General features: G+C 26.5%; 4 protein-coding genes and 1 long non-coding RNA gene across 5 annotated transcripts; 2 read left to right on the top strand and 3 right to left on the bottom strand.

The window, feature by feature from the left end:
- Positions 1-98,569: 98,569 nt before the first annotated feature.
- LOC145830890 (adapter SH3BGRL-like) lies at positions 98,570-99,525 on the top strand. The gene has a single exon (XM_082938299.1). The coding sequence runs from the start codon at positions 98,592-98,594 to the stop codon at positions 98,949-98,951; it is 360 nt and encodes a 119-aa protein (XP_082794425.1). The 5' UTR covers positions 98,570-98,591; the 3' UTR covers positions 98,952-99,525.
- Positions 99,526-99,745: 220 nt separating this feature from the next.
- On the top strand, positions 99,746-104,782 carry LOC145843192 (AP-4 complex subunit mu-1-like). Its single transcript, XM_082950655.1, has 2 exons — positions 99,746-99,810; positions 103,074-104,782. Exon 2 carries the CDS (start codon positions 103,080-103,082, stop codon positions 104,397-104,399), a length of 1,320 nt encoding a protein of 439 aa, XP_082806781.1. The 5' UTR covers positions 99,746-99,810; positions 103,074-103,079; the 3' UTR covers positions 104,400-104,782.
- Positions 104,783-110,663: 5,881 nt separating this feature from the next.
- Positions 110,664-111,512, bottom strand: LOC145841157 (mast cell protease 2-like). The gene has a single exon (XM_082948531.1). The coding sequence runs from the start codon at positions 111,510-111,512 to the stop codon at positions 110,664-110,666; it is 849 nt and encodes a 282-aa protein (XP_082804657.1).
- A 16,043-nt stretch (positions 111,513-127,555) lies between these two features.
- On the bottom strand, positions 127,556-131,173 carry LOC145846247 (mediator of RNA polymerase II transcription subunit 29-like). Its single transcript, XM_082953129.1, has 4 exons — positions 130,925-131,173; positions 130,412-130,638; positions 128,793-128,916; positions 127,556-127,989 (listed from the first exon to the last, which is right to left on the bottom strand). The coding sequence occupies exons 1-4, from the start codon at positions 131,156-131,158 to the stop codon at positions 127,828-127,830; spliced, it is 747 nt and encodes a 248-aa protein (XP_082809255.1). The 5' UTR covers positions 131,159-131,173; the 3' UTR covers positions 127,556-127,827.
- An 8,620-nt stretch (positions 131,174-139,793) lies between these two features.
- On the bottom strand, positions 139,794-143,109 carry LOC145846705 (uncharacterized). The gene is made up of 3 exons (XR_014370849.1): positions 142,888-143,109; positions 141,057-141,120; positions 139,794-140,732 (listed from the first exon to the last, which is right to left on the bottom strand). It is a non-coding gene; the product is annotated as an uncharacterized LOC145846705 (long non-coding RNA).
- Positions 143,110-144,179: the final 1,070 nt, after the last annotated feature.

The raw sequence follows: 144,179 nt of genomic DNA, 5'->3' as shown, positions 1-144,179 counted from the left end.
TTTTATAGTTTTTTCACGTTTTTCATAAGAAAATTCACGGAATTTAATAATTTGTGAAGCTTTTTGAATAAATTTTAATGTTTACGACTGAAAAATTTTGAATTTTTTTTTGACGAAAACTGTCCGGATAATAAGCGTCTGAATAAGTGAATTAGCACTGTACTATTAAAAGTTTCTTTAGTGAAATCTTTAGACTTTATATAAAAAAACATTAAAGACGAACGTCTTATTATTTACGTCACAAATAACATTTTATTTATAAAAAAATCTTGTGAATAATAGCAAGACATAAAAACTTTTTGTTTTAATTATTTTAAAATACATATATTAAGTTTTTAGTTATAGCACTTTAAATTCTTTTTAGGCAATTTAAATTGTCGGAATCTAAATAGTCGTACACCTTAATAGTATTTATAATTGTGTAGCCTTTCTACTTAAAACCATAAAATAATACTTGACTATGTATTTCAATCACTTTTCTCATTTATTTGTACAAAAGAAAGTAGCAACTTTTTTTTTATCTAATAATAGTAATTTTTAACACTTAGAATACTCATATGATATGATAACTATTTTTTTTACTAGTTTTTAATAAGCTTACATAAACTTTTAAAAATTGTAAGACATTATGTTACAGTTGCAAAAATTTTGTGGAAATTAAGATTTTCTTAAAAATTATGTTTAGTAGTATAACTATACTAATTTAAAAGCTAATTAATGAAGTATAATTGTTATTAATACTTTTTGTTGCATATGTAATTGTATATACACATTTTTTATTTTTTTACATAAAAACTCTTAAATAGTAAGAAACTATAATTATAACATTACTTTTTAAATTTTTACAAAGCTAGTCACAGTGTTGCCACTAAATTCATGAATTTTGTAACCATCATGTATAGTCATGAAACTAAGTTTAAATAAAAAAGTTATAAAATATTAAATTCTGTTAAAGAAATTAAATTAAAACATGTTTATTTATTAACTACCATCATCTTCAACTTGTTTGTTATCAGTTTTGTTTGATTAAATTAATAAAGAAATATTGTTGTATATTTTACAAAGTCATTTAGCTTCAGTTTTTAATACAACTCTTTATTTTAATTAATTGTGCTTAGTTTTAGAGTTAAGTAGTGCTTTCTAGTTTTTTATTCATACTCAAGAAATCTAACATACAAAATTTTAATTATTTTAAATGATTTATTTAAGTTTGTTTTTTATGTTAAAAGATACATTTTTATTTCAGAAAAAACTTTTCAAACTTAGAATTATCTTTACTTAGATAACTAAACAAATCTTATTGATTTTTATAATTTAGTTTTATTAATTATTGTATTATAAAAACTTGAAAGCAATTGAAATCTTACATAAAATTCATACTATTTACTATTTTTGAAATTTCATTAGATATATTTCTGGTAATTCCAAAAATTATTTTATAGTACAAAAAAGAAAGGGGCATACATTTTTTAGAAAGTTTTGTTTTTCTTATAAAATTAAATTTTTGATAAATTGTACTAAATACTTAAAAATATATATATTTAAATTAATAATATTGGATTGAATAAGAGTAATATTAAGTTGTACAACAGGACACAATTATTTTTTTACAGGTTTTCACTCGTTTTACAACACAAATAATAAAATCAAGTAGTATGGATCAAAATCATCCCAATGACGTAGTTGAAAATGTTGCGCAAGACCCTCAACAACAACGAGAGTTAGATGTTGGACAAGAAGTAGACCGAGTGGTACAAATCGTCCAGCCAGTAGCAGAACAATTGCAACAACTGCTACAACAGTTTGTACAACGAGTTCAATTGCAACCACAAGTTGAAGTACGACGAATATTTCGACAATTGCGAGTACAAATGCGACCACACATGCAAGGATTGCAGCAACAACTGCAACAAAGATTGCAACCTCAACAGCGCTTTCGAGATCAATTTGGTCAACAATTGCGAGCACGATTTCCGCAATTGCCGTCACAAGCAGTTTGACTAGATCTGATAGAAGCAATTATGTATGAATTGCAGTCACCACAAGACCATTTCAGATCGTTAATACGAGAGAATTTTCAATCGGAACAACCTGCTAATGGACTGACACCTCAACGAATTGCAAAATTTGAACATTTCACTGCAGACGAAACTTTGGTAGATGAGCAGTGTCCGATTTGCCTTGGTGACTTAAAGGCTGGTACGGAAGTGGTCCGTCTCGACTGTGGTCATAATTTGTGCAACACTTGTGCATACGAATTGTTTAAAAACGCGAACAGATGTCCAATGTGCAGACGTGTTTATAACTAGGAGTATGCTATTGGACAAAGTTGTAGAATCTCTGGTGATCTTTCATCGTTCTCAGATAGTAGCGTATATTAGAATTTAAAGTTACACGTTAATAACTGTTTATGAGCTTATACTTGATCATACTTGACTGAATTGTTGTCTAAATGTTTAAGTTTGTTTTATAAAATGTATAAATTGTTCTCTGTTTAAATAATTAGGCTGTTGAGTAACTTTTTTACTTTAGCGCCTTTGTTGTGTTTCTGTTTAAATGTATTAAATTTTTCATATAGTTAAACTTTTTATATGTATAAAAATATATATCAATAAATTAACAAAAACTTAGTCGTTTTGCACCAGTTTTCCAACTTACTTTTTAAAAATTTGTTAATATCAAATGCATTTTAACCAATGGTAGCGCCTGTGTTTCTGTTTAAATGTATTAAATTTGACATTAACTTAAATTTTTTGTAGATATATTTATATATACATATATTAATGAATTAAGAACAACTTTATTAATCATAATAGTTCAAATTCGATCAAACAAAGAAATAAAAGTTGCCATACTCAGAATTAGAAGACTTCAAATCTCAGTCTAATTTAGTCATTTTTCAGTTTTTGGCTTGAATTGCTTTTTGTATGCTAAAACATCAGGCTAGTTTTGGTCACTCGGACTGACTTTTTTTGCTTTAAAGAGTGGTAAATTAAATTTATGATGTATGTTTTGTACAATGCACAGCATTGGTTTGAATTAATATATGTTTTAAATTTTAAGTTATTCAGCTGATATAAATTGAACTATTATTTATACTAATTGTAAACATATAAGTGTGAACAATTAATGTTGCCAAAAAATCCAGGAAAAGCTTGGAATTTGATAATTTATACTTATAAAATCTGAAAAAGTCTTGAATTTGAGAAAAATGAAAAAAACTGGAAATTAAAAAAAAAATTATATGTCTAATAATGAAATTTCGATTTAATACAATAATCTACTATATAAATATTTTTTATCAAAAACACATTTAAAGTATCTTAACAGTATCTTTTAAACTTTTCTATATTATTTAAGACAGTTTTTTTTTTACCTTTAACTTAATTATATACTAAGAATAGAAGCAAAAAGTTTTACTTTAAAATACTTGATATTGAAGCATTGCACCTTTGCTTTTAAAATGTTTTTACCTATTGTTGTGCTTTGTATTGGAACTAAACCTAGAAATTCTTCTAATATGTCAAAATTAGTAAAACCACCTGTAATAAAAATTATAAAATTAGCAATATCTGTTGTATCAGTTCTCGCATCTTAACAGATTGATTTAAATCCTAATTTGGTTTATGCGGCTTTATAATCTTCAGACAATTCCTAAACACGACTGATATTGAAGAAATAAACAAAAATATTTCACTAACGCAAACACAAATTATTTAAATAAGGTTTCATCTCTCAACGGTATCTTTTTTTAGTAATTACTTTTGCTACTTATAACTTGCCTAAACAGTTTTTTCTGATCAGTTTGTAAGTACTAAAAATAATTAGTGCGTTGTTGAAACTGACTTAAGCGATTTGTTTTTTTTTTCGTTTCTCGCAATAAATTCAAACTAAGGTATTATATTCCTTTTAGCTCGTCTTCTAATTCACATTTGCTCTTTTTAAATGGAGCATTTTTATTGCAGATATAGAATTGCTACAATGCTCAATAAAAAATAGGTTTTTCTAATTTATTAATAGCTTAATAAATTTTTATAGTTTTGTTAAAAATTTTTAAAAACTTCATTGTCCATTCAAGCTGAATTACAACAATTTGTTTAGTTATATAACTAATTCATTGTTAATAAACTTCAGTATTTCTTTATTTGTGAACTTTATTTTGAACAGGGTTGCCAAATAAAAAGGCTAATTTGAATTTTTTTTTAAATTCAGGCTAGGTTAAAGCTGTTTAAGAAATTTGTATAAAAAACTCAGGTGTTTCTGAAGCTTTTATTTCAAATATTTTGAACTAATCTTCGAATTCTAAGAATAGTTTTTATGACTGTAGTATAGTTTCCTAGTTGTAATTTTTTGTCTGTTTACATATTGTGTATTTTTATAATAATGATATTTTAGTTATCTATTTAAGCTTGATTAAATGAAAGTTTTTAGCTATATTAACTTTTAGTAAACTTTTAATATAATTTAGACATTTTTGCTTTTAAAGTGGCAACCGTGTTAAGGCTAATTAATTACTACTAAGGTGTTTTATTAACGTATTCCAGCATTAATTATGCTAAAACATTTGATTTAGCTTATCAACAGTATAAATAGGTTTATTTTATTTAATTAAATAGTTACTGAATTTTCTAAAGAGTGCAAACTATTTAAGACGCAAAAAACTATTTTCTAAAGCTAACATTTTTTAAATATAAAAAGGTGGTTAATATTATAAAAAATGTTTAAAGGTGACCTATAAATGTTTTTCAAGCTCGGTTTTTATAGAGAGTTAGGTTGTAAGTAAAATAATAAAAGTATTTTATTAAGTTTAATTTATTAAGTATTTAAGAAAGTACATATTTTATTAAGACTTAAGTATATTAAACAACGTAAATTCTATTACAATAAATATTTATGTATTAAACAGGCATTCTAAGTGTAGCTAAAGTTCATTTAAAATTATAAAGTGAATAAAAGTAAAACTATCTCTGGTGTGACCAAAACTAAAACCAAAAGATTATTCAAATATCACTAAAACTAAAATTGTGGCCCGCGAAGATTTGGAAAACTTAAATTTTGGCCCGCGAGCACCAACTGCCTACCGACCTCTGTTTTAGAAGGACACGTATTTGGTACTTAAAAAAATTTTTGCTTTTATATTTTTAAAGTTTTAAATTTTAAAATCTACTGCTGCTATCAAAATTTGACAAATCGTATCCAGTGACACCAGGTCTTTAATTATAAATTTAAGCATCTGAATTAAAAACTAAACAAGTTAGTTTTCTCAAAAGGTACTTTTATGTTTAAAAAATTAAAAGATTCAAACCTAAAGATGTTGAAACGTTCATTTAGACCAGGGGTCGGCAGGCAGTTGGTGCTCGCGGGTTAAATTTCAAGTTTTCCAATAATTCCTGCGACATGTTCAAAGTGGACATCAAGAATTTCGCTGACGTATGCGACAGCTACGAAAATTTCGAAAAAGTTCTGGATAGGCTGGAAAAAAAGTACTTGCGTTTTATTAACGATTTCAAGGAGCTCACATTTTCATTGGTAGTCGCCAAACTGCAACTAAACAATGGCGACCTTGACACCGTTGATGTGCTCGTAATGCTGTCTGAAAAAGAAATGTCGAACTTCGATTAGAATCCGCTGGTGATGATTTCATAGCTATGGTAGTTTAATGAGCTTCGAAAGTTTCTATTTTTTTTTTGTTTGCAATCGAATCAGTTCTGTTGTGTATCAAATCTCTAGTTATGTTATTTTAATGTTTTCAATTTGTTATTAAATGATGTAAATGTGTTGTACAGCTTGTCTTTTTTGTAGCGACAAATATGTAGTATATGTATAATAACAGTGCTGAAATATATTATGTTAGAGTTAATCGTATAACTACTATTAAGATAAACTAAAAAAAATGTTACTCATTTCGATAAAATATTTAATTTGAAATTTGTTTTCAAAATTTCGTATCCGGATTTTGTTTAATAAGGTATTCTCTTGTATTTTTATACTAATGTTAAAAAGTTAAATAAAGTTAGCTTTTAGGCATGTTATAAATATCACACTGAATAATTAAATTTATCAGCTATAGAGTTACTTAACTAATATATCATTAAAATTCAAAACTGGTGACATAATTACTACAGGAACCCATATATCTAAATCAGAATTTTGTAAATTAAGCAATATTGACCCTTTTTAGAAAATTATACAAAGACGTAGGTACTAAGTAGTAAATCGGATAAATATTTATTGATCCTAAGTTAACGAGAATTTTTGTTTTTCATCTTCGTTAATAAACCTTTTTAAAGATATAGTTTTATATGGAGTTGAGTACGATATTCTTCTTCAGAAAATACTAAACCACAATACTTTATCTGTAAATTTTACTTATAAGCTTACAGCTTCTACAAATTTTATAAGGAAACGTCTTTGATATTAAAAAAAAATTATATTTAGTTTATTTAAAAAAATCTAAACTTAAAATTCTACTTCTGCTATGAAAACTTTTTAAATGTTTTCATAGTGACAATTAAAACCCTTAAAATTAATTAAGGCATTCTAACTAAAAACTAAACAAGTTACTTTTCTTAAAAGATACTTGTATGTTAAAAAAAGAAAAAATTCAAGCCTAAAGATGTTGAACCGTTTATTTAGACGGTTTTAATGTTCCAAATGCTTATAAATTAAAATATAATTACTGTTTTAAGTAAGTATTCGCGATTAGAAAAACTTAGTTACGTCATGTAAGCTTCGATAGTGATTTTGTGTGCCCACAACATTGACTTAACTGCTTAGGCTTGTCAGATTTTCGTGCTTTAACTTACGTCAGATAAACTCTGCTAAATTAGAAATATGCTCACGGGCTACACCGTCACCTTTCGCGGGTTGCAGCTTGCCGATTTTTAAGCTACGCTACATTTTGTAAATTTTATATCTACATCTTCGATCAGAGCTTCTTAATTTTCATTTTCCGTCACTTAATTAGTTAATTACCAATTTGTTTTCTATTATGCAAGTAACCCCCCTTTTAAAAAAGCCTGGCTTGCATGAAATGTCGATACTAGCTTAGTTTTGTAAACTTTACCAAAATAAAAACTAAGAAATTGTATTTAAAGTTATTATTTTTTTAAATAGTTGTTTTTAAAACATCCCTTAAAAATTTTAACTTCAAAATAAACATCATTTAGAAAAAAAATTTTTGGCAATTTAACTGAAACATGGGTAATAATATTATATATATATAATATTATTAATAAACATAATCTTTTTTTTAGTAACTATATTTTAATTATATATAATTATAGCTTAGTTTCAAAGTTGCATAAATTAAAATTTTTTCTCTTTTAAACTAAATTTAGATAAACTTTTGTCTTAGGTTTTTCTATTTGTTATTTATTTATCTACTACTGTTTATTTTCATTTAACAGATTTCACTAAATAAATTTATAGAACTCGTGTATAATGCTTTTTTTATGTTTTTAGTATAAACTTGTGTATTTATTATGAAAATTATTGGCTTGTTACTTTGTAAAATATTACTGTTCTAAATTAAGAAAACACTTAAATGCTTATTTTTTAAATGTTTTATATTTATTTTATTTTATAAATATCTCTAATTAATTTTAAATGTATAGAATATTTTAAGTATTAACTACATTTTTATTTGGACATATAAATAAATAAACAAATAAATATATATATAGAAACATATATATTATTAACTTATTTTAATGACAATCTGAACAACAAATAAATATTTAGTAAAACTGAAATTACTAACGAAACAAGCTATATAATACTACCTACTTTAAAAGATATACTGGTAATATACATTTATTAAATTCTTGAGTTTTATAACAAATGCATGAAATATAGATTTAATAAAAAGTTTTTTTCTAGTTTATATAATATATATCAGCTAATTCTTTTAAAGATATTTTAGTACTAATTTTGTTTTAAAATTTTCAGTGTTTTATCTTATTAAACTCCTCTTAAATAAAATTTAACAACATATTTCACAAATGCAATAACCAACGTGTTGAAAACAATAGTGTTGTTTACATATAAATATAAATGTTACACAATGTTTCATCTTAGTAAATTAAACGGAAGATGAAATCAAATTAAAATTACAAAGTTTAACTGTGGTTTCAATTAATGCATAATTTTAAATTTTATTTCGAATATACTAACCTTAAATAAGTATTTAAATAGCTTAGTTGTATAAAATGTTAATTAAATTTAATGTTTATATATAAAAACAACTCCATTAAGTAACAACTTGCTGCTGCATATAATAAACAAGTTTGTAACTTTACCTAGTTGTAATATTACTAGGTCTCAAAATTACTTGAGTAACATTTAAGTATTACCTTATGTTTTGAAACCATACTAATTAACACTAAAATGCTTATTTGACGTAACAAAAAAGACGAGTTTTAAGGCTTCTGCGGTATTTATTTATAAAGGAAAAACAGAAGATTAACATAAAAAATGAGCGATTTAAAAAAACAGCAGAACAGATTTGGTAGACAATATCTAATCAAAATAAAAACTTTATAACTTTAGCAAATTAAAACGACTTCTATAACACTAGCAGTCGATCCTAAACAAATTCAAAATTCCTCTTTCAGAAAGCGTTTTTCGACAGCATTTTGAGTATTTCAAGAGTGTTAAGGTCGCCATCTACTCGTTTCATTTTGGTGACTACCAATGTGAACGTGAGCACCTTGAAATCAGTGATAAGACTTAAGTACTTTTTTTCGAGTTTATCCAGCAGGCCTGGCCTTTCCAGTACATTTTTGAAATCTTCCGAGCTGCCGGCTACCTCAACGAAGTTTTCGAAATCGTCTTTGAACACGTCGCAGGAACATTCCTCGGCTTCGTCGCAAATCCTTCTGAAATCATCGACGGTCGTTTCAACGAGGCCGTCAATCAAATTGTCGCCCGATCCGATCCAAGCGTATATTTTGAACTGTTTGCAGGCCTGTTCGCATTTGCCGTCCAAGTAGGCGTCCATTTGAATCAACTTGTCCATTGTGTTTAACGAAATACGGTGTGGCTGAAAAAACTGTTATTGTTGTGAAAATTTTTTTAACATTTATTGAAAAAGCAGACAGTTATCAGATGGTGGTAAATAGAACTTTAATTAGAAGAAAAGTCATAAAATATTTGGTTATTTAAATTTATTTGTAGTTGATATATTATCTTCTAAATCAAAAATTATAATAATGTGACTTGTTTTAAATCAAACAATTTAAAGTTCTCGACTTAAATGTCTTTAAGGAGATTTATATCCAATATTTATTTTAACAGTTTATTACAAACAAAACAATGTTTTACTCCTATACTTGCATATAGGAGATCCTCAGTTGTTGTAAATAGGTCTGAAAAAATTTTTGAACAAAATAAATGGAAGTAAAAAAAAAAATAAAAACTAATGGTTTAAAAGCAAAAATAAATCTTAAATATACTAAACTTAAGTAAATAATTTTTTTAGTTTATGTTACGCTTTTAAGAATTTTATTGGTAAGATAGGCTAGAAAAAAAACTATAGTGCTATATACGTTAAAATAGTAAAACATGACTCACATTGAAGTTAGTTGCCAGAAAAAAACAAATAGAATACTAAACACAACATTTGCAACTGATAATGCTATAAATTGACTGTTTAAACTTAAAGATCAAAATTTCAAAGTTGGGTTTATGACGTAACTACATTGTTGTTTAAATTGGCGCACAATTTGAATTAATATACTTTAGCTACAAACTTAGAAAATTTTTGTTAAATTGCCTTATTGAATAAAGGTTATGTAATCAAAAGTTTTAATCGGTATCGTGCTTTGGTGTAAATAAAAAAGAAAACAATTTTTACATGGTCGATAAAAACTCTTTACAATTACAAATAATTTAACTTACTAATCAGCGGGTGCTAGTTTAAGTTTTAAAGCAGAGCTTTTGGAAATGTGGACAGTTTGCAAATAGTTCGTACCTCTTATTTAAGTTGACTTTTTTCTTAGCATTGGCTATCTCTATTTTTTCTAAAATACAGGTTTTGCAGATGCTATGTATGCTTTTAATTTCCCCAATGTGGTGAAGGATGCTCCATTTTATGTCGTAGGTGATTTTTTTATGTTTCAAATGCCAAATGTATTTTGCTAGTTCGGTCCCGTTATCTTTATAATTTTTGAAACTGTTGTTGTGGTTGTACCATCTATTTTTTAAAGTGTTTCCGGTCGAGCCGATATAATATTTTATTTCCTTTGGAGATGTTATCGTAGCTTTGTAAATTACATTTTTTATTAAACAATTGTTATCCAAGGGGCATGAGTTTTTTGATCGGCAGTTGCAGGATGGGTTATTGGTGGTGACGTTTTGTTCTTCGGTTTTGTTGGTTTTATTTAAAGTTTTCTTGTTATGTTTTTGTATTATTACCTTAATATTGCTCATACAGCTGTAAGATAGTTTACAGTTATTTCTGTTTGATATTTTATTTAATGTTTCGTTTTGCTTGCAGTGTTTATTAGTTATCTCGAAAAATGCTTTGCCGATGTTAGTTTTTACGGATTGGCAGAACGGTGGGTTAAAGTAAATGATTTTCCTTGATCGGTTTGTTTTCTTTTTAGTTTGGATCTTTACATTTTCTGTATATTTTAGCTTATGTTTAAAGTTGGCATTGTTTAAAGCATTTTAGTATGTTGCTACGTGGTTGTTAAATATTTGTTCATTTATGGAAAGTTTATTAATTCTCCTCTCAATCATCGCTGGGAGGTTTCTTTTTATAACTTTAGGGTGATTTGATTTGTTATTTATATATCTTACTTCTGAATTTTCTTTGCGGTATGGTTTATATATATTGTTAGTCAGGTTTAAAGTTGTATCTAAGAAATTACATACGGTTCTGCCAACGTCGATAGTTATTTTGAAGCTAATATCATTAAATAATTTAATTGTTTTCTTTTTAATATTTTCTAGTGACTGAATGCTTTTCCGTTCTATAACTGCGAGGCCGTCGTCTCTGTATAAGCCGATTTCGTTGGCGTTATAAATAGATTTTAGGCGGTTTAGGACGTACAGTCCCACTAGGTCGCAGAGCTCAGCGCCGAAAAAAGAGCCCATCGGTCATCAAAAATTATAATGTAAATGTTTTAACCACATGTAAATATTGATTAAAATGGTAACTTTTCAATTATTTAAATATGATTATATTAATATTTTAATTAAATTGTTTCTAACCAAAATTTGTAAAATTATAAACAAAGTTATACAATAGAAAAAACTATACTTTTTAACACTTAGTTTAAAATTTAAGGCTTAACTTTTTTTAAATTTAAGGCTTTTCTGTACTCAAAATTTTTCATAGATAATAGTTTAACTTGTAAATACCGATACAATTAAATTAAAAAAAACACACTAGTATCAACTCAGTTTAAACAACTATTCTACACAATTAGGTGAAAATAAAATAAAACCTGAAGTTTTAAGTAAAATGTATTTTTAACCTAAGAACTTTAAGTACACATTAGGTTTGGTACCAAAATATTAACGAGTTACAATGACTCTGTTTTAATAAGAATTCCTAATCAGCTTTATATTTAGTTAATTAAAAAAAATTGCCTGTATTACTGATAAATGATATATTGTCTTCTTATTTGAAACCTACGTAAAAAAATTTTACCTGGTAAAATGGTAACATTTAACGAATTTAATCTCAAACTAGTTTTTTAATTAGTAAAAACTCTATTCAACTAAAACTTTGTAATAACTAGTTTTAGTTAAAGTTGTAAGCTTAAAAACTAAAGTTATAACCCAGGGGTCGGCAGGCAGTTGGTGCTCGCGGGCCAAATTTGAAGTTTTCAAAAACTTCGCGGGCCACAGTTTTAGTTTTAGTGATACTTGAATAATATTTTGGCTTTAGTTTTGGTCACACCAGAGATAGTTTTACTTTTATTCATTTTATTACTTTAAATGATTTTAAACTACACATAGAATGCCTATTTAGTATATAAATATCTATTGGAATAGAATTTACATTGTTTGATATACTAAAGTCTTAATAAAATATTATCTTTCTTAAACACTTAATGAGTTTAACTTAATAAGTTATTTTTATTATTTTACTTACAACCTAACTCTCTATTAACACCGAGCTTGAAAGACATTTTTCGGTTACTTTGTACATTTTTTATATTATTAACCACCTTTTCATACTTTAAAAAATGTTAATTTTTGAAAATAGTTTTTGCGTCTTAAATAATTTGCACTCTTTTGAAAATTCAGTAATTAGTTAATTAAATAAAATTAATACCTTTTTATAGTGTAGACAAGCTAAATCAAATTTTTTAATATAATTAATACTCGATTACTTAAATAAAATATTTTATTAGTAATTAATTAGTCTTTTACACAGATGCCTTTTTAAAAGCAAAAATGTCTGAATTGTATTAGGTGTTTATTGAAAATTAAATAGCAAAAAAATTTCTGTATATCAAGTTTTTGTACATAACTAAAATATCATTATTATAAAAAAGCACAATATGTAGATAGACAAAAAAGAATATAATTAGTAAACTACACTACAGTCATAAAAACTATCCTGAGATTTCAAAGATTTATTCAAAGTGTTTGAAATAAAATTTTCAGATACACCTGAGTTTTATAAAAATTTCATAAACAGCTTTAACCTAGTCTGAGTTTTTAAAGTTTTTAAACTTGCATGTTTGTTTGACAACCCTGTTTTAAAAAAAGTTCACAAAATAAAGATTTATCGAGGTTTATTAACAGTGAATTTATTGTATAACTAAAACAATTGTTACAATTCAACTTGAATGGACAATTAAGTTTTTAAACATTTTTAACCAATGTAGGGAAATTTATTAATCTTTTAATGAAATAGAAAAACCTATTTTTTATTGAGCATTATAGTAATTCTTTACCTGCAATAAAAATATAGCATTTAAAAAGAGCAAGTGTGAATTATATAACTTGCTATAAGAACTATAATACGTTAGTTTGGAGTAATTGCGAGAACCGAAAAAAAAAACAAATCGCTTAAGTCAGTTTCAACAACGTACATGACTATTTTCATTAAGTACAGACTGATCAGAAAAACATATTTAGGCAAGTTATAAAGTAGCAAAAGTAATTACTAACAAAGATACCCTTTAGATTCAACAAAGATTTAATAATTTGTGTTGGCGATAGTAAAATATTTTTGTTTATTTCTTCAATGTCAACAAGAAGTCGTGTTTAGGAAATTTCTGAAGATTATTAAACCACATAAACCAAATTATGAATTAAATATATCTGTTAAGATGAGAGAACTGATATAACATATATTGCTTATTTTAGAATTTTCATTACAGGTGGTTCTACTAATTTTGACATTTTAGTAGAAATAATAGGTATAGTTCCAATACAAAGTACAACAGTAGGTAAATACATTTTAAAAGCAAAGGTGCAATACATAAATATAAACTTTTTAAAAGTAAAACTTGTTGCTTCTATTTTTAGTATAGTATTAACTTAAAGGTAAAAAAATGTCTTATATATTATATCAAAGTTTAAAAGATACTGTTAAGCTACTTTAAATGTATTTCTTAATAAAAAATATTTCTACGGTAGATTTTTGTGTCAAACCAAAATTTCATATTTAACATGTAAAAATTGTTTAAAATTACAGTTTATTCGATAATTCTTAATTTCAAGACTTTTTCATATTTTTTAAGTATAAATTGTCAAATTTCAAGCTGTTTCGGGGTTTTTTGGCATCACTAATTGTTAACACTTATATGTAAACAATTAATATAAATAGCATTTTAAATTATATCTGCTGCAAGACTTAAAATTTAAAATATATCTTATTGAATCCAACACTGTGCATTGAACAAAACATACATCATAAATTTAATTTACCACTCTTTAGAGCAAAAAAGTCAGTCCGAGTAACCAAAACTAGCCTGATGTTTAACCATACAAAAATAAATTCAAGCAAAAATCTGAAAAATGACTTAATCAGCCTGAGATTTGAAGTTCTAAAATAGTCGTAGTCTGAGTGTGTGGTAATTTTTATTTCTTTATTTGATCGATTTTTAACTGTTATGATAAAAAATGTACAAACTTAATAACCTACCATTTCTCAATCTAGTTTTATTAAATAGGTAGTTCAAAAAAGTTATTTGAAAAATAAAAAACTATGCCTAACAATAACTTTTTTATTTTATGTCATATATATTGCTTTAAATGTGTCTGTAAACACTTACATGTTACATATTGAAACAATAGTGTTATAAAATTATGTATAAACTAAACTTTATCTCGTTAAGTAAAATAAAAATTGGTTTAAAGTATGAGAATCTTTGTTCATTGGTGTGCATAGAAACAAATTTAAAATGCAAAGAAAACTTCTTAAAAATCAAAGGTACATAACTTAAATATAAATAACCTTATTTTTGTATTTATATTATTTTAAATGTTTTTGTGCACACTAAAACATAACATTTAGTAATAAAATATCGGTGACAGAAACTTAGGTATAAAAATGTGTAAAAAAAACTGTAAACAAATGACGGAAAAATTTTGCATTTATTTACTAAATAGGTATTATATAACTATCTTACTAAATCAAAGAAATTTTTACATTAATTTTTAAAACATAATTTGCTGTTTTAAGAAGAAAACTGTTCTCAAGTTGAGAAAAAAACTAGTTGAATGCTAACCTGTCTTTTTCACATTTTGAAACTAAATCAAAATTTAAGAAGGTAGAATAGGTAAAAAAGATTCCGTTGAATGAAAATTTTGATGGGATTTATTTTTCTGAGAATAATGTTTATTGACAACAAAAAAACCTTCTACTAATATCTGGTCTAAGGATCTGGCGTACAAAAATCTTTTGAAAATTTAGACATACACCATGCATACAGTTTAATGTCTTGATAAATTATTTAAGAGTTTATTTTTAACTGAACTGCTGTATCTATCAAAATACTATAAAAAATACAAATTCTTAGTTTGTATGTAAGTTTAAAAGTTTTTATTAAATTCTTGATCGATGTCGGGTTTTGTAATACCTTGAAGTTTATATTAAACAGAGTGATCTTTAAAGGTTAAAACTTTTTTCTGTTTGTTGAGTTTTTGGTGTTGTTATATTAACTCATTGTCAAAGTTTTTTTTTTCAAATAGCTTGCTACGTATAAAGTGAACAATTATACTTTGTTTTACCTTCAGAACCATTTGATTGAACAAACGTAAAATCCTTGTTACCTTTTATAAATAAATCAAAATCATTAACTGATTCCGATAGTATTTCTAATAAGTATAAGCTTTCCACATACAGTGAATAATTTTATTCAATTTTTAAACTTTTTTGTTGAGGATGAACATCCAGGTATCATAAAATATGGTTGGAGTGCACGAAGATCCAACTCTATCTCGACAATTATTAAACTTACAACACTTTGATTACACAAACCCAACTTTAAAGTTGTTCGCGTTTACAATATTTATCCATGGACTTACAATCGAATTTGACAGTTTTTTCAAATTGTTGTTGTTTCTAACAGATTGATTTTTATTACTTGTATCTTTCCAAGGCAAAAGTTCACTACTCTTGTTAAAACCTGTTTTATTGAAACTATAAAGTAGTTTTCATCTTTTAGATCATTTGAAACTGAAAATCTGAAGAAACTACAAAAAAATTGGATCTTTGTAAAGGTTCTAACTTTTAAATCATGTTTTTCAATTTCTTCCATCATTTTAGTTGAATTTGTCTTATTAATTTTCGACAATTTGTTTTCATTGGAAATTAACTAATTTTTGCTGTCTTTTTTATAAACAATTAGATACTTTTTTGAAAGCTTTAGCATTTATTTTTTTTTAAGATTCAATGTTATCTAGTTTTATAAGACCATTTTCAATTTTTTACTGATCAGCAAAGATGTTGTCTTTATTTTCTTTAGATTAGAATTGCATCTATTAACACTAGTGGTTCTGAAGCCTCCTAAAAATAAATGGTTTTTTGACAAGTTCTTCCGTAAAAAATTTCATGGTTTTGGTCTTTGGTTTTCATTTCAAATTTTTGGAATTTGTTTATATATTTGTATGACCTTACCTTACAACGGTTGTTTTTATTTTTATAAATTTTGAGTTTTCTGTGTCAATGTAAGTTATATGCGACGCAGAGACTTTGCTCCGTATATAACAGTAAATTTTAACTTGATTTTTATAATTCCGCTTATTTTTTATTTTTAAATACATCATAATTTCATTCGTTAATTCATTATTTCACGATAAGTCAAAATTTCAAAATTTTGTGCTGAAGCGAAACTTTGGGACCTTTTCAATCTAGACTTGCAGTTTTCCGACATTTTGAAGTAAAATCCAAACAATCTTTCTTGTCAAAAAAAATTTAATGTTTACGTCTTTTTGATTTTACTTTTAAATTTACAGATATCATGATTTTTACATATAACATAAAAAATCTATTTTTTTATAAATTTAACTTTAGTATCAAAATTTTATTTATGCTAACTCGGACATATAACAACTTGCGACCTAAGCCTTAAAAATTTTAAAAACTTTGCATAAGCCTAATAAAATGCCAACTATTTCGACTAGTACATGGCCTATTTCTTGGGGTATCATTAGGATCATAAATGTTGGCAAAATAAAAATGTCACTAAACAAACCACCTAACAGCAGCAAACAAACAAGTACTGTTGAGAGTGGTTGACCGAACAAACATTCTTTAAGAAAAAGAAAGTTAATAACTGTTACAAGGAAAAATTTATTTATATTCATTTTATCACTAGTCACCAATTTCTGCTAACAAATTCATATGCTTTAATATGTAAACTACTAATTAGATATACCTATAATAAAAATTTAAGCAGTGATAGAACTATTAAGTCACAGTAGATCGCAACTATACAACTATCACATCACAGTATATAGAAATAATACAAATATTACATCACAGTAGATAGAAAAAATACAACTATCACATCACAGTAGATTGCAACAGTACAACTACCACATCACAGTAGATCGAAATATTACAACTATCACATCACAGTAGATCGCAATAATACAATTATCACATCACAATAGATCGCAATGATACAAATAAGTAAATAAAAATTAATAGAAAATTCTACCTAGTGTGATAGGTTTCAAACGATTACTTCAATTTGGCCAAGACCTTCAGGAAAAACATTTATATAAAAGTTAAATAACTCTAAAAATACTAACTATTTTAAAAAGTTGCGTCAAAGGTTACTTCATTAAATAACTAAACAACTGAGAAGTGCGATTGTAGCTACATAGTGTTGCGGACAACAGTTATAAATATTTTTAAACTAAAAGTTGGTGTATGCGTTATTTTTTTATTTTTAATTTCTTAGCTTATGATTATACCGATTGTTGTAATATGTTTAATACTACATGAAGTTAAACCAAATTTTATGAGTAGTTTAAAAATTAAAACTAATTAGTGTACATTAAAATTGAGTTTTATATGTTAAATTAAAAAGTCATTAGTTGTTAAATAGAAATTTAACTGTTAGATTTTTCTTTTTCACTTAACTATTTTTACTTTTACTTTTGTTTTGGAAACTGTAAGAATATTTGGTAAGTTTTGAAACTATGCTACGTCTTATAGAGAATTGCATAAGAATTGGTTTAAATTATAAAACACCTGTGATGTGATGGTTTTTTTTTTTTGCAGTTTACTGTGATGTGATAGTTGTATTGTTGCAATCTACTGTGATGTGATAGTTGTATTGTTGCAGTCTACTGTGATGTGATAGTTGTACTTTTTGGATCTACTGTGATGTGATAGTTGCTATGTTGCGATCTACTGTGATGTAATAGATGATTGTTTAGGTAATGATGTTAAACTTTTGAAATTCACACAGGATATTCTGGAGTTTATCATAAAAATAAAAAAAAAGGCTTAGGTTTATATAATGGCGCTTTCGAAAATTTAAAACAGATATTATATGAAAATTCAGAAACTAACGAGGCCATAAGTTGCAATAGAGTGAGCCACAAGTCATGGTTTGAAATTTACACTAGATATTCTGGAGTTGAAGACAAAGAGCAAAAAAAAACTTTTGCGTATATTTTAGAGACTTTCTAAGAGAACTTGTCAGAGTGGATTATAGCTTTTTTTTTCTTTAAAAGAGTGCCTTTTGAAATAAAAGTTTCCAACCCAATTATAAATGAACATTTCACTTGCAATCTCTCGCAATAGTTGGTATAAGCGATGTACTTAAGTATGTTGTATTACAAACACGTTAAATTTAAGATGCTTCTTTGATTTCAGCTCTAAAATATTTATTAGTATTCTTTGATCATTTGCGTTAACTGAAACTTTAGTATAGTGTGATGTAGTTATCTTTTATTTTTGTGCTTTCACTTCATGTAAAAAAACATAAATTATCAACTGATTAGTTTATTAATCTATATGCTTCAATACTTAATCTACCCTGTTATTAATAAGAATTCTCTATATTCAGATATTGGAGACCATGAGAAGCCTGAACTTTAGGAATATTTTGATTTGGAATCAGATTTAAAAAACTTTGAAAAAAAAATATTAAGATTGTTTAATAAACAGTTTTTTAACGAGTTTAAAATCTTGACAATTTTAAATTACGATAATGTTTTATTTTACGTTATTTTACTATGATAATAGTAACAAAAATTGTTTGATAGACTTTTTATTCTAAAACAGCAAGTCTACAATTTAGTTACAAGTGTGTAGTAGTGGTTTGTTAAGTTCTTAAAGTTATGCTTTATTTTAAGAATATCTTGGTAAGATTACTATATGATATTTGCGGTTATTTATAACAACTTATACTTTTATTTATACTTTTTTAGTTCTTTTGTGCACAATTTTATCTGCTAACGAGTATAAATTTTCTACTTTGCACAATAAATGTTGCAACTAACATAAGCCGTATCGGAGCTTAGTATTTTGATTTAAAAAAAGCACAATGTCTTATTGTAGATGTTGCAATTTACATAACTCGTCAAATTTTATGCATAATTAATATATAAAATCACAATATTAGCGTAATTATTATTTTTTTAAGCATAGAAACGTAAATTACGAGCCGCATAAGTTTATGCTTTTTTAAAAAAAGATTAATCATTTTTGACAATTTCTAAGATTTTGTTTATTAAACAAACTTCCTAAATTGTTTACGACTACTAATACTAGTTGATTTCTTTGATCTACTGATTGATTGTTGTAAAAGATAGGTTGTAGTTTTTTTTACTCGGATAATTTTAAATTGTATTTTACTAAAGTTTAAAGGAAATCGGTTATCGCAAATTTCAAGCTTTTTCTTACTCGTAAAATAGCGACAAAGTAATTTTGTTATTTTTTCTTATAAAATTAAGTTTAAGTATAAAACTTAGTTAAAATATTTCCTATAAAAAAAAACTATTTGAATCCCCTAGTGGTCGATTGTTAGAAGTTTTTTGAGTTTTTATCTTTGTAAACGTTGTTTGATGGAAAAAAAAAAACATTCGTTTAATAAGCACAGCTATTTAGCACACCGAACACCTTGAAGCTGCTTTAAATAAGTATTTTGTTTATAATGCGATAATAGACCATAGAGAATTTGAGAGTTATGTATTTAACTTTGTTATATATCGTCAAAATCAAGAAACTCCAGTATTCACTGGTTTTTAACGCCAATCAATATTGTCGTTGCTGATTCTACAAAACGAAGTTCGTTGACAGAAAGCTAATAAAACTTTTGTCCATGCAAATGAAGATTTAAAATTTCACAGCAGATCATTCCTGTCCCTTTTAACCACCGAAAAGTATAATCACCGAAAATAAGCAGCCAGAAAGAATAAGCCCGAAGAAAATCGTTACGAACTATAAAATAAACTTAATATTTATTATCAGTTTTTATGATTAATTTTATTTAAATAGTTATATGGTATCTATTTTATGATATAATGAGTTTCTGTGTCTTATTTATTTTGGGTTTTTAACACTTGTGTAAAAGTTTAAGGTTAAGTAGGATTTTTCGGATTTAATCAGCTTTTAAGCAGGCTTTATTTATAAATTAAAAAAGTTACATTTAAATTATATGTGAACCAATATTTTATTTTATAATTTCAAAGCGTGTGAATAAACATGGGGCTTTGTGTAAAAAATGTCACTTTGAAGTATCGTAAGCAAACATTGTATTTATAATTAAATGGTTTCACAAGAAATTTTACCTATTGTTTATCTTTGTGCTTTTTAGTTCATGCACATAAAAGGTACTTCTCATTCGATTTGTATATTAATCTATATGTTTCTATACCTTATTTACCCTATTGCCCATTAGCGGCCTCTCCATTGGAATATAACGAAAACAAAAGATTTTGTTTAAAAATATTGTGATAAACTACAACTTTAAAGATTGTTATTTATTGAGATACTTATTTTACTTTTCATTAAAAAAAATTAAAACACTTCTTTGCAAAAAAAAAGTAATATAAAGTTTGCAGCAATTGTATGCTTTAAGATTAGTAAAATAAAATAAATACAAAATGTCTTCTCTAAACAATTATAGAAATTAAACTTCTAAAATTTTGTTGCGCTTATAATCAAATAAAAAATGTAAAGAATTTTAAATTATTAAAATAAAGATTAAACAAGTGGTATTTTTTAGACATTTTAAATATAGCTGCAAGATTTCAATAAAATAATCGCCACAAATTTACATTAGTATGACGCTTTAAATAAAAACAAAATTAAGTAATAAACGTTTGTTCAGTTTTTAAAGTTTTATAGTTGTAAAGTTTTGGCAACCTAGATTATAATAATTGCAACTAAAAACAAAATAAGTCTAATATTGCTTAAAAAAGGCCTTGTTTAAAATAAATTCGCGTTGACATCTTTTAGAAATCAATGCAGATATCAAGGAGTGTTACATTACATCAAGCTGTTTTATATTTATATTTTTTAACCTTAGTTTGTAAAGACTATTTCCTTGACGTTAAAAGGTTTAGAAAACTATCGTATTTGCTATGATTGCAGAAATTTAAACTTTTATTTTAAGTTTTTTTTTGCAGTATCAAAAATTAACCGATAATTTTGATCACTTATTGAATTCAAGATAGTTTGTAATGACCACATCTAACTTATTCCACTTTTAACTTTTACATAGTTTTGTAAGGAAGAGTTTTATCTTATCAAGAGTTATTATCAGATAATTATGAAGAGTTTTATAACAATTAAACCGACTAAAGAGTTTTACTTTTACGTGATTAATTAAGTTAGAAGACAATAGATAAACTATTTTTCATGTAGTTTTTGTTTTAATCAAAAAAACATAAAGCTGATTAAGAACTAAACTTTAATTAATACAATGTAATTGACACTTATTAATATCTTAATACCAAATCTAATGTAATCTTAAGTTTCAATACTGAAAACAATTTAAATAATAACTACAAGCTTAACTTTACTTTAAGCCAAATGTGTAGATCACTTGCATTAATTGTAATTATATAAGTATGTTTCAAAATGTGATTATATCACCAACTACAAGTTAACCATAGTAAATATTTTATTAAAAGTTTTGAGTATAGCCAAGGCCAACTTTGTGGCTGAAATCAAAAATATTAATAATTTTTTTTAGATTTAAAATACTTAATTAAAAAGTACAAACCACTAAAAAATTATAAAACCAGCATTATTCAATACATAAAACTCATAAAGAATTCTATTTACAATAAAAAAAATGATAAGTTTAATTTTATTTTAAGAATAAAAAATATATAAGAGCTCTTTTTGTTGCAAAAGTTAATATTTTGTTCTTTTAACATTTTTAGCTTAAAAATATTAAGCCTCCACTTTGAATTGAGGATTAAGAACTTGAGTTTTAACAATTTATAACCTTGTTTATTTTTTGACAACAAAGTTTTGGTTAGAACGAACTTTATCTAAACAGAATTATGATCATATTCAAGCATTTGAGTAGCGTTACATTGCAATTTGATACGATAATTACACCAAGAAAGATTTTTCATACAGTTTTTATTTGAAAACAAAATAAATCAACTACAGTAACCTCTCGCTTATTTACGCACATTGTGTCCACAGAAAAAGTGCGTAAAGATATGAGAGATCGTAAAGAAACGAGAGGTACCAAATATACTCACTATAATGGCTGTTTTTTAATATTGCTTCTAGTTTGAAGTAGACTGGGCACTTTCCCACTTTTAACTATTTGTTTACTTCATTTATAAATATAAAAACAACAGATAAAACTATACATATATTAAAAAAAGGATTTTAAATTCTATAAAATAATAATAATACGAGTAGAAATAATTTTACTACTTTAATAATAAGTAAATATTATCTTTATCTTTATTTATATGTGACATTTATATTTTATTCTACTTAGCAAATTCAAATTATAATTAAGCATTTCTTTACAATTATAAAATAGTATTTTTTAATATATAGGGCAAGACTGCTTTTTTATTTCTTTGTGTTTTAAACTCTCATTATTTCATTATACTTTCATTATTAAACACAGTCATTTTTATTTCAGAATTTTGTTTTAATCTCTTATTGTTAACAAAGTTTCTGATATACTGAGGTATAACTAAATGTTTATCAATTAGTTAAGGAACAAAAATTTACAAATTCTAAAGATATAGAGAGGTGTGTTAGTATTCAAAAACATATTTTATTTTAAAAATATACATTAAACCTAATTTGTGCAATATAAAAAAAAAAAAATTTTATTTTCTAAATTTTATAAAGTTCTGAAATGCGTAACTAAACGAGAGTGCGTAACGTCACGAGTGCGTAAAGATCCGAGAAGTTACTGTAATAATAATTTTAAATAGTCAACTAATGTATTGAATTTTTTTCTAAAAAGTTTTACTTACCACTATTTAATAACTGTCTGATGTTAATATCATAACTATTGATAAATTTTCACAGCCACACCTTATTTTGTTAAGCACTCTCACAATGGGAGGTTGATTTAAATGGACGCCCAATTGGACGGCAAATGCAAACTGTAAACAGTTAATCAGGTACGCCCGGACCGGATCGGCCACGAATTTAAATGAAGGCTCCGTTGAAACGACCGTCGAAGATTTCAGAGGGATTTGCGACGACGCCGAGGAATGTTCCTGCGACATGTTCAAAGTGGACATCAAGAATTTCGCTGACGTATGCGACAACTATAAAAATTTCGAAAAAGTGCTGGATAGGCTGGAAAAAAAGTACTTGCGTTTTATTAACGATTTCAAGGAGCTCACATTCTCATTGGTAGTCGCCAAACTGCAACTAAACAATGGTGACCTTAACACCGTTGATGTGCTCGAAATGCTGTCTGAAAAAGAAATGTCGAACTTCGATTAGAATCCGCTGGTGGTGATTACATAATTGTGATAATTTGCTGAGCTTCAAAAGTTTTTTTGCAATCGAATCCATTCAGTTGTGTATTAAATCGCTAGTTATGTTATTTTAATGTTTTCCATTTGTTATTAAATGATGTAATTTTGTTGTAAAACTTGTCTTTTTTGTAGCGAAAAATATTTGATGTATGTAATATGACAAATCCGAAAATACCAATTAGAGTTATTTTTTTAGAGTAAATCGTAATATTACATTTAAGAAATTTGAATCTACAAAACCTCATTTCAAAAACCTAGGAAAAAGTTACACATTTCAATATAATATGTAAACAGAACTTTTTTCGGAAATTCGGCATCCGGTTTTAGTTTAAGGTTTGTTCTTGTTATATTTACTATCGCTAAATAGTTAAATAAAGTCTGCTTTTAAACATGTTTTTAAATATCAGTGGTTTTTATATATTCTATTAGCATTTCTATTATTCTGTCGTAATGATAAACGGTTATACGTCCAGACGTTAAAAACAAACCTTTTTTATATCGCATATTATGCTCAAAAGAATTAAAAATAAACTAAAACTTTGTTAATATAATAATATTGAGCAAAACTATTCTTTATTAAACATAAACAAAAATATTGATTTTTATTAAAACATTAACATTATGGACATGATCTATATCTCGTGTTAAAAACATAGATTTCAATTTTTTACAACTTTAATCAGAAATCAATCGATAAATTTTTAAAGATCGATAAATTATTTATTGAATTCGGTTCAGTTTATGTTTCTCTTCATCTCTATAATGTCATAATACTTCTCAGTAATAATTAAACTTGTACTAATACTGATACTTATACTAAGTTTTCAAATTTACTAGTAATAAAGTAACATAACTAAATTATTTTCGAGGTTAATAAACGGGTGACATTTCTCAATTGGGAATTCAATTACATCAGGAAACCATTGATCCATGACCAGAGTTTCCCAAATTAAGCAATAACCCTTTTTGGAAAATTTTGAAACGTGCAGGCACTATGTAGTAAATGGGATAAATATTAAGCTTTTCTGAGTTAACGAGAGTTTTTGTTTTTTATCTACATTAATCTATATTGACAATTCTAAAACTTATTTTAAAGTAAACACTTTTTTGTACTTGTACATTGGTCTTCTATTAAATCACTCCTTAGTTTTAATTGAACTTCAAAATATTTTATTTATATAAGTTACTAGAAGTTCCTTTTTTTTATTATTTTGATATATACATCCTTATCGGCTTAGAAAAAAATTAAAAAATATCTCTCAGACTTTAAATATAGCATTAATTAATATTTCGAATTAGTTGTTCCTATAACTGTTTTTAGTTTGTTATTTTTTTTAAGGTCTTAGTGAAAATTCCTTAATTACGTAAAACATAGCACTATTCCCTGTAAAGAAAAAGTTGTTTATTAATACTTTTTTTTTACTTTAGTGTTAACTAACACTTTATCTAAAAGCGTTAAAGTTGTAAAACTATTGTGCAACTACAAAGAAGCAAAAAAAAAATTTCAGCCGCTTTACAAGGGATACTTTTCTGAGAATATTTTTTATTGACTTTTAAAATTTGGTTTTTGGATATTGCGGACAAAATCCTTTCGGTTATTGAGTCATACACCATGGATACAGCTTAATGCCTTACCTAGTAGATATACTTTTTTAAGAGCTTATTTTTAACTGAACTGCTGTATTTATCGAAAAACTGTAGTTTTCTGAGTTTGTATGTAAGTTCACGAAAGTTTTGTTAATTTCTTGATCAATGTCGGGTTTTGTAACACCTGGAAATTTATACTAAACAGAGACATTTTCAAAGTTCACTACATAGTTTTGTCACAATTTTTCTTTTGTCTGTGTGTGGAGTTATATAAGTTCTATTCTATATATTTAAAGTAGTCATTTTATTTTTCTTAGTGTTTGACTTTTTAAATTGTATTAGTAAACAATGAAAAAAAGATCTCATCTTAGTTTAATTGTATAAATAATATGTTAAAATGCGTTGCTATTTTATAGTCAGCATATAAGGTAAACAATAGATTTCAAAAGTTTGAACAATTTTTTTCATTTACCTTTTTCGGACATTGTACTAAATTGATTTAAATATTTTAAACTAAAGCAAGTCGTGACCTCATATTGCAAACAACAAATAAAACAGAATAAATAAAATCAGGTGCAATTTACAACTGTACAAAGTATTTTTTTATGTAAAATATATAAAAACAGCCAATATGGTAGGTACATCTGCTACCTCTCATTTAGTTTCGCACTTTTGCTGTGGACACAATGTGCGTAGATTCGCGAGAGGAGACTGTATATTAGTTTTAAGAATATTCTACTGACAAGTACGCACAGATGCTTAAATGTTTTGGTGAACTTACAATAAAACAGATAAACGACATATAGCTTTATAAAAAAAGAAAAATCCTTTATTGAAATTAAAGAAAGTTCTGTCATATGATTTTTTATCTAACAAGATATTCATTAAACATTAACTAAATTTAACGAATAGTACATATTATAATTTTTTTTTTGAAGTTTTAATCAAAAACTAACCGATAAATGAGATCACTTATTAAATATAAGAATATTTTTTATAACCCAATCTAACTTGTTCTACTTTTACATTTTAAATAGTTTTTGTTAGATAGAGTATAATTTTATTAAGAATTATTACCAGATAATTATGTATATGTTTATAGCAATTAAACCGAATAAAGAGTTTTACGTAATTCATTAAACTAAAAGACAGTATATAAACTGTTTGTCATGTAGTTATTACTTTAAGTTAAAAAACATAAAACTGATTAAGAAACAAACACTAATAAGTACAGTGTTGTTGATACTCATTAATATTTTAATATCAAACCTAATTTAACCTTAAGTTTCAACACTGGTAACAACTTAATTTAAAACTACAAGCTTAAATTTACTTTAGTTCATTGTGTAGAACAGTTGCTTAAACTAGAATTATATAAATACGTTTTCAAATGTGATTCTATCACCAACTACAAGTCAACCATAATAAATTTTTTGAGTATATCCAAGGCCAGCTTTGTGGCTGAAATCAAAAAATTTTCTTTTGATGTTTTTTGAATTAAAAATATTTAAATAAAAAGTAAAATAAAAAATACCAAAAATGTATAATACAAGTATTATTAAATATATATAACTCAAAAAAAGTTCTAATTACAATAAAATACATTTTGATAAATGTAATATATTTTTAAGAACTAAAGAAATATATAACAGTAATTTTTGTCGCAAAAGTTTATAAATTAATTTTTTACTTTTATAGTTAAAATATATTAAGCCTACAACCTTAAATTGAGGTTTAAGGACATAAGTTTTAAAAATTTATAACCTTGTTTTTTTTTTGTTAACAAAGTTTTGGTTAGAAAGAACTTGATCTTAATAAAAGTATGATCATATTCAAACAACTAAGTAGAGTTACATTGCAATTTAATACAATAATTAAACCAAGTAAAAGTTTATACGTAATTGTTTTAAATGATAAGATAGTTTTTTAACTGTGATCTTAGATGGTTAACAAGTTAATGAAAAAGAGTTTCTACTTAAATTTCTATATATCACAAATTCATAGCTGGATCTTGTTTTGATAGTTATTAACAAAATTTTCAACAAAGACAACAGCCTAAGTTTTTCAGAAACAACTTATTTTCTTTAAGCAGTCTAACAATTGTGTGCTTTATCTTGTTTGCTTTTTAACAAAGTTTTGGTTAGAAAGAACTTAGTCTTAATAAAATAAAAACCATAATTAAACATTTGAGTAAAGTTATTTTGCAATTTGATACGATAATCACAACAAGAAAAATTTTTCATACAATTTTTATTTGAGAAGACAATATACCAACTAATAAAAAGTTTAAATAATGAACAATGATTCTTTTTCCAAAAGTTTATTACTTACCACTAATTGATAACTGTCTGATGTTAATATAACTATTGAGAAATTTTCACAGCCACACCTTATTTTGTTAAGCACTCTCACAATGGATAGGTTGATTCAACTGGACGCCTACTTGGACGGCAAATGCAAACAGGCCTGTAAACAGCTCATCAGGTACGCTCGGACCGGATTGGCCTACAATTTAAATGAAGGCCACGTTGAAACGACCGTCGAAGTTTTCAGAGGGATTTGCGACGACGCCGAGGAATGTTCCTGCGACATGTTCAAAGTGGATATCAAGAATCTGGCTGACGTATGCGGCAGCTATGAAAATTTCGAAAAAGTGCTGGATAGGCTGGAAAAAAAGTACTTGCGTTTTATTAACGATTTCAAGGAGCTCACATTCTCATTAGTAGTCGCCAAACTGCAACTAAACAATGGTGACCTTAATAATTTTGATGTGATCCAAATGCTGTCTAAAAAAGAAATGTCGAACTTCGATTAGAATCCGCTGGTGGTGATTTCATAATTGTGATAATTAGCTGAGCTTCAAAAGTTTCTAATTTTTTTTTTGCAATCGAATCCGTTCTGTTGTGTATTGAATCCCTAGTTATGTTATTTTAGGTTTTCCTAAATGCTGTATTAAATGTATATAATGCAATTTGTCTTTTTTGTAGCGCAAAGTATGTAATGTATGTAACCTGACAGTACTTAAAAGACCAATTAGTGTTACTAAATGTTAGAATTAATCGTAAAATTACGTTTTAGATACCTTAAATCTATAAAACCTCATTACAAAAACGTAGAAAAAAAGTTACTCATTTCGATATAATATGTAAATAGAATTTGTTTGCATCCGGTTTTAGTTTAATAAGGCTTTTTCTTGTAATATTTTACTATCGCTAAATAATTAAAGTTTACTATCAAACATGTTTTTAAATATCAGTAGTTTCTTACATCCTACTAGCATTTTATTATTCTGTCGTAACGATAAACGGTTATATGTCCAGACGTTAAAAGCAAACCTTTTTTTATATCGGAAGTTATACTCAAAAGAACAAAAAATAAACTAAAGCTTTGTTATTAAAATAATAAGGCAGTAAAACTAGTCTTTATTGAACATTAACAAATGAAAATTAATTATTATTATATTTTATTGTTCAACAATATCTATAAAACATTAAAATTATGTACATTATCTCTATCTCATGTTTAAAAGTTAGATTTTAAACTTTTTACAATACTAATTAGAAATCAATCGATAAATGTTAAAATTCGATAATTTTTTATTAAATCTGGTTCAGTTTGTTTTTCAATTCATCTCTATAATGTCATAATACTTTTCCCCTAATAATACGTAACGTAACTAAATTATTTTTAGAGGTTAATAAACTGGTGACATTTGTTTGATTAAAAAATTTGTTTGATTTTGCATTAATGTAACAAACGGCCCGGACGCATCTCAATTGGGAATTCAATTACATCAGGAAACCATTGATCTATAACCAGAGTTTTCCAAACTAAGCAATATTGACCCTCTTTGGATAATTTTGCAAACATGCAGTCACTATGTAGTGTATGGGATAAATATTTAGCAATTCTGAGTAAACGAGAATTTTTGTTTTTATCTAAATTAATCTATATTGACAATTCTAAAACTTATTTTAAAGTAAAGACTTTTTTGTACTTGTACATTGGTCTTCTATTAAATTACTCCTTAGTTTTAATTAAAGTTCAAAATACTTTATTTATATAAGTTATTAAAAGTTCCTTTTTTTAATATTTTGATATAAACATCTTATCGGCTTAGAAAAAATTTTTCTCAGATTTTAAATATAGTATTAATTAATATTTCAAATTAGTTGTTTGTATAACTATTTTTATTTTATTATTAATTTTTATCTAAGAAAAGTCTTAGTAAAAACTCCTTACTCACGTAAAACATAGCACTTACTCCTTATAAAGAAAAAGTTGTATATTAATACTTTTTCTTTACTCTAGTGTTAATTAACACTTCATCTAAAAGCTGTAAAACTGACATTGTGTAACTACAAAGAAGCAAAAATAAAACATTTTCAGCCGCTTTACGAGGGATACTTTTCTGAGAATATTGTTTATTGACAACTAAAAAAAAACTGCTTTTAAAATTTGGTTTATGGACCTTGCGTACAAAATCCTTTCGGTTATTGAATCATACACCATGGATACAGCTTAATGTCTTGCCCAGTAGATATACTTTTTTAAGAGCTTATTTTTAACTGAACTGCTGTATCTATCGAAAAACTGTAGTTTTCTGAGCTTGTATGTAATTTCACGAAAGTTTAGTTAATTTCTTGATCAATGTCAGGTGTTGTGTACCTGAAAGTTTATACTAAACAGAGACATTTTCAAAGGTCAGTACTTATGTCACAGTTTTGCTTTAGTCTGTTTGTGGAGTTTTAGGTGTTTTCAAAACTATTTATTGTCTACGTTTTTTTTAAAGAGCTTGCTTCATATAAAGGAAATAGTTTTATTTTGTTTTTGTCTTCATTACCATTTGATTGATAAAACTTAAAATCCTAGTTACATTTTTCAACTGAGTCAAAACTATCAACTGAATCCGATATTATTTTTTATAAGTCTAAGCTTTCCTCAGACGGTGAATTCAAATATTTTTTTAGGATGGACATCCAGGTTTCATAAAATAATGTGTTGGAGCACACAAAGATATAATTCTACCTCGATAATCGTTAAACTTAAAACTAATTGATAGTACAGACTCAACTGTACAACTGTTCACGTTAAAATGTTTATGAATGGAATTACAATCAAATTTGACAGTTTTTTTAAATTGCTTTTGTTTCCAACAGACTAATTTTTAAAGCTTGTTAATTTTTAAATTAAAAGTTAAGTACTCATGTTAGAACAAGTTTTACTTATCAAATAGTTTTCATCGTGATCATTTAGACTGAAAATCTGATGAAACTTCTGAAAAAGTGCATCATTGTAAAGGTTTTGAATTTGAACCATGTTTTTGAGTTTCTTTATCAATTTAGTTGAATTTGTCTTATTGCTTGTCGACAATTTGTTTTTGACAATTTGTGAAATTAATGCTTTTTTTTTGCTGTTTTGTTTATAAATAGTTAGATATTTTGTAAAAACATTCATCTATTTATATAAAACCATTTTCACTTTTGTACTGATCAGCAAAGATGTTGTTTTCAGTTCAGATTAGAATTGCATCTTTTAGCACAAATGGTTCAGAATTGTTTTTTATACGAGGTCTTCTGTAATTTTTTTTTTGATTTTTGAATTTGATGTTCATTTAAAATTTTAGGAAAATATTTATACCGAGATCTGACTTTACCTTACAACGGTTAATTTTTATTTTTGTTTATACGCGTTGAGTTTTCTGTTTTGCTATCAGTGTCAATGTAAGTTATATGCGACGTAGAGACTTTGCTCCGTATATAATAGTAAATTTTAACTTGATTTTTATGATTCCGCTTATTTTTTATTTTTAAATACATCATAATTTCATTCGTTAATTCATTATTTCACGATAACTCAAAGTTTCAAAATTTTGTGCTGAAGCGAAACTTCGGGACCTTTTCAATCTAGACTTGTAGTTTTCCGACATTTTAAAGTAAAATCCAAACAATATTTCTTGTCAGAAAAATTTTAATGTTTACGTCTTTTTGATTTTACTTTTAAATTTACAGATATCATGATTTTTATATATAACATAAAAAATCTATTTTTTTATAAATTTAACTTAAATACCAAAGTTTTATTTATGCTAACTCGAACATATAACAACTTGCGACCTAAGCCTTAAAAGTTTTTAAAACTTTGCATAGGTCTAATAAAATGCCAACTATCTCGACTAGTACATGGTCTTTTTCTTGGAGTACTATTAAGATCACAAATGTTGGCAAAATAATAATGTCACTAATAAAAATCACCTAACGGTAGCAAACAAACAAGTACTAATGCAGAGATTGGTTAGTCGAACAAACATTCACAAATAAAAATAAAGTTAATAACTGTTAAAAGGAACAATTTATTTATATTCATTTTATCACTAGTCACCAATTTCTGCTTACAAATTCATATGCTTTGATATGTAAACTACTAATTAGATATATCTAAAATAAAAATTTAAGCAGTGATACAACTAATTATTCACAGTAGATCTCAACAATATAACTATTGCATCACAGTAGATCACAACTATACAACTATCTCATCACAGTAGATAGAAAAAATACAACTATCACATCACAGTAGATTGCAAAAATACAACTATCACATCACAGTAGATAGCAAAAATCCAACTATCACATCACAGTAGATTGCAATAATACAACTATCACATCACAGTAGATTGCAACAATACAACTATAACATCACAGTAGACCGCAAACAGTACAACTATGACATCACAGTAGATCGCAATGATACAACTGTCACATCACAGTAGATCGCAACGATACAAATAAGTAGATAAAAATTAATATAAAATTCTACCTAGTGTGATCGGTTTTAAACGCTTACTTGAAGTTGGCCGAGACCTTTAGGCAAAACATTTATATATTAGTATAATAACTCTGAAAATAACAAGTCTTTTAATAAGTTGCGTCAAAAAAATTTAATATGCACACAACAGAGATGTGTGATTGTAACTCCATAGTTTTGCGGACAACAGTTATAAATATCTATAAATTAATAGCTGGTCTATGCGTATTTTATTTATTTTTAATTTTATTAGCTTATGATTATACCGATTGTTGTAATATGTTTAATACTACATGAAGTTAAACCAAGTTTTATGAGTAGTTCAAAAATTAAAACTAATTAGTGTACATTAAAGTTGAGTTTTATATGTTAAATTAATTAGTCAATAGTTGTTAAATAGAAATTTAAGTGTTAAATTTTTCTTTTTCACTGTGGTATTTTTACTTTTATTTTGGTTTTGGAAACTGTAAGATTATTCGGTAAGCTTTAAAACTATGCTACGTCTTATAGAGAATTGCATAAGAATTGGTTTAAATTATAAAACACCTGTGATGTGATAGTTTTTTTTTTTTGCAGTTTACTGTGATGTGATAGTTGCATTGTTGCAATCTACTGTGATGTGATAGTTGTATTGTTGCAATCTACTGTGATGTGATAGTTGTATTATTGCAGTCTACAGTGTAGTGATAGCTGTACTTTTTGGATCTACTGTGATGTGATAGTTGTATCGTTTCGATCTACTGTGATGTGATAGTTGTACCGTTTGGATCTACTGTGATGTGATAGTTGTACAGTTTGGATCTACTGTGATGTGATAGTTGTACCATTGCGATCTGCTGTGATGAAATAGCTGATTGTTTAGGTAATAATGTGAAACTTTTTAAATTAACACAGGATAATCTGGAGTTCGTCATAAAAATAAAAAAAAAAGCTTAGGTTTATATAATAGCACTTTCGAAAATTTTAAACAGATATTATAAGAAAATTCAGAAACTTAGGGGGCCATAAGTTGCAATAGAGTGAGCCACAAGTCATGGTTTGAATTTTATGCTAGATATTCTGGAGTTGAAGACGAAGAGCAAAAAAAAATTACGTATATAGTAAAGACTTTCTAAGAGATCTTTCTAAGAGAATTCAGAGGGGGCCATAACTTTTTTTATACTTTAAAAGAGTGCCTTTTGAAATAAAATTTTCCAACCCAGTTATAAATGAACATTTTACTTGCAATCTCTAGCAATATTTGGTAAAAACGGTGTATGTTGTATTACAAACACATTTTCGTTCAACTGTAGTTTTAGTATAGTGTGATGTAGTTATCGTTTATCTATGTGCTTTCACTTCATGTAAATAAAACATAAATTTTTAATCGATTATTTTATTAATCTATATGTTTCTATACCTAATCTACTCTGTTACCTATAAAAATTCTCTATATTCAGATATTGGAGACCATGAGTGACCTGAACTTTAGGAATCTTTTGATTTGGAATCACAAAAAAAAATACGTAGCAAAATAAATATTAAGTTCATATACTAAACAATTTTTAGCGAGTTTGAAATCTTTAAAATATAAATTACGATAATGTTTTATTTTACGATATTCTACTATGATAATAGTCACTAAAGTTGTTTGATAAACTTTTAATTTTGAAACAGGAAGTCCACAACTTTTTTACAAGTTTGTGGTAGTGGTTTATTAAGTTTTATTAAAAGATATGCTTGATGTTAGGAATATTTTTGTAAAAGTCATTTTTTTATTTTTTGCGGTTGTTTATCTGCTTACGAGTATAAAGTTTCTATTTGTAGGTGCACAGTATATGTTGCAACTAACATAAGTCCCATCGGGGCGCAGTATTTTGACTTTAAAAAGCACAATCGTTTTAGTCAAGTGCACAATGTTTTATTGAAGAAGTTGCAGTTTACATAAGTCGTCAGGAGATCTAGTATTTTAGTGCAAAATTTTTATTTATTGAGTCGCAAAAAACGAGTAATAAATATTTATTTAAGCATAGAAACGTAAATTAAAAGTCGCATAAGTATATGCTGTTTTAAGAGCAGACTAATTATTTTTGATAACTTCTAAGTTTTTGTTGACAAAACAAAATTCCAAAATTATTTACTGCTACTAATACTAGTTGATTTTATTGATCTATTGAGTGAATGTTGTAAAAGATAGGTTGTAGTATTTTTACTGAGATGATTTTAAGTTTAATTTTGCTAAAGTTTAAAAGAGGTCGTTTATCGCAATTTTCAAGCTTTTTCTTACTCTTAAAATGGCAACAAAGTGATTTCGCGACTTTTTATCATTAAACTAAGTTTAAGTATTAAGCTAAGTTAAAAAATTTCCTATAAAGAAAAATAAAAATTATTTAAGTCCCTTAGTAGTCGATTGGTAAAAATTTCTGCGTTTTTATCTTTGTGAACGTTGTTTGATGGAAAAAGTATTTATTCTAAATAATCACAGCTATTTAGAACATCCAACACCTTGCTTCTGCTTAAAAACAAGTCTTTTGTTTATAATGCGATAATAGACAATACAAAATATCAGAGTTTTGTTATTTACTTTATTAATAACGTCAAAATCAATAAATTCCTGTATTTACTGTTTTTTAACGCCAATCAATATGGTCGTTGCTGATCCTACAAAACGAAGTTCGATGACAGAAAGCTAATAAAATCGTTGTCCATGTAAATGAAGATTGACATTTCACAGCAAACTATTCCTGCCCCTATTAACTACGGTCAAGTAAGCAGCCAGTAAAAGAATGGTTCGAAGAGAACGGTTACGAACTATAAATTAAGTTTAATATTTATTCGTAGTATTCAGGATTAATTTTATTTAAATAATTGTTTAGTGTTTGTTTTTGATAATTAAGTTTCTGTGTCTTAAATATCTTAATCTGCGCTTTTAACATTTGTGTACAAGTTTAATGTCAAGTAGGACTTTTAAGACTTAAAAGTTTTTAAGCAGGCTTTATTAAATAAATTGAAAAGTTTAATTACAATAACATGATGAATTTAACATTTTATTTTGTAATTTCAAAACGTGTGAATGGGGCTTTATGTAAAGAAATTCATTCTTAAATTGTCACTTTTAAGTATCGTTAACAAACATTATAAATATAAATAAATAGTTTTATAAGAAGTTATATTTTTTAAATGATTATTAAACAACATTTTACTTTCCATTTCTCGCAGTAGTTGGAGAAGGCGATTTGCTTTAGTATGTTGTAGTACAAATAAGTTAGATTTAAGATGCTTCTTTGACTTAAGCTCTAAAATTTTTACTAGTATTCTTTGATCATTTGTGTTCAACTGTAGTTTTAGTATAGTGTGATGTAGTTATCGTTTATATTTTTGCTTTTCAGTTCATGTCCTTAAAAGATTACTTCTCATTCGATTTGTATTTTAATATATATGTTTCTATACCTTATCTACCTAATTGCCCATTTGCAGACTCTCTATTGACATAAAAAAAAACAATAGATTTTTTTTAAAACTTTCTTGAAAAACTACAATTTTAAAGCTTGTTATCTATTGAGATACTTATTTAACTTTTCTTTGAAAAAAAAAATTATAAGACTTCTTTGCAGAAAATAAATTATATTGTAACATAAAATTTGTAGCGATTGTATGGTTTAAGGTTATATAAATAAATAGAAGTAGTCTTTTTTAAACGCTTAAAGAAATCAAGGAAATTTAATTTTTAACTTTGTTGCGCTAGTTTTTCAAGAAAAAAATGTAATGAGTTTTAAATGATTAAAAAATAATAATTAACAAGATTTGCCCGTATTTATATACAATCAAGAAAAATAAAAAATTCTCATGTGCAATGACGTCATATTAAATATACTTTTAAAATATGCTTTGTACGTTGACTATTTTCATAATCGTTTGTAGTAATTTTTCTTTTTGTAATTTTATATGAAAGTTTAAAGTATTTTTAGTTTATTTCAATAATTTATTAACTGTTTAGAGAAAATCAAAATAAACGAACTCAGCGGGCAGCATACTACTTTGCCTGATCATGAAATAAGTTCGTCACTATAAAAAACATCTTTTCAAATCATGAAAAGTTTTAGATCTTTAACTTTAAAAAATTTAACAAGTAATTTTAAGGTAAGTTAGTTAAAATGAAAGAAAATGAGTATCAAATGAAAAATAAATTTAAAGGCTTGATTATACCAATTCGATCATAAGACCAAAAACATGTAGTTGGATGTGAGCTGGCTTTTATTTTTATTGAAACTAAGTCAGTTGCAACCGAAAATATGACATACGAGAGTCTGGGTCAATTTTGGTAAAATACGCTGTGTAAAGCATTAAAAAACCCCCCGCAATATTCTAACTAAAAAAGAAATTTAAAACCTACTGCTAAAAATTTTATAACATTATTCGCAGTGCTTGTTAGCAAATCTAGTCCAGGATAAATCTTTGAACGCTTTCTCCGATGTTTTCTTTAATTATTTTAAACAGCCTTAAACCTAGACTATTTAATACTTACGGTGTTCAATTATTTAAATTAAACTAAAGTGTGATTAAGTTCTTGGTTTTTATACTTTTAATTGTAATAAATTTTAACTTTAAATATGCAAAAGGTGTTAAAATGTGAAAGATTATATGAAAGGTAATTCTCAATCTTTATAAGCTTTCAAATAGCTAAAATTTTTTTTTAAAAACTTATTTAGCATATATTACCTTTTTTTCAAGTTTTATAATATTTATTAACTTTACTAGCGTTTTTGTAAGTGTTACTAAAACACATTTATTTCAGTAAAACTGTAACACTTTTACTACTAATGCTTGTTATCTAACTTTTTTTTATTATAAGAAATTTGCGTAACTTCTTTTAATTCAATTTATGTAAACCTTAGAAATTAAGTTTTGTAGTCAAAAACTTCAGTTAAGGGTAATACGACTTCTTGTTGTGTCGCTTTTGTTTCGTTCTTGCGTAAAATTATCTGTTATAAAAGTCTGATATCAAAAAAAAATCTACTGTTAACTTTCACTGTAATGAGTATGTCAACTAGTATTAAAAAAAATCAAGTTCTTATATAGTGCTTATTCACTTATCCGGACACGTTGGGCTAGATTCTTTTTTAAACATGTCCAGTTAACCAAAACTCCGGATAAGTACAAAAAATTAATTTTTTTATATAATATTATAACTGCTGCATATAATAAAAGTGTTACAGTTAAAACAAATACATAGTAGTTTTGAGTATTATACAATAATTGATAAACAATAAAAGCTAAAATTAAAGTTAATTAATCTTTTATCTAAGGTAGAAAAACATCAGACTTAATAACCTTCTGCAACTATTTACCCTTTTTGAGGGTCTAGCAAGTAAAAATCGCCATTTGCAGTTCCACCTGCCCTACTATTAATTTAAAAAATGATTGATTTTTGTTTAAGAGAAAATAAAAACTAAATTTATTTTGAAAAACAAAAAATATTGTAAACTTATCTCTCTAAATGAAAAAAAACTTTTTAAACAAAGAAAAAAAAGCAGACTTAAAGAAAAAAGAAAAACTTCAATTAAGTTTAAACTCAATACAACGGAAGCATATCACTCCTAAAAAAATGGTTTTTATTCGAAGTTTTACTAAAATAAGAAAGATTAGACGTTAGTTTTATAGTTTTTTCACGTTTTTCATAAGAAAACTCACGGAATTTAATAAGTTGTGGAAGCTTTTTGAATAAATTTTAATGTTTACGACTGAAAAAATTTGAATTTTTTTTCTGACCAAAACTGTCCGGATAATAAGCGTCCGAATAAGTGAATTAGCACTGTACTTTTAAAAGTTTCTCTAGTGAAATCTGTAGACTTTATATAAAAAACATTAAAGACGAACGTCTTATTATTTACGTCACAAATAACATTTTATCTATAAAAAATTCTTGTAAGTAATAGCAAGACATAAAAACTTTTTGTTTTAATTATTTTAAAATACATATATTAAGTTTTTAGTTATAGCACTTTAAATTCTTTTTAGGCTATTTAAATTGTCGGAATCTAAATAGTCGTACACCCTTATAGTATATACAATTGTGTAGCCTTTCTACTTAAAAAAATAAAAAATACTTGATTATGTATTTTAATCACTTTTCTCATTTATTTATACAAAAGAAAGTAGCAACTTTTTTTTTATCTAGTAATAGTAATTTTAAACACTTAGAATACTCATATGATATGATAACTATTTTTTGTCTAGTTTTTAATAAGCTTACATAAACTTTTAAAAATTGTAAGGCATTATGTTACAGTTGCAAAAATTTTGTGGAAAATAAGATTTTCTTAAAAATTATGTTTAGTAGTATAACTATACTAATTTAAAAGATAATTAATGAAGTATAATTGTTATTAATACTTTTTTTTGCATATGTTATTGTATATACACATTTTTTATTTTTTTTACATAAAAACTCTTAAAAAGTAAGAAACTATAATTATAACATTACTTTTTAAATTTTTACAAAGCTAGTCACAGTGTTGCCACTAAATTCATGAATTTTGTAACCATCATGTATAGTCATGAAACTAAGTTTAAATAAAAAGTTATAAAATATTAAATTCTGTTAAAGAAATTAATTTAAAACATGTTTATTTATTAACTACCATCATCTTCAACTTGTTTGTTATCAGTTTTGTTTGATTAAATTAATAAAGAAATATTGTTGTATATTTTACAAAGTCATTTAGCTTCAGTTTTTAATACAACTCTTTATTTTAATTAATTGTGCTTAGTTTTAGAGCTAAATAGTGCTTTCTAGTATTTTATTCATACTCAAGAAATCTAACATACAAAATTTTAATTATTTTAAATGATTTATTTAAGTTTGTTTTTAATGTTAAAAGATACATTTTTATTTCAGAAAAAACTTTTTAAACTTAAAATTATCTTTACTTAGATAACTAAACAAAAATTTTATTGATTTTTATAATTTTAATTTATTAATTATTGTATTATAAAAGTTTGAAAGCAATTGAAATCTTACAAAAAATTCATACTATTTACTATTTTTGAAATTTCATTAGATATATTTTTGGTAATTCCAAAAACTATTTTATAGTACAAAAAAGAAAGGGGCATACATTTTTTAGAAAGTTTTGTTTTTCTTATAAAATTAAATTTTGATAAATTGTACTAAATACTTAAAAATATATATATTTAAATTAATAATATTAGATTGAATAAGAGTAATATTAAGTTGTACAACAGGACACAATTATTTTTTACAGGTTTTCACTCGTTTTACAACACAAATAATAAAATCAAGTGGTATGGACGAAAATAACCCCAATGACGTAATTGAAAATGTTGCGCAAGACCCTCGACAACAACGAGAGTTAGATGTTGGACAAGAAGTAGACCGAGTTGTACAAATCGTCCAGCCAGTAGCACAATAATTGCAACAACTGCTACAAGGATTTCGAGAACAATTGCAACCACAAATTGATGAACAGTGGGGAAGACTGTACCGACAACTGGGAGAACAAATGCGACCACACTTGCAAGAATTGCAGCAACAACTGCAACAAAGATTGCAACCACAACAGCGACAGCAATTTCGAATAGAATTTGAACAACAATTGCACGCTCGATTGCCGCAATTGCCGTCACAAGCAGTGCGACGAGATCTTATAGAAGGAATGATGTATGAATTGCAGTCACCACAAGACCATTTCAGATCGTTAATACGAGAGTATTTTCAATCGGAACAACCTGTTAATGGACTGACACCTCAACGAATTGCAGAATTTGAACATTTCACTGCAGACGAAACTTTGGTAGATGAGCAGTGTCCGATTTGCCTTGGTGACTTAAAGGCTGGTACGGAAGTGGTCCGTCTCGACTGTGGTCATAATTTGTGCAACACTTGTGCATACGAATTGTTTAAAAACGCGAACAGATGTCCAATGTGCACACGTGCTTATAACTAGGAGTATGCTATTGGACAAAGTTTTAGAATCTGTGGTGATCTTTCATCGTTTTCAGATAGTAGCGTATATTAGAATTTAAAGTTACACGTTAATATCTGTTTATGAGCTTATACTTGATCATACTTGACTGAATTGTTGTCTAAATGTTTAAGTTTGTTTTATAAAATGTATAAATTGTTCTCTGTTTAGATAATTAGGCCGTTGAGTAATTTTTTTACTTTAGCGCCTTTGTTGTGTTTCTGTTTAAATGTATTAAATTTTTCATATAGTTAAACTTTTTATATATATATAAATATATATCAATAAATTAACAAAAACTTAGTCGTTTTGCATCAGTTTTCCAACTTACTTTTTAAAAATTTGTTAATATCAAATGCATGTTAACCAATGGTAGCGCCTGTGTTTCTGTTTAAATGTATTAAATTTAACATTTACTTAAATTTTTTGTAGATATATTTATATATATTTATCAATGAATTATTAACAACTTAGTTGTTTTGCATTAGTTTGGCAATTGACTGTTAAAAAATACATGTTAGTATCAAAATGCATATTAACCAATGGTAGAACTTCAAAAGTTTATAACAAAATTTATAAACAACTATTTATCAACTTAACAAAGAAATAGCTTTTTTTATTCTTGTTAGCAAATTATGAACAATCTTCAAAAACCTATTGAGCTTATTGGTTAAAACTACTATGTTGCTTTATTTTATTTTTTAACCGTTTGAAAAATAAACTGAGAAATTATCTAATCAGTTATTTTTACAAAATAAACTTTCAAAGAAATAACCATTCGAATGACTGTGTAGGTAATTTTTATTATATTTCAAATTTATATTTTTGTACTATTTACTGCAATTTTTTTATCGACTTAAGTTAACCTCTCCGCATCAAAGTACTTAAACTATAAAATACAATCAAATACTTAAAGCCATTTTATTCGTGGATTCTTCGATTAGTTGTTTTAATTACATAATTTAATTATTTATTGCTAATCGAAAATAAAGTTTGCAGAATATTAGAAAGTGGCTTCAACTATCCACGTTTTCTTATAAAGAAACTATAAGATTAGATTGCTTTGCACAAATTTGTTAGAAATTAAAAAAAACGATAATATGTTGACAATTTTAATTAAAATCGTTAGTATTAATTAATAAAAACTTTTAATGTTTTTAGATAAACTTTACAAAAAAAAAATCAATATGTTTGATTCACTTTTCATTAATTTAGTCTGAAATACATTTTAATTTAATACTTTAATAAAAGCAAAAAATTTTTCTTTTACTATTTGTTGGAGGTATTTAGACTTAAACTTACCTAATTCAAAAAATATTGAATTTTTGAACTTTTATTAAATAGTTAACATTAACTTAACAGTCATATTTTTTTCACCATGTAGTTGTTGGATTAAGATTAAAAAAACTAAGTTTTTGTTAATTTATAATTATATATATACAAAACTTTAACAAAATTAAAAATCAATGTATCTAAACACAAACACAATATAAACACTGAAATAGTTAAACTATCTATCAACTCAACTTCTTAAAAGTCATAACAAACTGTAAATTTTTAAAAATAATTTGAACTTTAGACTTCAGTTCAGCCGAACAGGCATAAGTATTAACCCATAAACAATAACAATTAAACCATTAACAATAACTATTTTAAGACGCTTTAAATCTACTCTTTGCTGCTATTCTGAGAAATATGAGAGACAACCAAAGACATTGCAAATTTTTCCACTTGTTTGCTGCGAGTTAAAACATTAGTGCACACCGGGCACTTGTTGTGGTCTTCAAACCAAGTATTTGTGCAAGTTTCGCAAAAATACTGGCTGACATGACAGTCCAGACGGACCATTCTCGTACCAACTTCTTGGTCTTCAAGGCAAACCACACACTGCTCGCCAAAGGTTCGTCTGCAGTGATTCGTTCAAATCTTCAAATTCATTCAGCTGTCAGACCAATAACAGGTTGTGGCAACTGTTGCAGATATCGTTCCATCAACTGTTCTACAAATTGCAGTCATGGTTGCTGCAATAGCTACAATCGCTGTGGTATTTGTTGCAAATAAGGTTGAAATTGTTGTAAGACTTGTTGCAATTGTTGTCGAAGTTGTTGGTTTATTCGTTGTTTTTTTCTCGTAGGATTTTTTTTATTTAAATGCAAAGTAATTATTTCTCATTTTATTACTAAAATATTCTTTTCTTAGATATAACCTATGTTCTAAGTTAGAGGTAGGCAACGTACGGTCCACGGGCCGAATCCGGCCCGAAGACTTAAACTAACCGGCCTCCGATCGTTTATTAAATTTCAATAGAATCTGGCCCGCAGACGAAAAAAGATTGGTCCGCGAATGAAATGTTCGGCTCGCAAAGGTCTACATAACTAAAAAATGTAAACATTGTATCATGAGAAACTTATTTAGCACAGAATGCTATTTGTTCAAATTTTATAATTGTATAAGAATTTTATTAGATGTTTTGTAAACATAACTTAAACACGATTATTTTACTAAAGCTGTTATATTTTTTTCTTTAAATGCTTGTTATCTTTGATTAATTTTTTACTAAATGTTATGTACACTTATTTTAGTTTAACTTGCTGTGATCAATTTTGAAACAAATCTTAAAAATCAAGTTGTGAAGTCAAAAAATAAACGTTAAAGGTAAATTACATTTAACTAACAAACTAGTTTCAATTTACCAAGAATTAAGATATTTTCTGTTTTCAAAAAGTTTTATATGTAAGTTGTCACCAGTCTAACTAAAATTAAAAATCTCATACATTCAACTTTACCAATTATTATACAAAACAAAACTAGTTTTGCATAAATATGACTTTTAATTAACAAATTAATACAAATTTTGAATTAGTAAAACTATGCAGGTATTTAAATTTGATTTCTTTAATCATCATCAACTAAAATTATTATAAAAAAATTTTGAATTTGATTTTAACTAAATGAAAAGTTTTAAATTAGTTTGTAATGTTTATAAGTTTTATAATACTAATCTTTCATAATCAGACAATTTAAAATTTTTATTTTTTAAGTATTACCAGAACTATCTTTTAGCTCGTACTTTTTATATGAAGAAAATTTACTATTATTCAAGTCATTTAAAATTATATTACAGTCACATCTCGCGAATCTACATAATTGTTTGGTTACGCACTTTTATCTGGTTACGCATTTTATAATCCTCAAAAGGTACAAGAAAGTTTAGTATGATGTATTTTAATATTTTAAGTTTGGTGCAATATAAGAAAGCTACAAGATATAAAATTCATATAAAGTATGCATTTTTTGAGAAAATAATTAGCTTGTATATGCAGTTGTACAGTACAATAGTATTTATAATTAGTTTCAATCAACGCTTTAAAAAAAAATATGATCTTTTGTCAACCAAACTCTATTTAATAGTTTAAGATAATCATTTTATTTTTTTCAGTGGAATATTGTTTAATGTGTATTACTTAAAACTAAAAAAAAGCTCTCATCTTAAAAAGTGTAATAAATAATATGTAAAAATAATATGACAAATTGCTTTGTTATTTTATAGTAAGCATTTAAGGATAAACATATATTTCAAAACTTTAAACAAATTTTGATATACCTTTTTCGGAAAATTTACAAAATTTATTTAAGTATTTAAATTTTAGCAAGTCTTGACCTCACACTGCAAACAACAAGTAAAACAGAAAAAAAAGGTCAAAGGCAGTTTACTATTGTAGAAAGTAGTGTTTGTAATAAAACAGCCAATATAGTAGGTACATTTGCTACCTCTCGTTTAGTTTTGCACTTTTGCTGTGGACACAATGTGCGTAGATTCGCGAGAGGAGACAGTATGTTAGTTTTAAAAATATTCTATTTACAAGTTCGCACAGAGAGAATTTCGTTGTTAGAATAATAAAACATCGTGGATACTTAAATGTTTTGCTAAACCAAAACTAAAACATATAAAAAACATGTTTTTTATATAAAAAATCAAAATCACTTACTGAAATTGAAGAAAGTTCTGTCTTATGATTATTGATCTAGCAAAGTATTCGTTAAACTATGTTTAAATTAGAAAATCTTTAAAAGCTTAATCTTTAGTTTTTTTTTGATCAAAAATTCACCGATAAATTTGATAACTTATTAGTATACAATAATGTTATTATTGAATTCATTATAGTTTGTGATACCCTCATCTAACTTATTTAATTTTTAATTTATTTTTTTTTAGAAAGAGTTTTATCTTATTAATAATCATTGTCAGATAAACTAGTACATTTTTATAGCAATTAAACCGAATAATAAGTATCAGGTAATTCATAAAATTAGAAGGCAATCTATAAAGTATTTGTGATTTAGTTATTGTTTTAATTAAAAAAGTGTAAAGCTAATTAATAACTAAACACTAATTAGTACAGTGTTATTGATACTCATTAGTATTTTAATATAAAACCTAATGCAACCTTAAATTTCAATACTGATATTAATTTGAGCTTATACTACAAATCATACCTAACTTAAAGCCAAATGTGTAGAACAGTTGCTTAATCTGTAACTATTTAAGCATGTTTTCAAGTTTGATTATATCGCCGACCTTTATTTACCGACCTTACATTCTTACTGAATATTATATCTAAACTTATGATTATAGCAAACCTTGTGGCTTGAGTCGATAAAATTATTAATACTATCATTTTGAAAATATTAGATAAAAAAGTTTCAACTACTATAAATGTTTAAAACAATTGTTAATTAATTTATATAACTTAAAAAAAAGGTTTTATTTACAAAACAACATATTTTTGAAAATTTAATTTAATTAAAACAAAATCACTCTATGCAAAAGTTTTTTTTTGACTTTTTTAGTTTAAAAAATATTAAACTTACAAGTTTAAATTGAGGACAAGTTTATAATCTAGTATCTTTTTTGTTAACAAACTTTTGGTTAGAACGAACTTCATCAAAAAAAAAAACTGATGATAATGTTCAAATAATGAAGTATAGTTATACTGCAATTTATTACAATAATTGCACCAAGTAAAAGTTTTTACGCAATTGTTTTAAATGATTAGACAGTTTATTAACTATGATCTTAGATGGCTAACAAGTCAATGAAAATTAGTTTCTACTTAAATTTCAAAATTATCATAAATTGATAGCTGGCTGTTGTTTTGTTAGTTATTAAGCAAATTTACAACAAAGACATTTGCCTAAGTTGTTACAGCGACACCTTATTTTCTTTAAACACAATTTGTTTGCTTAACCTTGTTTGCTTTTTAACAAAATTTTGGTTTGAGAGAACTTATTCTAAATATAAGAGTAATCATAATTAAACATTCGAGTAAAGTTATTTTGCAATTTGATACGATAATCACACCAAGAAAAAAATTTCATACAATTTTTATTTGAAAAGATAAAATATCAACTATTAATAAGTTTAAATAGTCAGCAATGTATTGAATTTTTTCTAAAAAGTTTCACTTACCACTAATTGATAACTGTCTGATGTTAACATCATAACTATTGAGAATTTTTCACAGCCACACCTTATTTTTTTAAGCACTCTCACAATGGATAGGTTGATTCAACTGGACGCCTACTTGGACGGCAAATGCAAACAGGCCTGTAAACAGCTCATCAGGTACGCCCGGATCAGTTCGGCCATAAATTTAAATGAAGGCCACGTTGAAACGACCGTCGAAGATTTCAGAGGGATTTGCGACGACGCTGAGGAATGTTCCTGCGACATGTTCAAAGTGGATATCAAGAATTCGGCTGATGTATGCGGCAGCTATGAAAATTTCGAAAAAGTGCTGGATAGGCTGAAAAAAAAGTACTTGCGTTTTGTCAACGATTTCAAAGAGCTCACATTCTCATCAGTAGTCGCTAAACTGCAACTAAACAATGGTGACCTTAATAATTTTGATGTGATCCAAATGCTGTCTAAAAAAGAAATGTCAAACTTCGATTAGAATCCGCTGGTGGTGATTTCATAATTGTGATTATTTGCTTAGCTTCAAAAGTTTCTAATTTTTTTTGCAATCGAATCCGTTCTGTTGTGTATTGAATCCCTAGTTATGTTATTTTAGGTTTTCCTAAATGCTGTATTAAATGTATTAAATGCAATTTGTCTTTTTTGTAGCGCAAAGTATGCAATGTATGTAACCTGACAGTACTTAAAAGACCAATTAGTGTTACTAAATGTTAGAATTAATCGTAAAATTACGTTTTAGATATCTTAAATTTATAAAACCTCATTACAAAAACGTAGAAAAAAAGTTACTCATTTCGATATAATATGTAAATAGAATTTGTTTGCATCCGGTTTTAGTTTAATAAGGTTTTTTCTTGTAATATTTTACTATCGCTAAATAATTAAAGTTTACTATCAAACATGTTTTTAAATATCAGTAGTTTCTTACATCCTACTAGCATTTTATTATTCTGTCGTAACGATAAACGGTTATATGTCCAGACCAGAGTTGGTAAAATGCTAATAGTTACTATGGTAATTCAGCAATGAAGCGTATAAACTTTGGTTTGTTTTAAGTTAGTAATTTCACGCTCGAGTAAACAAAGCAGAGCTTTTTAACATGTCTGGTCCAGACGTTAAAAGCAAACCTTTTTTTATATCGGAAGTTATACTCAAAAGAACAAAAAATAAACTAAAGCTTTGTTATTAAAATAATAAGGCAGTAAAACTAGTCTTTATTGAACATTAACAAATGAAAATTAATTATTATTATATTTTTATTGTTCAACAATATCTATAAAACATTAACATTATGTACATTATCTCTATCTCATGTTTAAAAGTTAGATTTTAAACTTTTTACAATACTAATTAGAAATCAATCGATAAATGTTAAAATTCGATAATTTTTTATTAAATCTGGTTCAGTTTGTTTTTCAATTCATCTCTATAATGTCATTATACTTTTCCCCTAATAATACGTAACGTAACTAAATTATTTTTAGAGGTTAATAAACTGGTGACATTTGTTTGATTAAAAAATTTGTTTGATTTTGCATTAATGTAACAAACGGCCCGGACGCTTCTCAATTGGGAATTCAATTACATCAGGAAACCATTGATCTATAACCAGAGTTTCCCAAACTAAGCAATATTGACCCTCTTTGGATAATTTTGCAAACATGCAGTCACTATGTAGTGTATGGGATAAATATTTAGCAATTCTGAGTAAACGAGAATTTTTGTTTTTATCTAAATTAATCTATATTGACAATTCTAGAACTTATTTTAAAGTAAAGACTTTTTTGTACTTGTACATTGGTCTTCTATTAAATTACTCCTTAGTTTTAATTAAAGTTCAAAATATTTTATTTATATAAGTTATTAAAAGTTCCTTTTTTTAATATTTTGATATAAAAATTTTATCGGCTTAAAAAAAAATTAAAAAATATCTCTCAGATTTTAAATATAGTGTTAATTAATATTTCAAATTAGTTGTTTGTATAACTATTTTTATTTTATTATTAATTTTTTTCTAAGAAAAGTCTTAGTAAAAACTCCTTACTCACGTAAAACATAGCACTTACTCCTTATAAAGAAAAAGTTGTATATTAATACTTTTTCTTTACTCTAGTGTTAATTAACACTTCATCTAAAAGCTGTAAAACTGACATTGTTTAACTACAAAGAAGCAAAAATAAAACATTTTCAGCCGCTTTACGAGGGATACTTTTCTGAGAATATTGTTTATTGACAACTAAAAAAAAACTGCTTTTAAAATTTGGTTTATGGACCTTGCGTACAAAATCCTTTCGGTTATTGAATCATACACCATGGATACAGCTTAATGTCTTGCCCAGTAGATATACTTTTTTAAGAGCTTGTTTTTAACTGAACTGCTGTATCTATCGAAAAACTATAGTTTTCTGACCTTGTATGTAATTTCATGAAAGTTTAGTTAATTTCTTGATCAATGTCAGGTGTTGTGTACCTGAAAGTTTATACTAAACAGAGACATTTTCAAAGGTCAGTACGTATGTCACAGTTTTGCTTTAGTCTGTTTGTGGAGTTTTAGGTGTTTTCAAAACTATTTATTGTCTAAGTTTTTTTTAAAGAGCTTGCTTCATATAAAGTAAATAGTTTTATTTTGTTTTTATCTTCATTACCATTTGATTGATAAAACTTAAAATCCTAGTTACATTTTTCAACTGAGTAAAAACTATCAACTGAATCCGATATTATTTTTTATAAGTGTAAGCTTTCCTCAGACGGTGAATTCAAATATTTTTTAGGGTGGACATCCAGGTTTCATAAAATAATGTGTTGGAGCGCACAAAGATATAATTCTACCTCGATAATCGTTAAACTTAAAACTAATTGATAGTACAGACTCAACTGTACAACTGTTCACGTTTAAAATGTTTATGAATGGAATTACAATCAAATTTGACAGTTTTTTAAATTTCTTTTGTTCCCAACAGATTAATTTTTAAAGATTTTTAATTTTTAAATCAAAAGTTAAGTACTCATGTTAGAACAAGTTTTACTTATCAAATAGTTTTCATCGTGATCATTTGAAACTGAAAATCTGATGAAATTGCTAAAAATTGCATCATTGTATAGGTTTTGAATTTTGAACCATGTTTTTGAATTTCTTATATCATTTTAGTTGAATTTGTCTTATTACTTGTCGAATTTTGTTTTAATTGTCTACATCTTGGAATTTTTTTTACTGATTTGTTTATAAATAACAATATATTTTATGCAAACATTAGTATGGATCTTTTTAAGATTTAATGTTATGTATTTTTATAATTTTTTTTTATTTTTGTACTGATCAGCAAAGATGTTGTTTTTTTAGATTAGAATTTCATCTTTTAACACAAATGGTTCAAAATTGTTTTTTTTTCGAGGTCTTCTTTAAAATATTTTTTTGATTTTGGACTCTGATGCTCATTTTATATTTTTAGAAATTATTTATACTGAGATCTGACCTTACCTTACAACGGTTGGTTTTAATTTTTCTTTTGTGCTTTGAGTTTTCTGTTCTATTTCCAGTGTCAATGTAAGTTACATGCGACATAGAGACTTTGCTCCATGTACGATAGTAAGTTATTTCTTGATTTTTGTAATTCCTTTTATTTTTCCTTATTAAATACATTATATTTTAATTCATTTATTCATTATTTTACGATAAGTAAAAGTTAGAATTTTTTTGTTGTAGCAAAACTTTGGAACCTTTTTAAACTGGATTTGCAGTTATCCAAGATTTTATAATAGAATCCAAACAATCTTTCTTGTCTAGAAGATTTAAATGTTTATGTCTCTTTGATTTTACTTTGATATTAAAAGATATCATGATATTTTTATATAATATAGTAAATATAATTTTAAATAATTTTAACTTCAATAATAAAATTTTCTACATGTAAACTCCGACATATAGCAACTTGCTGTATGATTCAAACCTAAGCCTTAAAATTTTTTAAAAATTTGCACAAGCCTAATAAAAGGCCAGCTAGCTCGACTAGTACATTGCCTATTTCTTGGAGTACTATTAGGCTAACTAGTGATGGCTAAATAATGTCACTGATACAAATCACCTAATGGAAGCAAACAAACAAGTATTATTGCAGAGAGTGGTTGGCAGAAAAACAATTCACAAATGAAAATAAGTTAATAACAATTACAAGGAAAATTTCATTTACACTATTTTTATCACTAGTCACCAGTTTCTGCTTGTAAATTTATAGGTTATAAAATGTAAATCACTAATTAGATACATCTAAATTATAAATTTAAGCAATGATAAAACTACTAAATCACAGAATATCTCAACAATATAACTATCACATCACAGTAGATCGCAACTGTGCAACTATCACATCACAGTAGATCACAGTAATACAACTACCACATCATAGTAGATCGCTACGATACAAAAAATTAATAGAAAATGCTACCTAGTGTGACAGGTTACAAAAAGTTACTTTAAATTGGCCAAGACCTTTAGGAAAAACATTTATGTGAAAGTAAGATAACTTTAAAAAATACTGAATCTTGTAAAAAGCTGCGTCAAAGATTAATTTATTAAATAACTAAACAACATGATGTGTGATTGTAACTCCATAGTGTTGCAGACAACAGTTGTTATAAATATTTATAAACTAGTAGTTGGTTTATACTTTGTTTTTTTTAATTTTTAGCTTATTTTATACCAATTGTTTAATATGTTTAATACTACATGAAGATAAACTTGGTTTTTGGAATAGTTTAAAAATTAAAAATAATAAGTGTCCATTAAAATTGAGTGTTTTATGTTAATTCAAAAGTCATTAACTGTTCAATTTTTATTTTTCAGTTAATTATATTTACTTTTTTTTGTTTTAAAGACATAAGAATATGTGGTAAGTTTTAAAACCATACTACCTCTTTTATAGAATTGAGTAAAATTGATTTAAAATTAAAACACCTGTGGTGTAATCGTTTTTTTTTTGCAGTCTACTGTGATGTGATAGTTGTATTGTTGACATCTACTGTGATGTTATAGTTGTATTATTGCTATCTACTGTGATGTTATAGTTGTATTGTTGACACCTACTGTAATGTGATAGTTTTACCGTTTGGATCTACTGTGATGTGATAGTTGTATTGTTGCGATATACTGTGATGTGATAGTTGTACAGTTTTGATCTACTTTGATGTGATAGTTGTACCTTTGTGATCTACCATGATTTAATAGCTGATTTTTTAGGTAATAATGTTTAAAATTTTGAAATTTACATAGGATATTGTGGAAATCTTTGTAAAAAGCAAATATATTGCGTTTATAATGGAGACTTTCTGAGATATCTAGTCAGAGGGGGCCATAGCTTTTTTTGTTTTTTTGAAAAGGGCCTTTTAAAATAAAAGTTTCCAACCCAGTTATAAAAGAACGTTTTACTTGCAATCTCTCGCAATAGATGGTAGAAGCGATGTACTTAAGTATGTCTTATTACAAACACGTTAAATTTAAGATATTTCTTTGATTTAAGCTCTAAGATATTTATTAGTATTCTTTGATCATTTGCGTTCAACTGTAGTTTTAGTATAGTGTGATGTAGTTATCTTTTATGTTTGTGCTTTCACTTCATGTAAAAAAAACATAAATTATCAACCGATTAGTTTATTTATCTATATGCTTCAATACTTAATCTACCCAATTATTTTTAAGAATTCTCTACTTTCAGATATCGGAGACCATGAGTGACCTGAACTTTAGGAATCTTTTGATTCGGAATCAGATTTTAAAAACTTTGCAAAAAAACTATTAAGTTTATTTAATAAACAGTTTTTTAACGAGTTTAAAATCTTGACAACATAAATTGCGATAATGTTTTATTTTACGATATTTTGCTATGATAATAGTAACAAAAATTGTCTGATAGACTTTTTATTTTAAAACAGCAAGTCTACAGTTTAGTTACGAGTGTGTAGTAGTGGTTTGTTAAGTTTTTTTAAAGATATGCTTAATTTTAGGAATGTTTTGGTAAGATTACTGTATCATGTTTGCGGTTATTTATAACTACTTATACTTTTATTTATGCTTTTTTAGTTCTTTTGTGCACAATTTTATCTGCTAACAAGTATAACATTTCTACTTGTAGGTGCACAAAATATGTTGCAACTAACGTAAGTCGCATCGGGGCTTAGTATATTGATACTAAAAAGCACAATGTTTTATTGAAGATGTTGCAATTTACATAACTCGTCAAGGGACGCAGTATTTAATGCAAAATCGCAACTTATTAAGTCAAAATAAGAGCGCAATTATTATTTTTTTAAGCATATAAACGTAAATTAAGAGCCGCATAAACACAGCTAATTTAAGAGCCGAATGTTAATTTTTGATATCTTCTAAGTTTTTGTTGATAAAACTAGCTTCCTAAATTGTTTACTACTACTAATACTAGAATACTATTTGATTTTTTTGATCTACTGATTGATTGTTGTAAAATATAGAATGTAGTTTTTTATTACTTAGATTATATTTAATTCTATTTTGCTAAAGATTAGAGGAAATCGTTTATTGCAAATTTTAAGCTTCCTCGTACTTCTAAAATGGCAACCAAGTAAAATTGAGATTTTTTTTATTAAATTAAGTTTAAGTATAAAATTAAGTTAAAATATTTCCTACAAAGTAAAATAAAAACTATTCAATTCTCCTAGTAATCGATTGTTAGAAATTTTTTGAGTTTTTATCTCTGTAAACGTTTTTTGATGAGAAAAAATATTATTCGTTTAATAAGCACAGCTATTAAGCACACCCAACACCGTGAAGCTGCTTTAAATAAGTATTTTGTTTATAATACGATATTAGACCATAATAGTATGATACTTTTGTACTTAATGTTATTATACGACTATAAAATCAAGAAACTCCAATATTCACTGTTTTTTAACTCCTATCAATATGGTAGTTGCTGATCCTACAAATCCTACAAACCGAATTTCGATGACAAAAAGCTAATAAAACCGTTGTCCAAACAAATAAAGATTTAAATTTCACAAAAAAACTATTCCTGTCCCTAATAACCACCGAAAATTAAGCAGCCAGAAAGAATAAGCCTAAAGAAAATGGTTACGAACTATAAAATAAACCTAATATTTATTATTAGTTTTTATGTTTAATTTTATTTAAATAGTTATATGGTATCTATTTTATGATATAATGAGTTTCTGTGTCTTATTTATTTTGGGTTTTTAACACTTGTGTAAAAGTTTAAGGTTAAGTAGGATTTTTCGGATTTAATCAGCTTTTAAGCAGGCTTTATTTATAAATTAAAAAAGTTACATTTAAATTATATGTGAATCAATGTTTTATTTTATAATTTCAAAGCGGGTGAATAAACATGGGGCTTTGTGTAAAAATGTCACTTTGAAGTATCGTAAGCAAACATTGTATTTATAATTAAATGGTTCACAAGAAATTTTACCTATTGTTTATCTTTGTGCTTTTTAGTTCATGCACATAAAAGATACTTCTCATTCGATTTGTATATTAATCTATATGTTTCTATACCTTTTTACCCTATTGCCGATTAGCAGCTTCTCCATTGGGATATAACGAAAACAAAAGATTTTGTTTAAAAATTTCGTGATATACTACAACTTTAAAGATTGTTATTTATTGAGATACTTATTTTACTTTTCATTAAAAAAAATTAAAACTTTTCTTTGCAAAAAAAAAGTAATATAAAGTTTGCAGCAATTGTATGCTTTAAGAATAGTAAAATGAAATAAATACAAATTGTCTTCTCTAAACAATTAATGAAATTAAACTTCTAAAATTTTGTTGCGCTAATTTTCAAATAAAAAATGTAAGGAATTTTAAATTATTAAAACGAAAATTAAACTAGTGGTGTTTTTTAGACATTTTAAATATAGCTGCAAGATTTCAATAAAATAATCGCCACAAATTTACATTAGTATGACGCTTTAAATAAAAACAAAATTAAATAATAAACGTTTGTTCAGTTTTTAAAGTTTTATAGTTGTAAAGTTTTGGCAACCTAGATTATAATAATTGCAACTAAAAACAAAATAAGTCTACTATTGCTTAAAAAAGGCCTTGTTTAAAATAAATTCGCGTTGACAACTTTTTAGAAATCAATGCAGATATCAAGGAGTGTTACATTACATCAAGCTGTTTTATATTTATATTTTTTAACCTTAGTTTGTAAAGACTATTCCCTTGACGTTAAAAGGTTGAGAAAACTATCGTATTTGCTATGATTGCAGAAATTTAAACTTTTATTTTAAGTTTTTTTTTGCAGTATCAAAAATTAACCGATAATTTTGATCACTTATTGAATTCAAGATAGTTTGTAATGACCACATCTAACTTATTCCACTTTTAACTTTTACATAGTTTTGTAAGGAAGAGTTTTATCTTATCAAGAGTTATTATCAGATAATTATGTAGAGTTTTATAACAATTAAACCGACTAAAGAGTTTTACTTTTACGTGATTAATTAAGTTAGAAGACAATAGTTAAACTATTTTTCATGTAGTTTTTGTTTTAATCAAAAAAACATAAAGCTGATTAAGAACTAAACTTTAATTAATACAATGTAATTGATACTCATTAATATCTTAATACCAAATCTAATGTAATCTTAAGTTTCAATACTGAAAGCAATTTAAGTAATAACTACAAGCTTAACTTTACTTTAAGCCAAATGTGTAGATCACTTGCATTAATTGTAATTATATAAGTATGTTTCAAAATGTGATTATATCACCAACTACAAGTTAACCATAGTAAATATTTTATTAAAAGTTTTGAGTATAGCCAAGGCCAACTTTGTGGCTGAAATCAAAAATATTTATAAAATTTTTTAGATTTAAAAAGTACAAACCACTAAAAAATTATAAAACCAGAATTATTCAATTCATAAAACTCATAAAGAATTCTATTTACAATAAAATAAATGATAAGTTTAACTTTATTTTAAGAATAAAAAATATATAAGAGCCCTTTTTGTTGCAAAAGTTAATATTTTGTTCTTTTAACATTTTTAGCTTAAAAATATTAAGCCTCCACTTTAAATTGAGGATTAAGAACTTGAGTTTTAACAATTTGTAACCTTGTTTATTTTTTGACAACAAAGTTTTGGTTAGAACGAACTTTATCTAAACAGAATTATGATCATATTCAAGCATTTGAGTAGCGTTACATTGCAATTTGATACGATAATTACACCAAGAAAGATTTTTCATACAATTTTTATTTGAAAACAAAATAAATCAACTACAGTAACCTCTCGCTTATTAACGCACATTGTGTCCACAGAAAAAGTGCGTAAAGATATGAGAGATCGTAAAGAAACGAGAGGTACCAAATATACTCACTATAATGGCTGTTTTTTAATATTGCTTCTAGTTTGAAGTAGACTGGGCACTTTCCCACTTTTAACTATTTGTTTACTTCATTTATAAATATGAAAACAACAGATAAAACTATACATATATTAAAAAAAGGATTTTAAATTCTATAAAATAATAATAATACGAGTAGAAATAATTTTACTACTTTAATAATAAGTAGATATTATCTTTATCTTCATTTATATGTGACATTTATATTTTGTTCTACTTAGCAAATTCAAATTATAATTAAGCAATTCTTTACAATTATAAAATAGTATTTATTAATATATAGGGCAAGACTGCTTTTTTATTTCTTTGTGTTTTAAACTCTCATTATTTCATTAAACTTTCATTATTAAACATATTAATTTTTACTTCAGAGTTTTGTTTTAATCTCTTATTGTTAACAAAATTTCTGATATACTGAAGTATAACTAAATGTTTATCAATTAGTTAAGGAACAAAAATTTACAAATTCTAAAGATATAGAGAGGTGTGTTAGTATTCAAAAACATATTTTAATTTAAAAATATACATTAAACCTAATTGGTGCAATATAAAAAAAAAATTATTTTTATTTTCTGAATTTTATAAAGTTCTGAAATGCGTAACTTAACGAGAGTGCGTAACGTCACGAGTGCGTAAAGATCCGAGAGGTTACTGTAATAATAATTTTAAATAGTCAACTAATGTATTGAATTTTTTTCTAAAAAGTTTTACTTACCACTATTTAATAACTGTCTGATATTAATATAACTATTGAGAAATTTTCACAGCCACACCTTATTTCGTTAAGCACTCACACTATGGACAGGTTGGTTCAACTGGACACCTACTTGGACGGCAAATGCAAACAGTTAATCAGGTACGCCCGGACCGGATCGGCCACGAATTTAAATGAAGGCTCCGTTGAAACGACCGTCGAAGATTTCAGAGGGATTTGCGACGACGACGAGGTTGAATATGTTCCTGCGACATATTCAAAGTGGACATCAAGAATTTTGTTGACGTATGCGGCAACTATGAAAATTTCGAAAAAGTGCTAGATAGGCTGGAAAAAAAGTACTTGCGTTTTATTAACGATTTCAAGGAGCTCACATTCTCATTGGTAGTCGCCAAACTGCAACTAAACAATGGCGACCTTGACACCGTTGATGTGATCGAAATGCTGTCTGACAAAGAAACGCGAGCTTCGGCTAGAATCCGCTGGTGATGATTTCATAATAGTAATAATTTGCTGAGCTTTAAAAGTTTCTAATTTTTTTTTGCAATCGAATTCGTTCTGTTGTGTATTAAATCCCTAGTTATGTTATTTTAATGTTTTCCATTTGTTATTAAATAATGTAAATATGTTGTATAACTTGTCTTTTTTGTAGCGATAAATATGTAATATAACAGTGCTGAAAAGACCAATTAGTGTTATTTTATGTTAGAGTTAGTCGTTTTATTACATTTAAGATTTCTATTATCTGTAAAAACTCATTTTAAAAACCTAGGAAAAAAGTTACTCATTTCGATATAATATGTACATAAAATTTGTTTCAAAAATGCGGTATCTGGTTTTTGTTTAATGAGGTTTCTTCTTGTAATTTTATACTATTGCTAAAAAGTTAAATAAAGTCTGCTTTCAAACATGTTAAAGATATCAGTAAATTTTAAATCTACTAGCATTTTCATTATTCTGTCATAACGATAGATGGTTAGATGTCAAGACATATAAAAGTAGACTTTTATTTTATATCGCAAAATAATGCACAAAAGAATAGAAAAAAAAGTTAATAAAATATTAGAACAGTAAAACTAATCGTTAATAAAACATTAAAACAAAAACCTAATTATTTAGTAATAAGTAAAACATTTAACTTTATTTAAATTTTTATTATGTACTAATATTCATCCAAATTTTATGTACAATCTCTATATCATATTTAAAATTTAGTTTTTAAATTCTTTAAAACTTAAATCAGAAATCCAATGTTTAAAATGTTTAAATAAATGTTTAAAAACCGATAACTCACTTATTGAATTCGCTTCAGTTATGTTTTTCTCTACATCTCTACGACGCCTTAATACTTCTCCCACACTTGAATATTTAAATTTATTAGCAATAGAGTAACATACTAATTTTTCATTCAAAGTAAAAAAAAACGGGTGATATCTCTAAATTAATTCTGGAATCATTGATCTATAACCAGAGTTTCCAAAATTAGACAATATTGACTCTTTTTGAAAATTCTTGCAAACGTGTAGGCAATAAGTAGTTAATCGGGTAATGTTAAGCGATCCTAAGTTAAAAAGAATTTTTGTTTTTTATCTTCGTTAATCAAGTTTTTTTAAGATATAGTTTTATAAGGAGTTGAGAGCAATTCTTTATGTAAAAAATTGTAAACCATAATATTTTATCTATTATTTTAACTTTTAAGCTTTATGCATCAAACATTTTATAAGGACACGTCTTAAGTTTAAAAAATTTATATTTTATTTGGTTTTATATTCTAAATGTGAAACGTTACTACTACTATCTAAGTTGTATAATTTTATCTTAGTGACATAGTGACATTAAAAATTAAAGCATTTGAACTAAAAAAAACAAGTTAGTGTTCTCAAAATGTACTTGTATGTAAAAAAAATTAAAAGTTTCAAGCCTAAAGATGTTGAGATGTTCAATTAGACGGTTCGAATGTTCCGAATAAGAACAAATAAAGATTTAGTTACTGTTTTAGGTAAGATTTTCTTATTGGAAAAACTTAGTTACGTCATGTAAGCTTCGATAAAGATTTTAAGTGCTTACAACAGTGACTCAACCAGTTTAGCAGGTCAGATTTTCGTGGTGGGGGATTTTAACTTACCGTCAGCCAAATCTTCTGCTAAATTAAAAATATGCACACGGGCTGCACATTCACCATTCGCGGGTCGCATTCAGTCGCCGGCCGCAGCTTGCCAATTCCTGACCTGATGCTATATTTTGTAAATTTTATGTCTACAACTTGGATCAGCTTCTTTATTTTAATTTTTCCACCTGTTAACTAGTTGATTACCAACTTAATCTTTACTGTGCAAGTAACCCTTTAAAAAAAAACCTGACTTGCATGGTATGTCAATACTCGCCTAGTTTTGTGAACTTTGCTAAAATAAAAACGAAAAAACTTTATTTGTAAAGCCTTTTATGCCAAAAACAGTTGTTTTAAAAACATCCTTTAAAAATTTCAACTCAAAATAAACTTTAACTAACTTTGTTGTCTTTAAATAGGAATTAACTAATGAAGCTAGACTGTAATTTTGTGTAAATCAAGTAAGAATTGAATCCAGTTAACTTAATGACCGCTTTATTTTTTATTGCCCTTTTGCATCAAATGTTATGTATAAAAATTTTGATTTAAATAAACTTCTCAATTCAAAATTTTCTACTTATATCTGTTTGTAATTGATTTAGTTTAAAAGTAATGTTTGAAAAGTTTAAATCACTAATACTATTGTAGTAAAACGAAACGATTCTCTCACGGTAAAATGAACATTAGAATTATTAGACAAATATTTTTAATTATTCATGTCTATTTTAACCATTTTATCACATTAATATTAAAGGTGTGTTGATTTAATCGTTATAGTAAAAACAGTGTTTGGTTCTAAAGTTGCATAAATGAATTTTTTTTTAACTAGTTTTAGAAAAACCTTAGTCTCAGATTTTCTATTTTTTATTTATTTATCGACTATGTACTGTTTATTTTTGTTTAACAGTATTTTTTGAACAAATTGATAGAATTTTTGTATAATTTTTTTTTTATGTTTTTCTTACGAAATTTATTGGCTTGCTACTTTGTAAAAAGTTACTGTTCTAGATTCAAGAAATAATTAAATGTTTATTTTTTTAAACTTTTATGTTTTATACTTCTTTTATTTCATTTATAAATTTAGTTACTTTCAAATATATAATATACGTTTTAAGTAGTAACTATTTTAATTACTTAAATATATAAATGTACATATATATATATCTATATAATTATACATACAATTTATTTGAATTATTTTAATGACAATCTAAACAACAAATAAATATTATTTACTAAATAAGTCTTAGTATACTTAGTGCTTTATCAAGATATATTGATAATTTACTTTTATATAATTCTTAAACTTTATAGAAGATAAATGTAAAGTAAATTAAATAAAATGCTTTTTTTTTTATTTTTGTAATATTTTTCAGGTAATTTTTTTTCTAAATTTTGAATAGTAAACTATTTTAACTTTATTAAACCATTGAACTTTTTAAAACTCCTCTTTATAAAACTGAATAACATACTTCACAATTACCGACGTGTACTAAACATTAGTATTATTTACATATAAATATGTTAACAAATGATTTCAATTTTAATGCATAATTAAAAACTTCATTTCGAATCTACCAAGCTTGAAATTAATAGTAAATTAGCTTAGTTGTATAAATTGTTAATTAAATTTATTGTTTATATATGAGCTCTGATAAGCAACAACTTGCTGCTGCATATAATAAACAAGTTTTTAATTTCACCTAGTTGTAATATTACTAGGTCTTAAAATTACTTGAGTAACATATAAATACTACCTTAAGTTTTGCAAACACACAAATTAACAGTAAAAATTTTTATCTGACACTACAAAAAAGACAAGTTTTAAGGTTTCTGCGGTATTTATTTATAAAGGAAAAAACAGAAGATTAGCAGAAAAAGATTTTAAAAGCGATTTGAAAAAACAATAGAAAAGATTTGGTAGACAATATCTAATCAAAATAAAAACTTTATAAGTTTAGCAAATTACAACAACTTCTATAACACTAGCAATCGATTCTAAACAAACTCAATATTCCTCTTTCAGAAAGCGTCTTTCAGACAGCATTTTGATTACTTCAAGAATGTCAAAGTCACTATTTTTTAGTTGCAGTTTGATGACTACCAATGAGAATGTGAGCTCCTTGAAATCATTGATAAGACGCATGTACTTTTTTTCCAGCCTATCCAGCACTTTTTCGAAATTTTCATAGTTGCCGCATACGTCAGCGAAATTCTTGATATCCACTTTGAACATGTCGCAGGAACATTCCTCGGCGTCGTCGCAAATCCCCCTGAAGTCTTCGACGGTCGTTTCAACGAGGCCGTCAATCAAACTGGTTGCCAATCCGGTCCGGGCGTACCTGATGAACTGTTTACAGGCCTGTTTGCATTTGCCGTCCAAGTAGGCGTCGATTTGAATCAACTTGTCCATTGTGTTTAACGAAATACGGTGCGGCTGAAAAACTGTTATTGTTGTTAAAATTTCTTAAAACTTATGATAAAAGCAGATAGTTATCAGATGGTGATAAATAGAACTTTAATTAGAAAAAAAAATTCAAATATATTTGGTTATTTAAATTTATTTGTAGTTGATATATTATCTTCTATATCAAAAATTATAAGGTAAATGTTTTAACCACATGTAGATATTGGTTAAAATGGTAAGTAAATGAGTAAGATTATACTGTTATTTAAATAAAATGGTATCTGAGCAAAAACTTGTATAATTATAAACAAGGTTATACAATTAAATACTATATTTTTATTACCCAATTTAAAAAATGAAAAAAAAAACTAGTAACTCTTATAACAGTGCAAAAAATTTTAAACAGGTAAACGGTAATGTATTAGTTTATAATATTAAATGAAACTCTACGATTTTTACACAAGTTTAATATTCTAAATAAAACAAATATTTTCTGTTTGAATTAAGGGTTAATATTTTTGTTTTAGCTCAAACTAAAAGGTTTACTGTACTCAAAACATTCCATAGACAATAGTTTAATTTGTAAATACCAATACAATCAAATTAAAAAAAACACTAGTATCAACTCAGTTTAAACAACTATCTTTATTTAACCTAAGAAATTTAAGTACACATTAGGTTTGGTATCAAAATATTAACGAGTTACAATAACTCTGTTTTAATATGAATTCCTAATCAGCTTTATATTTAATTAATTAAAAAAATTGTCTGCACCACTGATAAATGATATATTGTCTTCTTATTTAAAGAGCTATGTAAAAAACTTTTACTTGGTAAAATGGTAACACTTAACGGATTTAATCTCAAACTAATTTTTTAAATAGATAAAACTATTTAACTTAAACTTTTTAAAAATTAGTAGTAGTAAAAATTTTAAACTTAAAAACTAAAGTTATAACCCAACAACTTAGTTTTATAAGCTTGACAATTCTAAAACTTGTTTTAAAGTTAACACTTTTTTTACTTGTACATTGTTTTTCTATTAAATTACACCTAAAATATAATTGAACTTAAAAATACTTTAAAAACATAAGTGACCAAAAGTCCTTTTTAAAAATTTTGATATAAACATCTTTATCGGTTTAGAAAAAAAATCAAAAAATATCTCTCATACTTTAAATATAATATTTATTAGTATTTCGAATTAGTTATTTCAATAAGTGTTTTTAGTTTGTTGATACTCTTTAAAAAAAAAAGGCTTTGTGAAAATTCCTAACTTACGTAAAACATAGCACTTACTCCTTATAAAGAAACTATTGTACTTTGTTACTTTTCTTGTTAACTAACACTTTATCTAAAAGTTATAAAACTTTCGTGTAACGTGTAATTTCGTGTAACGTTTCATGTAATCGTGTAACTACAAAGAAGGAAAAAAAACTAATTTCAGCCGCTTTGAGGAGTTTGAAAAAGTATTTAATATTTATTTTAAAAATGTTTTATTTAATAAAAAACAAAGTGATAAACATTATAAAGTATGTTGGATAAATTATTAGTAGTAGTCATTTTATCAATTTCTTTTGAGAACTTGATCTTGCCATTAAACCTCGCTAAAAAATTCTGTTTTTTACTGTAATAGTTTATTATCTGTTTATATTTTTTTTAAATAAATTGTTATTTTATTTTTAGACTTGATAGAAATATTAAAGTTATTAAATTCATTTATTACGTCTCAAAGAGACCTAAAAACTAATATTTTTTGTTCAATAATATCGTATGCCAAATAATTTTTTACATTAGTTATTAAAGTCTTTTTTGTGCATTTATTGTTTTTTGAACAACAAAAAAAGCTTTCAAAGTATTTGATCTGCTATTAGCGTTAAACAATACAACTTCATTTAGTTAAAAGTGTGTTAAGGGCTTATTAAAAAACATTTGTTGTGAAATAATAACCTGTTTTTATTCTTTCATTTAAACAAATGTGATATTAGTCTTTTCTTTTTGTGTCCGCATTTTTTTTGAAGTGCTGACTACTTCTGTTTTTATCTGATTTGTTTAGTTATTTTTATAATTAGTACTTCTAATCACCGATTAAGAGATTCCTAAATAAAAATTGTCACAATAATTGTATTCTTGGTGTTTTTTTTAAACTTTTCTACTGTTTTAGTTAATAACATTTTCATTTCTATTTTGCTTTGCGGTCGTTTCAACGAGGCCGTCAATCAATCCGATCCGAGCGTATTTTTTGAACTGGTTGCAGGCCTGTTCGCATTCTACAATCTAAGTAGTCGTCGATTTGAATCAACTTGTCCATTGTGCTTAACGAAATACGGTGTGTCTGAAAAAACTGTTATTGTTGTGAAAATTTATTAAAATTTATGGTAAAAGCAGACAGTTATCAGGTGGTGGTAAATATAATTTTAATTAGAAAAAAGTCTTAACATATTAGGTTATTTAAATTTTTTTATAGTTGATATATTATCTTCTAAATCCAAAATTATAATGTAAATGTTTAACCACATGTAGATATTGATTAAAATGGTAACTTTTCAATTATTTGAATATAATTATATTGCTATTTTAATTAAATTGTTTCTAAGCAAAAATTTGTAAAATTATAAACAAAGTTATACAATAGAAAAAACTATTATTTTTAACACTTAATTTCAAATTTAAGGGTTTACTTTTTAAATTTAAGGCTAAATTATTTTAAGACGAATAATGTAAAATAAATAGTTTTTTTCTTTTGCAACGCAAAAAACTGTAAATAGTTAAATGGTAATGTGAAAGTTTTCGACATTAAATTGAATTCTGCACTTTTTAATAAGTTTATTATTCTAAATGTAACAAATACTTTTTCTTTGATCTAAGGGTTAACATTATTGTATTAGCTCAAACCAAAAGGTTTTTCTGTACTCAAAATTTTTTATAGATAATAGTTTAACTTGTAAATACCGATACAATTAAATTTAAAAAAAACACTAGTATCAACACAGTTTAAACAACTATTCTACACAATTAGGTGAAAATAAAATAAAACCTGAAGTTTTAAGTAAAATCTATTTCAACCTAAAAAGTTTAAGTACACATTAGGTTTGGTATCAAAATATTAACGAGTTACAATAACTCTGTTTTAATAAGAATTCCTAATCAGCTTTATATTTCATTAATTAAAAAAATTGCATGCAGTACTGATATATGATATATTGTCTTCTTATTTAAAAACCTACGTAAAAAACTTTTACTTGGTAAAATGGTAACATTTAACGGATTTAATCTCAAACTAGATTTTTAATTAGATAAAACTCTATTCAACTAAAACTTTGTAATAACTAGTTTTAGTTAAAGTTTTAAGCTTAAAAACTAAAGTTATAAACCAACAACTTAGTTTTATAAGCTTGACAATTCTAAAACTTATTTTAAAGTTAATACTTCTGTTCACTTGTACATTGGTCTTCTACTAAATTACTCATAAGTTTTAATTGAACTTCAAAATATTTTGTAAATACAAGTTACTAAAAGTTCCATTTTTAAGTACTTTGATATCAACATCTTAATCGGTTTAGAAAAAAAATCAAAAAGTATCTCTCAGACTTTAAATATAACATTTATTAATATTTCGAATTAGTTGTTTCTATAACTATTTTTAGTTTTTACTTCTTTTTTTTTAGAAAAGTCTTAGTGAAAGTTCCTTAATTACTTAAAACATAGCCTTTAATTCTTATAAAGAAATTTTTGTGTTTTAATACTTTTTTTTACTATAGTGTTAACCAACACTTTATCTAAAAGCGTTAAAGTTGTAAAACTGACGTTGTGTAACTACAAAGAAGCAAAAAAACATTTTCGGCCGCTTTGAAAAGTTTGACAAAGTATATAATATATATTTTTATATCTATATATTTAAAAAAAAAAGTATTAAACATTATAAAGTTTATTGGATGACTTATTAGTAGTAGTCAACTTATTAATTTCTTTTGAGAACTTCACTTGACATTAAACCATGGCTTACTGTAATCAAGTAAAATCTTTGATTTTTGATGTTCAGCTTATTTGCTATTTATATCACTTAAACATTTATTTAAAAAATATAAACTTAATAAAAGTATTAAAGTTATCAAATTCCTTTATTACGTCTCAAATAGACCTAAATAAATATTTTTTTATTTAATAATATCATATGCCAAATATTTTTTTACTTATGTTATCTAAGTTATTTTTGTGCATTTATTGGTTTTTGATCGACAAAAGAAAGCGTTCTAATTATTTTGTCTACTGTTGGCTTTAAACAATACGACTTCATTTAATTAAAAGTTTGTTATGGGCTCATTAAAAAATATTTGTTTTGTATATAAAATAACCAAATTTTCAGTCTTTCATTCAAACAAGTGTGATATTAATACTTTTTTTTCTGTCCACAACCTTACTGAAGCGCTGACTAATTTTATTTTTATCTGATTTGTTTAATTATTTTTATAAATAGTATTTCTTATCATCGATGAAGAGATTCTTTTTAAAAATTGTCAGTATAATTTTATTCTCGGTGTTTTCTTAAACATTTTCTACAGCTTGTAAAATAAAATTTTCATTTCTATTTTGCTTTGTACACTTTTTAGGTAAAAATGTATTCTATGATTTAAATTTTACGAGAATTTTTTTTTAAGAATATGGTTTACTGACAACCAAATAAATCGCTCTCAAAAGACCTTAAGTTGCTTTAAGGACCCGGCGTACAAAAACCTTTCGATAATTGAGTAAAACACCATAGATACCGTACAATGCCTTGTCCAGTAGATAGACTTTTTTAGAGTTTTTATTCAGAACTGCTTGCTGTACCTGTCGAAAAACTGTATTTTTCTGAGTTTGTATGTAAGTTAGCATTTTTTTGAATTTACTGATTAATGTCGGGTCATATTACTACATTATCTGGGAGTTTATATTAAACAGAGTGGTTTCTAAAGCTCAATATTTATGTCACAATTTTACTCTGTTTTTATCTTCATTACCATTTGATTGATCAAACTTAAAATCCTGGTTACCTTTTTCAACTGAGTCAAAACTATTAACTGAATCCGATACTATTTTTTATAAGTGTAAGCTTTCCTCAGGCAGTGAATCATTTAATTCAAATTTTTTTTTTTAGGGTTGACATCCAGGTTTCATAAAATAATGTGTTGGAGCGTACAAAGATATAATTCTATCTCGATAATCGTTAAACTTAAAACTAATTGATAGTACAGACTCAACTGTACAACTGTTCACGTTTAGAATGTTTATCCATGAAATTACAATCAAATTTGACAATTTTTTCAATTTGCTTTAGTTTCCAACAGATTAATTTTTAAAGCTTTTTTATTTTCAAGTCAAAAGTTTAGTACTCATTTTAGACCAAGTTTTATTTATCAGACAGTTTTCATCGTGATCATTTAAACTGAAAGTCTGATGAAACTACTAAAAAAGTGCACCATTGTAAAAGTTTTGAATTTTGAACCATGTTTTTGAGCTTTTTTATCAATTTAGTTGAATTTGTCTTATTATTTGTCGACAATTTGTTTTTATCGTAAACATCTTGAATTTTTTTTTTTTTGCTGTTTTGTTTATAAATAGTTAGATATTTTTTGAAAACAGTAGTATTTATTTTTTTAAGATTTTATTTTATATATTTTTTCATAAAGCCATTTTCACTTTTGTACTGATCAGCAAAGATGTTGTTTTTATTTCAGATTATAATTAGATCTTTTAACACAAGTGGTTAAGAATTGTTTTTTTTACGAGGTCTTCAGTAATTTTTTTTTGATTTTTGACTTTGATGTTCTTTTTAAATTTTAGGGAAATATTTATACTGAGATCTGACTTTACCTTACAACGGTCAATTTTCCACGTTTTGAGTTTTCTGTTCTGTTATCAGTGTCAATGTAAGTTACATGCGACGTAGAGACTTTGCTCCGTGTACAATAGTAAGTTAGTTCTTTATTTTTATAATTCCGTTTATTTTTTATTTTTTAAATAGATCATTATTTCATTCGGTAATTCATCATTTCACGGTAAGTCAAAGTTACAAAATTTTGTGCTGTAGCGAAACTTTGGGACCTTTTCAATCTAGATTTGCAGTTTTCCGACATTTTGAAGTAATATCCAAACAATCTTTTTTGTCAAAAAAATTTAATGTTTACGTCTTTTTAATTTTATTTTTTAATTTACAAATATCATGATTTTTATATATAACATAAAAAATCTAATACTAAATAAATTTAACTTAAATACCAAAATTTTATTTTTGCTAATTCGAACATATAACAACTTGCGACCTAAGCCTTAAAAATTTGCATAGGCCTAATACAAGGCCAACTATCTCGACTAGTACATGGCCTGTTTCTTTGAGTACTATTAGGCACACTAGTGGTAGCTGAATAATAATACAAATCAACTGATGGAAGCAAACAAACAAGTATTAATGCAGAGAGTGGTTATCCAAACAACATTCACAAAAAAAAGTTAGTAAAAATTACAAGGAACAATTAAATTACAATCATTTTATCACTAGTCACCAGTTTCTGCTTTTAATTTATATGTTGTAACATATAAACCACTAATTAGATATATTTAAAATATAGATTTAATCAATGATAAAACTACTAAATCACAGTAGATCTCAAAGTACAACTATCACATCACAGTAGATTGCAACTATGCAACTATCACATCACAGTAGACCGCAACACTACAACTATGACATCACAGTACATCGCAACAATACAACTATCACATCACAGTAGATAGCAACAGTACAACTATCACATCACAGTAGACCAAAAAAAAATAAAACTATCACATCACAGTAGATCACAACAATACAACTACCTCAACATAGTTGAATTCAACAATACAATTATTACATCACAGAAGAATACAATAATACATTTATCATATCACACTAGATCGTAACGATACAACTATCACATCACAGTAGATAGCAACAATACAACTATCACATCACAGTAGATCACAGCGATACAAATAAGTAGATAAAAGTTAATAGAAAATGCTAACTAGTGTGATAGGTTTCAAACGATTAATTCAAATTAGCCAAGACCTTTAGGAAAAACATTTTTATAAAAGTAAGATAACTCTAAAAATAACAAGTCTTTTAAAAAGTTGTCTCAAAGGTTACTTTATTAAATAATTAAACAATACAGATGCGTGATTGTAGCACCATAGTGTTGCGGATAACAGTTATAAATATTTTTAAACTAATAGTTGATTTATACTTTTTTTTTATTTTTTAATTTCTTAGCTTATGACTATACCGATTGTTATACAGTGCTTATTCACTTATTCGGACTTCACTTATCCGGACGCTCACTTATCCGGACAGTTTCGGTCAGAAGAAAGTTCAAAAAAAATCAATAGTAAACACAAAAATTCGTTCAAAAATTTCGCAACTTTTTAAATTCCATAAGTTTTCTGCTGAAAAACGTAGAAAAACTATAAAACAAACGTCTATTACTTATAATTTTAGTAAAACTTCCAATAAAAACTAATTTGTTAGGAGTGATATGTTTCCGTTAAATTGACTAACTTAGTAAAAATTTCCGTTTTTTTTTTCTGTCTGTTTTTTAAAATAATAAAAAAGTCTTTCATTCTATTTAAAGAGATAGGTTTACACTATTTTTTGTTTTTAAAGATGAATTTAATTTATATTTTTTGTTAAACAAAAATTAATATTTTTTTTTAAATTGATAGTTAGGGCAGGTGGAATTACAAATGATGAATTTTACTTGTTTGACAAATAAAAAATCTATATAGTTGCAGAGGGTTAGTAAGTCTGATGTTTTTCTACCATAGAAAAAATAAATTAATTAACCTTAAGTTTAGCTTTTATTATTTATCATTTTATTATATAATACTTACAATTACTATGAATTTGTTTTTACCTTAACACTTTTAATATACACTGCATTATATGCAGCAGTTATATTTATAAGAAAAAATGATTTTTTGTGGTTTTCCGGATTTTTAGTTATCCGGACACGTTTACAGAAAAATCTTGCCCAACGTGTCCGGATAAAAATAATAAGCACTGTAATATGATTAATACTACATGAAGTTAAACCAAGTTTTATGAGTATAGTTTAAAAATTAAAACTAGTTAGTGTACATTAAAGTTTTAGTTTTTCGTGTTAAATTAAAAAGTCATAGTTGTTAAACACAAATTTAGTTGTTAGATTTTTCTTTTTCACTTAATTTTTTTTCACTTTTACTTTTGTTTTGGAAACTGCAAGAATATTCGGTAAGTTTTAAAACTATGCTACGTCTTATAAAGAATTGCATAAGAATTGGTTTAAATTATAAAACACTTGTGATGTGATAGTTTTATTTTTTTGCAGTTTACTGTGATGTGATAGTGGTATTGTTGCAATCTACTGTGATGTAACAGTTGTATTGTTGCAATCTACTGTGATGTGATAGTTGTATTATTGCAGTCTACTGTGATGTGATAGTTGTACCTTTTGGATCTACTGTGATGTGATAGTTGTATTGGTGCGATCTACTGTGATGTGATAGTTGTAGCGTTTGGATCTACTGTGACGTGATAGTTGTACCATTGCGATCTACTGTAATGTAGTAGCTGATTGTTTAGGTAATAATGTGAAACTTTTGAAATTTACAGAGGATATTCTGGAGTTCATCATAAAAATTAAAAAAAAAGGCTTAGGTTTATATAAAGGAACTTTCGAAAATTTTAAACAGATGTTTTAAAAAATTTCAGAAATTTAGAGGGCCATAAGTTGCAATAGAGTGAGCCACAAGTCATGGTTTGAAATTTACACTAGATATTCTTGAGTTGAAGACGAAGAGCAAAAAAAAAACTTTTACGTATATAATAGAGACTTTCTAAAAGATCTTGTCAGAGTGGACCATAGCTTTTTTTATTCTTTAAAAGAGTGCCTTCAAATAAAAGTTTCCAACCAAGTTATAAATGAACATTTTTGCAATCTCTAGCAATATATGGCAAAAACGATGTATGTTATATTACAAACACGTTAGATTTAAGATGCTTCTTTTACTTAAGATCTATGATATTTATTAGTATTTTTTGACCATTTGAGTCAACTGTAGTTTTAGTATAGTGTGATTTAGTTATCTTTTATCTTTGTGCTATCACATCATATAAATAAAACATAAATTATTAACCGATTAGTTTATTAACTTATATTCTTATATACCTAATCTATCCTATTACCTATTCTATAAGAATTCTCTATATTCAGATATTGGAGACCATGAGTGACCTGAACTTAAGGAATATTTTGATTCAGAATCAGATTTAAAATACTTTGCAAAAAAATTATTAAGTTCATTAAATAAACAGTTTTTTAACGAGTTTAAAATCTTGACAATATAAAATGCAATAATGTTTTATTTTACGACATTTTGCTTTGATAATAGTAACAAAAGTTGTTTGATAAACTTTTTATTTCGAAACAGGAAGTCTTCAATTGAGTTACAAGTGGGTCGTAGTGATTTATTAAGTTTTACTGAACGATATGCTTTGGTTTTTGCGACTATTCATAACTACTTTTACTTTTATCTATGCTTTTTTATTTGTTTGGTGCACAATTTTATCTGCTAGCGAGTATAACATTTCTACTTGTAGGTGCACAATATATGTTGCAACTAACATAAGTCGCAACGGGGCTTAGTATTTTGATTTTAAAAAGCACAATGTTCTATTGAAGATGTTGCAATTCAGATAACTCGTCAAGAGACGCAGTATTTTAGTGCAAAATTTTAGTTTATTAAGTCGCAAAAAAAGCTCAATTATTATTTTTCTAAGCATAGAAATGTAAGTTAAGTGCCGCATAAACATATGCTATTTTAAGAGCAGAATAATAATTTTTGATAACTTTTAAGTTTTTTTTGATAAAACAAACCTCCTAAATTGTTTACTTCTACTAATACTAGTTGATTTCTTTGATCTACTAATTGATGGTTGTAAAAAATAGGTTGTAGTTTTTGTACTCAGATAATTTGAATTTCGATTTTGCTAAAGTTTAATGGAAATCGTTTATCGTAAATTTTAAGCTTTTTCTTACTCGTGAAATGGCAACAAAGTAATTTCGCGATTATTTATTATTATTTTAAGTTTAAGTATAAAATTGATAAAAAATATGTTCTATAAAGAAAAATAAAAATTATTTAACTCCTCTAGTATTGCAATGAACGTTTTTAACACAAAAGAAGCTATCTAGGAAAGTTTTATGAGTAAAAATTTAAAAGTAATTGCCACACAGTCTTAGTCTAAGAGTATGAATATATCATTTACCACATGCAAAAAAATTCTAGTCAAGTACTGGTAATCCTGATTATGACACATCAAAATTATTTCATGTATTATAAAAATATGATTCAAGAAAACAGAAAAAACATTTTTGTTGATTAAAAATAAATCTGATCTAAAGATTCCTTTGTACACTAGGTCCTTAGACCAAACTTTTTTAGCGCTTTTTTCTTTTTTATCGTTTAATAAACAATACATATGTGTTTATTAAATAAGTTATTAACAAAAAGTTAAATCACATAATACTTTTACAATTAATGGTTGTATTATGAAAATAAAACAAAGTAGCTAACTTTATTTTAAATGGACAGTTCTTTATGTTTTTTTTGAGCTATTTTATCTTTTTTGTTTATAAAATTTAACGTTTACTTTTTTGCATGACGGTTCTTAACAAATAACAGTTTGAGCTCAACAATAACTCAGCGATCTTTAATTTTATCTATTTATAACACGTGATTTAAAAGAAGCAGCTGATAATTTCTTTTTTAAAACATCATATATTATTTTGAATGGTACTAAAATATTAATTTTAACTTGACTATAAATATCTATATAAAAAAGTTTGAAAAATAAAACTACCTAGTATACAAAATTTATCTATATGTTAGTTATAAAACTTATTTAACGCTATACGAATTTTTTAAAAGTCTTTTTTTCGAACTAATTATTTTTCTAACATAATTGTACAAATTGCTTACATTATCTGTACAAATAATAAATAAAACCTTAATACTTTTCATCGTATCAATAAAACTACATGGCCTTATATAATGTTAAGTAAAATAATATTATCGAAAAAAAACAATATTTTACAAACTATATCAAACAAATAAAACGAAGCGATTTATTATAAGAATTTGAGAAAAAAACATTATGACTAAAAACCAAAAATTTGTTAAAATTTTTCATAGTTTCGAAATCGGTATGAACGCCATAAGGCTTCTTGAATAGTATTTTTTTAAAAGAGTTTTTTTTTTAGTTTATAAGTTCTAAAATATTGTATAAAGCAAATAAAAATAATAACTCTAATACCCTAAGACCGTAACAATGCAACTTTCTGACATGATGGAATATAAATAAAATAACTAACAACCACAGTATGTACAAACTTTATTTAACAACGATTTTTTTTTACAAATTTAAGAAAACGACCTTAAGTCTAAAAACTAAAATTTGTTTATTAATCCCATGGTTTTGTCAAACCTTTACGTTTAAAATTTCAGCTTGTTTTTTTTACTTAAAGTGTAAACCTTTCGGTCTAAACAACTAACACCATAAACTTTTGTATACACTGAGCATTAAAACTTTATTATGCTTTGGTCAGAAATACGACCTTTAGTTATCAATAAATAAAGTTTTGTTAAAAAATTGAGTAAAATTGAAATGCAAAATATGAAACCAATTTTAGTTTGACATAAAACACCGCAGTTTCAGCGCTTCTACTTTCAAAAATTTTTGACCACTCTTGAAACTTTTTTTTGTGCAAACACTATAACACCAAACAGTTTTATATTACATTATAACCTAGTTTAACTTAAAATAAATTTAAAAACAAAAATAAAGATTTTTTACAATGAATGTTTTATTAACAAAAAAATTTTAATTTGGCGAATTTTCATAAAAAGCACAGAATACTAACTCTTAACAACTTTCAAAAATTATTTCTAAAAATATACACAAGACTCAAATTTCATAACAATATATACTTCATGCTTATATCATTAGGTGTTTACTAGGCAATAAAATTATAAAATTTGAGTCTTGTGTATATTTTTTGAAATAATTTATTAAAGTTTCAAACAAATGTTCTATTTTTAAAAATGTTTGAAAATATCAAAATAAAATAATCAAAATGATGATAAAACTACTTTAAATTAAACCAGTTTTAAACTTCATATGTGTATAAAAAATAAAACGTTTTTGACAAGTTATACGAATGGAATATAAACTAATTATCTAAAAATATTACCTATAACAATGTTTTTCAAAATGAGCAATAACTAGTAAAGACGGCTAATATAAAAACTAATTTGTAAAAAATTGACTTAGACAAACAATAACTTAACTACTTTTCTTAAAAGTTATAAGTAATTCAATAGCAAAGTTATTATTAGTGACACCTTTATCTTTTAAGTTTTATGATTTCAACTTTGCGCTTGTCGCTGAGATTTTGTGAACTTCCATCGCTTCTTTTATTTGATTTGTCTTTTTCTTTGTCATTTCCTGCAGCGTTTATTGAAACCCTGAGAGTTTAAAAGTTGCGTTTCCTGCTGTGATTTTGAGTCCTCGGACCTTCGTGTCTACCGTCTCTCCTTCTTTCATCTGACTTTTCCTCTTCATTGGGAGTTTTTCGATCAGTTGGTGAAGTTCTGCGTGTTCTATATGAGCGACGTGAGTCTTTACAGATCCGGTGAACTTTTTTTTTCACAAATGTTCTACTTTCGTCAGAGTTTCGTTTTTCACCACTAATCATTCGTGATTTGTTATGTTCGAGATTACTCTTCTCTCGTGAACCGCGGGAAACCCTGCGCCTTCTGTCTTCTGATCTGTCGCGTTCCCTGTGACTTCTTTGACTAGTTGGTGAAATTCTGCGCTTCTTTTCATTGTCTGGGCGGCGTGAGTCCACAAAGTTGTCTTTACGGTCCCTAACTGTTGGTTTTATTTGTACAGACCTTTTAAAAGATCTTAGGTCATCAGGGTTGCTTTCTTCACCACTTATTTCACGTTTTCTGCTTCTTTCACGATAACTATTGTGTCCTGAAGCCCAGAAAGCCTCATAGTTATCTCGCACTTGTTTTCTGCTTCTTTCACAATAACTATCATCACGGGAAACGCGGGAACTTTTATAGTCATTTCTCTCACGGTGTATATATGTTCTTGTGTTTCTTGATTGAACCACATCTTTTCGTGGTGTCAGTCTCCTTCTTCTGTGCTCATGGTCTCTGGGTGGGGATCTAAAACAAGTTATGTCTCAGATATATATATCGTAATAAACATATCGAGTTTAATTAAATACAATAAGAAATAATGCACTGTGTCACTTTTGTTAGTTTAAATGTTAATTTTTCTGTAAGTTTTAAATTTATTAGAAAACTTTTTAAACTTTTAGGCTTTGATTCGATTTATACTTCAAACTTAACCTTAGTCTTCAAAACTTGATTTTAGATATAAGCTAAGCGTTGACCAAAAAGTCTTAAATCAGAATAAAAAAACAGTTAAGCTCTAAGCTTTCATTACTTACTACTAGTAGACTATAATATTATCTGTCTTGTAAACAAAAATATTGGTTAATTTACTAGTTGTAATATGCTTTTATAATTGATGAAAAATGATTTTTTGTTATCATAACTTCTTATGATAAACAGACCTTTTCAAACAATAATGAAACACTTTTACTACTGTTTTAAAAGGCCGATTTATCCCTTTTAAACCATGTTATAAATAAACAATGACTAATCGGTATTTTGCAACATATACTGACAAATTTAAATTTATATTTTATACTGATGGTTTTTTTTTAGCAATATAAAATTTTGTACCTCTTAGCGTTTAAAACTATCTCCTAAATATGTATCTACTCACTATATGTTGCTGTTTGTTTATAAGTTAGTAGGCTACTTACGCTATTCATTTATCTATATTAATGTAAAACAAAGTTCTAAATAAACATACTCACACTTATACAATAAGATTATATAATCTTAATGTAAATTGCAATAGCAGAAATCTTTAATAAACTAGTTTTACTTAAGGCTTAGACTTAAGTTTATTTGTACAATTTAGGTTTAAGATTTTTACTTTTTGTAACACTTAAAAAAGTTAAGAGAATTAAACTAAACTAACTTTCTTTTGTTAACACTCGAGTTGTTTCTACTTCGATCTTTGTACGTCTCTGTAATAACAAATTTATTCGTTGTTTTGAGAAACTTTGTGTTAACTTAAATTTATAAAACTAATCAAAAATTTTAAAAAATTTTATACATATAAAAAATACTATTTACTCTTTTTTAACATACCATTTCTACTTGATGTAGATTGGAAGTATGTAGAAGGTGCGGGTGGCAAATACGCAGGTGGAGTTGCAACAGTAGATGGCTGGCACAAACTGTAGTTGTTCATCCAGAACGCCAGATACGGATTGAAGTTATTTGCAGCTGGTTGAAAGGTTTGGTTGCTCGGCAAGTTTAAGTTTTTAACTACTGGTTGAACGGTAGGATAACTGATAAGCTTGGAACTACCGGGTACTTCTAAAACTGAATTTTTGTTTTTAGTTGCCTCAATAACTTTGGAAAAATTCTGGTTTTTACCATTCCCTACTTGGAGGTATTTGTCCGTTGCCTGTGAAAAATTTAACAGATTTCTTTTTTAGAAATTATAGAAACTATAAGAAATATAAAATAACGTGTAATTTAAGATGAAGTTATATACACTTTATTATTAAAAAATTGTTGCTATTTTAGCACAGCTTGATAAAAATATGTTAAAACTGTATTATAGAAAGTAAAATCAAAATGTAGAGTGTGTTTTGTTTAGAATAGTCAATAATATAATAAGAACTAACTCGTTAAAATCACTAATTCGTTGTTGTTTGAGTTAAAATTTACATAATAGTTAGTTGTAACTGGTGGAAAGTACTAGATAAATAATCTTACAAACTATTACTTACAGTTGAAGTTGCAGCTGCAATTTTCTTAACATCTTGTTTGACATGCTTGATAAGTTCAACATTCTGTTCCGTTTTTTCAGGACGTGTATTATTTGACCGGTACGGATTTTTCTTATTTGTTTTTCGGTTGTAGTTGATAACTTGCTGTATATGAAAAAAAAATATATAATAATCAGTTAGCCTACATTGTTTTACCTTAGTTTATAAAAACAGAAGCATAAGAAACGCGTGGAAGATAATACTTAAACTATTTAAAAAACTCAAATTAAGAAGTTTTTTTTTTTATACTCAAAAATTTTTTAGTAACTAATTTATAGGTATCTTTATATATATTTTATAAAAATAACAATTAAAACTACAATAATTTTAAGTTTAAGAGATAAGAATGCCAATATTTTAAATTAAATAATAATTTTTTAATAACTATTTACTTCATATTTTAAGTATTGAAAAAGTTAAACTTACTAAGTTTTTATTGAAACATTATAGATAAAAGTCGATGTTCAAATTTAATTTAAAAATAATTTTAATGATGTAGTAAAGAAAAAGAGTAAACATTCTTTTACATTAAAACATTTTTAACTAAAACACACTTGTCTTTGATTTTATATCTGAGCTTTTCAAATACCAATTTACTACATGTTTAAAGTGTTGAAAAAATTTAACTAATTAATTGAGTTTTTTATAGAACAAAACAAATTGTAACTGATATTAAAATTTTGTCAAATAAAATAAAAAACTTCTGAGGATATCGTTAAGGAAAAGAATAAACATTGCTCTTAAACCAAAACATTTTCCTATAAAACATACCTGTCTTACATTCATGTTAGCATAAAGGTCGTCAGGTGAGTTGTGTTCGTTGCAATGAGGACAAGTTCCTCTGTTTTGTATAAGCACGTTTCGTACGCACTCGTCACAAGACACGCGATGGCAGCATTTTGTTATGACAGCTTCCTTGAGAATATCTCCGCAAATTGGGCAAATTATATTCTCAGGCGGACTTTCTTGTACGCTCTCATCCTCATCTGTCTGGTTTACCATTGCTGCTTTTTTCTTTTTGCTTTCTTCATTCGCAAATCTTTTAAATTTGATTAAGTTTTTAGGCAAACGTTTAAATATTTTAAGCTGGTGTTAAGTTAAAAGTTTTTTAACTTTTTTTGTTATACAGCATATCTTCTAAACAATATGTTTTAAAACTTGTCATACAAAAAATTTAGTAACTTTTTAAAAAAATCAGTAATAGAAGCAAAATCTAGTTAAAACCAAACAACAGGCAAGGAAACAAACCTATCTGCTATCGAAACAACTTTTCTTCCGTATTGGTCAACCATAACATTAACGTCATTTTCATTAGCAAGTGTCAACATACTGTTTGGGTAGCCTGTAGCCCTTGGAGGAGCCTGAGAAAATTTGAAAATTACTTAAAAGTATTTCACCATTTTAAAACAAACAAAACACTTATTTCATCATTTTTAACACTTACTAATAACGGCGGAAAAGTACAATTGAAACAATAAACTATGATAAAACATAAACAATTTATAAAAATACTTACTAATTATCAATTAACTAAATTCAAGCGTAATCTACAAAGTAATTTAAGTAAAACACTTATTGCAATTACCTTTGGTATTTTACATGCATTAGCTTTGTGACCTTCTTGTTTGCAATTTGAACACCTGATTACTTTTCGATTTCTGTTTTTCTCAAAGTTAGATTGTTGCACAGCCAATTGCTCGTTGTGTGTTTGCTCGATTTTCTCCTTTTCAGTCTTTTTATTTGCTACCTTTAAAGTGGGGTTAGAAATGAAGGGGTTTTCAAAAGTGCAGGTGTTAAAACAGTACCTAAACTTCTGTTTTTTAGATGAGAAGATTGAAAACAAAAATGGCATTAAAACAATGTTTAAAAAGAGTAGTTTTAACTTCAGAAAAATATTTTATAAGAATCAAGTTACCTAAATTATAAACCTAATTTTAAACTATAACTTACTAAATAAACATGACTAGTTAATTGATTTCTTGGATACCCTTTTGTAGCATAAAAGTTATACAGTTTCAAAACTTTGTTAATTTACAATTTAAAATGATGCTCGTAAATAAATTAAGTAAAATTATTTTAAAAATAAACGTACTGTCGCTCCTTTGGAGGAATAAATCTTTTCTTTTGCTGAACCTTCTTTTTTCTTCTGTTTTGACTCTTTTGTTACTTTATATTCTCTACGTTCTTTGGTTCTGTTGCTGATAGTTGTTGATTCATTTAGTTTAATTGTATATCAATTTATATTTGTTTAAAAGCTTTTAAAGTTTTATTACTTGAAATATGTCGTGATTAAAAAATGCAAAGTTTTTGTCAACAAATAAAATTTTTTAGTTATTTTTTTTTTATGCAGATTGTTTAAAGTAAAGTTACATCTCGCGAATTTACGCACTTATTTGGTTACTCGCTCTCGTTTAGTTAAGAGTTCTCAAAAGAAATGTATAAAAAAAAACTTTATACAGAACTCTAGGATTTTTGTCTATAAAAAAAAGAAAAATTCAAAGTGGCTAAAACTAAATATTTTATAAATCAATAACTTTTAGAAATTATTAGTTTGTGTATTCCATAAGAAATATATTTAACTCTATAGTTTTGCTATTATACTTTAATCTTCTTATCCCTTTTATACCTTTAAATAAAACTAGGTACAATGTTTAGTTCCTCACAATATTTATGACACAAAGTCTCATTTAAGTTCATTAATTCTCTAACTTATAGCTAAATTGTTCCTTGATGCCATAAGATTGAACTTGTCTTGCATATTATTGAAGAAATATATATTTCTTATACCGTCCAAAACAAGTTTAATTTTAAACGGTCGAGGAACAATTAAAAGATAAACACGTCATAACTTTTTTATTAAAAAGCTCTTCACCTTTATAAAGAACTTAAATGAAAATAATTTTTTTATATAAATAAAGTGGGAAAGTCCTCAAACTGTATTTTAACACACGCGTCATAAAAAAACAGCCAATATAGTGGGTATATTTGCTACCTCTTGTTTAATTAAGTTTTTAAGTCTAATTACGCACTTTTTTCAGTAGACACAATGTGCGTAGATTCGCGAGAGACTACTTTATTTAATTATCCAAACAAAACTAATTGATTCTTATTAGATTTATGATAAATTTTATGAAAGCTAATCTTTACTAACCTTACTTTGATAAGCAATTTGTCACCCTCAGAAACATTAGTGCTGTTAGAAAATTCTGAAAATAAACGTTAATTTTAAAAAGTAAGATCAAAAAAAAAGTAACAAATAACAACTAATAAACATTTAGTATTTTTGCTAAGTAAAATGTAATACTGGTGCATACTACATGACTTAAATAAAAACGATTTAAAAGATTTTACACCAGTGTTTCATACAGTTTGTATATCTGTTTACCATGACAGTAATAGTTATGAAACATATTAAATATGTTCAAAGTAATTAATTATTAACTTTCTGTTTTTTTTATACACCCTGTTTACAAACTTTAATGCACTGTAAGTTTATAAGAAAAAAATAAGTACGTTTGAAAAAACTGAGTTTTTATTAATAATACAAAGTAAAAATTTTAAAGAAAGTTAATATCTAATGTGCACGACTATAAAGTTTATGTACAGTTAGATCAGACTATTGAGAATTAATTAATAATGTTTTAGTTAAAAAAATAACTTCAAAATTTATACTGTTAAATTTAAAAACAAATGAAACGAAAAATAAAATTAATTTTAATTATAATTATTGATTTCTAAAGCAATCCAGGCAATTTTTAATCATAAAAAATCTGGTTTAAATGTTTTATCAACATTAGAATACGTTATTGCATAAAAAATATACAATACATTAAACAAAACTTCTACTAGTGTTTAGACGGCAAGTTTGGAAAACACGTAGTTTAAGTTCTTTTTAACTTTAAGACAAATTTAAATATTAGTAAAATAAAATAAATTAAAAAAAATTACTCACCTGCACCAGTGACGCCATTCAAAACAACCAGGTCGTCAATTTTAAGTTTCAAATTGATCGTTTCGATAACTTTCCTTTTCACTTCGTCAACAGCCATCCAAGAAGTGTTTTCATCCAAACTAATAAAGCGCTTCTTTTCGCCACCGGACATCTGGAACTCGATTTTGCCACTCATGTTTTTTATTTAATTTACAACTGAAAATAATAAATAAAAATTATTTAAAATTATTTAATAAAATTTTTTATTAACACTTTTAACAAAATGTTAAAGCACAAACTGTATATTTAAATACGTACGTGTTAAGAGTTTAAATTGCTTAAATAGAATAAATTGTCATTACAATAAAAAACAAAGATGTGTTGAAAATCTAGAGTTTATGGGAATTAACACTAAATGCAATTTTTATTATTTATACATTAAACAATATTTATCTGGAACGGTGCATAAGAACCTGTGTTATCGAGTCGTACATCACGGATACCTTTTAAAGTTTTGCTCTTGACAAAATTTTTTTGGTGTTTCAAAGCAAATTAAAGTAGCAGTTTTTAACATTAATAACTTATTATTTTACAAAACACAAAGACATTTTATATAATTTTATATTTTATATTTTTAAATAGAAAAAGTAGTTTATGTATTTTATATTAGCTTAAGTTGTTTAATTCGCTTAATCTAGCGTAAACAAAACAATAGAGATTAAATGTAATTTGATACTTTAACTGTCTAATGAATAAAAAGTATTAAGTCAACACAAATAAGTAGCTTAAGATGGTATCGAGTTTCTACAACTAATCAGTGAATTGACTTTTATTCAATCGTAGTCTTCTTGCTGCGTTCTTTTTTTGTGTTCAATAAACTACGTAATATTAAAAGTTCAATATTACTATGGAAATATTGACTGAAATATTTTGAAATAAAACAAAAAAAAAAAACTTATACATAAAAATAAAAGCCTGGTATTTTAGAACTGTACAGCTGCAAGTCTCAGTTTTATGAATAATAATAAGATCAAAAAAACAAAAATGGAAGAATGAAGTGACCTAAATCAAGTAACTAAAGTAACCATAAAATAAAAAATTAGCATAAAATATGCATATAAAATCATATTAATATTTAAACCTTTTGTTATAAACATCTTAAAATGAATTTATCTAATGGTATGAGAAACTTCTTAAAAAAAATTGACAACAATTTATGGGTATAACAGAACTAAAATGTTAAAACTTTCTTGTTCTACGTTAATTTTGAGAACTAAAAACAGTTTAATTTTTTCTTTTATGTACGTTATGTTTTTACAATAATAACTTTCGTTTAAACTATAAAACATAAACAAGTTATAAACTTAAACCAAGAACTCAAAACTAAATAGTTTGTAGTTTATAGTTTAATTAAAGTTTATAAAACGACAAAAAAGACGCTAAAAATATTTTGTCCTATGATCTGGTGCACTAAAAATCTTTCTGTTATCGAGTTGCACACCACGGATACCTCTTAATGTCTTGTCCAGGACAGATTACTTTTTGTGTTTTAAAACAAACAAATAGTATTAATTTTAAATTTTAAGAACTTGTAATTTTACAAAATAAAAAGAACATAAAGTATTTTAAAAATATACAATATAACATTTTACTCAGAATAACTTACACTAGAAAAAAAATTCTAGTTGTAAAATACTTTTTTCTAAGAAAAACAACTTGAGTCTACAGACTTGTTTTAAATTGATTATAACTGTAGCTTATACCTGCAAATTAGACTATATCAAGAAAATTAAGTGAAAAAAACTGTAAACTAATTCATTAAATCCTATAAAAAAACTCATAACAATAAAATAAATACAAAACTAGCTATCATACATTGTTTTTAGCAGTAATTAAATTAATAACTTTACTATTGAAAAATTGTAAAGCATTTATACCAGATTATAAACAGCTAATGTTTTAGTTCTAAACACATCTCATGCGATTCCCTATTTAACAAAAATTTTCAACAACAATTTTAAAAAATTACTTTTAATATTAACAACAACTTGTAAAAATTAATGGTTATAAACCAAACGCATTTCATAAAACTACCTTATCTTTGATTTTTAAGACTGAGGAATTAGCTAAGAAAATATTTAATTATAAACCTTGATTAAACAAGTAGCTACAATATAAAAATATTTTCCGTACATCATTGGAATATCCAGAAATTTTCAAAGTTTTGCAATGTTTTTAAGGCTTCAAAAACCATATTTTTGACATGAGGTACAATTTTCTATTTTAACATACCTAAAAATTGTACTTATATATTAAATTCATTGAAAGCTAAAAGGAAGCCTGAAGCAACAAAATATCAAATTTCTGCATTCTTAGATTTAGTTGGATCAAATTCAAATAACTATTTTAATTTAGTATAAGTAACATAAGCAGAAAATTACTAACTTGATTGTAGTTTGAACCTTATTATGACTAATTGAGAAATTTTTGTTTAGTTGAAATAAATAAAAACGTTTAACTTTAAAAAAGCTTTTAATTTTAAAGAGTTAAAAAAAAAGCATTTTAAAATGGTCAGTGAACCAAGTGCGGAACAAAATAAAAGAAATTTACAAGTTCTAACTACTACTACTTAAAACCCTAAAAATACTTATCTTAAACCACTTTAGATTTTAGAGCGGTTATGGATTATTATATTTAAGGGTTTTAAGAAGTAGTAGTGAGAACTTGTAAAATTATCTTATTTTGCTACACACCTGGTTTAATGATCATTGTAACAAGCTTTATTTTTTTCAATTTTTTAATAATATTAGCTACTTAATACTTATAATAATATTATTATTATTTTAGACCACGTACAGAAATCTTTAAATATTTTTTTAAAAACTAGACATATACCTTAATAAATACAGCCCGATGACTTTAAACTATATAACAGCAACTCTATAAAATTGAAAAAATTATAAAACCTCACAAAAAAAAATTAAAAGAAAAAGAGATTTAAGTGAGCTACAAAAAGTATCTAAAAGTAAGCATAAAATAAAAAGTAAGCATAAAACATGCATATAAAATCTTACTAATATTCAAATCTCTTGTTATACAAATCTTGAAATTAATTTTTTATTAGTATGTGAAAAGCAGTAAAAAAAAAATTACAAAAAGTTATAGGAATAACAGAATTAAACTATCAAAACTTACTTCTTCTACGCCAATTTATAAAACTAAAAAGAAAGTCCTTTTTTTAATGTGACGAAAATCCCTCAATATTTACCGAGTCAGCACAAAAAATTATAAAAACTTTGTGGTTTAATTAGTTTTTGATATGTTTTGGTAAGGCGAGTTAGGGTAAAGGGTATAAATTAAAAATAAATGTTTTGGGTAAGGTGGGCTAGGGTTAGGAGTAAAAATATTATTATTTTTTTTTTTTAAATTATAGATTTAGCGAATATTAGGGGAAACACCTTTGCTTTAAAATCGGACCCCTAAAAAGAGTGGCATTTTTTTATTTATTGACATTAATCAGTTACAATAATCCCTTAGTTTATAAGACTCAATTTATTACATTTTTTATTAACTTACCTACTTGATGTTTTATAAACATTCAGTCTGTGAAACATATCTTTTAAAATCAAGCAGATAAACTTTACAATAAAATTAGCAAGGCCATCTTTTTTTTTTAATTTACATTATGTTTTTACAATAATACCTTTTGTTTAAACTATAAAACATAAACTAGTCAAAAACTTAAACCAAGAACTCAAAACTAAATAGTTTGTAGTTTATAGTTTAATTATAGTTTATAAAACGACAAAAAAGACGCTAAAAATATTTTGTCCTATGATCTGGTGCACTAAAAATATTTCTGTTATCGAGTTGCACACCACGGATACCTCTTAACGTCTTGTCCAGGACAGATTATTTTTTGTGTTTTAAAATAAACAAAAAGTATCAATTTTTAATTTTAAAAACTTATATTTTTACGAAATAAAATGAAAAAAGAATATGTAAAAAAAAGTTGATAGAATTTAACATTTTAATCAGAATAACTTACACTAGAAAAAAAATTCTAGTTGTAAGATAATTTTTTCTTAGAAAAACAAGTTGAGTTTACTGACTTTTTTTTAAATTGACAATTACTGTAGCTTATACCTGCAAATTAGACTATATCAAGAAAATAAACTAAAAAAAACTGTAAACTAATGCTTTAAATCCTATAATAAAATTTCATAACAATAAAATAAATACAAAACTAGCTACCATACATTGTTTTTAGCAGTAATTTAATTAATAACTTTACTATTAAAAAATTTTATAGCAATTATACCAGATTATAAACAGCTAATGTTTTAGTTCTAAACACATCTCATGCGATTCCCTTTTTAACAACAATTTTTAACATAATTATTAAAAATTACTATTAATGTCAACAACAACAACTTGTAAAAATTAATGGTTATAAACCCAACGCATCTCATAAAACTCCCTTATCTTATTCTTAAGACAGAGGAATTAGCTAAGAAAATATTTAATTACAAACCTTGATTGTACAAGTAGCTAAAATATAAAAATATTTTCCGTACATCATTGAAATATCTAGATACATTATAAGTTTTACGCTTTGTATTGTTTTTTCAATGTTTGATAAATTCAAATTTTGATATGAAATATACTTTTTATATTTTAGCATACCAGAAAATTTGACTTATATATTAAATTTATTTAAAGCTAAAAGGAAGCCTGAAGCCACATAATATCAAACTTCTGCATTCATAGATTTAGTTGGATCAAACTTCAATACCTATTTCAATTTAATAAAAATAACATAAGCAAAAAATTACTAACTTGATTGTAGTTTGAACCTTATTATGACTAATTGAGAAATTTTTGTTTGGTTGAAATAAATAAAAACATTTAATTTTAAAAAAGCTTTTAGTACTAAAGAGTTAAAAAAAGCATTTTAAAATGGTCAGTGAACCAGTTGCGGAACAGAATAAAATAAATTTACAAGTTATAACTACTACTACTTAAAACCCAAAAAATACTTATCTTAAACTACTTTAGATTTTAGAGCGGTTATGGATTATTATTTTTTAGGGTTTTAAGAAGTAGGAGTAAGAACTTGTAAACTAATATTACTTCACGAAACACCTGGTATATTGACCATTTTAATAAGCTTTATTTTATTCAACAACTTTTTAAATAATATTAGCTACTTAATACTTATAATAATCTTATTATTATATTAGACCGCTTACACAAATCTAAATATATTATTTTAAAAGATAGACATATACCTTAATAAACACAGCTGTATAATTTAAAGTTATATAACAGAAACTCTATATTATTGAAAAGTTTATAAAATATAACAAAAACAAATTAAATAAAAAAGAGAATTAAAGGAGCAACAAAAAGTAATTAAAAATAAGCATAAACTAAAAACTAAGCATAATATATGCATATAAAATCTTACTAATATTTCAACCTCTTGTTATACAAATCTTAAAAACTGTTTATTTATTAGTATGTAAAAAGTATTCAATAAAACAAAGTGATATAAGTTTATGGGAATAACAAAATAAAACTGTTAAAACTTACTTGCTCTACGCCCATTTATAAAAATAAGAGAGTCCTTGTTTTATTTAGTTACATTAGTAATTTGCAATAATACCTTTTTTTATAAAACTCAATTCTTTATATCTTTTATTAAGTTAACTTATTAGTATTTTTTAAAATTTCAGTCTGTGACACATATCTTTTAAAATTAAGCAGATATATTTTACAAAAAAAATTAGCAAAGCTTTAACTAAATTTTTAATGAAAACAATAGAAAAAAAGTACTACTTCATCTTTCAAGACAAACTATAAAAGTGTTATACTTGGTATCTAATTAGTACTCCAACATAAGTTCTTATCTTTCTTGCTGACAATGTAAATCAGCGCTTTACAATAATTTTGTTTGGACAAAACTTTACAACAACTTACAACGTTACAATACATTACAAAACAACATTGCAAAACTTTTGCACTCTAAAACATGTTACCCTTAGATAAATTATACTAAATAAAAAACGAGCCGTTTTCGCAAGCTTTGTTTTAATTAATTTAGGGTGAAACTTTTGTTCTTTAAGTTTTTAGTGACATTTTGGCTTTTTTAATATATAACTAAAAGTGTTATTTTATTGTTGTGGTCAATATATGGTTTTAATATGCAATTTTCTTTATTTACTTTATTAATATTTTTAAGAAGGTCAACATATTAAACATATTAATAATAATTGTTTAAATACTTTTATTTAAAAAATAGACTGCGTTTTTCAACATTTTTTTTGGTAAAGTACTACTTAAAACCTCATATAGTTAGAAGTGTTTAAACTACTAAATTCAAGTATTTAAAAACCTTAGCGACAATGCTTTTTATAATTTTAAACTAGTTTATTTTGTAAATCTGCCTCTAGTACTTTGACGCAGTGGTCTTTAAGGTGTACATTAGATTCATTTTTGAATGCACGAAACTTTTAGGGTACACGAAACTTATTTTGGGGTGCATGAGTTTTTCAGGTTGTGCTGGAAACTTTTATTTAGTTTATAAATTTTTACGATAAAATTTAGCATTATACGTTTTTCCTTTTATTATTACTTTGTAAAAAATGACCCTGTTTCTTACACTATAATACGTTGAGTCCGATTTTAACTTTAAGGTATTTTCCCTTATATTTGCTGAGTCAGCATTAAAATTTATTATTAAAAATTTATTAAAAATTATCTGTTTATATCCTTAACCCTACCCACCTTACCCAAACATATTAAAAGATAATCAAAAATATAAAAAGTTAATAAATTAAACTAAAATATAGTAATTTTTTTTTATGCTGACTTTGTAAATATGAGGGGAAACACCTAAAGTTTTAATAAGATTCTGCTAATACTTGCAATGTATATAAATCAATTATAGAAAATATATTCTAATGGAAAACCTCCAAAAGAATCTTCTCAAAATAAATTTTATAGTTATACATATGGAACAGGTTAGTATACAACTTATAATTAACTTTATCAAATGTTTTAGTTTAAGCTTTGTGCTGCAATTAAAATTACTTGGTACTATCATAATGAAATACGTAATATACTAATCGGTAATTCAATATTTTTTTAATATACAGAATAAATTTATTAAAACAAATACAAATAGTTATACTTCTAATAATTTTTAAAAAAGTCAATAATACTATCAGAGTTTTACTATATTCAGGTCTGTTTACTTGCTCAAATATAAACTTAAATATATCCGATCACAGTAGACCGACACACTACAACTATCACATCACAGTAGAATGCAACTATACAACTATCACATCACAGTAGACCGCAACACTACAACTATCACATCACAGCAGATTGCAACAATACAAGTATCACATCACAGTAGAAAGCAATAATACAACTATTACATCACTGATATTGCAACACTACAACTATCACGTCACAGTAGACATCAACGATACAACTATCACATCAAAGTAGATAGCAATAATACAACTACCACATCACAGTAGATTGCAACACTACAACTATCACATAGCAGTAGACAGCAATTTTATAACTATCACATCACAGTAGATTGCAACACTACAGCTATCACGTCACAGTAGACAGCAACAATACCAACTATCACATCACAGTAGATCGCAAAGATACAAATACGTACATAAAATTCATAGGAAAATGCAACCTAGAGTGATCACTTTGAAAGAGTCACTTAAAATTGGCCTAGACATTTAGGAAACACATTTATGTAAAAGTAAGACAAATCTAAAAATTACTTAGTCTTTTAAATAATTTCTTAAATAATCAAACAAAGAAGATTTGATAATTGTAGATCCATATTGTTGTAGACAACTGTGATGTAATTTGTTATAAAGTCCATAATTTTGCAGACAGAAGTTATTAATATTTGTAGACAAATAATTGGTCTATAAGTAATTTCTATAATTGTTTAAGATTTAGAATATGATTTTACCGATAACTGTAATATGTTTAATACTACAGGAACAAAAACTCGTTTTTTTTTGTTAGTTTTGAAATTAAAAACAATTAATATTAATTAAAGTTTAGTTCTTTATATTGTATTAAAAAGCCATGACTTGTCAAACATTAACCTAGCTATTAGACTTTTCTTTTGAACTAAACTTAATTTATTTAAAATTTAATTTTGGAAATGTGAGTATGTTTGTTAAATTTTATATCAATGCTAGTTGTTTTATAGATATGTGTCAAAAATGGATTTAAATCATAAAAGAGCTGTGATGTGATAGGTGTATCGTTGCGGTCTACTGTGATGTGATAGTTGTAGTGTTGCAATCAACTGTGATGTGATAGTTGTAGTGTTACAATCTACTGTGATGTAATAGTTGTATTGTTGTAGTCCACTGTGATGTGATAGTTGTATTGATGTAGTCTACTGTGGTGTGATAGTTGTTTTATTGCTACTTACTGTGATGTGATAGTTGTAGTGTTGCGATCTACTGTGATGTGATAGTTGTAGTGTTGCAATCTACTGTGATGTGATAGTCGTATTGTTGTGGTCTACTGTGATGTGATAGTTGTATTGTTGCGGTCTACTGTGATGTAGTACTTGTCATGTTGCTACCTACCGTAATGTGGTAGTTGTATCGTTGTGGTCTACTGTGATGTGATAGTTGTGTCATTGCGATCTACTGTGACGTGATAGTTGCAGTGCTGCGGTCTACTGTGATGCAAGTAGTTGTTTTGTTGCGATCATAACTTAATTTTGTTTCTATTGACAACGTTAAATGTCCAGTTTTTAAAAATCAATAGTTGTGTAGTTAACAACGTAACTGTTTTTGAGTTAAATTGACAATTTCTTATACTTGTTTCAATGCAAGTTTTATGGGTTTGCTCAAGTGGCAACATATAAATTGCCTTGTATATAGTTTTCACTCATTATTCAATGTTCCATTTATTTTAAAGTATTGACATGACTGCATACTTTCATATTAAACCCAATAACATTAGAATCAGTTATAAATGTTCTCTTCCCGTTAGGACGTTATCACGCGTAATTTCAGATGTTTTTTTTTTTGCAGATTCGTAATTTTTTTGAGCTAGCTACGTCCCTGCACTATAGTATAATTTATTAGTCTTTTGTATGATTTTTATTTACAACACTAAGACTATAATCATTTTCATTCAGTCTGAAAACTAATACTTTATAGTCATTAACAAAAAAACTAAATAGTTTTTTGAAACAATTAAATTTTAAAAGGAAGATGGAACACTGTAAATTTCTAATCTTTTCGACAATATAAATAGGGAATTTTACGTACACTGAGAAATTTTTTGTTACATGCTTTTTCAGAAGAAAAATATAGTATATATTTTTTGTGATAATACCGCTTAATGAACGACAAAAAAATTTCTTAAAATGTATGATCCTAGGACCTGGTGCACAAAAAAAATTTTTTGCTTATACAGTCGCACACCACTTGGATGGTTTTTAAAGTTTTGTTCATGACTATAAGTAACAATAACTGTAATGATTTCTCAAATAAGTAAAGTCTAACTCTGAGGACCTAATGTAAATAAAAACATTTAACTTATCGAGTCCTACTCAACGAAAACACTTTATTGTCATGTCCAGAAAATAACTACAATAAAATATTTTGTTTTAAACCTTTAAATTGGAATGTTAGTGTACAATTTGTATCGTTTTATCTAAAAATAATACTTTAAGTCTACTTTAAACAATGATTATTACAAAGTTTGTGTCAAAAAGCAGGGTTAATATAAAAAAAATAAAGATTTCTATGCACTGAATAAATGTTAAATGCTTCTACTTAAAAAAATTTTTCAGGTAACTTTGTGGCGAATTTTTATGTAAAACAGATAACTGTGTGAAAATTTAAATAGTTTAATTAAATCTAAGCTAAGTTCCCAAAAAGTATTAGAAATTTAAAAAATAATAATGTGTGCTAAATCCAAAACTTTTTTGAAATATCAATTAAGCTTATAAGTAAAAAATAATAAAGAAAAAACTAAAGTAAGCTGTCAACTGTATTCTTGTTTTGTTGTAATTTAAATAATCAAGTTTTTTTAATAAATAGCTATGTATGCTTATTACATAAATAATAGTAAAAAACAAAAACAAATAAGTCTTTTTTTTGCAAATTTTTAAATCCATTCAAAAAAACCGTGTTGTATTACGTAAATATTTTTTTGGAGAACATTTCTTATGTAAATAAAGGTTCAAAAAAGCGTAGCATGAGAATAAAATTATCTATTTAGCCTGTACTTAACAATAAATGACAATATTCTACACGTTTTTATGTTAATAGGTCAATATTTACAAACAAGTAACGAACGAATACAAACTTCTAAACAAAACTGATGTTATTATTTATCTTCTTATACCCAAACCCAACTATACGTTTAACATATTTTACTGTAGCTACAGCAGTAATGTTTGTTTTTGTATTAATTTTTTTTTAATAAGGGTTTACATTTACAATAGAAACAGTCCGTGACACGTGTTCAATTAGACAAGGAAAGAATTTATGCCAGTGAAAAGGGCACGTCAACATGATTACTAAAGCTACTCGGGCATACCATTGTAAGTCAAAACTGACAGCTATAAAGCATTCGTAGTCAGATGTCACAGCAACTTATCAGCGTTCTGACAACCCTGCCTGTGACTAATAAATTATCTAAAACAACTTTTACAAAAAAATTCTAATTTAGCTAACTGTTATGTAAATAGTTTTAACTACTGTGGGACACACACAAAAAAAGCGCAATATTTGATTGCAAATACTGCTAAACCTATCACACTGTTAAAAACTTTAGAGATTTAAAATTATATGAAAAACTAGATTTTTACAGCCTTGAATCAATAAAAATCTAAGAACACAAGCATAATACAAATATTTAAATATCATTAAGTTATAAAACAAAATTTGTAACAATTTAATAATTAGCATATATATACTTAAATTTTGTTTAATCTACTAAAGTTATTATTTTTTTGTTTAAGTCTTATACTTATACGTCAAAATACCTTTTAATTTTTTTTATACTTTTAACTCAGTAAATAAATGTTAAATTATTTACCACTTGATAAGGAAACATAATGTATATCTTAAATATTTCAAGGTAAAAAAATCGATTATCGGAAAAATAGTATTAATATATGCATACTTTAATATTTTAAAATTTTTTACTATAAATATCTTAAAATATCTTACTATGATATCTTAAAATCAAGTAATATTTTAAATTCTACTTGTAACCAGCCCTGATAACCCTAAAACTCCCCTTCTAAAAACAAATTCTTTTTTGTAGAGTTGAATAACAAAGAAACAGTTATGGTTGACTTAATTAACGATGCTTTAGGTAGGGTCTGATCTATCTAAGCTGATTATTGCCCAACACCAAAAACTAAATAAACACTTTTAAAGAACAGTAAAAGGTGCAGAACAACAATACAAAAAAGCAGGTTAAATTCCTTCACATGATTAACTTTACCTTATTTGTTAGCAAACATTAATTGTTGCAAAGGTTAGCATGATACTTAAGACAATGATTCTTTATAAAACTTAAATTTAACACACATTTATCTGACTAGTAGAAGATAGACTATGACAAGTAGAACTAAATACTAAAATAAAAAAACTTTACATAGTTTTTTACTTTAAAGAACAAATTTTTACTTAGTTTAGTTTTCTTTGAAAACTCCTGTGGATGGTAGAATAAGTTGAAAAATACTTTGAATTTAATTTTTTACTTAGTACTGGTTTTTATCTTTTTAGGCCATAGAGGGAATTCTGACAAATATTTAAAAAAAAAGTTAACATTTGCCATCATATGAAAGCTAAAATTATAAACCATTTGGTCTTTTTATGCAATATAAAAAATAATTAACTTTCAAGATATAGTCAGTTGTGTAAACCTTTCTGATACAAATGTTTGAAGTAGAATTTATATTACATAAAAAATAAAATTCATTTATAAGGAAAAATATTTTCTCTCAAAGTTTAATATCTTACTGTATAACTGTTTATTTTTAAGTCAAGATTAAACTAAAAAAATCCAGAGCAATTGCTTAAAAACTGTAGAAAATAAATATTCATTGAAATAGTCTCTTTTTGCTTTTTTACTTCAGGCTTCCATAAGGAACCTATTGATCTCTTATACTTTGTACCTTTATGTCTCAAAAACTTATTTAAATTTGACAAAATCGTATAAGAAGCTGCTAGCTATTTAATATGTTTAAAATAATACAAACATGTAAAAATAAGTTCCTAACCATTTTTAGCATTTATACAAGCAATGGTTTACAATGAACTTATATGTTGTTTTAAAAAGTATATACAAGCCATTTAACCCAAAAACCTGGAATTTATAAATAAAAAAAATATCTGGAATTAAATACTTAAAATCAAAGAAAAAACCTGAAATTATAAATAATAATCTTGAAAAAGACTGGAAATATATAAAATTTTAAACTATAAGAGACATAAAGGTACAAAGTATAAGAGATCAATAGGTTCCTTAATGAAGCCCAAAGTAAAAAAGCAAAAATAGACTATTTCAATGAATATTTATCTTCTACAATTTTTAAGCAGTTGCTCTTGATTCTTTTAGTTTAATCTTGACTTGAAAATAAAAAGTTATATTGTAAGATATTTTAAACTTTGAGAGAGAGTATTTTTTTTTTTAAACGAGTTATTTTTTTATGTAATAAAAATTCTACTTCAAACATTTGTAATGGAATACACAACTGACAATATTGTGAAAGTTAACTAAGGCCATAGATTGGGGGGTTAAATACTTTTTTCACAATTTGATCTTATTTTAATTAGATTTTACTAAGCTACAAGATGCTTTTTACAATTTTATAAATTCAAAATAATTTTTGAGATACAGCCAGACAAAGTTGGACGCAGCAACAGGATCCTTATGGGAGACGCAAACTAAAACTGCAAAAATAGACTATTTTATTAAAAAATCTAACTCCTACTTTTTTGAGATAACTAGCTTATTATTTCAGGAAGTGTTCCTTGATATATTTAGAAAACTCTGTTTTAATTTTTTTTTAATTCTTTCCAACAGAGTTTTATAAATATTGCAAGGAACATTTCCTGAAAATTTGAGGTAGTTATCTCAAAAAACGTAGGAGGAGATAGATTTTTAGTGATTTCTAGTTATTTGCAGTTTTGGTTTGCGCCTCCCATAAGGAGCCTATTGTTGCCTCAGACTTTAACTGGCTATATCTCAAAAATTATTTTGAATATTTAAAATATGTAAAAAGCATCTTGTAGCTTAATAAAAACTATATAAAATAAGATCAAATTTCAAACCTATGCCCTTAACTAATTAAGATGTACCTTTATGTCTCAAAAACTAACTTAAATTTTACAAAACAGTAAAAGGAGCTGCTACTTAAGTTTAAATATTTAAAATAATATCAACATGTAATAATAAGTTTCTAACAATTTTTGGCATTTATACAAGCAATGGTTTACAAGAACTTAAATGCTGTTTTAGAAAATATATACAATCCATTTTACCCAAAGACATAGAATTTGAAAATAAAGAAAAAAAAGGAATTAAATACTTAAAATCAAAGTGAAAACCTGGAATTTTAAACAATAATCATGAAAAAGGCTGTAAGTATATGAAACTTTAAACTATATAAGAAATAATAAAAATAAGACAAGAAGTAACTATTACATAAAATTATATATTGATAATAAAACACATTTGATTTGGTACTACCGTATTTTTCAGTAACTTGATATTGTTAATATTATAAGTTGATCTTAAGTTTTGTTTTATACTAAAAAGAGTCAAGAAAACTTGTATTTAAAAAACCTGGAAGAATTTATAAAAAAAACAGGAAAAGTTTATCAAAAAGCCAGCGGCCATATATTAGCAACAACAACCACTGGCTAAAGCCACATGTAAAAAAGTTAAACCATAATTTAAGAGGATAAGGGGGGAGGTAAATTTTATTTTAGTCTTATTTTTTGCATAATTATTAAAACTACCAGTTGCTCTTTACCGCTTGTTAAAAGACAAAGTAAATTTGAGATATAAGCAATCTAAGTTAGAAAGTTGTATAGGTTCTTTATGGGAGAGGTAAACTAAAAAGGCAAAAATATACTATTTTACTAAAATTCTATCTTCTCTTTCATTTTTGAGCAATTATTTTTAAAATTTCACAGAGTAACTTTTAATGAACTTAAAAAAAAACTTTTGTTAACAGATTTTTGTTTTGTTTTATTTTTTTTTTTTTTTGCAATTTCAAAAATTTGCTACCTAGAAGTTGTTTGTAATGTTAAAAGAAACTTATTATAAAAGCACCGAGTAAAATGCTTTAAAAATGAAAGAAGAGAAAATTGACCTTTTTTATCAAGTTCCATACTGTTGTATCTGGTTTATCTTTTTTAAAACTGATAATGTCTCAAAATTTTTTTTTTGTTTTAAAAATTATTATATAATGTTATATATCCATAAATATATATCATAAAGTCAATGTTAATTTTTGTTAAAAAAGTTTTGAACCCCATTTGCTCTTAACAAAAACATAGGTGAAAGTCTGCAGAGCAGAAGCCTGGACTTTCATATGCCGTTAGACAAGCTAAAGTTTAACAAAACAGTTGATCATACCAATCAAATTATCAGACCACAAGCCTTTGGTAGACTAAGGCTGGTTTTGTCCTTATTAGGACTCATCAGTCAAGTAGGCCAGATCTAACTGATAGTCCTATTAAGGAAAAAAAAAACGGTCTGAGTCTACAATAGGCTTGTTGACTGACTGATTGAGTTGGCATGATCAAGCCTTTTGTTTAATCATTATGCTCTTAAAAAGCAGTTTATTATTCAAATAGCTGGTAATAGCACCTTTTAGCAAATAATTATAAAAGTTTTTCAAATTTAACTTCAAAAAAAAACACAAAATTTATTCAAAATACACTTTCTTTCGATTAATGAAGTCCTGTTTAGATAACTAAATAATATCTTGTTTATGTTTGTTACTTATCTGGCACTTTATTATTATAAAATATTTTTTAAAAGAAATTAAACATATAAAGTTTCAACCTAGTGGTACTGAGGAATCAGACAAGCAATAAGTTGTATTTTTGACAATTTTGTTTCACTGTCTGTGATGATCAGACCCCAAATCGCAATTGACTGGTAACTGGAAATCAAATTTGTTAATAAACCATTATTTGTAAATCTTTACAAATATTTAAATTTAAATTAGTCTAAAGTTGTATAACATATTGAACAAGGTTTCCAAAAATCCTGAAAACCTGTAAAGTTTTAGATTTCACAATTTAAGCTAAAAACATGGAAAACAAGAAATTTTGAAAAAAAATCACAAAAAAAGTCAGGAAAAATCTGGTATTTTTAACTATATAACATGTTTAGTGGTAAAATTTTGATTTGACACAATTTTCTATCATATAGATAAAAACTTTTTGTCAACATCAAAGTTGCTTTACAGTATCTTTTCAATGTTTTTGTACTGTTTAACACAGTTTCTTGTCCTAAAGTTAACTTGAAACTAAAAATAGACCTAAAAATGTGAAGTTTTAAAAACCTGGAGAAAATTTGCCATAAAACATTTGGCAACCCTGATTAAATTTTTTAAACTAAATAGAAAATTCTAACTTGTTATCAGACTTAAAGTAGTAGCCCCCTTAATATGCCTTTGCTCTATGTTTTTTTTTTTGATATAGTTCTTTTTAAGACAAAGATATGGCAAATTAAACTTATATTTTTTTTTTGCTTTTAACAGCTTGTAAATTTTGAGTATATATTATATATAAAGCTATGATAATACAAAAGAAAATAACACTTTCTAATAAAATTGTTTAAAAAAAAGAAATGTTTTATAAATACAAATTGTTTTCAATAAGTGATTTTTATTCAGCTGCTAGTATTGACTTTCTGCTCTCAAACCATTAATAAACAATAAAATTATTTAACTCCAAAGTATTACACTTGAAAAGATTTTGAAAAAAAAATCTAAAAAATTTCTTCTTGAAAATCAAAATCCTACAGGTTTGCAACACATTCAGGCTACTCAGGATAACTTATGATATCTTGAACTTTAAAAATAATAATTACTGTATTCTAAATTCTTATGTATATCTTAGAAACATAAGAATCACTGGTCTGACCAATCTTAGAATAAAAAAGATTCTACTTTATTGAAATTAAGCTTTATGTTTTTTTTAATTTAAATTTCCTTATAATTCATTTAAGTTTCTGTAAATTTTATTTTTCAATTGTACTGTAATCTATCCAACTATGCACACACTTTGAACACAGTACCCAACTGGCAGTGCTTACCTTGGAAATTTTGTTCTTTAATTACCTACACTATGCCTAACACAAACATATTAAAAGCCACTTAAGTTTAAAATGACTACTAAAGCCAAATATTCCAAACAAAAATATACATATTAAAAATAAAACATATTTGTTGATACTTTATTAGAAGTACTGAGTATTTTTTTAAATATATGGATTTAAATGTTGGTATTTATGTTATACCCAAATTTTCAACCTATGTTGTATTCCATGTACTTAAAAAGTTTACAAAGTACATATAATTATTAAATTGATTAAAAAATGTTAAGATTTATGAAAACTTCGATCATGGTTATATAGTGTTTACACAAAAAAGATAGTATAGGGCTATACAGTTGTACTCCTGCTTAATTATTATTTAGATTTTTTTCTTTTTTATAAACGTTTAATATTTATGTTGCAATCATTGGATAAGTAAATGCACTATTCATTATTTTTGGTTATTCAAATTTATTTTACATTTTCTTTCAACCGTTGGGTATGTAAATGCTAATTGCAGTGTTCATTTGTTTGTTTGTTTAATTTTGTAGTACATTTTAATCCTATGTTTTAATCTTGTGGTATGCAATTTAAATTGCTTTGATCTTTACTTTTGTAAGTATAAAAACTAATATGTTTGTTTTAAATTCTGGGTCTGATATGCAATTTGTGAGTACAACTTATTTTCTGGCTCCTTTAGATTAAATTTATTTAAATTTAACACAATGTAATTTATTTTGAAATATAAAACTTATGAATTACTACTTTTAGGATTATTTTTTTAAATTTATAAGTAAAAAAAACATTTTTAACACAACTTACTGTAATCAGAAAAGTTTAAGGCCATAGGGGGGGTCCAACATTTTTTTTTACAAAAATTAACTTTGGCTTTCTTATGAAAGCTTTGTACAAACTACAAGCTAGTTTTTATATAATTCAAAAATATCATTTAACTTTTGAGATTTTTTTTTGTTGAAATTTTTGATATAAACGTATGAGCAGAAAATTTTTTGGGGCCAGTTTTCTTGGAGATTTTAAAATTCACTATAAATCTATCTCCTTCTTCATTTTTCAAGCAATATTCTTCAAATTTTCAGGAAACGTTCCTTATAATAAAAGGAAAAAAAAAATTGCTTTAGAATTTTAGTAGTTTAAAATAATAAAATTTTATCACAAAAATTAAAAAAAAAATTATTTCCAAAGTAACCTTTTTTTGTTATTGTTATAAAGATTAGACTGTGAAAGTTTGAAGAAGATTGCTTGAAAATGTAGGAGGAAATAGATTTTAAATGAAATAGTCTTTTTTCGCCGTTTTAGTTTTCCCTTCCCATAGGTAACCTATTATGCAGTCTGACTTTGACTGATCATATCTCAAAAAATAATTTGAGTTTTTTAAAACGATAAAAGCATCTTGAAGCTTAGAAAAAACTCTATAGAATAAGATCAACTTGTAAAAAACAAGGTTTACCCCCCCTCCCCTATGGCCTTAATTAATGCATGGTTTTACTATATTTAAAATAATTTAAATGTAATTGAGATAGTGTGATAATTAAACAATTTTTATTTAGTTTTACCAATGAACAATACTTAAAAATTAAAAATCCTCTTAAATCAAATTAAATTAATTCCATAGTATAACATATTTTTTGTACATTTTTGCTAAAAGATTATAAGTTAAGTTTTCACTTTAAATCTTACCACTATTTGAAAAATATTTATTCTTTCAATTAAATTTTGATGCCATAGATAATGCTGAAAAATATTTCTTGTATGTTTATTTGTTAATTTGTTCTTTTTTGTTTTTTAACATTGTTCTAAAATTCAAAATATTAATGTTAAAAATGGAAATTTATTTTTATTGTATGTAGCTTAAACATAATTTTTTATAAAATCTTATTTAGTACGATCAATTCGCTTTTGATTCATAGTGTTTTTAACATAAGTAAAAATTTTTTTCTAGTTTTTAGAGTTTTATACTTATGTTCCTGTTAGATGTAAATAACTATAATATAGTGTATTTAATTTGAGGTTTTATATATTTTAAAGTTTAATTGACTTTAAATAACATAAAGTTAAATAACAAAAAGTTAATGTACTTTACAATTGATTATCTAATATAAAACATTTTTTGTAAATTAAACACTAGTTTTACAACTTCTGGGTATTACTTACATTTTTAAGTATTATTAGTTAAATTAAAATTATGATTTGCTTATTTACATGATTTTATAGTTTTCAAGTATTTTAAGTATTTTCACATTTAAAAAATTGGTAAAGTCCGCACTAAGCATAACTACTTTGATTGTTTTAACGTATATTTCAACTTTTTAGAAAATTTCAAAGTATTAATGTATGTAATGTTTTTGTTCATTTAAGTTTAATTGGTTATTGCTTATATCTTAAATCATTTTTGCAATTTTTTTAGTGCAGGGTTTCTTCAAAGTGTGCCAAGTGGCCCCCTTGGGGGCCATGAGGTCATAATCTGAAACTTACATTAGATATTCTGAAAAAGAATGTTTTTTAATAATAGTTTTGAAACTCACACTAGATATTCTGGAGTTGATTGTGAAATGCAAAAAAAAAAAAGTTCTAGGTCTTTTTAATGGTTGTGTTTTGAGTATTCTTGTTGGAGGGGGCTATAGCTTTTTTATTTCAGTTTAGGGGGCCTTTTGAAATAAGTTACCCTTAGTTTAGTGCATAAATCATGTAGTTTTATTAGTTAGAATACTAATAATTTACCTAATTGTTGATACCTTTTGGTTTTAACAAATAAGTATTTTATCAGAAATAGTTAGTCTATCGAACTTACACAGCAAAACGTAAACAAACTTAAGTAACTACATATAAAATATTTTTTAAATCATTATAAGTAATGAAAATATTTGTGCCTATATTTTTACAAACTGTTGAGCAAGTTTTATTTTACTTTCTTGTATACTTCATAAAAATACACAAGTTTTTATTTTGAAACTAGCATTTAAACTTTATTCATTTTTTCAATACAAGTAGTACTGCTGTTAAGACATACAAGGAGTGGAAATAAAATAAGGAGTGGAAATTTAAAAAAATAATTGCTATATTGTAAGTTTTCAGAGAGCATGTATGGTATGTATATTAATAGGTAACTCACTCTTATTAATTTCATAAACTTTAATAAAACCTTTTGAAATTCAAAGAAAACATTTAAACTAATAAAAATATAAATACCATTCAACTCTTACAAAAAGTTATTACTATGTTCAATATTTTCTCACATAAACTTATATTTTATCCTAATGCATAGGTTTAAACTTATTAGATTACATTAAACTCATAGATCATTCAATTTACTTTACAGCATATTTTTAAAAACCAATTATTCATCATGACAATCCTGGTGTACACAACTTCGGTCAACAACGCCAACATCCGCAGGCAGCAGCAGGAAATTCTCTTCTTCCTCTCAAGTTCTGGAATCGATCACGAAGAGATTGATATGTCAATACACACCGAGGCTTTGAAGGTCATCAGGGAGAAGATAAAGGTGCAGAGGCCTGATGTGCAAAAGGTTCTTGCGCCTCAGATCTTCAACGATGATGTTTACCTGGGTAATTATGACAACTATTTCAACGCTAATGAGTTGGGGCTGCAGTACACTTTTTTCAAGCTGGACGCGCCCGAAGGTTCCAGGGAAGCTCAAGCGTTGAAGAGGTACAAGGCCCAGGGAGTTGACATTCAGTTTTGATGAGTTGACTGTTTTGTGATGTAGGTTTCCTTGAATCAGGTGTAAATTGCTGATTATTACTATTAAGTCATGCTAAAGTATCTATTTTTAACAATTTACAAGTCATCATCATACTTAAGTGTTGACTTAGTTAGATCTTGAACAATATTTATTTTTTTATTGTATATAAATTTATTTCTGTAGTAGTTTTCTTGAATCAGATTTTTTGCATCAATAATTATTTTGATCTTGTTAAGGTTTACTTTTATTTGAATTTATTACAATAGTTGTTTTATGTTAATGAACAAATTTTATCAGTCCATTATGCTTTCAAACAATTTATTTGTTGTAAATGTTTTGGTTTATGATTACACTTACATCCATTTTTATTGCTTGATTTTGATATTTATTGTAAAAATTAAAGCGCTCTATACACCGTATTAAATGACCAAAAACTTGTATTATTCCAAACTTTATTAACTTGTTCGTATAATTTGTGTATGTAAAGTTTTGTTATAAAAAATTACATTTAATTATTTATATATTTTAACTTTAACGGAGTTGGTAATTTTTTAAATATCTTTACAACAAATCTAACTTATAAGAAACTTTAATTCAGACAAGTTGAATTTAAGATACAATAAACGTGGTGATTTTTTTTTTTCAAATTATTTTTTTTTTTTTACATTTTACTATGTTATTGCTTTGAATTTCTATACTAATGTTGATAGTAAACAAAATCATTTTCCTTTTCAAGTGTTGCTAACTATAAGTGTCTCTTTATAAAAATGTAAATAATTCATGCTTTTTTCAGAATTTTATTTAAATTTTAAGTTACAAAATAAAAAGCATGGAAACTAGCCGCTCATACAGAAAATAAGTGAGTTTTTGTTTTATTTTTTGATATAAAATAGACTTGGTATCGATGCTGTTTTAATTTTAAGACCTAATTTTTATATCCTTATAGTTTATTTTAAAAGTTTTAAACCTGAAATATTAAACATACATAACAAGTCATATCGAAATCTAAATACCGTATTTAAGAAAAATTCTGTATGAGTAAAACTTTGATTTAGTTTTAAATGGTATGACAAGAAATAGTTGAACCTGTTACTACATACTAGGTGGCTATACAACAAATTTAACAGTTTTTAAGTAAAAAAAATATTAAAAAGTTTTAAAACTTATACTAGATATTTTTGAGTTGCAGATGAAAAGCAAAAAAAGGTCTTAAGTATATTTATTAGTTATTTTGAAACTTACACTATATATTCTTGAGTTGCAGATGAAAAGCAAAAAAAAAAAAAAGGTCTTAAGTGTTTTAAATGGTAGTCTTTTTGAAGGGAGCAATAGCCTTTTTAATTTCATCAAAGGGGGCAATTTGAAAAAAAAAGTTTGGGAAACACTGGGCTACACTGTTACAATTGAATTTAGGTTATGCTGTTTCATTGGGCTATATCCCTACCGCGCATCAATAAATAAATATTAGGGAAAATGTCGTTCTAAAATATAAAATTGTGTAGAAACTATGTACTTTAAAGAAGGTAAAGGCAACGGTAAAGGTTAATAATAATAATAAAGATTTTTAATAAAAAAGATTTACTACCCAACAGGCTTGCAACTTTGAATCTTAAAATTTATTTTTAGCATTAGTGATTGGAAAGCCAATTTTTTTATTATTTTAGATCTTTAAACAGAACCGAATTAAAGAAATTCATCTATAAATGTAGTTTTGTCAGATGGCATGAAGCCATTTTTAAGGATTTTGCTTGAACTAAATATAAGTATTATAAAATTTATAATAAATAAACAACATTTGAAGTTTCGAAAATATATTTTATAGTGTCTTTATCGAGTTTGGTAAGTAATTTAATTGATTTTTATATTTTTTTTGTTTTAGATATGAACTTTTTGCTCGTATTGTGGTCCTTAACCAGGTAAACATTCGAAAATTGTAAAAAATTAACACACTTGGGACATATAAAAGTATATTTCAAAAAACTAGGGATAAATAAGCACCAATGTATTTTTATTATTTTACTTTTTTTTTCTTGATATTTTTTTTGTCACCAATATTAATCTATTCTCTATTAATTAAAGAAAATTAATAATAAGTATCCATAACTAGTATGCTCAAAGGATTTGATTTACACAATAATACATAGTGAAAAACAAATAAAACACACAGTAAAAATTAAACTAATAAAAGAAATAAATATTGTAACAGTTTTGGTTTAAGTTCTTTCTTTCTCCTTGGATGTCAGAATGATAAAAAGCTTATGAATGCTTTTTATGAGTTTTAGAAATGTAAAAGTTTTATTTATAAAAGAACTGTTGTACTTTAGTCATAAGACAAAACATATTAATTATAGCAAGTAGTGACAATTTATAGTTTAATGCTAAGTTGCTTCATCTTATTTTTTAATTTATGTATAAACGTTTTAAAATACGCAATAATTTGTTTCAAGTACGTCTATTTTAATTTCTTTATACTTTTTCAATAAAATAGGCAAATAGATAAGTTTTCAAACGCTTAAACAGTTTCAAACATCTTTATAAATGTCATATTAATGTTTTTCATTTGTTTGCAGTCTGATATAAAGTATAATGATGTTTTTTACTTTAAATTATTGATAATGGCATAAAATATTAAATTGAAGATAATGTATAAATCTATTCATTATTTTTGAAGTAAATTTGAATTATGTTTAACTACTTTTCAACTTCAGTCTGCTCTAGAAGGATACTAAAAGGTTATAATTTACTGAAATATTCTTAAATTAATCTATAAAGCCTCACTGGGTAATGTAGTTTTTTAACATTACTTTTCAGTTTTTTAATATTTTCAAAATTTTAGGTCGTGATTAAAGTTTATACTTATATAAGTTTATATTATTATAAACTGAAGCATTTCTATAACAATGTTTTATAAAAGTAGTTAATAGTCTTTTAGAAGTTAAGCTTGATAATTAATATAATTAAGTTTGGTTTCGCTATTCAACTGAATTTACAGTTGTTTACAAATATACTATCAATTTAAATGAAATAAATTTTCAGTTGCTAACAAAGTTTTTAGAGTAAATTACTTTTGTCAAAAGCTTAGCTTTATACTTTGATTTATTATTTTTGGTTGTGTCCACGTAAAATCTTATTGAATTAATAAAATTGTAAAACTATGTTCAATTATAAACCATGTTTAGTGTGTAACATATACACATGTTTCAAAATTTTAACATCTTAAATAATTTGTAATCTAAGTAGATGTAAGTATAATTAATTGTAATAATTTTATTATCTGTTTATACAAACATTCAAATTTAATTGTACTTTATCATCATGATCCAGCATATAAACTAAAAACTACCAAAAACTTTACTTTAATATACTTTAAAATGATTGTTTAAATATAAACTAAGAAAACAGGACAAGTAGTCTATACAATATACATTAAATATATGAATAAGATTTAAACTATGGAAGAAAATGTTTTAATTCATTTTTTAATCAAATAAAATATTTATTTTTGATTTTATTATATATAAATAACATAAGATTAGATTTTACTTTCATTGATTTTTTCAAAAGCTTATAATACAAACTTGCTTAAAGTTTATGACAGTATTTAAAGTTTATACTTCTTAAGATTGCTTTTATGTTTTTTCAATTTAAAAGTTATATAAAAGTGGTGCTTTGAATGTTAACATCGATTTTTACATAACTTCCTGTTTCATTAAGTGTTCACGTTTGTATAGCTGCATAAGATAATTACGTTTATCAAGTTCAAAATAATTATAATACTTAATGATCTCGCAAACACTAACTTATTTTTATCATAAAAATTAGAGTGTATATATTTCAATTTTTTAGTACAAGTCTTTGCTCTAACTTTTTTACTATATCTCCGAGTCAAAGTATATTGATTTTTATATAGTGTAGAAATAAATTAAATATATTTACTTTTAGTTCTTTAATAATAAATTTTAAATAAGTTGAATATATTTACTTTTATTATTTTGATAGTGTATTTTAGCCATATTTTTTAGCTCTGAGTTTCAATTAAAAACTTTCTACTTTTTATAATAAACACTATGACTTTTGCTGTTTTTTATAAGTAAGTCCACAGCCAACCTTATTTTTTTACAGATTGCAATGATAGGCTCAATATTCTTCCTCACTCACCAGGGAGAGCTCATCGCTTACAAGGAGCTCATCAAGCTGCAGCAGAAACCGCAGCCTCTGAAATTCTGCGTCTCCTTCAAGAGGAACCGGAAAAACTTCCCCAAAGTGATAAAAGCCGACGGCTTGTTCTACGTCACGTGCGTTGAGAGCGAAGTGGCAGTGGTGGCGGTTTGCGAGGACGAAAACGCGAACGTGTTCACGGTCTTCACCTCGCTTACGAGCTTGTGCAAGGTGTACCGGGACCTGTTCGCTCGGGTCAACGAGAGCACCGTGAGGCGCAACATCGCTCTCTTCTACGAAGTGATTGAGGAAGGGTTCTGCCTGGGCATGCCCAAAGAGCTAGACGTGGCCCTGTTAAAGCCAAAATTATGCAATTTAACTTGCATACGGCCCAAGGACGACCCCACGTGGTTAGAAAACCCCATGCTCAACAGCGTGCTGTTCAAAACCGACCAGGGCAAGCATGTTAGTGAGGACAAGGCGGAGAAGCCGGTCTACTCGGGGTCGAGGGAAAGGGAGATTTTTGTCGACTTGGTGCAACAGATGGTCATAAATATCGACAAAAATGGTTCGGTGGTTTTGAACGAGATAAAAGGAAGCTTGGAGGTGAAGAGTTTCGTCGAAAAGCCGTGCAATGTGAAAGTGGCGTTTTCCGAATCTTCCCTCGACTGCCTCAACCTGGCCAACTTCAGCCAATCAGTGAAGAGAAACACCCCAAAGCAGATTCAGGTCACCGCCAACCCTGGCTTACACCGCTTGTTTTCCTTCTTCACCAACCCCAAAACGTTCCTCGACCTCCCCTTCACCCTGTACTCCTCGGTGAAGCCCCACAAAGATGACAAGACTCTCACCGTTGAGCTGAAGATCTACTGCTCGGTCCAGCACCCGCTTGAAGTGAGGAACTTCAGCGGGAGGATCGCACTGCCGTCAAGAACATTGTCGTGCGGCGGGAGGTCCACTTTAGCGTCCATGCAGTTCGAGAAGGATAAGGATCACATTGAGTTTCGCTGCCCGGTATTCCCCTGCAACTCGCACCACACCGTTCTGGTCGATTTGTTTTTGGAGCGCGTCAGCCCAGCGACCAGGTACGAGCTGGAACAGGGAGTGGTTTTCAAGTTTGAGGCGCCCAACTACAGCCCTTCCAAGCTGCACGTGACCCAGGTGCACATTGAGGAGAATGTGCACGGTGGTAGGGAGAAAGGGGAGCTGAGGAAATATTTAAGGCAGCTGGCACACTCAAACTGCTACAAGTTTCAGCTGGACACGAGCAAGTTAGCGGGCGATAGCTAAGAGTTTGTGGGATTTTTTTCTAATGTTTACTTTGCTGCTTCCATTTAAGGGTTGACAAAACTCAATTTTCAAGATGAGCTCTTTTACTCAAACTTACTTAAGTCTAATCTTATAAATTTAATTTTGATCTTGTACGTTTTTTTTTTGACTTATTCACATGTTTAAGAATTTTTATCTGCTTCCATTTAAGGAGTTTGGCGGTCAAAAATTTAAATATGCTGTTTTATTCTTAAACTTTAATAGTTTTTCTTCTAAGTGTTTGCCGTCAGTCGTTTTGAAGTAGCTGATTTATTAATTTGTAATATTTTTTGCTTTCAAGTTTATTTTAAACATATTTGTTTCATTTAAGGGTATTGACGAACGACAAAATTTATATTGTAAGATTAGCACTTTTAATTAAACAAATATAATTTTAATCTCGTAAGTTATTTTTTGACACATTTTTAGAACTTTTGACATTGCTGCATTCATTTAAGAGTTTTGACGGTCGAAAAGTTTATAATATTAGTTTTTATATTTAAAGATTAATATTTTTTCTAAAGTTTTCCGTTGAAATTTTGCTGTTTTCATTTTTAGGTAGCTGATTTAATATTTTTCAAATCTTTATGCCTACAACTTTATTTATAATTTAAACATTTTATTGAAAATAACTGTGGTCTATTGTCTTTTATGGTTCTTGACACTTTTGTTATTGTGTTCATTAATTTAATTCTTTTTATAGTATAAATTATATTACATTATAATACAGTTTGAAGCAACGATACATAATTTAATTACTTACCTGAGGTAATAATTATCTTATTTCAAAAATTTTACAATTAGAATAATTTAAAAAATTACTATTTTGTTTTTGTAGAATAGTTTTTTTTCATAACAAGTTTTTGTAAACAAGGAAAAAAGAGTTTAACAGATTTTAAAAAGTCATAATTTTTTTTTTGTAAATTTTTCTATGCATAGTTGTGAACATGTGTTATTCAAAATTATTAGAAGTTTTTATTATATAGAGTACTTCTACTATTTTAAATTTATCCTCTTTAATTTAAGTGATAAAATTTTGTAAAAAACCTTTATAACGTAAACAACTTAACCACTTTAAATATTTTATTTTTATATAATTAAACAAAGCTCATTATATACTTTTATGGTGTTTAATTTGAAGTAAGAATTCTTTTCTTCATTTATTCTGAGTACAATATGTTTTCTTTAGATTGTTTGTGTTAAAAATCTAAGTATATTTGAGAAATATTTATAGGAGTCTCATTCGTTTTTATTAAAATTATCTTAATCGGTAAAAAGCTGAAATAATTTCTACAAGAAGTTAAGCCTCAAATCAATATTTTCCTAGTTTTAGCTATTATAAACGTTTTTCGAATGTTTATTGAAATTTGTTATTAGTAAAAAGTTAATAAGTATATAAAAATTTAATTTATTCTACACTTATTAGTTTTACTGCTTATTCTTCTGTGCAATAAAACATGCATTTTTATTTTAATAAATATTTACATATTAAAATTACGTAGAAATATATCCATACTTCTTTTAAAATTAATATAAAATAATTATACAAAGTTTTTTTAAATTTTATATAATTAACTATAAACGTTTTTCGAATGTTTATTGAAATTTGTTATTAGAAAATAGTTACAAACTATAAAAAAATTTATTTATACAACACTTGTTAGTTTTACAACTTATTCTTCTGTGCAATAAAACATGAATTTATACTCTAATAAAAACTTACATATTAAAATTACGTGCTTCTTTTGAAATTAAAATAAATTAGTTGTACAAAGATTTTTGTTTATTGTATGAAATTTTTGTAAAATATGTAAAAAGATATAGAACTACTATTAAAAGCTTACCTACGGTTAGAACCTCTGATAAATTTTTTAGTTTCCTAAAATATATGTTTCTATAGACTAAGTTTTTTACAGTTAGGATTTCACAGACAAAACAATTAATTGGATTATTGAGCTTAGGGTAAATATTTATAGTTTAAACTATTCTTATTTATTACAAGAACTCAAAGCTAAAATTAATAGCTTATATTTAATTGTAGCTGTCTTAACAAAAAGCTTAGCCTTATATCAAAGTTTTGTGTGGTTTGATTAGGTTGTAAAAAACTATAAGTCCTTTTAGGAGAAGAATATTAATTTTATAAAATATTTTGAAGGATGCATTTACAAAACATGTTTGTAAACACACTTGGTAAAAAAAGTAAAAATTTAGCACGCTGGTGAAGTAAGAACTCAAGTGATTAATTTAAAAGATGAAATGAATAATCATAACAACTAAGAGAAATTAGATTTTATAATAGCTGTTCATTGTCGAAGCTCATTTTGTTGGCACATGTGCAATAAGAAAATTAATATTTTTATTGTTTACGGGCATTAAATACTACCAATAATTTTTAAAACAGGTCAAACTGTGTATTTTTTACAGAGCAAAATAACTTTTGATATAAATCAAAAATTTTTTCAACTATGATGTGTTCAAATAATTATGTATTTACACAAAATAGTTTTCTTTAAACTAGGCTTAATTGTTATCACATGGTGTTTAGTTAAAGTTTATCATGGGGTCGGAAACGTACGAGCAAGATCCGTCCAGAAAAGTAGAAACCAAACCTTTTGCATTAAAGCAAAGCAAAACTTTTTGCAAAAAAGTAAAGTCAAAAACAAATAAGACTGAGCCTTTTTATTTTGAAGCATTTTGTAAATTTGATATCCTGAAAAGCTTGTTTTGCTTTGAAAATGTTTTGTTTTTATTTTAGAATTTTTGACACTACGTGGCTTGCGAAAGACTTTTTGTAGTAGATTTAGCCCACTGACTACAAACGTTAACCAACCCAAGCTTCTAAATACTTTTATTTAAACAAAATTTAGTTTAAGCAAAGACCCAAAAGTTATTTAAATAAAGTTTTTACATAAAGTTTTTACTTTTAGTGATGATAAGTAAAACTTATTTTTAGTGTTTTTTTGTCACAAATGAAAAAAATTAAAATCTTATAGAAGTCTATAAATACTAACGAACACTATAAATTTGTTATCTTACAAACTAAACCATCTTACTTTTGCACGAGTGACTCTTCTGTACAATCTTAAAACCATAATAGTTTAGTTTGCAGTTATTTAAGTGGATAACATTTTCAGTCAGCGGGCCAAACTTCCCATAAAAAGACATTTGTAGCTCGCGCAGTTTTAAAAAAGCATCCTATAAAAATAACTTAGAGAAAAATTGTATGGAAATACCATCTAATAAGGAAAGATGTGCGTTTAAAATAACATCAAATTTACAAACACTAGTCACAAAATTGACAAATTTTGTATGTGCTGTCAAACTGTTTTATAGGTAAAAACTATATCGCAAGGCATACATTTTGTTCGGCTGTACGTTACCCATCTTTGTAATTAAAGCTTTAGTTTAAACTAATGGGTTATATACCGAAAAACTGTTTATTAGAAAACATCGTTCACTTTTTTATAACTTTTCTGGTTAATATAACCTTGCTAATAAAATTTGCTCACACTATCTTTCAGTTTTAAGTACCAGCGTGTTTATGAACAATCAAAACTACCAAGTAAAAATATTTAAACTTAAATTTTACTCATCTTTTAAAATTTTATTACTATAAAAAAAACAGACTAACCTTTTACTATTCGTTGTTTGTGATAAAGGATAAACGACGATATTACAACAGAAAAATAACTTTTTAAGCAACTTATGACTAAAAAAAAGACCTATAAAGTTTATACAATGCTGTTTTAGTTATAAGAATAACAAAATACTACAACCTATTTTCTATTTAGTGTGATCAAATTATTACAAAAACACATTAAAGTTACAAGTTTTAGTTTATAATTCAATAAGCACCATGCCACCAACAACAACTTCGTTGTTGTTGGTCGTGAGGTGCAGTCTAGTTCTTATTATACGGTGGAAAAAATGTCTTAACATTGCTGACGATATCCGAATTGTTGCTAGCAGTCAACTTATGTTTTAATCATTAACTAAAATTAAAACTAAAAAATATAAATTGTGTGTATTGCATTTAGAGAACATACCGACTGACTTTTATAGTTTAACTTTAAACTAACATCGTTTTGCATAAAATAGAAAAATAAACTGGGTTATATTATGTTTGTTAATTGAACAAAAATACTTTATAGCAAGGTGTTTCAAACTTTAGTACTTATGTAGAAGTTACTTAAAAGTAATAAATGTTGCTTAAATTTCATTTAACTAACAATTTTAGAAAGATAGAGCTTACAGATTTTATTTGGAGTAAGAATTGTTGTATTGATACTAAAATCTTTAATTTTCAAGGGTTTTTACATCCTCGTTAAATCTTTGTCTGAGAAAGAGCCTAAAACTTTTTTTTTTAATTTAAAAAGACCTGTTTCTCTTTAAATAAAAACTAAAGTAATAAATAAAACAGAGTTTTTTTTGTTTTATACTGCTTGTTGTCCATATACCACGTTTGATTCTAAAAAGTTTAGTTTCAATGTAAATTTGTTATAAAAATACTTGATTTTACAGTCTTTTAACTTATTTCTATTTTTAAAGATTAGTTCCAAATTGCCAACTTGACAGAGACTCAAAAACTAGTCAGACTTCTTTAGTAATTTTTTTTCTTTACTACTTAATTGCCCATTCAAATTTTTCCTCATTTACAAACTATTTATGCCCCAAGGGTTGATATCGCCAACTTTGGAAAGCTCTTATTTAAAGTCAAAAAGTTTTAACAAGGAAACTTTTAGCAGTCTCTAAATAAGGTAAACGACAATTCAAAAGTTGATAATTATAATGTTATGAATTATTTGTTTAATCAACTATTTTAAACATATTTATATTTTTCATAATCTTTGTTAATTGGACCTTTTGGTACAAACTTAATGTTTTCAAATTTATATAATTTTTTGAGAAAAAGGTAAAAGTAAATTTTTAAACCAACCAAAATGGTTACATGACAATTTAAGTTATTTAAACAATTTTAAAGGCCACAACTCAAAAAGTTATCCATCTTTAAAAAAAGTAGTTTTAGGTCTAAATAATAAGATAATGATAATAAATACTAATTCAAAAAAATAATTAATCGAGAGTATTTAAAACTACTAAAAAATACTATATATTAAAATGTATATTAGCAATGTCTAAAAAAATATTTAAAGTATTGCAAATTAAAAGAAAATACCTTGTAAGTATTAATAAGACCTACAACAAGTTTTTTAACTTTTTTAATATTAATTACTTTTTGTGATGAGTCCTTTAAAAGATTTTTCAAGAATTTGAATAGCTGTGCACCCTGCTAAAATATAACTACTTTAAATATTGTTAAATTATCTACTTTTTGGATTTTTTTTTAAAGTTCTTGAATTAATGATAAGGAGAATGATCAATTTAATTTTCTTTTATTCTTCTCAAAACAATGTTTCACTCATTAAAACTAAATCAAACAAATGATCAGTTGAATAAAATTTTATTCAAATTGAAAAAAAAAAAATCAACTGATCATCTTGTTTGATTTAGTTCAAACGAATGAAACATTGTTTCGTTAATAAAATTGTAAAAACAAATTAGTTATCTATTTCAATGTTTAGATATTCCAACAGATTTATACTACAACAAACTTCATTAGTCGAACTTGGTGATCTTTTTTTTAAATACTTTTTGAAATATGGTACCTTAAAATATATGAATCTAAATGACCATGTAATCCTTCAAAGAATGGATGCACAGCAATTCAAATTTAATTCCGCAGTTTCAAAGGGTCACAACTCGAAAAGTATTACAAATTTAAAGAAAAAATACGTATGAAGGTCTAATAAATCCCTACAAACATTTTTTTGTAAAACTTTAAATATTTTTTTCGAAATATGGCTTAAATGAGTTTTAAAATAAAGAAAATTTTAGGAGAATGTAATGTTCTCAAAAAAGTATTTAAAACGTTAAAAAATACTTTTGTAGGTATTAATTAGACCTACATACAAATTTCTATTTTTTTCAAATATGTAACATTTTTTGAGCTGTGGCCCTTTAGAATATTTTTTTTAAGAATTCGAACTTTCTGAGTTTAAATTGTCGTGTAACCCAAACCATATGCTTCACAATAATCGCTTGAATTTTATTTTTTTTTAAGTCTTTGATTTTTGTAATTTACTTTAAAAGAGCCCACTAGTTAGAACACCTCCACACCAAAAAGTTCATAAAAATTCTCCCTTTAAACTTGATAAAAATTTATTTCATCACAAGCAAACAAGCATGCTATTTATCTTCCTGGTAATATTGAGTGTAGATAACGCACAACAGTCTGATGAAATCCCCCAATAAAATCGCGTACCTCACCTTCTGCCTGCTATCGTTATCCACAACATCAACTTTCGTTTTTTCTATCCACTCCTTGAAAGCCGACACTCTCACAACCAATAAATTTTTATTCTCTTGTACGTTTGTTACGATTCCGTACAACACTTTTTGTTTTTCCAAGTTTTCGCAAACCAACGGACTACCAGAGATCACTTTCTGCTCTTTGTTATTTTCAACGCACAAATTGTGATCCGGGTGAAAAGTGTCACCGCAATCATTTTCTTCCACGATTCGCGTGTTTAGGTACCTAAGGTCGAGCGAACTGTCGATAGCTCTGGTATTAAGCTCAGCAATCGCTTGGTTTCTTTCCAGGGACTTTTCCCAGACCACAACTTTGCACTCAGTTCCAACCTGGGGAAAACCAAGCGGCTCTGAAGGCAACGCTAGTTTGGTCTCGTCAAAACCAAATTCTAGCGGTATTTTTAACCAGATCAGTGCGATATCAAACTTGACCTCATCATCTTTGTATGGTTCGTGGGGAATCACCTTGCTCGCTTCCATCCAATTTCCCGCCTTTTCTTTTCCCGCCACGACGTAAACGTGTTTAGATTGAACGCAACTCGCTGAAGTTAAGACCCAGTTCTTGTCGATCACCGCTCCATTGCAAACTTTCCGGCTACTTTCTGTTTCGCGACCGTTGAGAATTAGGACCGTATGAGAAAAATGTCCCGGTCCAGTATTTTGGGCTTCTTCAACTTGTCCCCTGATACTGCAAAACAGCATAAACAAAACAACGAAAACTTTCATGTTCAAAAAGGTCAGACAAACATCAACTTTTATTAAATTTAACAAGTTTTAATTTGAATATTTTTAAAGTTTTCGCACAAAAACTTAATTTGCTGTATTGTGACGTATTTTGTCTCAGTTTCAGGAAAAAATAAGAAATAATTGCTTCAAGAGCAATCGCTTATGAGTATCTGGCGGACATGAAATATTTTTGACATTATATATAAAAACACAACTTTGAAAATATTTATGCGGCCTTAGATATATCTTCTCTTAACATATATCTTAAATTGAAGAATAACAGTAAGATTTTATATAAGAAAAAAGTTTAATCTTATTATTAAACAATCACACTATAATAGTACATAACCTAGCGGCCGCAAAGATAGTACAGTAGACTACCGCTTAAGTACGCACTTTTTTTGGTACGCACCCCGCCTTAAGTACGTACTTATCCAGAACAACAAAAAAATAATTTACTTTTTTTTACTAAAAAACTAAATTTAAGAGCTAGTTTTGAAAAATCTACCTTCTGGACAAATACAGCATTTAAAAGATTTAGTGTCACTGTGAGTTGCTTGATGTTGAACTAATGAACATTGTAGAGCAAATTTTAATAACTATGTTAACAAAACTAGGAAAATAAAAGTTTTAAAAATACAATTTAATCTACAATTTTAACTGTGCCATTATATGTACAATTTATTTATCAAAATAAAGGATGTTATATTAGAAGTTCTAAAAAATTCCAGTTTTTTCGCCTAAATTTTCAATCATCAAGTTTTTCCAGATTGTTTAAGGGCATAGGGGGGGGGGGGGGGGTAAACACCCTTTTTGGTTTTTGTTTCCAGGTAGAATAGCAAACTTGCTGAGTTAGCCTGAGACTTTTACAAATTTTAAACTAGGGTGAGTAATACTGAGTAGTCTAAGTGGCCTGAGATTGTGACAGTCCTGTTATTAAATGTTAATAAACTAAATACTTATGTATTTGTTGCAGAAAAGTGAAAAGAATAATGATTTTTTAGCTGTAATGCTATAAAATAAATAAATCTAGATGACAAAGTTAAAAAAGACCTACAAATACAACATATTAAGGAATTTAATTTAAATGTACACACGTTGATGTTTTGAAAATGTTTGGTAAACACAATGTAGTTTGGTACTTTCCCTCTAACAAAACAAAATACGTGGCTAGCTGTAAGAAAGAAAACAAACAACTAAATTTCATATTATACTATATCGTCAAAAAGTACGCACTACCCGTGCTAAGTACGCACTTTTTGCTCGGGTTCAATTTGCGTACTTAAGCGGTAGTCTACTGTATATAAGATAGTCTTTCGCGGGCTGCAGTTATTAAAGTATTTGTGGTAATCAAAAAAGTAAAATCAAAAACTTTATAAGACTTGCTTTATTAAAACACTTAATATTATTTTTTTTAATTAAGTGCCTAAATTGTTTTTATTTAAGTACGATTTTAGCTTAAAGGTACATTGCAGGCAGCAGGTTTTGTTTTACGTGCCGAAGTCTGCCGACCCCTGCACTAAAACCAGCTAATTTAACTACAAATTTGTTTAATAATTTTTTTTTTTGTGATAAACGGACAGTTAAAGTTAAAAGTTATTGAAAACTGTTGTTACTTATACTTTTAGTATTGTTTAAATTGCAAGAAAGCAGTTTTAAATTTTTGATAAAATTATAAACAACTGTAACATGTTAATTGATCTACAAGTCAATAAAGTATTTGCGTATACATACAGTTGCTTTGATTTTTAAATATGCTCTGAATTTTAGGGTATCTAGAAGTTAATGCCTTATTATGTTTTGTATAAAAAATTTATAAATTTTCACAAGCATGTCTTTTGTTTAAATGATTTAAAATGATACTAAGTAAAGAAAAATGACAAAAAAAGCATAAATTTCAATACGACCTTATGTTTTTTTTAAACAAAAGGAGTCATATATGTTTTGATAAACTGTGTTTTAAGTTCAAAGAAGCTTTTATTTTTCAAAAATATATCAAAACCGTAATATTACATTAATTTCAAAGTTTATTTGTAATTATATTATGTAAGTAATTATAGTTAGTATTACGTACTTACCTTTCTATACATTTGTTACCGTAATGTTAACTACGAATAGTTGGTTAATTACAATGATTTACATCCAATAAACTGTAATAAACATTTGATAAAACATTTTTTAAGTTAAGTTTTTTGATAGTTTTTGCAGGTTTTTGAATAAATCTTCATTTGGTTAGCATGACCTACAGTTTTTAAGCAAGATTAGAATCTTTGTTGTTGTTTTATCGTTAGTTAGTTATTTTTTTTATGGGAATAAAGTAGAAAGTAAAATTTTGTTTATATTTTACACCATTGAGTAGGACAAACTGCGGCCCGCGATGTATTGTTAAGCTTGAAAATACTTTCTTAAGTCAATCGAAATTTAAAGTAAAAACAAACACAACAAGACTCTTAAACTGATGGTTAGATTAGTTGTAGACCTTGTGCTCAATTGAAGTATTGTTATATTTGGTGTAAAGTTTAAACCATATAATTTTAGACTTATTTAAAAATACTGCGGCCCGTAGGAACACGTGATGGCCCGCTGCTTATAAAAAACTGATGACCCTTTTTCTTTGAGCATGTTCTTTCCTACAACTTTAGGAAGCGCTAATTTTAAAAGTTTGATCAAAAAAACTTCCGATTACTGTAAACAATTAAAGTAACCCTTTAAAATATTATCATTTTTATGAAGACCATTTTGTAAAGATTAAAAGACTGTGTTGTAATTTTTCTTTAAGAAGTAAGTATATTTATTATTTAATAAAAACTCATAACTTCACTATTTTTTTCTACTTAAATTTTTGACTTATTTTTACTTGATGTAATTTAGCGTGTGCAATGTTTTACTTATTCTCTGTCTATAGTGATGCAGTAATACATCGAAATAAAACAAACATCTTAGTATTGTTGTTTAATAACAAAATAAATTTATAGCATTAAAACTTAATTAAAACTAATGAATAATTAAAGTTACAAGACTTAGATGCACAAATTTAGTTTTTGAACAAAATAAATAATCATACTATGTAAAAATTTTTATCTTTTTAAATTATATTAGTTTCATACTCACGATAATATTCAATTTTGTTTTCTTATTTTTATTTAATTATAGTTTCCTGTACTAGTTAATCATTGCCTCCTTAGGAATAAGTTTAAAATAAAGTCTCCTATTACATATCGCTTCCTATATTACATAACTACCAATTTTTTTCTGGTTTTTACGCACTGATTTCGCTTACTTTGAGAAGCTCTGGTTGAAAGTTTACCATTGGTTAATATATTGAATAGTGAGGTGAGTTTGGTAAAATATCAAGACAAAATTTAAATATTCTATGACTGCCCAGGTTTCAACTTTTGACTAGTTTTTGCCCCCTCTAAATTAATTCGTCCCTTTTGGAAACCCCTTTTGTAGCCCTTTTGGAAACCCCTGTATATAAAAAATTTAAAAAGTCTGTAAAAGTACAGTATGCATCAGTTACAACTTTTGAATACAATACCGTGGCCTCGAATACGCTTGATTGTTGATGAGTGTCTTTTTAGGGAGCCTTTTTCAATAAACCATTTGAAATTTTTTATGCAGTATAGACGTGTTGTTTTTATTAAAAAAGTCAGTTTTACTAAATTTTAATTTAGAGATTCGATAAAAACAGATCCTGGTCCTAGCTATGGCTAAAAAATCTAAATCTATTTTAAAAAAATAAATCCGGCAGGATCCGGAAGATCTCCAGTTAGTAGTAATTTTAAATAGATTTCTAAGTTTAGTACGTTTTTTACAAATATATGACAAAAAACTTGTTTATTACAACAAATATTTTACGTTTTAGAAGTCATTTAAAGTTGTACTTTGAAAGTTTTAAAACACTGTTTAGAGAATTTTTGAAGCACAAAACAAAAATATTATAGACTTTAAAAGCTTTAAAAACGGTTTTATCTAACTATTAAAAAAGCAAACAAATAAATTTGAAAATATTCAAAATTTACGTTCAGCACAAAATTTTGTTGAAATTTAAAATAATAAAACTAGATTAAATTTAACCTCAAGGTAGAATCGACAAAATTAATCGACTTAAAATTGATTTCAACTAAAAAACTATAACAACATAAACGTAACTTAACTTGATCTTAATGTCTTACTTTTAAAAACTATCCTTTTTTTTGATATTTAAACTAATTTTGTCTCATCACCTCACCAGTAATGCTGACTTCACACATAACACGCGGACCACACCCGAGGAACGAGACGGGGTTCTTCCTTGACTTCCCATATCTCGTCAGTGACAAGCTCGTACCCTTCCAAACGAAAAGTCCTTATCTCGGTGAACTTGTCTATTCCTCTTGCTAGATATCGGATCCCGTAAACCTCCCCGTCCCCGCCCGCGGCGAACTTGAAGTTTTCCGTGTAAATCAAGGGCAAGGGGTACGGCTTCTCGTGAATGTGAAAGTGGCCGATCTTCAAGTCGAACACTATCAGCCCGCACTTGCTCTCTCTACCCTCGTCGTCAATAAATCGGCCGAATATTCTGATGAACAGTTTCTCCTGCCTGTCGTCGTAAAACATCTTGTAGAACGCGCACATGCCGAACCGGTCGCGGGTCATTTCCACGGTCAGGTTCGACCTCTCCTCCGACAGCTTCCCCTCCTTCACGGTCCGCAGCGTCTTCGTGCACATGACGAGCAGGCGGATCTCCTCGAACGTGTCATTGGGCCCCCCATGGGTCTCCTGCGGCCGGTAGAAAACGTACAGCTTGCCGCCGTGGCAGTGCGCGAAGGCGAGGCACACGTGGTTGAACTTCGCTTCTGGCATGCCCAGCGCTTTCTCCCCGCGAACCTTCAGCCCCTCCCCGTCGTCGTTGTGGAAGACCGTCAGCGTGAACAGCTCGTGATCGTCTCCCGTGTTCCTGTACTCGACGAAGACGTACAGGCTGTCGCTGTCAGCGCAGACGCTCGACCTGACAAAGTGCTCCGCTCGCCCGACCACGGCGTAGCGTACTTCCCCCGACACGAGATCGTACTGCACCAGCCGGACCAGCATCCGCACCCGGTCGTGCTGCAGCCAGCAGAGCGCGTCGCCGAAGCGGTGCACCTTGCTGAGTATCCTGTCGAACTTCTTGAACTCTTTGAGCACGACGGCGTCGTCGCAGTGCTTGCTTTTAACCTTTAGGCAAGTCGCCCAGTTTCTGTTGTCCTGCAAAAAGTACAGGCCCGAATACGAAACGTTTCCACTCCGCTTGAAAGACTCCGCTCTCTCCCTGAGCTTTTCAACCGGAAAGGAGCACTTTTTCATCTTTTTCAACTGCGAGTCGACGGTCTTGCGGTTCAGGTTGTAGGTGAAGTGGCGCAGGCAGGTTCGCACCAAGCAGTCTATCTGCAAGTACTCGGCCACGTGGTGCGTGTCGATCACCGACTTGACGTCGAGGGTGATGACGTCACTGTTGACAAAGTTCATCACTTTCATGAACATTTTCTCCTTGAACGGAAAATAGACCTCCACGAATTCCTTCTCGTGGTCCAGTTTGTAGCATTTTTTGGAAATGGCCTGGAAGTAAGCGGATTTTTTGAGAAACTTTTGCCTGTCGACTTTGATTGCCAACTGTTCACCGCGGTAAAAATCGACAGTGTATGTGTTACTTTTTAGGTACAAGTTGAAAACACAGTTTCCGTTTCCGACTACGTACTTTGATTTGCAATCTAAACTGCCCATCTTAAACATTTAGTTTTTGCTCTAGAAAATAAGTTTAATTGTTACTTTTAGATAAAAAAGTTTGTAATTCATAATTTTACTTTTAAGTTCTTAAATTCAGTAATATGTAACGAATGCTTTATAGTTATCAAAAAATATATTTTAGTAAAGATTTGAAAAATAATATAAAGTGAATTAACTAAAGTTTCCTAACTAGCTCAAGTTTTAATCTCATAACTGATAAGTTGAGGCAACAGATTTAAATACAATATAGTGTTTCCTCGCTAATCCGGCCATGTTTGGCTAGTTTTATTGGTAATTATGGCCGGATTAGCTTTTGGCCAGATGAGAATAAAACATAGACTATTTTAAAAACTAAACATCTCTTATGTTATGCAACGCATATAAAAATCCGACACTGAATTTTCTGTTAATGTTATTGATTTTATTTTTTTCTAATGACCTAGCAATTAAAACAAACAAAAAATAAACAAAGCATAACTTTTATTAAGTTTAAAATAGTTTTAATGAAAACAAATCTTATTGTAAACAATTTAGTTTACATCAGCTTTAAGTTTTAAACTGAAAACATTGATTTTTGCTAGTTTCATTAAGCAAGCTTCTCGACTAAAAATGGTCGGAATAGCGAGGACTGGGTAAGCGAGGACCGGTTAACCGAGGAAGAGATGTACTTCTTTATGTTATGAAATCAAAAAATAATATTAATGTACTATAAAAATAAACATGATTCTACACTAAATCAAGAATAACCTAAATAATATTAACTAAAGATACAAAACATAAAGAGTTTATCTAATTAATCAAACAAAATTTACTTAAACTGTTATTTAGCTTATTTTAAATAAACTGCATTTAGTTACATTAAGTTGCTCCTTATACTTTTAATTTTTGTTTAGTGTTACATTTTGTTTTACTTGAGAGTAATTTTGTTTTAAAAAAGATGTTTAGCTGCTGATAAATAAGTTTCATTCATTTATGCTACCACTCATGATAAAGTTTAAAAAAATGATTTTTGTGTCTAACTTTGAGGTTATTAAAAATAACTTATTGTTAAATAACCAAAACATATAAGTATGATATGATGCAAACTTTATATTTTACAACTTAGCTAATGCTTTAACTCAAAGCAATACTCGTACTTGACCAGAAAAACCTCAAGTTTGATTATTCTATGTGTTTTAAAAATACCTTAACTTCAAAATACTTAACTTTACATAGCTTAGTAAACATTAGTTTTTTAACAAATAATAAGAGTCTAAGATTCAAATCACTTAATTGATAATAAGCTTTTAAGTAAAATTAATCATGTTACTGTTCATATAAAAGACACTGAAATTGAATTATATGCTCAATTTGTTTCATACTATAATATTAGCTAACAATAAGTTTTAACTTTTTAAAACGACAGCTGTTTGAATTAACTCTTTTTAATTAGAACTTCTTTATTGTTAAACTATTGCTTAGTTACCTTTTCAAGTGATTGTAAAAAGGTTTCCCTATGCCTTATAGTTGCTTAAGTATTTAGGTTTTTAGAGTCAAGTTAAACTACTTTTAATTTCTTCAAAATGTTATACTTAATTTAATTCATTTTTATCAAAATCTTAAAATAAAATTGTTCATCAAGTACAATATTTAAACTCTAACTTAAACTTGAGTCATTGCTTTGTCATAAAACTTTTATAAGCAATGAAAAGATATTAGACAAAGTATAAAATATGACAAAAATTTATATTATGTTTAAAATATTGACTATAAAATTTATCAAGTAAAATAAGAACCCGAAAACTGAACAACTAAAATAAAGACTCAAATTAGACCGATTATACTTTCCCGATTCAACTATACACAGTTTTATTTCTCATAAGCACCTCTAACTCACCCTAACAAAAGTTGGTTTTGTTTTACTTTTGTACTCTTACGCATAACCAGGTTAACAAAAAATCTTAGAAATTAAAAAGTAAAAAAGTAATTTTTTTTAACATTAAACGGAATGTCTTTTAATTGATATTGACTGTTTAAGTACAACTAAAGTTTATTTTCACCAACTTTTTTTAACCATCTAAATAGAAGACTTATTGCACTCTCTAGCAAAAATTTTAGCACTTGAACTTGTTTAAAATTAAAGCTAATGTAAAATAAATTACATAGTATTTGACCGCAGTTTTCCAAGACAGCACAGCATAGCTTTGTCTTTTTGTATACCTTCCTTTTAACTCTGTTTAAAATTGTTGTTTTATTTTTATATATTTGTCCTAGTAAGTCTTTAATCCAAAAAAAGAGGTTTTCATCAAAAACTAATCTTATTAAATTTGTTGAGTTTCTTTTGCTTTTAATCACCTTCTTTGCCGGTAGTAACTTATTCCATCTGACACTTCGAAATCATGTAGTTTCGTTATACGTTTTTTTGTTTACACAAATAAAATTTTCAATATTTCAGACACCTATGTCTATTGATCCATAAAAACAAAACATGTAAAAGTATATTTTATTTGCTTAACTACAACTTCGTTAAATAACACTTTAGTTTTTTTTTTCATCATTATTTACTTACGGTTCTATTATTTAAAATAAAATGTTTTTCGTAAAACTTTGTTTGCATTTTGTTTATGTTTTACTAGTACTCCTGTGATTATATTTTTAACTTAATTTACATTTTTGAAGACATATAATAAAGTATCAAGTTTTTCTGGCCCTCAAAGTTTATTGACGTAAAAATGATTAAATAATAAAAAACAACAGTTAGTAATAAACGTTACTTGAACCTTTATATTTTAACAAAGAATAGTTTCAGAAAACGACATAAAATGTATTTAAGTTTAATTTAAAGTTACATACTATTATTAAAAAAAAAAACGACATGTTATTCAAACCTGCATTAAAAAAAATTTAAGCTTTAATAATTTCGTTGTTTTATTGGTAGCAAAACATGGTTTATATGCTGGTTTAGCACAAATTTTCAGAAGCATTTCAAAGATTTCAAAGAGAGGTTAAAATACACTTTAAATCTAATTAAGCTCATTTGTCAAACTGTGCTATAAAAGTATAAAAAACGGATATAAAGTTTTTTAAGATTAAGTTGTATCAAAAACACTCGTTATTTTTTATTATAAAATGAGTTTTAAAAAGGTTTCAAAGCCACTTTTTGATGTAAAATTAGTTTATTTTAAATAAATTTTATTTAAAATTGATGTGTTTTTAATGTTTTAAATACCAAAGTGCTACCTACTAATCGTGTTACAGCAAAAAAATAATAGATAACGTTTTTGAAAGAATTCAGAAACGGTTGAAACACACATGGCATTTAAGGGTATGTTAAAACCAGGGGCGTCGCGTAGGGTGTTGCACTGCCGCAATTACACCACCTTAAAATTTTGAATGTAAAAATTAAGTATCTATACCGCTTTATTCATTTTTTAAAATAAAATCTTTTATAAAATTCTTATTTAGACAACAACTGTTTTGCTCACTGCACTGCCGTAAACTCTTCGTTGTCTGCCGCAAATTAACTAAAAACTGAAAAATTTCTCTAATAATTACCTCAAAACCAATATCTTGCAGTAAGTGAGCTAAGTTGAAAAATACCTAAAACAGTTCAGGCTTAAGTATCATTTCACAAGCTATTGTAAATAAAAAATGAAAACAAAGCTAAGCAGAGCAGATGCAACTTTAACAGAGGCAACTCAAGCAGAGGCAACTTGAGCACGGGCGACTCGGCAATATTTTTTTATAATTTTCTGCACCACCTAAGAAAATACCACGCAGTGTCAAAGAACCAAATCTTTTGAAACTCACAGTTTGTTTGCGAAGCGTCAAAAGCTTTTCAAGCGCAAGCTCGAAACACGAGGTCCACGGGCAACAAGACGCTTAAAACACAAGCAAGCGCACAAAAATTATTGAAGACGCTTCCCGCCATAAAAGCGCGGGTACGGTCGGATTCGGATCTGTCGTGTCATGGTGACGTCATCGTCTATTGCGTCCAATGAGATAAACGCATTTCATCCGTGAAATGATCAGGGTTTTGCTCACTTCAAAAGCACGCTGCCGTCGTCCAACGCGTTAGATTGGGCGAGTAGGTTTTGGTCTCCGAGGCTCGAATTATTCCTGCTTGACTCTCACCTTCTGCGCGGTAGAGTTAGGCCGCAACGCTTTTTTGGCGTTTTCGCAATTTTTGCTTCTTTCGGTTTCGTATTAGTGTTTTGTGACTTTATGCTTTTTATTCAAATAAATTGACAGTTTAGTTGTTTTCGTAACTTTTGTGATTGACTTTTACTAGCTAATAGTTTCCATGATTTCTTTGTATATGAAAAGTTTAGTACGGAAAGAAAAACTTAACCTTGAAATATAAAAACAAATTTATTAAGTTATTTAGCTTACTTATTGATATTTGTTGTATGATTCATATTTTCCAAAAAATGCTTTATTTTTAGAATGTTTCCATAGCATTTTACTCAAATAGAATATTAAAAGTTCAATTTGCTTTGCAAAAAATTTGTTTGTCAAAAATCTGTTTTTTAAAACAGTATATAAATTTTTGGTTACTTATAATTATAAGTAATTGTGAGTATAACATTAAAAGTAAGTACCTACATTTGAAAAAGGTATTAATTTGCAGTTTTTAAATATAAAAATCAAATAATTTTTCCGCACTTTTATCTACGTTACATGCAGTTCTTTTCTTTTAAACTAACTTTAACACTGGTTAACACCAGTAGAGAAAAACAAACTGTAAAAAAGGTTGTTTTTGTTTAAATCGTAAATATACGGGTTTTCTTTGCATAATTTGGAACTTTAGAGCAATTGCCTTAGTATAAATTTGAAATTTGCTTTGAATATGTTTAAATGTTTACAAAGGTTGTCAGTAGCTGAAAGCTTGAGCTTATTTAGTTTTGTTACTTTGAACGAAGTGCGGCTTGTTAAAGTTAAATATGCAACAAATTTTTAGTACAGTCATAAAGCATAGTTGTGCAATAGATAATATGTCCTCGGCTAACGTTAAACTGTTCGGGTGCATGACTCGATAACCGAAAGGTTTTTTGAACACCAGGTCTTTGGACCAAAATTTTTAAGCGTATTTTTATCATTCAATAAACAATAATAATAAGTCATTAATATTTGAACTAAAACTCGAAAATAGATAAAAAATGAACCAAATTTTTAATATTTAAAAATTAAGCTATAGTTAGTCAAATCAATATTTTTTAACCAAAATTAGCAGAACACAAGTTTTTTTTTGTACTAAAAACTAGTTAAGCAAAACACAAGTAAAGCTTAATACTGGAAAACAGATTTTGTGAAACAATTTACGTGTAAAGCTAAATGAAAAAGAAGTTAAACAAAAATTGTAATACATACTTTCATTTTTTTAAGTAAATTACTTTTTGTTAACTCTACCATAATATTTTTGTTTTTAACTTCAAACATTATCTTACTAGCCTAGTTTTTATTTTAGAACACCAACAGCTACTAAGTTTTTACTGATACATATGTTTCACCTTTCTTTTAGACATAACAAATCTTAAGTCAGTTTATTACAGCATTATGATAAACAATTTGGAAGCACATGAAATATACTGATTCTTTGCAGAGAGCCTCATAATTTCAGCACTTATATAATTAAATAAATAAACATATACAAAATTTGAAATGAGGCAACTCCCGGTCGGAGAAAGTTATTTACAAGGTAACAGCTAACTCTGACCTTGAGAATAAGTTCTACATCGACTTATGATCAACTCAGTTAAAGATTCCCATAAACTAACCATAAAAAATCTTTTAAAGGTGGTTTATATAAAAATAACAATAATAAAGCGCAAAACATTGATTATAGAATAACCTGGGAGGTGATAAAAAGAGCGCAGCCGATAGAAGATAGTAATAACCCTGTTTGCAGGCTGTGCTTAAAAGAATCAACAGCTGTTGTGTATGCGTTGAAAAAATAAGGTTGCTTAAATAAGAGAAGTGAATCTATATCGTATTGTCGGTATACTATCAAATTCCATCCGCATTCAAAATCCATCAATTTTTTTTTTATTTCTTTATTAGTTTATATATTTTTTGCATTCATTTTTTACCCTCACTGTTACCTACCCCTAATCCTCGATTGGTAAGCGGTTCTCGAATTTGACTGGGTGGAAACGTGTCCCGTCTTGTCAACATATGAAAAAGCAAAGTATTTCATAGTCACTTAGTTGTAGTTTTATGAATTTTAGTTGTTTGTTCGGATTGAAGATTAATTTTTGCACTGAATATTTGTACTGAAAAATGTTAATAATTACGTCATAGTCTTTTTCGTTTTTTCATATAACTTTTGTATCATTGTTTATCAAAGTGCTATTTATAACAAACCATACTTGTTGAAGATTAAAGCATTTAGCTTTATAAAACAAATGTTCTGGTTTTTTTTTAATTTACTTTTCACAAAAACTATTTAAAAGCCCTTCAAGTTGTCTCTGTGGAAAGTTTTTAAGTTTATTTAATCACATTATTATAAATCCATCATAGTCTTATATAAAAACAAGGGTTCCAGATCGGACTGCAATAGTTACAGGGAAATTTCTCTTCTTGCGATTGCTGGTAAAGTTTTTGCAAGAGTGGTTCTTCCTCGTATTCAGAAGCTGGCTGAAAGAGTATATCCTGAGTCTCAATGTGGATTTAGGTCTAAAAGATCTACCACCGACATGATTTTTTCTGTACGTCAGTTACAAGAGAAATGTAATGAGCAGAACATGCCTTTGTACATCGCTTTCATTGACCTCACTAAAGCCTTTGACTTGGTAAGTAGAGAAGGACTATATGCTATACTGCTGAAAATTGGATGTCCTCCAAAATTATTCAATATTGTGAAGTCTTTTCATACAAACACAAGGGCAACCATTCAATATGATGGTAATGTATCTGATTCATTTGAAATTAAAAGTGGGGTAAAGCAAGGCTGCGTACTTGCTCCAACTTTGTTTGAAATCTTCTTTTCGATGCTATTAAAGCATGCTTTTAATTCATTAACTACTGGAATCAAGCTTCATATAAGAACTGACGGACACCTTTTCAACCCTTTAAATCTAAGAGCTAAGCGAAATCTGAAGAAAGTCACTATACGTGATCTTTTATTTGCTGACGATGCTGCACTCGTGGCTCACTCTGCCCAAGACCTGCAGACACTGCTGAATCAGTTTTCTTCGGCATGCTCGGATTTCGGCCTTACTAAAAGCCTTAAGAAGACTAAAATTCTAAGTCAAGGAACAAATATTTTACCATCAATCAAGATCAATTGTAAGGATATCGAGAATGTAGATAACTTTGTATACCTTGGCTCAAATGTTGCGTCAAACGCATCATTGGACAAAGAAATAAATAGTCGCATTGGCAAAGCATCAGGCACTTTCGCTCGCTTGACTGCAAGAGTTTGGGATAACCAAAAGCTAAGCATTCGAACAAAGGCTAACGTTTACCGTTCCTGTGTCTGCAGTACTCTGCTTTACGGTAGCGAGACATGGACGTTACCTAGCGTACAGGAAAAGAAAATCAATACCTTCCACCTACGATGCCTTCGTCGCATCCTTGGAATTACATGGCAGCAAAAGATCACCAATGAGGAAGTATTGAGACGTACTGGTCTTACCACTATGTACTTTACCCTCAGTCAGCGCAGGCTTCGCTGGCTCGGTCATATCCTGAGAATGAATACTGAGCGGATCCCTAAGTTTCTATTGTATGGCGAGTTGGTCGTTGGCAAACGAAACCGAGGACGTCCAAAATTACGTTTTAAGGATGTATGCAAGCGCGACCTAAAAAGCTTGAACATTGGAACTGATGATTGGGAGTTGCTTGCAAATGACCGTGCCAAATGGAGATCAACTATACACGGAAGACTGCAAGAAAGAGAAAAAGAATATTTTAGTAAAACGAAGATGAAGAAATAAGACGCAGAATGAATTTAATTGTTTTTTTTTTTTTTTGTGTTTGTGTTTTGTTTATTGCATCACTGTGTGTGTTTTTTTTTTTTTTTTAACATGTAATTTTTTATTTTTTCTTCTCTGTGTACAACAGGCATAGCCGATCTCGGCTGATAGCGGGAATTTATTATTATTATAAATATATATTTATTTATATAATTTATTAGAAAAATAATGTTTTAAAAGTACTGGTACACATGTTTCATAAGACTAGACGCCTTAATCATCAGCCAGTTAAATTTAAAATAAAAAGCACTTTGCTAAGCATATATACAAAAGTTATACAAAAAAACAAAAACCAACATGACGTGCATTACAAAAATTCAGTCAAAAATCGATTTACCATCTAACTTTCAAACAACTAAAATTAACAAAACAGTTAAGTGACAATAAAATACTTCAAAATTTATTGTACAGTAGACTACCGCTTAAGTACGCAAATTGAACCCGACCAAAAAGTGCGTACTTAGCACGGGTAGTGCGTACTTTTTTACGACATAGTATGATTTGAAATTTAGTTGTTTGTTTTCTTTCTTACAACTAGCCACCAAATAATTAAGCCAAATAAACAAGTCTTTTTATTTTAATTAACATTTAATACATAGTTCTAATCTGCAAAATTTTTTGATAGATTTTAAAATGATTTATTTTTCCTATATAAAGTTTCTACATAATTATTACATACATTTAATATAGAAAGTCAATGTCAGTCAATGATATAAAAAAGAATATTAAGCCATATTTTCAGTTTATATTTTTATTTTGACTTTATAAAATTTGCAACTAGTTTTTGTGGTTAACTAGTTTTATATTATGTCACACTAAAATTAGCCTTTCATTCGCAGATATTCTAAAGATTTTTGAATAAAAAAGAATTAGAAATTTTAGAAAAATTTAGAGAAATTTAGAAAAATGTATGGTAAGCGTCAGAAAATGACTCTATGGAACAAGTATTAGGATAAAGGTAAATTTTCACCACCAAAGCCAACATATGTCTCCCGTGATAATATGAGGGAACTTCTTAGGATTTTCAATGCTTAAATGAGAATGGATTCTCGATTTTGTCTTTCTGGATAAGTGCGTACTTAAGGCAGGGTACGTACCAAAAAAAGTGCGTACTTAAGCGGTAGTCTACTGTATTTTAAGAGGAGCTTTTTCATGTCGACAATACGATATGAATTCACTCCTCTTATTTAAACAACCTTTCTTTTTTAACGCATACATAACGGCTGTTTAGCAAAGTGTTTTTTATTTTAAACTTAACTGGCTGATGATTAAGGCGTCTAGTCTTATGAAACATGTGTACCAGTATTTTTAAAATCTTATTTTTCTAATAAATTATTTAAAAGCCCTTTAAGTGGGCTCAGTAAAAGGTGTTCAAGTTTGAATAATAACGTTATTATATATATATATATAAAGGTTTAATTCAAGATGTAAAACTTAAAGGACTCGAGTTTCGTGCTTATGCACTCATCACCTTCAAAACAAGTTCAAAATAAAGCACAAAATTTTAAATAAACCTTTTTATTAATAAAGCCCTTAAGGTGGGCTCAGTGTGAAAGATTTGATTTATCAAGTTAAACAACTTAATTCTATATATATACATATATATAACATGACAAAACGTTTTTGTTTGCAAGTAAAATTATTAGAATTTTTTTTTTACATATATAAAAAAACAGAAATATATCCACCATTAAGCAAACTAAACAAGTTACAACTGTCATTTTGATGATTTTGACAGAGCAAAAACAATTACCAATTGAAAACAAAATATACCTTTATCAAAAATTATAGCCTCAGAAAAATTATAAAAGAACTTAAAACATTAACTACAATTTTCTTTTTCTGGAAAGTTAGAACGTTTTTGCTTTATAACTTATATTTGTTTTACAAGTGTTCACACAAATTTAAAGTAGTTAAGTTAAAAGGTAAGCATTTAAATTTCTAACAAACAATTCATTTACTAATCAAAAGACAAAAAAGAATTTAAAAAACAACTGCAAGTTAAAAGAAATATATTTTGTACAGTATGATCTAAAATTTAATTTAAATATACTAGTATATCTACTGTTTTTTTTTTTCAAAATATTTAAAATGGTGCTTGTAAAACATATTTTTTTAAATATTTACTAAAAATATACACAATTACTTAAGAGTTAATCTTGACCTACATAAGTAGATAACTTTTACAAAATAGAAGTAAAATTAAGGATTTGATAATCAAAACTAAATAACAAACCTATTTGATATAAAAAAAGATATCTAGTAAAAGTTTTATAAAATAGTGAACTTATATGGTTAAAAAAATCGTTATTTAATGTGAAACTATTAAAATAATTTACGATTACCATATTATATAAATACCTTTCTCAAGTAAGAAAAAAAAAACTACTAAAAAAATATAAATTGTTTAAGTACTTCACGTATAAATTTAGTTGTATTTCAAGATAAACTTTATATATCTTAAGAAAAATGTTTTACTAAAATCAAAAAAAAAAGTACTCATTTAACTAAAAAAAAAACAACAACAACCATTCGATCATTAGCTCGAGTTCAACACTTTCACCCAACAAACACTCATTAGCTGCAGTCAATCAGAAAAACACTGTTTTCATTCACTAATCTGTTTCCATCTGCTCCGCCCCCCTCTTGACTTCCAGCTGCCTGCTGAATGAGGCCATGACGGCGTGCAGCTTGGCCATGTACGACTTCTGCTGCTCGATGTACGAGTTCACCGTCGAGTAGGTGTCCGTCCTGTTCGGGTGCTCCTTCAGGTTCACCTGTTGAAATTTTTAGGTGTTCTTAAAATACTGGAAAACTCGAGCCAGTTTTGAAAGCTGAGTGTGTATCAAAAAGGTTATACTTTTTGGTTAGATTAAAAATATTAACAAAATTTAAAGCATATATGAGCCAATTTTTAAATTTTCATTGTTGCCTGAACCCTTAGTTACCTAAAAAATTAATAATATTTTTGTCAGTTATGTACATATGTTTTTTTCAGGTTCACCTGCGCATTTCAATTTGAAATTAGGAGAACGTTTTATGAAAACCAAGCAGAGAGCTTTAAAAGCCGAATTCAAAAGCCAAAAACGTTTCGTACTTGAAAATTGAACACATTTGTTAACTTTAGTCAAAAAGGTTGTATGTTTAATTTTGTTGTGTTGTTCTAAACACTTTATTTGTCTTTAATATCTTACACTTAATTGTCTAAAACCTATGTTGCTTACTTGTAAAGTAAACTTTTTTTTTAAACGTCTATACAAGCTTGTACTTATAACAAAACAAAAAACTCAAATCGCAGTTAAAACATCATTTCAAAGTATAATTGAAAATACAAATGGTGTGCCATATGATAGTGTGGTTGTAACTTGTATTTTGGTTACTAAAAAATTTACAACATAAACATTTATAAGACATTATGACACAGTAGTTTAAATTTACAATATAAAAATACCAGCTGGTAGTTTGGCGGGATGGTGTGGTTGAAACTTACATTTTAGTAACTAAAAGATGAATAAGACCTAAATTTATTAAATTAAGTCTAAAATATATTAAATTTACAATACAAAAATAACAAACAAACCAGCTGGTAGTTTGGCGGGATGGTGTGGTTGTTGGCCACCTGAATATTCTGCTGCACGATCATCCTCAGGTACAGGGACACCTCGTCGTTGATCATGAAGAACTTCTCAAGGTGTTCGTCCAATCTTTTCATAAAGATATTTACAATTAAAATACTCATATAATTAAAAAGTACTTTATTTCCAACATACAAATATTTTGTGCGTAAGTAGAAGCAAAAAAAAAATTCTACCAATTTTATACTTAAATAAATTTCCAAAGTGCTCGTCTAACCTTTAGATAAAGATATTTACAAAAGTTATAATCAGGAAATATTTTATTACCAATAAACGATTGCTTTAGGTATAAGTAGATGCAACAAAAAAAGGTAAACAACAATTAATACCAAATTGCTCGTCCAACCTTTATGTAAAGATATTTACAATTAAAAGTAACAATTAGGAAGTATTTTTTTGCTGACAAACAAATACTTTGGGTATAAGTAGAGGCAAAAAAAATTTAAACAAAAAATTTATGTCAATTTTATATCTAAAAGCATTTTCAATAGTAGCAATATCTAAACATTTTGGAAGATACTGATTTGTTAGTTAATAATAGGCACATTAAAAAAACTAAAAACTTAACAGCTAGCCATGTGGCAACGGTAGTCACTTTTTGGTAAATTAACAACTATAGAAACATTTTTTATTGAAAAATTTCATATTAAATAGAATATTTTTAAATTTTTAAACAAGAAAAAAATGGATTGTAAACTTTGTAAGAACTGATACTTATACTACATTAGTGATAATAGTTAGTAAAAGTTTTTTTAATGAAATATTATGCAATATATAAAGTTCGATAAAAAAAAATTATACTTAAACTATACATATCGTTGCCTAATAGTCAGAAAAACAAAAAAAAAGACAAGAAAATTATTATTCTGAGTTTTCTGAATGAGAGTTTACCTTATTCACCTAATACTTTCTTTATAAACTACAGTTGCCAATGTTACACAAAATAATATTTATACTAAGGTTATGTATAAAAGATTATTTAATGCACAAACGTAAAGGCATTTTGTAAGTACTTAACTCATGTTTAGAGCTCAGTATTAGTTTTATTGTCTATATGTTTCAAACCATTTGAATAAAAAAGAAGATTGTTATCAAAGAGTAAACTAATGTATTTTATAAGCTAAAAATCAATTTTTTCAAAAAAAAAAACAAGTATGCTTTAAGTTTTTCTTTAAATATTTAACACACAGGATACGTTGTACACCCTGGCTTTTGCTAACTATTACAATAAAAAAGTTAGTCTCTCTCAAGATTTATTACTATTTGAATAATATTTTTTACCTTGACAACGAGGTACAAACTATTATTAGTACTCTTAAAATCAAACAAAATAGTAATATAAAACAACAACAAAAAATTAGTTCATGAGTAAATTATAATGTTCTATAAGTTAAAAAATAAACTGCCTTAATTTAATACAAACTTTAGTTGTAAAAAATTAAATCAAGATTTTTTTTCTATAAGATTTCATACAGAGATTATGTTGCCCATTCTGGCTGTTACTGAACATAAAAAACCCAAGCCTTTCTCCCAAGTCAAGTTATCTACCATATCACTATCTCACCTGGGCAACGTGGTAGAATTGAAGTTTGTCTTCGAGTCATCGGCAACCAGGTTCTTGCTGAAGTTCTGGCTGGCCGCCTGCATCAGTGTCACCAGGGACTGCCTCATCTCGGGCAGGAGCTGCTTCAGCGCGTTCACCGGATCCTGGAACGTCTTCGGCTGATCGCCACCCTGCTGCTGCTGAGGGGCTGTTTTCCTGATCTGTGGCTGCTGCTGAACAGGGAGCCTCTGTGTAGAATAATTATGTTTATAGTTATAATAATGTAGCTTGTTTATTATTATAAATTTTTATTTTAGATATGTGTATCAATATTTACGCTTGTTTTTGATTGAGATTTTTCACTGCCGATAAATTATTTATATAAAAGAGTTTTTCTTCACTCTGAGCCTTAAATAAATATCTTCTTGTGTATTAAAGCTTATTAATATGTAACAAGAATGATCAAGCTGAAATATGATAAATTCAACAAACAAAACAAACCTACAATCAAACTTATGCAATGCTTATACAAACCTGAGAAGGACCCGCCTGCATTGTTGTCTGGTCAAAGTTGGGTCTCAACGACATGGGTTGCCTCAGTGGCATCTGTTGAGCTTGTGAGGACATCTGCTGCTGCATCTGCTGGGGTGGCATCTGCTGCATGCCTCCGTGCGTTTGCATGTGCAGCTGCGGTCTCACCTGCTGGCCGGGCTGCTGTATGAAGGACTGTTGGTTGTTTTGAGGGTTGGTGATGGTGTGGTGGTTCATGTTGTGTTATTTATAGCTGCTAAAAGATTATAGAACATGTTGAAATAGAGTTTTGTCTTTAAACTGTATTTCAACTATTACAAACTGTATTACAAACAGCTATTTTAATTATTTTTCATTGTGAAACGCAGGCGTCAATGAAACTAAACCCTTTTTTGAAACATTTTTCATTAGATTAGATATTACTGAAAATCCTAATTGATATTTATAAATATTCATACTACAGAATTTTGTAAACTTAAGACTGATTAAAAATATTACTCTTTACTAAAACTTAATAATAATACTGATAAAAATAAAATAGTGTCAAAAAAACTTGATTTGAAAAAAAACTGAAGTGACTTTCTATAAAAGCATATTAAATTATACATTTTTTAATTATAAGTTAACTTATATATATATGGCATAAAATATAAAAGTGTATGTACAGTTTAAAGTTTTACATTTTGTATGCTTATCAACAAGATACACCACTAGGAAAATAATGTCTATTTCAAACATAAAGAGGTTGGTAAAGGATAAAAGTAAATTATTTAACTTGTAGGTAAGATAAGGAGATATGTTTGAAAACAAGATTAAGTTTGTTAAACAAAAATACACATTTTGTAAGCATTTAACATACTTTTTGTGAAAGCATTATCAAAGTAAAAACAATAGAATATCCACAATTACTTCAATACAGTGTTTTTTTGTATAACTTTTGTATTATTTTTTAGCAAAGTGCAATTCATTTCGAACCTACAGATGATGATTAAAAATAAGTTTATTGTTTTTATTAAACATATGTTCTGTTAATTTTAAACTCGAACTTTCTCAATAAGTTATTTTTTAAAAGTCATTTAAATGGGTTATGTGGAAAGTGATTCTGAGTATATAATCACATTATTTTATATATTAGGGTGCTTACTTTTACAGCTACTTTTGTGTTTTGGCTGGATTTTTTTATGTTTTGGAAATATCACTATAACACTCTGTGCAAATTTTTATATGATTTGAAAAAACTTTCACCTTGGCACCAATCAATTTTCTAAAAGTCATCCCAATGCAAACTATTTGGGATCCAAAAAGTGCAATCTTAGAGTTTTAAGCTGGATTTGTTTTTACATGTGGCCAACTATCACAAGAATTTATAATGCATAGCTTAAAACAATTTAAAGAAAGTTTTATAGTTGCTTTTCTGTTATTTGAAAAAAAAAAAAGAAAAAGAATTTCAACAAAATTTACAAAGTTGGATAAAAATTACATAAAATCAAGAATTACCTCAATAAAACTTTCTTTAAAATTTCTTAAATTAGGCACAATGTGTCTTTGTAATAACATTAAAAAGTTCAGCTTTAAACTCCAATGTTGCATTTTTTAGATTTCATACATTTTGCATTGGGGTAGTTTTTATAAAATATGTTGGTTCAAGATGAAAATTTCTACAAACCATCTAAATTTTTGCACAGGTTGTTTTTATGATACTTCCAAAACATAATTCTTTTTTAACTTTTAAAATTAAAAGTAGCTCTAAAAATAAGCAATCTAATATTCAGGTTATTTTCACTTTTTCAGGTCTGATATGAAGTAGTTACATTTAAAAACACTTAAAATTTTTTTTAGTTTTCAAAATACTTTTATTTTATAAACTAAATGTATTTTTCAAGGCAATTTTAGAGAATACTTTTAAGAGGAACTCTAAGTGAGGGTTGTTTAACTCATAAACCTATAGAGAGACAACTTTTCTTTTTTCTCAGTATAACCACATTTTATAAAAAAACTAAAAGAAAAAATCTAAATTTTAATTCTTATACTAAAAACTAATTTTTAAGGTTATTAAAAGCAATAATTTACAGCTTTATTTCATTTTTATTTGAAAAAAAAAGTATTGAATTCTTTTAATAAAGAATAATAAACTTATAGAGTTTTTAAACAGCTTTTTTTTCTTAGTGATATACCATATTTAAAATAAAATGGTGAAAACAATACTAAAAAGAAGTTTTCTGTACATTTTGTAGTTTTTTGCAAGCTGTATTTTGAAAAATATTGGATACTTGAAGTAGTTTTTGGAGAGAATAAAGACAAAAACTAGTTGATTTTAACAAACAAGTTACATAGTTTCTAAAATACTTTTGAAGAAGAAAAAATATCCATTTCTAAACAACTATGTATTATACTTGGTTTCATTTTCTAATTACCAAAAAGTCAAATGCCTCTAGCAATCCCACTGTGACTTACAGCTGCTATTAACTTTTAGATCATTAATTCACAGAAAATAGTATAAGAAGCATTTAATAGAGTTTTAGATAAAATTTCTTGCATTTTTTTGACAAAATAAAACAGAATTCTAACTGGGCTATTTACAAGAACTTAATCTTTTTTATGCCTGCTACAAGTGACTATGATACAATAAATATCTTCTGCAACTGTTTTAAAGTTAGTTATTATTATTCCCTTAATTGTAATGACACTAATTTTTTCCCCTATTCAGTCCACTGTGCACTATCAAACATTGGAAAAATAAATTTAATTGCAAAAACTGTCAACAAACTTTATATCTATCACATTTAAATAAGATATTAGAAATTAACAGGTTTTTTTTTGCATAGTTTTATTTTGTAAAGCTCCCTGTTTTAATTTAATTAAAATAACTTAATTGTTTTTACTTTGTTTATGGTTGTTTGAAGTAATTACCAAAATCTTAAAATTAAATTACTTGAGCTTATCTTAAAAGCTTAAAAAAAACGTTTGAGTTAGACTCCTTTCAGAAACTTTTACTATATACAGTGTCCAACTGAAACTAAAAAAATGCGTATGAAAATGAAGTATAAACTTTTGGAAATGAAATAAACCAAAAAGCCAAAAAAACAGAATTATTAAATGATGTTTTTATCTCAGTTTATTTAACAAAGATTTTCCTGAAATGTCTTCAAAATAAACAAGGCCATAGGAAGGATTTTAAGCTTTTTTTTTCACAACTTAATCTTATTTTAAAGATATTTACTTTATTTTTTAGACTTAAAATATTTTTGAGATAAATCTAGTTAAAATTATTGTGTACAAAAAGTCCTTATGGGAGGAAAAACTAAAAAGATAACAATTAGAAATTGCTAAAAATATATTTTTTCCTACATTTTATGAGATAAATACCTAAGTTTTTCATGAAAGTTCCTTGCAATATTTATAAAAATCTGTATTAAAAAACTTAAAAATAATCAAACAATTTATAACCAAAAAAATTTAAAAATATATATATTTATGACCTTGATAAAGTATAAATCTTTTTTTTAATCTAAATTGTAGAGAAACTTTAAAAGAGGACATAAACTAGTACCTTTTGTCCTTTTAGTTTTTGCGTATTGAACTCTATATAGTTTTAATTTTATATTTCAAAAACTAATTAAGATTTTAAATAAATGGATAATGACAACTGGTGTTATATTAGTCAATGTAAAAATATAACTTGAAACATATTTTCTCATATTACCTTTAAAACTAAATGAATTCAATATGATTCAAGTTTTCAGTCTAAGTTTTTTGGAAAATACTTAAAACTAGCTTGACTTTTTTTAAACATCAAAAAAAAAACTCGAAGTTAATGAACAGACACCTAAGAACTAAGATAAATGACAAGAAAACTGAAAATTTCAAAATATTTGTATAATTTGGCTAAAGTGTTGTCAAACACAAAATTGGTCACACAAATAAATTCTTCATGGGTAAGGTGTCAGTCTTATTTGCTGAATTAACTAAAAAATATATTTATGGCAAATATAGGCTTATAAAAAGTATACTTACAATGTTTTTAAATTTTTGAGTTTTTATATTGTTTTTTTTCTTTTAAGTTTTATGCTATTGAAATTTAATTTTTAAAACTGAGTAATTACCTAGGATGATATGGCACTAATAATAGTAATATCATACTAACATATAATTTATTGGATGTCTTTTTTATCATAATAATAGGCTAAAAAATCAATGTTTTTAGGCTTTAATGTTTAATCTAAAAAGATACTTTGTTTTAAACAAACTATATAAATACATAGTAAGAACTATATTAAGGGCATAGGCGGGGGGGGTAAACACCCTTTTTTGGTTTTTGATCTTATTTTATTTAGTTTTTACTAAGCTACAAGATGCTTATTACAGATTTAAAAATTCAAAATAATTTTTGAGATATAGCCGGTCAAAGTCGGAGCCAACAATAGGTTCCTTATGGGAGGTGCAAACCAAAACGGCAAAAATAGACTATTTTACTAGTAAAAAACTGTTTTTTTTGTTTATTTTTTATATAAAATCTTTATTTTTTTTCAAAATTCCTTCCAACAGAAATTTTAAAAAAAAATAGGAACATTTCCTGAAAGTTTGAGGTAGTTATCTCAAAAAACGTAGAAGAAGATAGATTTTTAGTGATTTCTAGTTGTTTGTTGTTTTAGTTTGCGCCTCCCATAAGGATCCTATTGTTGCCTCCAACTTTGACCTGCTATATCTCAAAAAATATTTTGAATTTTTTAAATCTGTAAAAAGCATCTTGTAGCTTAGTAAAAACTAAATAAAATAATATCAAAAACCAAAAAAGGGTGTTTACCCCCCCTATGCCCTTAATTTATAATAAACTTATAAATTTAATGGACTTTATTTATAAAATGCTGGTCGTGTGGCTATATGGATCACACTCCACTTTGAACATTGTGATCAATATAGATTATTGTATTGGTATAATTGCTTTATAATGTCAAACAAAAGCGATTAAATATTAAGTTTTATTAGTTTATGATAAATAAGTTAAACATTGATCATATATTAATGAAATATAAATTTTAGCATAATAATATGGTTTAAAAGACATTGAAGAAAATGTATTCTCAGTTTGATATTGGTGAGACATCATCCTAGGTAATTACCTAAGACTGTTGATAACAAACTGCAGCCCATGGAGTCTACACATTACATTTAATCTAGTTATATTGTTTTGTATAAAAAAATTCCTTAAAACTTTTATTTTCTTTTTTTAATGTAATTGATCACTTAATTTGATTTTTAATGGCTAAAAATAGGTTTGAAAATCATGTCAGAATTGATACTTTGCAATTTTAAATAAAAACTTTGGTGGTCATTCTAAATGTTCAAAAATATTTTAATTGAGTTATAGTGTTGTGTACCTTGGTAAACAAAAATATTTTCTTGGCTCATTTTGGAATGTTTTCTAACTACTATAGTTCTGGGCATTAATTTTATCACATTTTTGTTAACATGTGGATTTTTATCTAAAAATACTAAGCAACTACTGCATTGTAGCTCCTCAACTACTACAGCATGCAATTTTCTCAATAAGACTCATTAATTATATATAGTTTATTGTTGTATAAAAGATAATTAAAGTTATTGTAAACTTTAAATAGAACAATGTTGAACAGTATTTTTTTTATTGTTCCTACTGACTAATATTATCATTTTCTTTGAACAGAAGTCTTAGGTATACTAGGGTTTCCTAAAGTGGGCCAAGTGGCCCCATTGGAAGGCCATGAGCACTAAAGAAGCCATTGGGGGTCATGAGGTCATAATTTGAAAGTTACACTAGATATTTTGGAGTTGCGGAAGTAGAAAAAAATTAAATGCTAGTAATAATAGTTTTTTAAGTAATTTTGTAAGAGGGGGCCTTAGCTTTTTAAATTTCTTTGAGGGGGCTTTTTCAAAAAAAGTTTGGGAAACCCCAGTTGATCTTGTGCTGTAGAATTTGTTATTAAGTTGAGTTTGAAATCTTTATTCAAGCATGACTTTATTTATATTCAACGTTTTAAAATTGTAACAAAAAATTTTGATAAATATTTAATTTATCAAAAAATATAAACTATTCAAGTTTTTTATTATATTAAGTGATAAAAGAGTATAAATAAGACTCAAATTGATTTTAAAAAATAAAAATAACTAAAAATTAAAAGGAAAACTGCTCTTTTTTTTTAACTACCCATAGTAATTAAAGAGCTAATGTTTTATAATTGTATCGTTATACCTATACAACTTTGAAAAGGACACATAAATTTTAATGTATATATATCTTAAAAAAACATATTTTATACGCTTATTTGGGCAAAGTTTATAATTTGTTTAAATTAAATTTCTTAAATAACAGAAAAAAATCTAGAACTATTAAACAAGAAATACCAAAATTCTGAAATACAGAATACCAAATATTAAGAAGATGTTTGGTTCTTTCATGTTAAAGTATAATAATTGCGTAATAATTTGACTACAAGCTGATTAGATTATGGCAATTATTCTATGGATTTTAAAACTATGAACAAGTAACATGACTTATATTTTATACTTTTTTTACTCTACTGTGATAAAAGTAAAAGTGTGGATATGCAACTTTTTTATATAGCGAACTAGGTTTAACAGCAATATTTTTCGTAGACAAAACTTAATAGAAACTACTAACAATTTAAGTATGTTTTTTTTTTTATTTTAAGGAGTTAATCAAAAATGGCTAAAACAATATTAAAACAAGTACAAGATGTATAAACTACTTAAGGTGAACTAAAATAAATGTTCACATGTTTTTATTTCTGATCACATTTTCTGTGAATTATTTTGTTTTAAAAGTTATTTAAAAGAAAAAACACTGTTAAGTTTATATCATTAAAACATTGAAAGAAAAAATTATCAAGTATAAACTTGATTAAATAAAATTGTTTATGGAACAAAAACGTACATTTCGGTTTATAGAGCCTTGACTTATAAGTTATAACAAAAATAAGTCTCAATCAAAACGTTTTTTTTTTTGTTTTAATTTAAAAACAAATTTCTATTGAACTTAAAGTCGTATTAGAAAAAAATATTTTTTTTTACTTAATTAAATTTTGTTGTATTTCTTTGTATATACTAAAACAAAAACTGTTCTTAAAACTATCTTTAAAAAAAAGAATCATAGTACTGTAGTTAAACTTTTGTACAACGGTTTAGTAACGATTTAAAAAATATGTTATTTATAATATTAAAAATATGTATATTATGATATTTTACATTTTTTATTTGATTATTACTTCTAAAAATATTTACAACGAATCTTTCTAAAAATTTTAATTTTCAAGTTTATTAATTAGTTTTTAATTACATTAGTTCTGTCTAGCATAATTTTAGAATCTAGATTGTCAAAGTTGTTAGATGTTTGTGCTGCTTTTTTATTGTTATTGTTTATTGAAAGTTTTGTTTCAGTAAATAAAACTAATACAATCTTTTATCATTTTACAATAAAACAAGTATTTACAAAATAAGCTAGGCATGGTAAAATTTTAAAGTCACTAATTATAGCTGTTTTATCTGTTTACACGTGTTTAAAGTTTTATAGTAAATTGAGAGAAACCTAGAGAAATAAAAGAAACTAAAGTGAAAAATAAGTGGTATGCGTGAGCGCGCTCGAGTTATTCTCTTTATTTTAAAACTTTTCAAAATGACACACGCTTAAAGCGGAAGAGAGAGAGAACTAAAAAAAGAAATTAGTGGTTAAAACAAATGATACGCTTAAACTATTCTCATATTTCTTCATAACAGTTTGTAAATTTTTTAAGTTATAGCTAACTTTCACCTCTTGTTTTACATTTTCTTGAAATTTCATAGTTTCTTAATTATTTTTGTTGCTGTAAAATCTTTATTAAAATATTAACTAATGATAATTTGAATTACCATGCTTATGTAAACAAACATTATTTAACAATAAATTTAAAGAATTATTCTGCTTATACAATTTATTACAAACTTATGTTACTAAAGTTTATGACATTAAAAGAATTCGCAAGTAAAAGTTTTAAATTAGTTAATATACTATTTCTTTGAACATTAGTGGCTATAATATACAGCAAAGATTCAAATTTAAAAGGAACTTTACTTTATTTCAAACAACTTTAATGTGTTTAATGAGTAAAACTAACTTGAAGAGAAAAAATTAATTTTAGAGATAATTATCTATAACTTACTTTATTAGGCTTTGAGTTTAAAATTTTTTTAATGTTTTTTTTTGTACGTATAATAAGCCATTAAATAAACATTATTTTTAATTACTTATGTGCTTTAAGATTTATTTATTCAATTAAAGCTTCAAAGTTTGTAAAAAAAAGGCAAACTGGGAGATATTGTAAATAAAAATATTTTATAAACCTTCAACACAACAGTAAGTTATATTATTAACAGCTAAATACTCTAAATACTTTTCTGTTGTATAGATAACGAGCTTATTAAATATGTTTTTTAATGAACAAGTGCACAACATAAAAACATTTTACAAAACTATAACTTAAACTGTTTTTATTGTTATAATTTGGAGTTGTAGCAATATTACAAAAACATTTTTAATATGTATAGTTTAATTTCTTGTTTAAGTTTAAATTTCAGATATAAAACAAAAAAGCTATTAAAAATTCACAAAAAAATGGATTTGAGCTAAAACTAGTTTGTTAAAATTTTCTTTAAGGAACACAAAGGATTTATATGAAATTTCAAAATATAACACAAAATTTTTAAAAATACATGATAAAAACTACAAAAATAAGAATTTTCAAAGTTTAATAGACAAAAAAACCTTCAAGTCATAACTTCTATTTTACAAAAACATATTTTAGTGAAATTTAACAGTTCAATCATCATTGCACTACAAAAATGTTACTACATTACTAGTTACTACAAAAATGCAAAAAATAAACTCTTGTTTTATGAAATTTGTGCATTTTACATATAAAACTTTGTAAATATATATATTAAAGAATTTCGAATAAAAACATGATCAGCATAACTGAAAACAGTAGAAAGCCTAGACAATAACTCAAGTAAAAATATTTAAAACTTAAGTGAAGTTTCTCAATTTTTTCAAAGATTTATATGAGAAGTATTTTGTCTTTTTAAGAAAAGCATGACTTTGTTAAAATTTGTGATTGTCATTTTCAATGAGCATAAGTATTATAAGCGCTTGCACAAAACTTGTAAAATATTTTTGACCTGTATTAAACAAATAATTATAAAATGTTTGAAATTATTGGAATATTAAAATTAGGTTAGATACTCTGTCCATAAAATAATTTATTTTCGTCTAACACTCAATATTAAGAACAACTTTTTAATAACACACATATGTATGTTGTGAAGGTAAATAAGAAAACCAGAAATATAACTACTTTTACAACGAAAAATTTTAGTAAAATATATGAAAGTTTTGAAACATTCTTTAATTAATTTAATTGGGGTTTAAAATAAAGCATTTATAATAGTTTATACTTTTGATTGAAATGCAATTACAGAAAGTATGACAACTTACTGGAAGTAAAAATAATTATTTTAAAAGAAACATAAATATTTTAGTAACTTGAGTTTTGACTGAAATTTTTCAATAGTAAAGTAAAAACAAAATCAGACATTTATTAATTCTTGTTAAATACGTCCTCTTTAAAACAAAATTTAAGCTATTTAGTTTAGTTGTTAATAAACACAATTGACTATACAACATGGATTTTGAGTGGTTTTACCTGTGCCTTTTAACTAAATGTGATATATTCATACATCTCGTTGACTTCAAAATGAAAGTTAGGTTCTTCCACAAAAGGACCTATAAAAAAATTGAAAAATTTTATTTTTGAAAATTCAGTTATATGGATAAATATAAACTATTTAAATCATTAGAGAATAAATAACATTTATTAATTTCACTGTTGTTAAATTTAACCAAAAACTGATTAGACTAAATCTTTAACTTAATGTTAGTAATTTTTGGTTATAAGAAAGTAGTAGTACATTTGTTGGCGTTTATACGTAAATGAAGATGTTTATTTTTGAGTAAATAATTAAAAACTAATGTTATACCATATTTATTTAAAAAAAGCTTAAATTAAAAAACTAGTTATATTTGCTTTGTCATAAAAACTAAGCTTACTTGAATTTGGCGTGTAAATGAAGTCTTTCAGATTCTTTTTAAGTGTGTTTATTCCAGATCTAACCTGAAAAGGTTCGATCGTTATTTTTTTGAAGAAGAATATTAACATAATCTATTTGTCAAATAAAATGAACTAATAAATAAACAGTAAAACTTTAGTCATGATTTATATTTAAGTTTAGCCATGCTTTAAATACTTTTTTATAATTTTAAGATTGTTTAGTCCCGACTTTTGTTATAAAATAATTTTCACTCTATTAATAACACCTTTGGTTAAAATAAAATTTAAAAATGTAGGTATATAATTATGACAACATTGTAACATATAATAAATTTATTGTTTATACCAAAAAACATAACAATTAGCCATTAAAAAATGGTAAAAAGTATAAGGCTTCTATGAATAAAACTACTTAAGAAGCTTGTAACATGTTATATACAAGGTGTGTACAACTTGTTAATGCCATAAGGGATCGAAACTATAAAAAAACAAACATTGGCTATATTTAAAAAGAGTTTGCTAGAACATACTTTCTTTAGAAAAAATTAATTATTTTTTGTTATATAAACTTTTTTATTAAAACCAGTCAACTGTAAAGTATGAAAATCTGTCTAAGTCAATTTTCTTGACATTTATAGAAAAAACTAAAAGTCTACCATCTCTTTCAACTTTAAAACAATTTACTTCAAACTTTCAGAAAGAGATCTTGATATTATTAAAAAACACTTGTCATAAAAAGATTTATTAAAATTCAAATTATAATATTTTATGAACTATATAAAAAATTAAGTTCCTTTTTTTTTATTAAAAAGATTTTGTCAAATTAATAAGGAAAAATTAAAACTAAATGTTATAAACAGATTTCCCCCCTCCCTATGGACTCAATTAACCAAATGATCTAATTAATAAAATTACAAAACCAAGTTTTGCAAAATCAAAAAAAAAACATCAAAAATTTCAAGTCTAAGTATAGTAATAACATAAAAAGAATTTGTTACTAATTTATTAAATAGTGTTTAAAAATAGTATTTAATAAATTATGGAAACAATAATTGAAAAATATTAATGAGTTTTAAAGTAATAAAATAAAAAGGTATTTAGACATTGCATATAAATAATTGATTTCACAACATTAAATTTCATTTATAATTTTTTGCTTTAAAAACCAAAGTTTAAAATAAAAGTAAGAAATTTATAATACTACAGTACAAAGCATATTATGACCAAAGTTTTAAGTAAAGCTATTTGTTTATCTTATACTTAATAAAAAAACAACCGATATCGTAGTTAATTGAGTAAAAATAAAACTAAATCTTTTTAACAAGTTATAACAAGTTATTTGCCTCCCTTCACCCCAATGACCCCATTAAACCATTTAATTTACTTAATAAGTGAAAAGCATATTTTGTTTTGAACTCAAAAATGTTATTTAAATATTTGCAAAATCTGATTATAACCATTAAAAATTATAGTCTAAGTTTATTGAAAATTGCATTGCTAACTGTTGAACAACAATACTTACAAGATTGTTAAAAATATCAATTATCAAATAATAAGTGAAATAGGATTTTAGACTTTACATGATAAATAATTATTTGTGCAATATTAAACTCAAATTACAAATTATACTTTAAGAAGTAACTAAAAAAACATTTTTTATAAAAAACAGAAATGAAAATCTTAAATCTGCTTTAAAAACCTTTGCTTTAAAATATTTAGTAAAAAAAGCTAAGTTTTTCCAGAAAAAAAAAATTGTGTAGTTGATTTCAAAGTATAAATACTCAAATTTGTATTTTAAATTACTATAAATAGTTACATATAAAAAAAAACCTTTTAAGTTATCAACTGATTTCCAAGATTTCAGATATCTTTATTTTTGGGTTGTTAAACATCTAAAGGTAGTTTATCTTCTTAGTCTGGTGAGTTTTAAAAATATAATATTTAGTCAGTAACTAAAAAATTATTAGTACATTAAACCAAATAGTTAAGTCATTGACATTAGATACTTACCTAAACTATTAACTAAAACTTAAAGAGCTTAAAAAATCTAAAAATTTCTCAAGTATTTACTCCAAACAAGATACATGGTTATCAACCTTTGATAACAAGGATACCCTCAACTTATATGAGCATTTACATATAATTTATATAAGTCAAAGATAAAACTACTACCAACTGACAATATATACATTAAAACAGCAAGTTTATAAAATTAAGGCAATAAAATAATTTTAATTCAAGAAAAAGTTCTAATGACTAGCATGAGACTCAACAAGTGTCAAAAATAACTTAAGTTAGCATGATATTCTCATCATTTTTTAACAAACATGAGTTTTCCTGCGTGTGTACAACTCATAAGACAAAAAAAAAGGTTTTTAAGTGATTGAATTAATAAAAAAATAAACAAAACATATTGGGTGTAAGAATAAAAATGCACTTTATTATACCTGTTAGCCACTCTTAATTTACAAAACTGGTTATAAAAACTTAAATTGTGTACTATAATTTTTAATAACACTATGTAGATCATACAGTAATTTACAAGATTTTTATAAAATAAAATAGATCCAATAGCTTTACCAAATTAAAAATTAAAAAAAAAAATTTTTAGTAATAACACTTAAAACATTAATTGTACTTGTTTATATAAAACAAAAGCTAAAACTAAATATAAAAACAACTAAAGGTTTATCATCATAACAAAAACGTATCATCATAAACTAAACTAGACAGTTTGAATAAATGTAAGCACCACAGTTTAAATTGAGCTAAGAATACATGTACTTGAATTTTTAAAACTTGATATAAATAGTTTTGTATAATTACTAGATTATTTAGTCACCATTTTGTTTTAAAAGTTTTTTTCACTCAATTAACCAAACCTTCAGTTGGTACAAAATTAAAAATCAAAGTATACAATTATGATTACCTTATGGCATAAAAACTTTAGTATTTAGATTTAAACACATAACAACTAAACATTAAAAAATGGTTAAGAGCATAAGGCTTCTATAAATAAAACTTTTAAAGAAGCTTATGATATATTCAAAGTGAGTATAACTTGTAATGATAAAGGACATCAAAATAATTAAAAAAAAAACATTGGCTGTATTTAAAAGTAT

Source organism: Thalia democratica, chromosome 1 (assembly GCF_965202585.1).
Source record: "Thalia democratica chromosome 1, ktThaDemo2.hap1.1, whole genome shotgun sequence".
NCBI lineage: Eukaryota > Metazoa > Chordata > Thaliacea > Salpida > Salpidae > Thalia > Thalia democratica.
The sequence above is the reverse complement of the archived record's forward strand: the minus strand, read 5'-3'. Positions and strand labels throughout refer to the sequence as shown.

Excerpts from the sequence above, each read along its gene's own strand:
- LOC145841157 (XM_082948531.1), bottom strand. The coding sequence starts at position 111,512 with ATGAAAGTTTTCGTTGTTTTGTTTATGCTGTTTTGCAGTATCAGGGGA.
- LOC145846247 (XM_082953129.1), bottom strand. The coding sequence starts at position 131,158 with ATGAACCACCACACCATCACCAACCCTCAAAACAACCAACAGTCCTTC. Across the intron at positions 130,639-130,924 it reads TGCAGGCGGGTCCTTCTCAG|AGGCTCCCTGTTCAGCAGCA; the intron begins GTTTGTATAAGC and ends TATTCTACACAG. Across the intron at positions 128,917-130,411 it reads AATTCTACCACGTTGCCCAG|ATTGGACGAACACCTTGAGA; the intron begins GTGAGATAGTGA and ends CTTTATGAAAAG.
- LOC145830890 (XM_082938299.1), top strand. The coding sequence starts at position 98,592 with ATGACAATCCTGGTGTACACAACTTCGGTCAACAACGCCAACATCCGC.
- LOC145843192 (XM_082950655.1), top strand. The coding sequence starts at position 103,080 with ATGATAGGCTCAATATTCTTCCTCACTCACCAGGGAGAGCTCATCGCT.